Consider the following 137,237-nt stretch of genomic DNA (forward strand, 5'->3'; position numbering starts at 1 on the left):
GACAAGGAAGGTCTTCTGAGCCCCAGTTTGCTTAAATTTATTGGGACTCTTTGGGCTATCTGGCTCACTCGCAACCATCAGGTTTTCAGGCAGAGTCGAGCCACAATGGAAGGTTTCCTAGTCCAGCTTAACCTAAGTACGGAGCAGCATCGGATCTTCACAAGGCCAGGCCCTGTTGTTTGGCGCCCGGGGACGGGGATTTGTGCGGGGCTGTCGGGGTATCTAATTGTGGATTTGGGTCAGACTTCTGCGGGGTACCCCCATACCATTATTCGAATTGATGGTTCCTGGGAGTCGGGTCCTAGCTTTGGCTCGAGTGCTTGGATTGCAACAACTGTTGTGGGCGGCGCTTCATACTTCCATGGCAGGTGTGGGTTTGCTCACAGAGCGCTTCAGACTGAAATTATAGCATGCCATTTGGCCTTATCATGGGCTAGTGCTAGGGGCTTAACCCACATTTTGATTATGACGGACTCGGCTCTACTGGTTCAGCTTCTGCGTTCGGTTACCATCCGAGACATTTCGGTACTGCACCTCCTCACGGAGATTAGGGAAATGGGAGCTACCTTTTCATGGTGTCGCATCATTAAGGTTTCTCGCAGGGCGGTTTCTCAGGCTCATGACCTTGCCCACATAGTTCGGATTTCTCCTAATTCGTATGCTTTATTGTAGTTTTTCTTGCACGATTAACTTGATGTCAAAAAAAAAAAAAGGGCCAACAAGCCAGGGAAGTTTCATACTTTTACTCAGGTTTATATTTGGATTATGTGTGCTACAAGTTCCATCTACTTGGAAGTTACTCAATTTAATATAGCATAATGAAAGATGAGGAAAAGACCTGCATAAACTCTTATGGCAGCTTGTAGCCGAGCTAACTCATTGACCATGGCTTACAGACCTTGCTGCAGACAACACCTCACAGATCCCATATGCTAGACTATGTATCAGTAAACTCATGAGCAGACTGCAGTTGGCAGACTCGACTTCTTTTACTAAAAAGAATGAGATGCATTAAAGTTGCAGAGTTGCAAGAGCAAGAGCTAGTCGCCGCACAAGGCTGAACTCAGAAGCTTCCATTTGCAGACTTGTGAAGCTCTTTATTTGAGCAGATGTACATATCACTGAATGATTGTCATCGTTTGAGCCATATCTGCACGTTTACATAAAAAAGGCAGACATGGATATTCCGTGAATATGGAGATCTCTTACGTCAAGGTCATAGTGCACCGTGATTTTTTCACTCCATCAAATGAAAAATAAGTTGTTCACAACACTCTCATCAAATATGAGCAAGCTTCACTATTGGTGTAGAAATTCTAGCTCACATGCTATAATGATCTTTATTTGGGCAAATCATGATAAAGTGAGTATATTTGGGACATCCATCAACAAAGTCGAAGTTGCAAGATCAAGAGTTAGTCACCAACAAGGTTGAACTTAGAAGCTTCTATTTGTCATGAAGCTCTTTATTTGAGCAGAGGTATATATCATCGAGCGATCATCATCATTTGAGCTATATCTGCAAATTTACGTAAGAAAGGCAAACATGCATATTTCATGAATCTGTAGATCTCTTACATCAAGGTCACAGGGGACCAGATCTGATTTTCCTACTCCATCAGATGAAAGATGAAAAATAAGCTGCTACTGACAGCGCACTCTAAATCCTCAAATAAAATGCTTAAAAGAAGTCTGGCACCGTCGGGAAGAGCCACTTATTTTAATAAGATGAATTTCTTCTATTATTTCACATAATATTATTAGTGTGTTTTTGGTTTATCTCTACTAAGAATATGTGCATTCACAACTAAGCATCAGGGAGAAGCGAGAAATAACACAACAACCATGACTATCTCTCTTATCGGTCTATGACCTAAGTGATCTGCCATTAGGGAGAAGTATGCCTCAAAATTATTGACTATCTTTATTAGCGGTCTACGACCTAAGTGGATCTGCCGCTAAAAGAGAAACAAACTTTAAAATTGACTATCTTTATTAACGGTCTACGACCTAAGTGGATCTGCCGCTAAAAGAGAAGCAAACTTCAAAATTGATTATCTTTATTAGCGGTCTACGACCTAAGTGAATCTTTCGCTAAAAGAGAAGCAAACCTCGAACTGAATATATCTGTTAACAGTCTACGACCTTAGTGGATCTGTTGTTAAGGAGACGCAAAACCTAGCAGTCAGTGATATATTAATCCGTCGTTGAGTGAGAAGTGTAATATGCAATTGTTGCTCCTGAAATTCCACAGACATTCACACAGGATGGTGCATGTAACCTTAGCAGAGCACACTTGTCTTCTATACATGCAGACCTCTAAATGCACAACAGAAGATATTATCAAGCTCATGGTTTCTTGAAGTTGTGCTCTTTATTTGAGCTTGAGTATGATCTATGTATTTCAATAAGGCAGATCACATACTCAACTTGACGAAGAGAGCTAAGTATTTCTTCCTATATCATCTTTGTGAGCGTAGATTATGTCTCATTGTGAAATTACATACATTTCTCAATATGTATCCTATAAACTAATGTTCTCTGCATTAAAGTGGCCAAATTTAAATTGAGTATAAATAGAGGTCTGAACTAACACAAATTACTCAATAAACATGATAAGCTCACTTGCAAGAACATACCACTAGAGTGTGACTAAGAGCATGAGCAATGGGGTTGGTTTTGGTTGGTCTAGCAAAAAGTAAAGCTAGCTTTACTTAGCTTTACCATTGGAGCAATTGGCCCTTGGAGTTGGTTGGTTGGTTTGGAATTCTAGACCAACCATGCCTTGGATGGTGTGCATAACAAGAAATGGGGTGTTGACATATGTATCAATATTGCTTTATTGTTGTTTTTTTTTTTACAAGATTGTTTTTTTTTGTTTTAAAGTAAATAAAATCAGCTTATAATTTTTTTAAAAAAAATTACATTACAACTATAAAAGAAATTATCTATAAATTGAGCCTAAATTTGATATATTTTATCATATTTTTCACAACCTACTTTTCTTTCTAATAACTTTCTCCTACCTAAAATTATTCAAAATGTATATAAATTAATTAATATATCACTAATTAAAACATGAATAAAAATTATCTACTCTATATAAGAATATATAAGAACATTTTCAATAGGAAAAAAGAGTATATGATGGAGTATACCAAAAGTAAGAGAGAGAATTAGAAAAGCCAAGTAGAACTAGTCTAGCCATTGTGAGAAAAAAAAGATGAGTTGGTGGGAAGTTAGTGGGATGTGAGGTGTAAGAAGGAGGAAAGGAGAGAGAATGGAAAAACTACAAAGACCAACAAAAACCCACCCACCCATTGTAGATGCTCTAAGTCCACCTCACAACAAGTGTTTATAAGCTTTGCTTCAATTATGCTTATGTGAAGAGTAATGACTACGCCATAGCATATCTTTATGGCGCAAATAAAGGAGCATACATACTCATATTCATAGCATAGGTTGTAAATATTAGACTATATTACTCTTAAGCCGACTAAAACTCAACTTAAGAGTGAGGGGCTAGTAAGTATATCATAATAGCTAGATAAAGCCATATAAACTCATACAAATGTTACCTCATGAAAAAAAAAATTGATGTCACTCTTAAGCTGGCACAACTCAAGAGTGAGGGCTAAGGAGTATAAATCATCAGAAAAACGTTTGAGTATTAATTGCTCAAAATGATCGTAGAAATGTTAAAGTTCAAAAAGTGACCCTATTGTTAATTGTTAAACTACATTCTTTTCTTTCAAGCTAAAAGGAAACTAGCAACTTCCGACAAGGATCCATGTATTGTCAGCTGACTGATTAGCAACTTGCGATCCGAAATGTAGCAAGTGCAACAATACAAGCTCGACACCATGTACTATCAATTGACCGATTAGCAACTTGTGACTCGAAAAGGAACCAAATGCAACGGTACTGTACAAACTCGATATTATCTTTGTAACGCTAACTGCAAAGATAAGAATATATTATAAAGCCTCAAGCCACATGTGATAAGTAAATTATAAAGCGTCCAGCTCAAGTTCCATCTTCAATCGAACTTAGACCTGAGGGGCTAGTTGTATGGGAATAATAATGACGCTACCTTAAGCGGTATATATTCCCAATTACCTTAACAATAACATATAGACCCAATACTAGTATACTCATTGCTTTATTGGGAATAACTCGTTATATGGCCCCTAGGCCCTAAGATGCTCATTTACTCTATTTAACCTAATAAGTCACTATTATAAATAGGGGACGAACGGTCAAGGTAAAGGGAGATCTCTCTCCACTCTCTATAAATTATCCTACTTTCTCTATGATATTTGGGTACTGACTTGAGCGTCGGAGGCTCCGCCACGGGGACCCACCCCGTGCTTGGAGTTCATCTTGCAGGCACATCTTACCGACGAGGTTCAGGATCATTATTCATGGTGGCTCGTGCTAATGCTGCCATTGAGAAACTTTATAAATAGTAGACAATGTAGAGGATGAACCTATCACCAATTCACCATATCTTCACAACATAAGCTCTCTTTAGCAATCATCAAATAGCGATGGGGATTCACAGCAACTATTCTGTTATTGCTATGATGTTAGCAATTCTGTTACTTTCTACATCAGGTTTAACTCCTTTGAATTAACTTCCCTTACCTTATAGTAGTATATAATATATGTACGTAGTGCTCATAGAATCAACATATTTTATTGCTCCTATATACATTATGCTCCATCCGTTTTCTAAAATTTTTTCCAATTGGACTTGTTGCATTATATCCACACAATAACTTTTAACTTTTTTCCCATGTACCACATAATTCAACTCTTGAATATATTGATCATAAGAGTAAGGGGACTCCTAGTTGCTTAGCTTCCTCGTCCAATGTGCTTCAGAAATGCACATGGATTCTACTTCTTATGACAAGAGAGCCAGTCCTAGTAGAAGCTATGTTGAGAATTCTGAGTGCACCCCATCTGAATGTTTGAAGGAAACGAAGATTAAACTGTCCAATAATCTAAATCAGACTACAGAACAGAACAACTTGTCTAGTGTTGATGAAATACTTACGGAAGCTAAAACATCTTGCAATAAGGGAACACCTACTCTGAGCAACAATGAAGTAAACAGCAATGTAGATACTTATGGAGGCTTATTGATTGACTTGCAAAGCTTTGATAGTTATGGAATATGTACTACTACTGGGAAAAATGAAGTAAAAAACTTTGTTATGCAGGGAATACATGGAACACCTCTGCAATTGTAGAAAGTTATCCTTTGTGGAAGGGATCTAAAAGTACAATTCACAGAGCCAAACGTCCAGGTGCATCACACTTCGAAGAGAAAGTTGAATGCTACAGGGGAAACTGAAGAGGTTAGAGGAGGCTTCTTGGGATGAGTCTATTCTACATATAGATGTAATAGCAACTGAACAAACAAATTTTATATTTGTAAATGGTGGTTTTAATACCTCCTATATTATTAGGCACCTATGAATTGTCTGAACTTTTATTTCAAATGTAATTAGATGTCTAGCAACTAGGACAACAACTGAGTGAACAACTATTTTGATTTGTAAATGGTGGTTTATGGCTGTTGCGTTCCAAATTCCAAAGCCACCACACTAGTTTAAATATAATATTGTAAGGAAGATGCAATAGTTTGTAATTGTGCTTAAGAGGAAGATGCAGTAGTTTGTAATTGTGCTTAAGAGGAAGATGCAGTAGTTTGTAATTGTGCTTAAGATTCAATGTCCAAGAGTTTTGCTTGAAGCATAAACTCGAGAAAATCAACTTAGCAAGAATATATATATATATATATATGTGCAGCTTGTACATAAAAGAGTTTCAAATGTAAGCATAAATTGCAAGAAAGTAGATCATAAATCCAGAAATTCCATTGATCATTATTCAAAGAACTCAATCTTATAAATCCACAAACACAAACTAAATTGGTAATTAGCACAGTTACTTTGATAAGACACTAATAATTACACTAATTGGATAGATCATTATACATGAAACAAAATGTTATTTTATACATCTCTAAGGAACTCATCCACAATCTTGAATTCTATATATTGGAAGCCAAAGTCAATATCATGAAGGTTGTCTTCAGGCACCTGTAAAGGCTCACACAAATACTCCATAGAAGTAGTAGTACTATTGCCAGTAGAACAAACGGTTTCGCAATTTCTTTGATCACCCTCCATGGTATCATCCACGATGATATCCATACTTTCACCCACTTCCTCCACAGTAGTAGTAGCAGCAGCAGCATAGCAGCTAAGATCAGAAGAAGATGCGGTTTCATTTACATTATCATGGACCTCCATATCTTCACCCATATTATTTTCTTCGTCGCTAGAATAACCAAATATATCGAAATAAGTTGGTACGAAAGAGTTCTCCACATGATCAGTAGTAGCATTATTATTACCATCACCCTCCTTCATGGTATCATCCACGATGATGTCCAAACTTTTACCACTATCGACAAACTCCATACTTTCACCCAATTCCTCCATAGTAGTACTAGTAGTAGCAGCAACATTGCAGCTAAGATGATAAGTTGGTTGCTCAATCGTCTCTTGTACAGCTGCAGCGGCAGCGGCGGCGGTTGCATCATGACGTTGGAAGAAGCAGGAGGTTTGCGCACATAAATCAGTCCTCGACATCCACGCTTGTTTTTTGCTCTACTATTTCCCTTGACTTTCATAGTTATCCGGCATAGAACAAACTCCCTGATCTCTACTTGTAGTTTGGCAAGAAGTCTGGATGGAAGGAATATTCATGCATCCTCCACTCTCCCTCCACCATTAATATACTGTTACTATCTTCTTTTTTAGGTTCTGGTACAAACTTAAAATACCTATCATAAGCAAAAACTTTCCATCCTCATCTATAATCTCGTCAGGACGCTCTCCTTTCCATGTTCCAACTCCGACAATTCGACGTTGGTTATTTCTGACTTTATTTAGCTTGCTGCTAACTTTCTTGAGTTCGGTAAAAACGTAGCGAATTCTTTCTTCCTCTCGATCTTCTTTCATGACCATATCTTTGAATAACTCATAGGGATGACAAGCATAAAGATTAACTTCGGTTATTGGATACTCCGGCGGAAGTTTTTTACCACAGATTTTGGGTTTTAGACACTCTGTAAATATTTCTTCAACTGTTGGTTTAAATTTGTAGCAAGGAATATTAAAAAAAGTAGTGCTCATTGTTACGTTGGAGCTGGTGCTTGGTGGTGTACTGGTGTGGGAAACAAGAAGGTATGCTGGTGCTTGGTGGTGTGGGAAACAATTCAAGAAGCTACGTATGCTTGTGCAGTGTGCTTGGTGGTGTTTAAATGTTTATGAAGTTGTAAGAAGTGCATTTAACTTCTTGATTTATAGAATACTTGATCGTAAAAGATAACTTCTTGATTTATAGATTACTCTAGAATCGTGACTCTCCTCTCCTACGATGTTGGGTCGGATTCTCTTTTTTTTTTTTAAATAAATTTTTAGATTATTGTAATTTCAATTCTTAACATCATTCTTTTTTTTTTTTTTTTTTTTTTTTTTTACAAAGTCTTTTTTGCTGTTGAAGCCAGAGGGAAAGTATTGATCATGTTTAGAAATAATGTTGTACTTCTTGTGATTTTTTTTTTAGTTTTACCCAAAATTATTGGCTTTTTTTTACCGTAGTAGTTGTTTGTATCCAAAATAGCGTATTTGCAATATTCGAATCACGTTGAATTTAATTAGCAAGATGATTGTGAAATAACTGTTCCAAAACAATTCGTACTTGCACTTGCTGTTTGGGGTGACAAAGGTGTTCATAAATAATTTATTCATACCATACTATGGGACAGACAATATACATTCTAGTAGCACTTTGACGTGCATTTTGAAGCTTAATCTAGTATTTTAAGAGAGCCCTCTAAGGGCATGTTCTCTTCGGCATAAAACAACTGAACTGAATTGAACTGAATTGAATTGAATTGAATTAAATTAAATTGAATTAAACTGAATTGAATTAAATTGAATGTAATAAATATATAAATAATATTTAAACAATAATAATATGAAAAAAAAAATAATTATAATGATAAGTAATAATAATGAATAATTAATTATGAATAATAAAAATAATAATAATAATAATAGTATTTTGGATATTTTTAAATGATAGTTATAAATAAATAATATTACTAATCATAAATTATTAATAATAATAATTAATGATAATAATGATAATTAATAATAATTATTTTATATTATTTGTATTAATATATTAATACTGGATGATGATTATATTATAACAATAATATCTAAGAAGTAAGTTAATATTACTATTTTGATAATTAGATTTAATATATAATAATATTTAGTAATAAAAATAATGATTGGGTCCGACCGTACAAAATTGCATCATAAATCGTTTTGACGCGATTTGATTGGTTTATGAGCTAAAAAAACGTGGTTTATTTGTGCTTTTGACCTAAACCATGTTCCTGCTAATAATAATAGCAATAATAATGAGTAAAGCTATAATAAACAAAATAATATATAGAAATAATAATAATAATAATCAAAATAATAATACTTAATAATAATATAAAAATAAATAAATAATAATAAGAGTAATTAGTAAAATAAATTAGACCAACATAATAATAATATTTAACAAAATAGTTATAAAAGAATAAAGCTGAGTTGAACTAAACTGAACTAAGCTGAACTGAACTGAAAATAAGTTGGGGAGAACAGGCCCTAAACTGAAACTTGTTGCTAACTTATGGTTATTTCACATGCCTTTATCACTACAACAAATAAGCTCAAAGAGGGCAATTAAAATTGCCCTCTTTGATCCAATTTTTGTATCCTTAGGCTATGAGGGCAATTTTTATATTGCCCTCCCGTTGCCCTTATAACCTTGTTGTATTAAGTTTCAAGGGTAAATCTGAAAGTTTTGCCCTATTTGTGTTGATCCAAATAAGACAAAGAAAATTGTCCTCCTTGATCTATCAAAAAAGACAATAATTTTTGCCCTCCTTGATCATCAAGAAGGACAAAATTTTTTGCCCTCCTTGATCATCATATCATGAAGGACAATATTTTTTCCCTCTTTGATCATCAAGAAAGACAATAAGTTTTGCCCTATTTGATCATCAAGGAGGACAATAAATTTATGCCCTATTTGATCATCAAGGAGAACAATTAATATTGCCCTATTTGATCATCAAGGAGGACAATTAATTATCGTTAAATACCTATGCTAAAACCGATGACAAAGAATTATTAAATCTCGACCAAATTTATCTAACAGTTAAAAATCGGCCACCTTTAGTTCAAAAAGATAATAACATCTAAAAAAACCTCAATAATTTAAAAAACTACCAAAATAATTTTAGATTAAAAAAATATATGCCTAATAATCGTACACAAGATGTCGACGCACGCACGCACGCATCGCGTGCATATACGGCTAGTTTTACCCTATTTGATCATCAAGAAAGACAATTAGTTTTGCCCTCTTGGATTATTGTCAATAGTGACAATTCCTTTTACCCCTTTGATTTATTCATAGCCTCTTTTCTATTTTTCTTTTTACTAGTTGTTGCACCGCGCGCCTACGCGCGCGGCACCCCAAAACAGTGTAATTGTTATTCGTAATTTCTTGGCTGTAATTAGTACGGTACCATTTGTTTGCAATTGATTTCAAATAGGTGGTAAGCACACGATTTGTTTGAATTGCGTTGGTCAAATCACGGAGGATATGTGTTCGAACTAAAACTGGTCATATCTACATGCTTTTCTATGCATTGTAGCATTCTCCGAAATAGTAAAATGGTGCTATTTGTAGTCGGTTAGGTGCCTCAAAATAGTAAAATGGTTTCGCACACTATGAAACAAAGTGTAGATGTATGTTTGTTGTGTTACGGATATTGTAGAATTTGCGCAATTTGGATGCGGTTACGTAGATATCTAATACACGTTAACGTATAATAACTTTAAGACTATAAGACTAATGCTCCTGGTTAGAGCAATGCAGGCAAGATGTTAATGATTTTAAAGGAAAAGAAGGCAAATGTAGAAGTTATTGTTGATAAGTTTGGAATGTTAGCATATCTCCATAAGCGGTTTTGCATTTTAGAAATGCTTGTGAATTTGTTTTCTTCCTACATTAGGCTGCTCTGTCAGTTGAGCTTGCCCAAAAAAGTGCATACACTACCTGATTATTAATATGATTATTATTATTATTATTATTATTATTATTATTATCATTATTACCTGAGTCATGAATTATGAATTTACATATTAGTATGTGTAATTTAGTTTAGTTTAATTCAGTTCAGTTCAGTTTAGTTTAGTTTAGCTGTTTTTTGCAAAAGAGAACAAGACTTGCATTTAAATAATAATAATTAAAATCATATTAATAATATATGGCACGTACGACTTGCCTTTTAAAACCCAAAATGAACAATATATGGCAAGTAGTAGGGGTGCGTATAGTAATGATATATATTTAAATAATAATAATAATGATAATAATAATAATAGTACTAATAATTAGCAAAATGATTATAAAAGAATGGAGCTGAATTGAACTGAACTGAACTGAAATGATTGGAGCTGAACTGAACTGGAATGAACTGAACCGAACTGAGTGAAGCTGAACTGAACTGAACTTAAAATAAGCTAGGGAGAACATGCCCGAAGAGTTCCTTTCAACAAAATTAAGTTGTTCAACACCAATCTGAGTGATGAATTATGAATTTACATATATGTATGTGTAATTTAGTTTAGTTCAGTTTAGTTCAGGTTAGTTTAGTTTTTTTTGCTAAAGAGAACAGAACCTAAATTGAATTGAATTGGATTGAACAAAATTGAATTGAACTGAACTTAATTGATTGGAGTTAACTGAACCAAACTGAACTGAACTAAAAAGAAGTTGCGAGTTTAATATCATTACTATTAAGTATTATAATTATTCTTATTATAAGTATTAAGGATTCTAACTATTAAGTATTATTAGTAGTAGTAGTACTATTATTATTAGTAGTATCATTTTAATTATTATTATTATTATTATTATTATTATTATTATTATTATTATTATTATTATTATTAGTATTATTATCAATTTTTTCTATACATTAACTGTTGTTTGGACACTTTATACATAATTTGAACATATCATAGTAAAATAAATGTTTGATTTGAAGCTAATAATAATATCGATACAATTTGTTTGAATAAAGTGACGTTTGATTTGAAGCTAATTTTTTAGATTAAAGTGTAGTAATTGTAAAAGCTATTTAAACAACTATATTAAGGAGAATTCTAAATGTACCTTCACAAAAAAGAAGTATGTATATTGTATGATAATTAAGGAGAATTTATGTATTAATTTGTTTGCATAGTGTAGTTTAGTATTTAGCGATTTCTAAATAGCAGGATGTTGACTTAAATAGTATGTATATTGTATGATAATTACACAATATATTTTTAAAAGGAAGAAATTATTTGTGGGTGCATCTATGCATATTATGTAGTAACTCATCTATATTTTTGAAAGAGACTTGTTTGATTTGGAAATACAAATGAATCTAGTTATTTATATGTATACTTCTACATAGATTTATCGTGACAATGCAATCTAATATTTTGAGATGTATAGATACTATTTTAGCAACTGAATCGAAATTTAAAAGTGTTACGATTAAGAGGGAAATATATACAAATACATTTGCTAGAATTAAGAGACTTGTTGGGTTTGAAAACTCAATAGTTTGCAAATGTGAATGAGTCGTTACGCATAAGGTAGAAAGTAGCCAGCATTCTAAATAGACGTTTACATGGCTAGAACGATGTAGGCTAGCCATTAACGGTTTTAAAGAAATTGTGGATAAGGTTGAAATGCAAGCATATTTCCATAAACGGTTTGCATTTTAGAAATGTGTTTTAAGTTGTTTCCTTCCGACATTAGATTGCTCTGTTAGCTGAGCTTTCAAAAAAAGGGCGGACACTACCTAAAAGTATTCACCATAAAAGGTAATTAATTAATAATCTAAGCACAAACCACTTGATTGGCAAGTAGTAAAGGTGCTGTATAGGAATGAAGCTAATTAGAGGGGAGTTCCAACTGAGGATAAGTACTTGAAATTGAAAAGGTAACATAAGTCAGGCTTACAGATTTAATAAGTTCATGCAGATGCTTAGTAAGAGTGTTTACCCGCCAAAAAGGGCACCAAAAAAAACTACTTGCCTAACAACCTTAACACTTACGACTTGCCTTTTAAAACCCAAAATGAACAATATATGGCAAGTAGTAGGGGTGTCGTATAGGAACAAAGAACTTGGTTTGGAGCTAACAACACAAAAGGTTCATGTTCCTATCAGAAGCCCGCTTAATTCCAAAAGAAAGATTAGTTTCATTGGTTCTGCTAGTTCCAACGAATAGCCTTAGGAACCCAGGTCAGGATCTTATTCCGTGCAAGTGCGGTTGTTGGGCCGATTTGTAAGAGGAAGGGTGTTGTGCTCAGGTGATGCGCGATGGGCTCGAATTTGAACATTCCCTGCATTAGTTAACAATTACATTTAGTTAAGAGAAACCTTGTAAGGGGAAGGAAGTTAGGGGACGTTGCTGTACTATTACACAAAGGTAGGTGTCAGTTTGTAAATTGATATAAGTTAACATAAGTATGTTTCACATAATCACAACCATATAAGCAACTACATTACTATTCAAGCTTGGGTTAACATAAGACAATATATTAGATTTTCCTATTCGGCTGGTAACTTTTATTAGATTTTACTATTCTACCTTGTGTTACTATTAGACTGGTGACTTATATTAGATTTAATAAGGTGGGTAACTGTATTGTAAAGTGTCTATACTCACAGTAGTGATCTGAGCATATATCTCAGACGTTGGTAGCTTGAATAGTGCTTCACACTCTTGTGTAAAAGCTGTGAAGGTCATTGCTCCTGTATCATCAGTGGCGTCGAATTTGAAAGTTATCCTATACGAGGGCGGAGGGGACAAATGTGTAAGCATGGACATGAAAATGGTATAGGTAGAACTGTAGGTTTATGAAAGATACCTAGGAGTCGCTATGCATTTCTCTTTGTTGCAGAACTTGCACGTGTAGGAGACGTCGCAATCATTTTCAGTCCGCTTGCCACAATTGTTACAGCCAACATATGGGACAATCCTAGAGCGTTCCGGTTCAGGAATCGTTACCTTGATCCAATGCTTTTCTTCTTGTAGTGTATTTCCTACCTAAGATCATAGAAGAACGATGCATACTACTCAAGTGGTTTGTGAAAGTGATTTCAACGCCACAACAAGGAACACAGAAACGTGGATTTGTTCATTGTGGGTGTGTTCTGAATATATACAACATCATATCACTAACAGGTGCATGTATTACCTCTTTTTGCTTGATCGCATCTATCGTTAGGATTTCATTGTGCTGAGCAGGATTTCAAACCTCACAGATGCGCGCCATACGTTCAAGCACCAGTGGACGTTTTTCTTCAGACATGCAAACATGTTTGGGAACACATTAGATGTATGTTAGCAAAGGGGGTGGGTGAAAGACAGTGTGTATTGTAGGAACATACCATTTGCGGAGCGCATTTGCTCTTTCTCCAACTGGGTTTCGATGGAACTCGGTTGCCATGGTGGTTGACAGTGAAAATCCTGGAAGCAAGGTTTGAGTATTTAGGGGTAAGCACAGCTACATATTTAAAGCAAGGATTTACAATCTGGTATTTCCTGGTTTTCCAGGGGGAAGTGAAGGATTAACTACTCTATAGGGAGCAGGCCACTAACAAGCATTGATGGTAGTCTTAGGGAAGTCAAGTAGAATTAGCCAACATTTTAAATTAAAAGAAGCAGGAATTTAGCTATGAGTAAGTGGTAGTATAGCTTTGCATTTAGATTTATTGTAAGATATCACCTTTGTGGGCAGATGGTTTAAGGGATGTGAAGCCAACAATGAGGGCTGGTCCAACCCATAATTTCAGGAGGCTAGCTTCTGTTCCTGTGAGATCATCCCATACTGATATGGTTAAGGGCTGGTCAGTGCTGCAAAAGGGAAAGGTTGAGCTTTAGTGTTAAAGCGGTTATAAAAGACACGTGCATGCGTGGGGCAGCAATGTAAACCTGGGGTCAGTGATCACAATTTCCCGAACTTGGTGTGCAACACCAGATGCGGTTGTGATTGTCCGCGTTTCCTCAACAAACAAGACTATGCCTAGCACATCTGCACAATGTGAGTACATGGTTAGGATATGTGTGTATGACAATGTACATTAGCAAAGGGAATAGGGCTGAGTACCGAATCGATCGCCAGGATCAGTAGTGCGCGGAATAGCAGCTATCGGTACGTACTCAGGTTCAAACGACTTTGCTTCAGGGTCTAAGGGCTGGATTGTGGCTTGACCGCCAAAACTCATTTGGCAGTCGTCATCCCGAGTGGCATAGCGGCCTAACACCGGTTTCAGGGGTGCATTTGCAATCTCGTACTCCTGATTGCTTTTGAAGACAGATTCATATTCTTCGATCTGGTTCTCAAACAGTGCTTCACGCATTGTGTTGCCCTGACATTCATATCAGAGGTGTGTAAGGTACTTATTATGATGCACAGGTAAATACATGTATGGCAGGCATATGGTGATTTACAAGTAAATGTGGACTGTGGGTGAAGTCATTGGAATAGCAGTCTACATTGTCTGGCCCAAGACTTGAACAATGGGAAATGAAGTATATAATAAGGAAGCTACCTTCTCATCTTCAAAGAGTAATTGTTGGTATCGAGTCTTTTTCTGAGGTGAAATCAGTGTTCGTGATTTTTCCTTGAGCTTCACCTTGACCTTATAGGCCTTTGTTGTGGGAGTCAGTTTGTCGAGATAAGTTTTTTCAGGTTTCATGCTGCAAACAAAGGAGTATGCACAAGTGTGAAAAGGACAAATATAGGAGTTAGCTGGAAAGTATGGTAAAAAAGAAAGAGTTACAAAGGTCCAAGGCAAAGTGTGTTAGTAATACAGTTAAACAGGGAGTTTTTTTTTTTTTTTGTAAAGTGCAAGACTTGTAGTTTTGTTTGTTAGTAAAACGTGGAAACTTGCAAACAATTTAGGAACACAACTTTCAATCTTACCTGTGGGGCACCTTGCCATGCACAAAAATGAATAAGAGAAATGGCTACACATTATAATAATTAAGATAACAAGGTTGCTCAAATTAGATAGATTTTGTTTCCCCCTTGTCAGTTAGTAATTTCAAAAAAAAGTTTGGAAGGATAGTGGATCATGTTGGCAGTAGAACTTGTAGGCTTTTAAGCAATAGGTTGGACATTTTTGTGTCCAATTATATGTTTTTAGAGTAGGTTTGGCATGGCAGAATTTGTATTAGGAAAATAGTTTTGAAATTTAATAATTCTGATAACAAACTTCTCTAAAGGAGATAGTTTTTTGTTTTCTCTTTTAAGTGTTGTTTCCTCATCCCAAAAACTCAGGAACATGATATGCTAAGCAGACATGCTAAACGTTTTTTTCCCCCTAGCAAGAGTGCACAGCACTGACAAGGGAAGCATACATTTCTCTAGGTTGTAAGGAATTAGTTAGTTGTTGCAATGTAGTGTGGAAAAAGAAGGGAAAGCAAATCAGTGGAGTGGACTATGCAGCAATTACATTGAATAACAGCTTAACAGAGGAAAAATTCAGAGCAGGTAAACCATAAATGCTAATAATTGGAAGACATGAGTGTAAAAATGTAAATGTGCCAAACAAAATAGTACAAAAAGCAGTGGAAAGGAGCAGAAGAGGAGTTATTGAAGTAAAAAATAATTATCGGAGCAAGGAAAAAGCCATTGAAAAGCAAACTCACCTTGAATTACTTTGTGAGCTTTAATTTCCTGGAGGGGAGACCGTTGTAAACTACTAAATCTGGTACTCAGGGATTTAAGTATGATATACTTATAAGGTAGAGGTGAGTAAAAAGAGGGAAAAGGAGGACACCTAGTAGGGTGTGAACAGTTTATTGTCGACTTCTTTCTGTCCTTTTGTAGATAAAGTAGCATTGTGGAGATCTTTGAGACATGTATTTGAGTACAGAAGATATGATCTCATCAGTACCAATAGTACAAGAGGTGTACTTTTCCACTGTTATGCTTACCTTTTTCCAGAAAGTATGTGTACTTTTACACTACTTAGTGTGTTAGAAAAGGCAACCAATCCACATGTTCAGTACAAAATAGTAGTTTATTAGTTGGCCGTGGCACTACATTCTATACATATTTATCTATAAAAATGAAGGGAAAATGTAGTACTCTTTTCACCATGGAAACTATTTTCTTTATGGCAGTCTCAATAATAATGCTTTTAGACAGTTTTTTTGAGTTAAGAACAATTAAAGAGTGTTAGAAGTTTGATAGGTAGGCCAATTTAACAGGGAACACACTGTCAATTAAATATATCTGTTTTTTGCTTTTTTTTCAAAGGATGAGCTTGCTGTTCTAGCCAGACAACACTCTAGCATGGCCTGCCCTGGTGGTTTGATTCGCTTAGGATGAGCTTGCTGTTCAAAGGATGAGCTTGCTGTTCTAGCCAGACAACACTCTAGCGGAATCTATTAGACTAACATTAAGAAACTGTCCTTCAACATACACACAATAGAAGTTGAGCAACCGTTAGAGCTGAAGAATAGGGGTAGGGAACAGGCATAAAAGCTATTCAGAAGTCAATATAGAGTTACCTGGTACAAAGGCAAAATTATAGTTATACACTTATACCTGAATCCTTGAGGTGGAGATGGTTTGTAGGAGGAAAGCATTCTTTCTTAGTGCAGCCTTAGAGCAGAGGTATTTTAGTTCTATTTTTGGAATCAATATCTCATTTCACATCTACTTTTCCATTAAAATAGTAGTGAAATACTTTGTCATCCAATTCATATCGTACCAGAGTCTTAACTCAATAACATCAATTATTTTTAATTGATCACAATTTACTAAAACTCTGTGCATTAATTAATCTTTAAAATGATATGAAAGAGTACATATTTTTCTGGTACGAGGGTTTAAACTAATTCATGGTCTAGCAACCAATTCCAATATTTACTTGAAGATATTGAAAGTAGGGGCCTTGTGTGAGAGTAACTCACTACCTACTTAAAAAAAAATAAAGAGAGAATACGTCGATCGCACGTGTGTCTACCGTTTCCAAGAATAAAACGTATGAATTTAACTTATGGGCTATGCCGCATTCACAAGGCTTGGCATACATACATTACATATATATGATATAGCAACAAGCCAACAAGATCATCTACACTCCAAGTTAAGGCATTGAAGACCAACTTTACCAGTGAACTATACATTGTTCTCAATTAAACAACAGCAACACAATATGAATCAGGATACACTGTCAAAAAAATATATGAATCAGGATAAATGTTGATGACGATATGCTTGAAGTCTTATTGATTTTCCAAAACCTGCTAAAATCAATTGCAGGAAAGCAACTTTCCTACTGTGGACTATGTAATTATATATGTGCAGATTTGTTTTTGAGAGTGCAATTCATACTCATGACTCATGAGACAATTTACAGCCCAACAAGAAATCTTGTTGGATAGAACTTATTCAAGGGTCACACAATAATCTTGGAGACCATAGAATCATAGATGATGTATCTAGACATAACAATCAGGTCAATGGGACAGATTTGGACTTGTTTCAAACAATTTCGGGTCCTGCTTAACCATATACTACTTTCTCTGTTTCGTTTTAAATGCAACAAATGGGTATTATTTGTGAGATATAAAATATTCATTTGTTGCATTTAAAACGAATCGGATGAAGTACAAGTTATTTAAAACACAAGATAATAATAAGCAATGATAATTGGATCAAATCGTGTCAAGTTCGGGTTGTTGCCTTCGACTTTCTCTCAATAATTTTAGGTTAGGTTCATATCATATAAATAGACCTAAAACAAAGTATCATGCCATCAAGAATTATATATAAGTCTTGCTAAGGAAACCTACTTCGACATTATTACAAATAACATGAAAAGAAGAGGGAAAACAAAGTACAAGCTTAAACAAAGTAATTGATTATAGGACAGACTACAGTGTAATTGATTAGAAACGTAAGGATCAATCATGCACTCGAAAATGAAAACACTATTAACAAGTCACAGGGTCAAACCCTCATATATTCGTAGTTTTAGGAGTCACTTCAAGTTAAGCAATTACCAAACTGTTTAGGTAGTTACCTGAGGTGTTTTTTTTTTTCCGGGCAAAAGTAAAGTGGAGCAGCACATTAGCAGGAACTACGATGCAAAACGCAATGCAGCACAATAGGTTCACGAGCATGGGTTAAATGTTTAAATAAATGTTCTACAAAATGCCCTTAAGGATGTATGCGAACTTCACGGACAAGATGGCAACTGTTGCACGTAACAAAAAGGTATTTATGTTTGTTTACTGGGAATGCAGGCCTTGATAATTAGAGCACCTATTCAGAGTAGGTCAAACAAAGAAGTAGTCATTTAAGAAGCACTGGTAAGTCCTACAACAATTCCCTGGCTAATTCAACTATTGAACAGATGGTATGTGCGCTATAAGTGTAGTAGCTTCTTTGTAAAATGTTAGTGAAATAAGCGGACTTACCAATGGAGGCAAAAGTTCAAGATATATAGTTCAAACGTTGTTTCTTCCAGTATATCGCAAACCCAAAACACCCTGCAATATAAAGCACGAGTTATTAGTAACAGATTTGTAAGCAAACATACAAAGTTTCAGTGATGGAAATGCAGCAAAGTGTGGCGCACCATGAAGCGGTTGTAACTATATAATGCCAGCCTTTTCTAACACTTTAAAAGAAACTACATTCTTAACAGCAGCGGTTTGATCTTGTGGAGATGAATTTGACAGGACCTTAACTTTACTTGATTTTCGTGCGTGTGACAAGCCAACGTAAAGCTGACCGTGTGAGAAACAAGGCCGGTGCAGATATAAGCCCACTTGGTTGAGGGTTTGACCCTGTGACTTGTTAATAGTCATTGCAAAGCTGAGTTTGATAGGAAATTGTTTTCGTTGGAATTGGAAAGGGTAATTGGCTGAGACAGATGGTCTGAGATTTATGCGGGGCAAAAACACATACTCTCCCCTGTGGTGACCGGTTATAATGACACATTCAATAATGTTGGGGAAGAAGCGTTTACATATCAAGCGCGTACCATTGCACATACCAGAAGCAGGAGCAAGGTTACGTAGCAGAATAACTGGGCTGTCTGCTTTTAACACTAATTCATGGGGGCTCATACCGCCTGGGCAAAGGGTATTTAAAAATTCAGATGGATATATGTTACAAGCGTCATCGAGAAGCATATCAAAACTCTTGTAGATAACTGCTTCTCCAGGGAATTTGTTTATGAGATCATTGTTAATCGCATCAACATCTTCATTCATAGGGGTCAGAATTGCGCGATCTGTGAAAATATTGTCGCAAAAATTCCCTGCATTGATTTCTGGGAAGACGCTTTCCACAAGTTTACCTAGACAATCGGGGCTTGCATCAAATGGGAGAACAATCTGTGAAGGTAATTTAACAGCCGCGACTTCAGCAGTCTGTAAAGATCCATTGCCAAGTGCAAGCAAGAATTCAGAGAATGGTTGGTCTTCTCTAGCACGCATATTTTCAGTTAGGCTGAAGCGCGTCAATGTGGGCCATAGGGCAGATGATACAAGGCTTGCTTCAACAGCTTCAGCTTGAGTGTATGCGGTACAATAGGCAACACCTGCCGGAAATCACCACCAAAAACAATTACTTTGCCTCCAAATGGGACGTTGGGATCACACAAGTCTCGTAGCAATAGATCAAGTGATTCTATGTTTTCCTTTCGTGCCATTGAAGACTCATCCCAAATTATCAAACATGCTTCTTTCAACAGTGCTGCGAGGAGGAAGATGAATGTTGCATATGTGGTCTGTACAAGGAAACCCATGAACACTTGATGTTCAGCTGTGTATATAGTCAGAGATTAATGACTAAGGTCATGTTATGGTTAGGCTTCCAGTACAAACTCAGGACATTACCTCAGTGGATCATGTGGATTCTAAGATCTTACAGAGGATCAAGAACAAGAAGGCAGGTGATGCTTACTGTAATTGCTGCTGTTGGTTATCAGGTCTGGAGAATCAGGAACCAAGCTTATTGGGAGGCTATGATTGATAGTGTAGATAAAAGCTTCAAAAATGTACAGTTTATAGTTAAACATAGATTACAAAGTTGGATACCACAGAAATGTAATTCAGTTGATAGAAGGTGGATTGAGGATTTGTAAAGTCCTTTGCTAAGGCTTGTCTTAGCTGTTGGGTTATGCTTTCACTTATCTGAAAGCTGAGGTTGTAATATGGTTTGTTTTGGTTGCAATATATTACTCACTTACCAAAAAAAAAAAAAACAGTGCTGCGAGGCCGCTTTGTTTGGACACATTGCAGGCTTTCGAAACGGTATGATCAAGAGGTATTTTAAACCGAGAATGTGCAGTACGACCAGTGACTATGTTTGCTGCAGCAATTCCTGATGTTGCCACTGGGAGAACATTTGTTCATTAGTCGTACTTCTGCATATAGTGCTTGGTATAGGTATGTCTTCCCCGTTCCTCCCGGTCCATCTACAAAAAAAAGCAGCACATTTGCCTGTTCGAATGTGGTCCATAATAGAATCAAATGCCTCTTTTTGCTTACAATTCAAATTTTTCCGTGCTTCTTTATACTCAGCTGGTATTGGTGCATCAAGTGCATCAATAATATCTTTAGTTCTTCTAATCTCATCGCTTTCAGGGCCCTTCAAACCATGTAGGTCGAATTCTCCAAAGTTTTTCCCATTTCTTCAAGGAGTCGTTCAACTGATTTTATAGTTAGTTGTGCAACCTTAGAGGGTTCGCGTGGAAATTTTCGCCCAAAGTCTTCAGATAGGTGTGTGTAGAACTGGTGCCACAAGGCTAGAGGGTTTCTAGGTTTGCAGAATATCAAGATCGTTGTAAATAAACGGCGCAGCGCACCAGGCATTTCAATGCCAGTGGCCTCTTGCATGCACTGTACAACAGAATCATCTTCTTCAAGTAGGCCTAATTTCAATGCTGTTTCTTGGAATGATGCACATAGGTAACCGTTCACGGTTCGTAGGTCGTCAAATGACTTAGGCCCACGTACATGGGTTAGAAGGAGGCGGAGGAAATACCGCTCACCCTCCGCAGGCACAACAAATGTTAGGTGGCCAACAACAATTTTTTTTTTGAACTCTTTTAGTCCATGTCTTTGCAGATGCAGTCCACACATAATGTTCTGGGAACTCTGAGTACAAAATGTGATGCATCATCGTGAGTTGCATTCATCTTGAAAAACTCAGTGAGAGACGTGCGCGTTCGTGTATCGTTTGCTACAATGCCAGCAAGTTGTTCTTGCGGTTTGAACTGGACTGTTTGTGCATTAGGCAAATGAATCTGTAAAGGGAGTACAGGAGGATACATTTCAAAGAGGTCGAACGAAAAAATCCTCCAAGCAGCCTCACACGGTGAAACCCATCGCCCAGTTTGAAACTGTTGGATTTCATCAACTGGTTTGGGGTCTTGCTGAGCCGAAACAGCAAAAGATATTTTGTCATGCCCTTTGTAAACATACTTGTATATGTACTTCACTGCTTGGATGGTTAAGCAAACTTCAACATTCAAGTGACAATCAAAAAGAGCAGAGAGGTAAGGGTTGTATGGAATAACCCATCTATTATCCATTGCAAACTTGCGAATAATGGGATTCTGACCATCGTTTCTCCGCCTATAAAGCGGAAAGCCATTCTCATGCGTACTTGTTTCTTCTTGGAATGTCTTTGGATACCCATACTTGCATACTCCTGGGCTACTTTTGTGTTTCATGCAAGGGCATTCAGGGTTCGCTGCGCCACATGGGCCATGCATCATGTGGCTTAAAATTATTTTGCGCAAGTGAGGGTTGCTCTCATCAGGAATTTCAGCACTTATAAACTTGTCAAATACATTAGGTTCTTTAACTTTGTAAGATGGCTTCATAATCAACAATAGATGTGCATGCGGCAAACCCCGCTTTTGAAATTCAACAACATATGTATATGCTGCAATTTCCCCTAACACACTGTCCTCAACTATCAGTTTTTTCAATGCGATTAGTTTTGCGCGGAAAACGCGAGCAACTAAATCTGGCCGGTGCTGAGCTTGCTCACCCGGGGCAAGGTGCTCTTTAATTTCAGGCCAATTTGGATTGCATGTCATTGTAACAAATAGGTCAGGTTTGCCATAGCGTTGCACAAGAGCTATGGCATTTAAGTAGCGTCGTTTCATGTCACGGGGACCGCCAAGAAAATGGGCGGCAGGATGACCCTATGCCCGACATTTGCACCGCTATTCTCACCACCATCAAAGCAGTCTAAGATGCCTTGATACAATTATGCCCTAATTGTTGATTGGTTGTTCCTGAAGAAATCCAAACGCGTGTTTTCAAGCTTAACATACATATCAACGATGAACTGTTGGAACAAGCGACACGCTCGTAAAATGTAGTTCCCAGGCCGCATCTGTAAGACGTATGCGTAGTATGCTCTACAAGAAATCTGGGTCCGGCTTGTTTTAACCTGCGTTGCAACTACACAGGGAGGGTACAAGTTGTAACAAAAAAGCAATTTTGTGGACACAAGGCAGTATAAGCTAGTATTGGAGAAACTAAACTAACCAGCAGCTTCAGCGGATAAGAGGTCATAAACATCGTTGGCCAATGCAGAAGCGATACTCAGCTCAGCAGGAGTATTTTGCCTACGGCGACCACTTTTCTTTTTTTTTAGCCCGTGGTGCCACCCACAATCACCATAAGGGCGAAGCAGGGGGTATTGTAATGGATCATAGCACCCGTAGTAGTGCATGATCCTGTGTTCACGTTCTGCCTTGCCGTGGACAATAATGTGCGGTCCACCAGTTGCACTGGTTGCTGAATCTTCAGCCCATATGACAGCGACCTCTTCAGCAGTTGGGGCATTGTAAACACGCTGGTCAAGGACGGGATCCTTATTTAGGTGTATTTCCGTGTGCTCTACAACGTCTAGCTCGCGCAGGGATCTGAAAAATTTTGCATATGGATTGTACTGCATGATATCCATCAAGATACCTATTACGTCAGGCCTCAATTCAGGGAAAAGCTTCAAACGTTTTGTGATTCGTGTTGCGCATCATAGAAGTACAGTTGAAGAATTGAGGCTTATGGTCATTTGGCAATAGATTAGGTATGAAATGGTAGATTTGGCCATGTAATTTGAATACATAAATGCCTTTTTGAGTGCATGAATCAAAATTGCCACCGAGAGAGCTAAATGTAAACAGGTTTTGTACAGGCGCGAATATGTTCTGAAGTGCACAGCATCATCGTCCTGTGAAGTAAACAGCCTAATGAGCTCTGATGGGAACGAATTGGATGCAATTTCAACGTCACCGTCAGAACAACAGAACCCAGGCGGTTCGTAGAAGAACCTAACTGCAGAACATTTGACACAACGTTCTGCAGGGGGAAGGACCAGTGCTGCTGTTGGCATCTGCTGCCCAACATTCATAGCAGCCCCAACTGGTTGAGCCGTAAAGAACAATAAGTCAACCATATGCACAACACACTATATAGAATTAGAAACAACAAAAGCAAGCTGCGCAGAAGCGTTATTTACTTTTTTTTTTTTTTTTTTACGCTTGACTCGAGTTTGTTTTGGTAGTGCTCCAGCATCAGCTGTGCTGGGTAACATACGAGTCATGGTATATTGTCTAGAGTCAAGCGCCAGGCTCAAAATACCTTCACCACTGGTTCCAACTGCATGTTCTTGCAAGCCTCGCATGCGTTTACTAACACGAGTTGCAGGTGCCTTTGCATTACCTGGGCAAACAAAGCTGTTAAGTATCTAAACTCAACGACAGAGAACGATAACCTACCTTGGAAAAAGGAAAGTAGCGCATGGGGTTTATGTGTTTTGGGTAGGAATCTAACTGTTTGCAGTGTACTTAGAGGCAAGCAGGCTAAGGTAAAATCTCAACTTTAACCTAACAATTGAAGAGACCGGGAACTCTAACCTGAGCTGTGTCTGTTTTTTTAAAAGGAATTCTATGAACAATACAACAATACATGCTAACTTCAGTTATCTAGACCATTGTATGCTGCAGTTACAAGCACCACATATATTGAACCATTTGAAGCAGTAGTTATTGAAAAAGTTTTTTTGAAAGTACCCATAGAAGTGATCTTGGGCGGCGCTTGGATCCAATTTAGGGCGTGGTGGGAGCTTCCATGGCTCTTGGAAAGGAAATGGTGATTCCTGCAGTTTTTCAGACCGGAGAACAACAGGGTCATTGCAGAATATTAACTGAAACAATAGTGAAACAGCACTTCACAGATTAGCACGCTTGGTACAGAGGTCGACAAGGTAAATGTAATATGGCTGCTACCATGCACACAGCTATGACGCACAGGTGTTGTTGAGACAGACTATAATTCGAGTACAGGACCCTTGCATTTTTAGGTTTTTTGTCCCTGCTACGCGTGTGTTTATTTGCATATTAGTTTCCAACAGTTAAGTGTGCCTACAACGGTTTGTTAGAACGGATGTGGCACACTGGCATTAGGAGTTTTGAAAACAACATACTAATGTAGTTTCCACAAATACAGAAAAAGCTCTGTAAAATGTAATCGATTCCAAGTCGCCACGTGCATTTAAATAGTGAGTGATGTAAGCAGGCCAGTGTTTCTCTTAAACGGTCATTGGAAAAAGCTTTGGTACGCAACAGGTATTGAGCTTGAATAGTAACCAGTTTGGTTGAGGATAAGCATACAAAAGAACTGGGTCAGTTGCAGGATACCAAAAGTGCAGAGAAGAAGAGCAATTAGAAGCAACTATTATATAGCAAAGATTTCATTAATTGCATTGAAATGCACAGAATTTGTTACAACCCATCTAAGCTATTACAGGAAACAAAGCCATTACAAAAGGTTGCTTTGACTACAAAAGACAAATGTAAAAGGGTAGCCAGTACAGTTTTAGAATTCTATCAAAGCAACAACTTCAGTTTAGAGAAAGGCATAAACAATGCGTAGTACAAAAGGGCAAGGACAGGCAACTATTGCAAATGGTTCCTAACAACACAGATAGATGGTATGCCTAGAGTCCGCCTTTCTTGGGACGTTTTAGAACAGTTTCAAGCTCCGAGGGAACAGCAAGCAGAGGAACTGCAGGGCCTTGCCCAGAACTCGGTACGTTTCCAAAGGATGGCCTGGCTCTGCGTTTCTTTGGAGGAAGGGGAGGCGATACCATTGTAGGTATCTGAAACTGGATGCCACGCGGAGTTAGGCAATCTTGCTCAACAACAACGGGCTAGGGTGCATTGGTTTTGGATGTTGAGCACCCGTTCTTTAACGGTTAGATAGCTCTCTCTTTCAAGGCACAGAGAATAGATGCATAGTTGGAGGCTTTGTAATTGCATCAATGATAGAGAAGTTGTATTGATGCATTAGGAAAGTAATTGCCTTCTTTGCAAGACTCTGCTTGGCCTCATCTAAAGTGGCACAGGCGTTCCCAAAGATGCATGCAACCCCATGTGCACTGTGTGGGCACGTAATTGTCACCCACGAAGTGTGCCTGAAACCACCGAAGCATATGTTTTCCACTGGAGTCAACAAAGCTTGAGTGTGCTTGACTACCATAGGTAAGAAACTCATGTAGTCAAGTGTAATGTGGCTAACAGTAGGACAAGCATCTAGGAACTCAGCTTCAGATGGCATTCCTGATGGCGTGCCCCTTTCAATAGCTTCAAGTTCAATCCTTTTAAGGCTATAGAGGTAGGCACACCTATCAAGCATGCGTTTTTTGCCAGCCGTGAAATCCTCAACATGGACATTGTATTTGCTAATGAGGTCACGGACAGCTTGCTCAGCAGCTTTGTCGCACGATCATCTAGGTTGCCAGCCTCCACCGACATACATATAAGCCATTGGCCCACACTCTGTCCTAACAGCTACGAAGCGTTGTTCTTAGCTAGGTCGACAATACCATAGGTAGGAACTTGGAAGCTTAGGCACTCGGTAATTTGCCTTAGTAGAGGTTGGAACGGGATGCGCAATGGGTTTAGTGACATAGCTACAACCTGTGAAGACAAACCAATTCAATTTACGATGGATGATGTTGACGGAAACTAAACAGAAAAGGCAAAGGACAATGCCTCACAGAAACTGGCCCAATGTTTATTCACAATCACATGTTTATGTGGGGTTTTCCTAATTTTCCTGAAGCAAGTTCGTTTGAGAAAAGCATTTTCCAGCGACATAACACACACCTAGAGATACTATGTTATTGAAAAGCACGGCCATCTACCATGACCTCTAAAGCAAGGTAGCAGACATTTGGGAAGGCGGTAAACCGGTTATTTTCCAAACCCTTTGAAAGGCATACAACTTAAATAAGAAATATGAAGGCAGGACAGTTAAATGCTTAAGAAGAGACAACAATAAAGCGTAGGCTAATGGGAACAAAACAGCAAATAGGCCACAAACACAGCAACACTATATTTTTGAAAAAAGAACAGATTCAACAGAACTGAGCAACTATATACTTTGGTAAAAACAACAGGATGAACAGAACTTAGCAAATATATACTCATAGGTTGTTAAGAAGCTCATAACATGATTTCGTAGGGAAAAGAACAACCAGGGACTTTCAGGGAAAAGGATTACCAGGGGCTGGCTTACAAACTGGCAAGGGAAAAAAAACTTAAACAGCACTAAGCAACTATATACTTCGTAAAAACAACAGGTGCAACAGAACTAAACATATATATACTCATAGGTTGCTAAGAAGCACATAACATGATTTTTTAGGGGAAAGAACTACCAGGGACTGTGAGGAAAAAGGATTACCGGAGGCTGGTTTACAAGCTGGCAACAACAGATAAATGAGAAGCAACTGGAATCCTACAGGGAAAGGCAAAAACAATCAGCTTAGCAATTGTGCAACAAATCTAATTCACAGTTGGTTCTACAAAATTAGAAGCAGCAAAAACGTAAATTAAGATCCTAATATTTGTGTTACATGAACATGAGCTCGTCACATCTATCAAGCGTACAATTTTTTTCTCGTTTCAAACTAACAACCAAGAACATGGAACACTTAAATTGGATTTGATGAACTGAAAAAATATATGAACAACAGATCATCCAGCTGCCAGAAACAGGCCATGGGACCCCCCTCCCCCTCCTAAACTTGTTTCAGAATTGCTTGTTCATATGATTATTCAACACCAAAAGAGCATGTGATTTTGTTTTCCACTACTACCCTATATGTTTTTCTACCTGAGTTTGATTGATTTAAACACCAAAAGAGCCTGTGATTTTGTTTTTCACTACAACCCTATATGTTTTTCTACCTGAGTTCGATTGATTCAAACACCAAAAGAGCCTGTGATTTTGTTTTTCACTACTACCCTATATGGTTTTCTACCTGAGTTTGATTAACCAAAATGGTATATGATGCTTGCCTAGATGTCTATATGATCATTGAACACCCAAAAAACAGCCAAAGTAAAGCTTAATATATAATATAACAGGATTTCATGTTTAAAGTAACCATAACACAATGAACACAACATCCTAACTGCATTGCATGCTAAGAAGCCCATAACATGATTTTCTAGGGGAAAGAACTACCAAGGACTGTGAGGAAAAAGGATTACCAGAGGCTGGTTTACAAGCTGGCAACAACAGATGAATGAGAAGCAACTGGAATCCTACAGGGAAAGGCAAAAACAATAAGCTTAGCAATTGTGCAACAAATCTAATTCACAGTTGGTTCTACAAAATGAGAAGCAGCAAAAACGTAAATTAAGATCCTAATATTTGTGTTACATGAACATGAGCTCGTCACATCTATCAAGCGTACAATTTTATTGTCGTTTCAAACTAACAACCAAGAACATGGAACACTTAAATTGGATTTGATGAACTGACAAAACATATGAACAACAGATCATCCAGCTGCTAGAAACAGGCCATGGGAACCCCCCCCTCCTAAACTTGTTTAAGAATTGTTTGTTCATATGATTATTCAACACCAAAAGAGCATGTGATTTTGTTTTCCACTACTACCCTATATGTTTTTCTACCTGAGTTTGATTGATTTAAACACCAAAAGAGCCTGTGATTTTGTTTTTCACCACTACCCTATATGTTTTTCTACCTGAGTTTGATTGATTTAAACACCAAAAGAGTGTGTGATTTTGTTTTTACTACTACCCTATATGGTTTTCTACCTGAGTTTGATTAACCAAAATGGTATATGATGCTTGCCTAGATGCCTATATGATCATTGAACACCAAAAGAACAGCCAAAGTAAAGCTTAATATATAATATAACAGGATTTCATGTTTAAAGTAACCATAACACAATGAACACAACATCCTAACTGCATCGCATCTTTTAAAATAAAGTTTATCAGGGACACGAATTGTCAAGTTAGATCCAATGTGCAAATATTTGTCCGGTGTTTGTTCTTGCAAGATTGTTAAGTAACTAATAAAGTGTGACAGTTTTTAGTCATCTGTGGAATTCTTTGATAGAGTAAATGTGTGTCAAGTACCAATTGTTTGTATGATTAATTAAAGACAACTTAATTGCCAAACCAGTAACCATTTGCTAACACAAAGAAGATATGGAGCAATGACCTACCACTCTGAAATTGCAAGCTTTTATTTTTATGGAAGAGCACAGAGATAAAGAGGCATTTCCTTTCAGCAGGGGGTATTTATACTATAGATGAAAGAAACCTAGAATGGGAAGTACTCCCTCTGTTTTTTTTATTGTTCTCACTTAGAATCTTGACACTATTCATACTTAGAGAGAATCTTCTCAATTTTTTTCAATTTATAAGAAAAAATATAGTCATGTGGGATCTTGTTTGATTCGTCTCAATTAGTACATTATTAATATTCAATCGTTATAATTTTTACTAATATATGATGAAAGATATTAAATTCAAAAATGTGCATTGGAAGATGTGTAAATGGAAAGTGAGAAAGATAAAAAAAACAGAGGGAGTACTACATTAGGGCAATGGCACCATTGTTTGAATAAAATATGAAGTCCTAGCTAGTGTACTGCATTCCTTGGTTTTAGTTCACTTTTAGCCTTAAAACCGGGAACTATTTGCTTTTTCCCTGGTTAGAACTTGGTTAGAGAAGCAGGAAAGTAACTGTACTTTTTTGGGGGAAATCTATTAAATATTGGGTAAGTTTACCCCTGCTGAACAGATCCCTCTTTTAATTTTTTCCAAACTAAAGGACGAAATTAATGCTTTAACGCTAAATTAATGCTTTCATGTAAAGTTAATTAACTGTTCTCTATATAATGATATGATGCTGTTTATGATAATGCTATTGAATGGCTTAATTAATAATTATTGTATACCTAATGACTAATGATTTAGTATTTGATTAACAATGGTTTAATTCATAACTATTTTATTAAACCAAAAAGCACCATGATTCATCTTCATGTAATATAATTATAATGATGATTATTTGCAGATAATGATGATTATTTGCAGATTTGCAGATTGTAGAAAAAAACAAAAGTGGTAAAGTGGGGAAGCTTAGACATGGGAAACGAAGTCAATTCCACAAGTATCAATAAATCAACTTTAAAGTGCACAAATTACCTCTGTAACCAAAGTAGGAGCTCCATTTCCCTTGCCAACAAACAGCCAAGCATCCATTTTTCTTGCCCACTACACGCAGCTAACCCAGCAGTCCCTGAATTGAGCCACTTCCAGAATCCATAACCCAGCATCAAAGGAAACCATTGAAATTGATAGAGATGCGAAGCAGAAGAAGAAATTTACCTTTGTAAACAAACCGGGAATTCCACCTCCCTTGCCCACAAAACACCCAACAATCAATTTCCCTCGGCCACTACACGCAATTGACCCAAACCAATTGTAAGTAGAAATTTGATGCAGAAGAACCCTCGACAAAGCATTAAAGGGACCCCATTTAAATTCATGGAGATGAGGAGTAGAAGGTTGAAGTTTGATATATAAAGAAAAGAAAAGAAAAGAAAACCCATTGAAATTGATGGAGATGAAAGTTAAAATTTGATTCAGATCAGAAGAAGAATCCTTGACCAAGCATAAAAGGAACCCCATTTGAATTCATGGAGATTCATGGAGATGAGCAGATGGGAGGATGAGGAAAGAGAGAAGACGAAACCTAAAGGCGCCAAATTGATTTGGGCACATCTGGTGAGGTGGTGTGTGGCACGTGTAGGACGCGTGGAGGGTTGAAGTAAGTTTTATCACGCGAGGCGCACGTGACTCGCTTATGAACAGGAGATTTCAGCTGTTTGTCACCCAAAACACTGTAGAAAGGAACAGTGTTGTATATTGCTACTTTTAAAAGGTTCAAGAAATAAAGTGAATTAAAAAAAGTGAATAGAGTGGGGAAAAACAACAAATAAGTCAACAAAAGAATTGTTTATCATTTCACCAAACAAAATAAGTTATTAACCTCATCAAAGTCTATACATGATATCATCAAGTCCTACGCTACAAAGTACAAACAAACTCTTGAAACAAAAATGGTTCGTCATATTCAGAAGATCTGTACTCGTACCACTGTACTCCTCACAGCCATTAATTTCAACCCTGCTATGGAGCCACTGTATTCCTATGATGTTGGGTCGGTTTCTTTTTTAATAAATTTATTTTTAGATTATTGTAATTTCAATTCTTAACATCATTCTTTTTTTGTTTTTGTTTTTTTGACAAAGTCTTTTTTGTTGTTGAGGCATGAGGGAAAGTACTGATCATGTTTAGAAATGTTGTACTTCTTGTGATTTTCTTTTAGTTTTACCCAAAATTGTTGGCGTTTTTTTTACCGTACTAGTTGTTTGTATCCAAAATAGCGTATTTGCAATATTCGAATTACGTTGAATTTAATTAGCAAGATGATTGTGAAATAACCGTTCCAAAACAGTTGGTGCTTGCACTTGCTGTTTGGGGTGACAAAGGTGTTCATAAACAATTTATTCATACTATACTATGGGGTAGACAATATACATTCTAGTAGCACTTTGACGTGCAATTTGAAGCTTAATCTAGTATTTTAAGAGAGCCCTCTAGACTGAAACTTTTTGCTAACTTATGGTTATTTCACATGCCTTTGAAATGTTTTTGAGATGGAGCTTTGTCCTGATCCCAAACATGATATAAGATTCTACTACAGAACTCTATTCTGGAAACAAATGTAGTTGCCGTGATTTGGATATAAAAAGTTTGTCGCCATCAAATCATTGAAGATGGTGGTGAAGGCTAGCTACCAAGTAAATATAAATGTAAATGAACAAGTTTAGAATCTAGTTTATATTTGAGATTGAAGTGAGATAATATGCAAAAATACAAGATATTTACATCGATAAGTAGATTATGAATGTGTTCGGTTGACATTTTGAAAAGAGCTTTATATTCTTTGGTGAAGGCAGTAAGACCCATTAAACGAGTGTCATGGGACGCTTTGATTTGGAAATGGATCCTAGGAGTAAAGGAAAATTGTCATTTTTATTTCTTCTTTTCCAAATAATGATGAGTAGTTATGTATCGACTGTATACCTGGCTACGGATAAACTTTTTTTAAAACAATTTGAACAGCTATATGGCACATTGCTTGAAAGAAACACGTTTGGCGCAAGTATTACATCCAATATATGTAAGCAAATCTGAATAAATTCGTTCAAAAATGCGAATTTTTAACCAGTGGGTTTCGCCCAACACTATAGTTTGAGCGTAAAAAAGTATGATAACAATGTTAGTAGCATAATGTAGGGGAGGACATGTGTTTAAAGATTATTATGCAGTGGTGCATGTATGAGTTTGTAGAGAAGTAAGAATTATAGTCTGTATATGTAACTCTACTACTGAAGCTATTATATTGATTAAGCGCATGTTCTCTTCAGCATAAAACAGCTGAACTGAACTAAACTGAACTGATCTGATCTAAACTGAACTGATCTGAACTGAATTGAAATGAACTGAACTGAACTAAAGTGAATTGAACTGAACTGAAATGAATAGTGATATGTGAGAGTAAAAGTATTGTCAAGAGCTGAACTGAACTGAACTGAACTGAACTGAACTGAACTGAACTGAACTGAATTGAACTGAACTGAACTGAACTGAACTGAATTGAAAATAAGCTGGGGAGAACAGGCCCTAACTTCCCTTGCTAATACAATCTGGTTTTACATGTGTCAAGGAAAATGAACAAAATATGATGTTGAACAGATAGATGATTAACAATAATTTATTTTGATTCATGTTGGTCAATTGTAAAGAAGTTATCAGCAGTTTCAGCACAATCGGTATGGAAACTATTAAGAAATGGTTGATCCATATTAATTCATGTGTTTATAAAGAAATGTGCAGAAGTTTTCATTCCTAAAACTGCTGGAAAACTTCTACATCCAAATTCATATGCTTCTCATTATAAACTGTTTACGGAGATTGTACTCAATACATTTATTGAAATATAATTTCTTTGTTACTTTGTTTCTTGTCTTATACATACTTTGACTCGAATTTTGTGTATACAGTCACTTAGTCGACGAACGACTAGGCATTAATGACGTTCGCAAAGTGTCAAGTGGAGAACGTACTTCTTAGTAGGTTCTAATAAAAGGGATAATAATATTCTGCAGACATACACCTAAGCCCACATAGGAGATGATTGAGTTTACTACTGGTTCAAACCAAACAGTTCAGTTGACTTCAGTTCGGTTAATGCAATTCATTTTTCCGAGTTCAATTGATTCAGTTTAAACTTTTTCGGTTTCGATTTCAATCTATACAATTAATTCAATTTTCAGTTAAGTTCAGTTTACAGTTGTCTTTTGGTTTGACCCGTACAGTTTGGTTTAAATAGTTGACTTTTTACCTATTACTATCAGTTAAACAGTTATTTTCAGTTGGGATTTAGTTACTTTCGATTTCTTAAAAAAAAAAGCATCAACTCAGGTGGAATTTGATATTGGTTATGTCATATGTAGCCTTTTTATCTCTTCATATTTCGGGTCAAAGGCTTACCTGTTACATAAATTTTGAACTCAATTGGACTTTTGTCATATCGGTTGAACTAATAAAAGCACTATATTATTTATCATGATGTTTAGGGTATTCTCTTAGTCAACTCTTATTTCGACTAATCAAGTGCGTAAAATCACTCTAATGAGTAAAGGAGTAAAACGACTCTTCATATGTTCTAATATTATATATTATTATAAGCATTATGATCGGTATATAAGTTTGTAAATAGCTATGATGATGATGATGATGATGATAATAATAATAATAATAATAATAATAATAATAATAATAATAATAATAATAATAATAATAATAATAACAATAATAATAATGATAATAATAATAATAATGATAATAATAATTAAAAAAATAACTCAAAACAACGATGATAATAATGATAAAAATAATAACAGTAATAGTAAAAATGTAACAATAGCAATAGTAATACAAATAAGAACACGAATACTAACAATAACAATATAAATAGTAATAGTAACAACAATGCTAATAATAGCAATAATAATAACAAACATAATGCGATGTATATGTATTATGTTGTGACTATATATGATAAAGTATAAACAAACTATTTTATCAATATGTTTAATCATTTTAGTAGAAAGTTGGTATTAAAATAATTGTAAAACCAATCTAATACTCTATTGATTATAAATTAATATAATGACTCTTGATATGTTATAGTGTTGTGCATGTACATGTTATGGTTTATGCACATATTATGTTTTGATGATGAAAATTAATATAATATATTTTAGTATATATGAAAGTATGTAACAGTTGAAACAGATGCATGAAGAAAGGAATTAATAAATGAAGACTTTGAAGAAAAGAAGAATCAAGATTGAAGTCAAGTTTATATGTTCCTTAGAATAGTTACTTTGTGTAAAAATGTAATAGGCTTGAATTAGGTGATATATTATGTGCTAAATATAGAAATATAAAATTAGTATAATTATTATTTTCTTAGAATTAAGAAAATAAATAATTGTATTAATATTATATGTCTATATAAAAAGGAAATTAGTTTATAAAATAAGATAAAAGATTTTCATAAAAAATGTTTTAGAAAAAGAATTTTTAAAAAACGTGGTTTTAGAAAATATTTTTACAAACGTGTTTTATGAAAATAATTTTATGAAACCGAGTTTTAGAAAAGAATTTTAGTAAACAACGTAATTTGGTTTTCAAAAAGGATTTGGAAAATATTTTTTGATAAAAACAGAATTTTAGTTGAAAAGAAAATCTAATAAGAAAAAACTTAATCTTTTTCTATCTTTATCTTTAATCTCAAAAAGATAAGTTTTTTTCTTATTAGATTTTCTTTTCAAACTAAATTCTGTTTTTATCAAAAAATATTTTCCAAATCCTTTTTGAAAACCAAATTACGTTGTTTACTAAAATTCTTTTCTAAAACTCGTTTTCATAAAATTATTTTCATAAAACACGTTTGTAAAAATATTTTTCTAAAACCACGTTTTTTATAAAATTCTTTTTCTAAAACATTTTTTATGAAAATCTTTTATCTTATTTTATAAACTAATTTCCTTTTTATATAGACATATAATATTAATACAATTATTTATTTTCTTAATTCTAAGAAAATAATAATTATACTAATTTTATATTTCTATATTTAGCACATAGTATATCACCTAATTCAAGCCTATTACATTTTTACACAAAGTAACTATTCTAAGGAACATATAAACTTGACTTCAATCTTGATTCTTCTTTTCTTCAAAGTCTTCATTTATTCATTCCTTTCTTCATGCATCTGTTTCAACTGTTACATACTTTCATACTAAAATATATTATATTAATTTTCATCATCAAAACATAATATGTGCATAAACCATAACATGTACATGCACAACAAATTCCCCCTTTTTGATGATGACAAACTATGAATATAATATTGTTAGATAATGACTTGTTCCCCCTCAAAGTATGCATATGATATTTTCTTTTATTCCCCCTCAAAGTATGATGCATATATGTTATTGTTATTCATTTTCCCTTTATAATCTATCCATACATTAGATTAATAGCTTTCAATTCCCACTTGTTTCCACATGCTCATTTTTATATTCGATTCTCAAAGTAGCAATGAAAATATCTTACTGTTACAAAGCATAATATTATATAGATCTTTTTCCCCCTTTTGGCATCCTCAAAAAGTACGAGAAGACAAAAAAACCATGCACGTAGTTAGAACATTCCAAATTAGTCAATAGCTCTACTAAGCTAGCTAGTGATGCTGGTGCTACAACCATCACCAATTCACAATCCTCATGATCATCCAAAATATATCATAAAGTATCACAACAAACCAAAAACCAATTGTGAAAACAGACAAGTTTTAGCAAAAAAACAAGACTAGCCAATATCATAGTACAGCTAGGATCAGGGTGGGGATGGTTTGAGAAGGACAGCAGAGAGAAGTTGACGGTGTCGCTGTGCTGCAATAGTCTCAATAGCTCTCAGACGAGCCAATGTCTGCTGCTGTTGTTGTTTTAGAACCCGCATCTCCTCATTCATCTTTAGACAACCCGCACAAGCCTCTTTCGGTTGAAACCCCACAAAATCTTTTTCAGTAACTCTTTACCCATGACACACAGCTCCATTCTACTGAGCATCCCATCGCTCATAGTGTCAGTACAAGGAACGCCCTTAGAAGTAGGGAGCAAAACATCAAATGCTTTAAACACTCTAGTAAGCCACATCCCATATGGATAATAGGGAGAAGAAGAGGACAAATGACCCATATGTGAGATCATCAGGTGAGGAAGGTTTATGGGATGTCCATGAGATAACAACCAGATTAAAACTTGGTCCATAATCAAACAATCTCCACGGTTTTCTATACGGGGAAGAAGGGTCTTTGTAATCAAGCTACGAATCAACTTGAATTTAGCAGGAAGCATAGAAGCAGAAAAGATTTGTGCATGAGAAAGAGGGCGGTCAGATATAGTGCGACTAATCGTGGCATTGTCCACATCAGGAACAAACGGCCACGCTTGGGGTGTATAATCCGAAAATCCACTATTGGGAACACCTAGTAATTGAGCCAATTCGTCCACAGATAAAGTAATCCCAATTTCATTCACAGTAGAGGTTAGAACCAAACTCTCATTAACAACCAAATTTTCATAAAACTGTGTAACCTCATCAATATATATACCATCCGTAGAATTCAGCAAGTTCAACCAACCTTGACTCTTTAATGCATCAGACAGAAACTTAAATCCAGGTTTTTTAAGCCAAAGAGTGGGAAAGACTCGACCGGATAGAATCTTAACCGAAGTAGAAGAATTCAGCAAGTTTGTTTTTCTAAAAAGAGAGTTTTATCCCTTAAATTAAGGATTAAAAGATAAAGATATTTTTGAAGGATTTTCGTCCAAACCAAGTCTTATAAAAGGGATTTATAATTCACTTTTAGATCTCACGTTTTCAGAGAGAAAAATCGGAGATATTAAGAGCTGAAAACTATTTCCTTCGCACAGAGTATAGCACTGTTTGAGTCAGATTCAAGTAACGAATATACGAGTGTAATTGTCCTCTAATTGCTTGACTAAGAAGCACATGTTTGAGGATTCTTTCTTTCTGTAATTTCACTATTATAGAGAGTGTCAATTCTTAGAGTTAAGAGTTGGTTAGCACTACTAGGGTTAGTAGTGAGGGAGTCTTATTGTATCAAGAGGTTGGTATCTTAAGATTCAAAGAAATAAAGAGTTTTATTTCGTGTGGACGTAGATCTCAAAGGTGAGATTGAACCACGTTATATTCTGTGTTTGTGCATCAAATTCCACATAATTTAAGTTTTAGTTTGCGCAAAAACTCAAATCAAAGATTTACGATTATTTCGCACAGTGGCTGGCACTGTGCAATAACAAAGGTTTTGCGAAAATCGATCAAATTTCGTCACTCAATTCAACCCCCCTTCTTGAGTGTCACCTTGGGTTCTAACATATAGTATTGTAGCAAATGACAATCATACATTCATATGTTTACAACAATTCATATAAGCTCTAAGTGATTATAATGAGTGCTCATATGTTGCACAGTAATAATAATAATAATAATAATAATAATAATAATAATAATAATAATAATAATAATATATAATATATAATAATATAATAATAATATAATAAATAATAATAATAATATTAAATAATAATATAATAATAATAATAATAAAGTATACCCCCAAATCATTCTCCCCTATAAAAGCTAACCACGACTTATTAAAATGTAAAATCAATAAGTTAACTGTTAACAAGAAACAACCATAAGTAAATTATTTAACAAGTACTTACTAGTTACTAGATAGTAACTTATTAACAACCATATAGTAACTTAACGCTTAGTCAGTTACTCCATTGTCGTCTTTATAAGTTATAAGATTATTTAAGTTAATTGTCATGTTATACTATAGTTTAATATTGTATAGTGGTTATGATCTTCTCTTAACTTTGTATATATATATAAATATATGTGTGGCTATAAACAAACTATTTTATCAGTAGGCTTAAATATTTTACGATATAATAATATTGGAATCATTATAGCTAATACGCGATTGATTATTAATGAGTATCGACTCTTAATATGATCTAATAGTATAACTAACGATAATAATGAGTATTATATTATAAGTACGAATGTACAATCAATTACTGGATTTTTATAAATGAGTCGATTATTATGGTAAGCATTATGATTCGAAATAATAAATAACATAACAAAAATACCAATAAGGACATAATAATAATAATAATAATAATAATAATAATAATAATAATAATAATAATAATAATAATAATATAATAATAATAATAATAATAATAATAACAATAGTAAAAATATTATTATTATTAATAATAATAATAATAATAATAATAATAATAATAATAACAACAACAACAACAATAACAATAACAATAAATTGTTAATTGATTATTCAATAAATTTTTGCCATACTTCATAAGCATTATCATTTCTCAAATCTCATTGGCCAAAAAACAAACACATGGATCCTCAATTTTAGCCTTTGATTTGTAAAAGAGTAAAGATCCAATGGCCTAAAATGATCTAATCTCCCCTTCTTTTCAAAAACCCTTATCTTTCTCCTTCTATTCTAACCATTAGATCTAATCCAACGGCTGAAATCACCCCAAACAACCCCTATAAAAAACTAAACCCTTAAATGAAACCCTAAACCTAAGTCTCAAACACACACTCTCATCTCTTTCAACGGTGCCGATTCTCGCATACCCTCATCGCTCTCTCTATTTTCTTCATTTTATTACTACAGAATAACTTGTTAAGAACCATATAGTAACTTATCATTTAATCAGTTACTCACTTAGACATATTAGCTCAGTAATTGACTAACTTATTATTTGTTAATTGTTACTAAGTGCAAAAATTCTAATTAGTAGATAATTGATAAAGTGATAACATATTAATGATATTACAAAGTTAACACAATAGCAAGTATCAACAATAAGACATAAGTCAAATTGCAAATGTAATTATTAAGACATTAAGTCCTAAATCCTAATATCGGGCCATCAGCAATAATCGGATAATTGTTATTGTGTTATGTCTTCCATGTTAGTAACTAATACTCTATTGATTATAAATTAGTAAAACGACTCTTAGGGCCTGTTCTCCCCAGCTTATTTTCAGTTCAGTTCAGTTCAATTCAATTCAGTTCAGTTCAATTCAGTTCAGATCAGTTCAGTTCAGTTCAGTTTAGCTTAGCTCTTGACAATACTTTTACTCTCACATATCACTATTCATTCCAGTTCAGTTCAATTCAGTTCAGTTCAGTTCAGTTCAGTTCAGATCAGTTCAGTTCAGTTCAGCTGTTTTATGCCGAAGAGAACAGGCCCTTAACATGTTATAATACTATATCAAATGACAATCATATGTCTATAAGTATGGTTCTTATGAGGCTTAAATGATTATAACGAGGGTTCATATGTTGTACAATAATACTAACATAATAACAATTTATATGAATGAGTAAAATTACTAAACTAAGACTTAGATTATTGACTAATCTTGTTTATTGCATATTTGCATTAATACATATACATTAAAAATGTAAAGTGATTAATCATTAATAAATAATGATCCGTCATCAATTCAACAAATAATTAAGACGTTAAGTGAAGTTGTAAAGCCAAACCAACAATAACTCAATAAATTAAGACATATTACAAGTTGTAAATGTAATCTATCTATATATATATTTAAAGTAGAATCCTTGAGGCCACGTGTCGCAAGTTAGCAATTTCAATCCCACGTGGCATGATGTGGCATGCTCCGTTGATCAGTATTTTCTCAAAGCTCAATGAGAGTGTCCACGTGTCACACGAATCAAAGGATATCAAATTCCCATAATCACCCATATCCTTTCCCTTAATCACGCATATAATTGATTCAGTAATCTATATAATTGATGTCAATTACGGATTTTAATTGATACGTAATCTATATAATTAAGGAAACTGTTATTCCAATAACGTAATCTATGTAATTGATACACTTAAATTGCCTAATCACGCATATAATTTTGGCATCATTATTATCAAATCTTTATATACATAATCAATACTAAATCATTGCCAAATTAGATTAATTTGATTAATTTGATTGATACGAAAATCTTCATGATGGCCTCAATCATGCGATTAGATTGATACTAGAATGGATCAAAATTAGGAAACTTTATGGATGAAAATCAATTCTCTTTGAATTATAACTTGCACTATATATATTGAAGCTAATGTTAAGAATTATGTTGGTTTATTTTATAAGCCACGATTAATAAGTCTGAGCAAAAAAAATCTACCAATCTCTCCAACATCCAACACAGTACACTCTGAATCCACCGGTGGTCGGCTTACCTATGCCTTCTCTTCCACCTTCCTATGGTGCACTGGTGCTTCCGATGAACAGGGTATACCAGAAGAGCAGAAGGACAGACTGTCGAAGAAGGAGGGTTGGACCCAATTTTGGGTTTCTTAATCTAATAATCTAAACAAAAAGAAAAGGAAAACTTAGTTACAAATTGAGATAGATGGAAAAGGTTGGATTGGTTTCATAGCATTTTCTGTAACATGAAAATTAGGAATGAGGGTGGTTAATGATTGAGGGTATGAAAATTAATTATTTTGGCTAATCTTGAGCTTCCCTGTATTGGGTCTGTTTTTTTTTGTTTTGGTTTCAAGTTTGCAGGTTTAATGGCGGGTGGCGGAGATGAGATACAAAAATATAATTCCTTGTGAAATCAGATGATGATAATTGATAACGATGATTAATGATGATGAGATTAGTTTTAGGAAAAAAAAATGAAATCAGATGATTCTTGATGAGCGATCGACGATCGAGGGTAACAATGCTTGATGATGATGATAAAACGATGCTTAGTGAATTGTGATTTTTTGTTTTTGTATTTGAAGTGAGGAAAAAATAGTTTTATTATCCAGGGCTAATCATAGCCTCTGCCTCTCATACCTTCAAAGAGCCATACTTCGCTTTTAAAAATTCTGATCAACTCAGTATGACTATCATGGATCTCTACGGGAATCAGGGGTGCTTACCCTTACGAATACAAAACAGGCAAAATGAAATCAAATAGTTTTTTATTCAAAACCAAAAGTCAATAGTTTTATTAAAGATTATTATAATTTCTTAAAATCATAATTAAAAGTACGGTACTTATTAAGGGGAAAAAATAGTTATTGTTTTTGTATTTAAATTGAGGAAAAAAAAGGAGCCAAATTTGCAGACCTATAGGCAAGAATTGTAATGTTGTGAATTTTGATTTTTTTTTTTTAAATACTTCTATAGTGAATTGTGATTTTTTTTTTATAATTTTGTTGTGAATTGTGATTTTTTTTTTGTGTATTTGTGTTATAAGCAAGACACTTTTGTAACTTTTTTAATTTTGGTGTTGTTAATTGTTTGGTTGGTTAAACAAAATATGAAAAGTGAGATTTTTAGGAAGCAGAAGAAGCCAAAGTTTATTGTTTGGTTGAAAAAAATATGAAACTTAGAACTTTCTGTAAAATGGAGAAATTTACTTATTCTTTTGGGAAGTTAAAGATAAGGTTATACACTTTCTAGAAAATACAAGTTCATGTGAAAACTAAAATTTTGGAAAAAACTACTTCAGACGTTGGACTAAACAAGCACTTAATTTGTACTTCAATAGTTTTTTTTTTTTGTAACGGGTACTATCATAATAAATATTACGCTTTCCCTCATTCAAATTCCTGGATCCGCCCTTAATCCTCGAGATTTGTAGACCAACTTTTGACTTTTGGTTTTGAACTTTTGTGGAACAAAGGTCGAGCTATTGTAATTGATATAACAAATAATAAAAGAGAGAAGAGAAAATATAAACAAGTATCACCAGAGCATTATAGCTATTGTAATTGATAGATCTCAACCATTGATAAGGTTGACTTTAGATTTATCAAACATATAATACTACGATTGATAAATTTTCCAAATTTGAATTAGTATAAACATCAATATCATCTTCTGATCAATAATCAAATCTCTCCCCGAATTTGAAGGACATTAATCATCCGTCGCTTTATTTTGTTTGGCAATTATTAATGGAGGTTGAAATGTGATTGTAGGAATCACAATTCACAAAAAGAAGAAACTAACTAATATCGGCTCTCTACAGTGATAAGCAAAACAATTTGTAATTAGGTAGATCAAGAGAGAGAAAAAATCGTGGAAATTAGTTATACTGTTGAAGTAAATTAGATCTACAAAAAATTACAATAAAAATGGAAGGTATAAATCTAAGACTTTAAATGGATGGTTGATGATGGTTAGGATATGTTCTCCCCAACTTATTTTCAGTTCAGTTCGATTCAGTTCAATTTGGTTGTAAATAGTTCAGTTCTAATCGGTTCAGATCGATTCCTACGTTATCATCTAATTCATCTAATTTAGTTAACTTTATAGATTAGGCTGCATTTAGGACTTGGTATACACTCTAATGCACCTTCTAAATTGAGTATTTACAAATTTATAATAAATGGTATTGTGAGATATGCATAACTATATTAGTACTCAATTTTTCCCCATTAGTCAAATTAACACATATGCTATCACATTATATGAGGCATTGATTAAGTTATTACAATTGTATAAATCTCTACAACATTTGGTGAATCATTCATATTTTGTTGCTTCATTATCAGTCTATTACCCCATTCCAGAAAAATTTTGTGTCAACATTTCATAGTTTGTTGCTTTTTTATCTTCACATTCCTATTCCATAAATCAAGTATAAAATAATGAAAATAACCCTTAGAATCTATCATTCCTTTCCAATAAGATAAGTATATTTTAGAAATGATAGTAATTGCATATCAGTTTTGATAACGATATTGAGTGGCTCTCCTACACTTCATCATCTGTAAATAAAACGTGGGTATAATAATATGAAAAAGAATTGCTATAAAAAATTCTAGGTTATGTAATATGCAAGTTGCAATATCGAGAACTAAACACAACATAATATGCCTAAAAGTTTCTATATAATGTTTAACAAAGTATTACCATCAAGACGTGATTTGGTAGATAACGCAAAAACCCTTTGAATGAATGAAATGTACTCTACAGAATTCCTATATACGATCATATTTTTGGGCCGGGTTACAGAATCATAGTACAACATTGAAAGTTCATACAATGATCGTATATAGGAATTCAAGTATGGATGCATCACATACTTCAATGTTAAATGTGTTTTGGTGAAGAGAAGTTCAGTTAGGTTTAGGAGAATTCAGGTTGAATTGAGAGAACGCACCCTAAATTTTAAAGCATTTATGATATGGTGAATCATATGATACATTATCAATCACAAAAATCATGAAAATTATCATGAAAGATGACCATAAATTTTTGGGGTGAGAGTTCATGTTGCAGAGAGAAAACACTTGGAAAGTGTATTATGTATATTATACATATACATATTTTCATAGGTAAAAGTATAGTTATGTACTTATGTCTTACAATTATATAATCCGAAAATATTATATGTTAATTAATCTTCTATAAAAAAGAAATGAATATATTAAATGTTCATATAATAAAATTGGGTTAAATCATATTGAGCAGTGAATAAAATGTGTGTGTGTGTGTGTGTGGGGGGGGGGGGGGGTTAATCGACTCTGACTAAAATTTCGGGTCTAAGTTGCATAATTTTGTAAAAGAGGGAGAGCTTAACTTGCCATATGAAAGATTGTCGTTAAATTTGTTTGGTGAAAGTTAACATTATGATAACGAAAAAAGGTGGGAATGTAAGTATGCATATTTTTTGTAGGTAAAAGTATAGTTATATGTAATACAATAATTATAATTTTTTCTTATTTTTTGTAGGTAAAGTCCATAGATAACTTATTTTCACTTTCATTATAATTGATCACATTTATAAATGTAATAGATTATTGTGTTACATTTCCTTCATCTACTCATAATTTTGAAAATCGTGATTGTTGGTTGAAATGGATGTTAATAATGACTATCAAAATTTATTAAATTTGTACACAACCATTAAATAAAGTATGTATTTAATTTTTTTTAATTATAATATCTCTATATCTAAAACAAAATCCTTGAAGCCACATGGTATGAAGTTAGAGAATTTTTCAATGAAGCTAAAAAATTGAGTCATCAAACAAAATGGTAGATATCACTTGGTGAAGGAACACAAAAGATTATGAAGATAATTTTAGTCAAAAAAAACAAAAAAGATCAAAGGAAGTTTCAGTTGATAAATCATAACATTATGGTTCAGATTTAAGGAATTCTTTAGATCTCAATGAGAAGAAAAATAGGTAACTATTTGATAACTTAAATAAAGTTCATAGATGATTAGGAGATTTCATTTATGCAATTATGATATATTAAAGAATGAATAAAGTTAGAAAACTCTTTATATCTCAATAAATATATGTTAAGATCATAACATAATTAAAATTAGTTTCATCATAAGTGGAGCATAATCACGTAGAACTAATGCATAACCAAGATCGAACTAGATCTATTCCATCACATGAAAATTTTAAATGTAAAGAAATGGGTTGGTTATTTTATTGATACACTTATCGAATCGTATTAATCATACTAAAAGTTTAAATATTGACAAATCCAAACTTGACGTGTTAAATTTATTTAACACCTATATATTCATATCATGATTTTTATAGTGGAACTAAATAAATGTCTATAATACCCCTTTGTTCTAGAGATAACGATAGGTGCATGTCAAGTATAAATTGAAGTCAATATTTTTGTTCAATTTGAAGTTTATTGTATGATTAGTGGGGTGGCTATGGGAATAAAATTAAAGGGATGAGGGTGGTTTCTATTTAAGGTTGGTTTACATTAAGTAGGGCAAAGCAATATGAAAAATAGTATATGCTAAATTCTAATTTTACTAAGTTGCATAATAGAGGTGTGGTTTAGTGTGCATTTTGGTCGAGTAGGACCACTTTCTATTAGTAAGTTATGATAGTTATGGTAATCATAATTCTTTATGTTATTCTCTTATAATTTTTAAAGAAAAACCATAATTTTGTTTGAGTAAAATTAATGACTTTAAATAACATGGATTATACAAATAATGACATCAACGTGATGTATTTATCTCATGCCGTTTGAGTTTTTTTTATTGCACGGGCTATCTCATCCCGTGCATTTTTATTAAACGTAAATTATGAATTATTTAATTTTCTACAAAACAAGTCATATTTTCTACCAATGGGTAGCGTATTTCTTATTACTTCTACTAAATTTGGTTAATTGTGGTACATGGATAATCGAACATTCATATTCGAGGTCATAGACATGTTCAAGCTAAGGGGCTCCAAATAAAAGGAGACTACACTACTAAAATGAGAATAAAAAAAGATAGAAAAACAACCAATCAGGCGGTGGTAAGGACACGGGGTGGCTCAAGGAGCCAGCAACAAGAAAATCAATCACGTTACTTTTTTAGCTGGGGAAAGGGAAATGATCCTATATCAACTATATATAGTAGAAAACATATATTTGGTATTTCCTAGAGAATGATTTAAAGGGACTTGAGTATGTCAAGGAAAGGGGAGTAGTATGGTATTTATACCCCGTATGACACTCATTCTGTCAAATGGAATAAAATTTCCCTTGAATTGTGTTTTGCAATGATTATAAATAAAAGTCAAATATATCCCTATCACATATGGGTTTGTATCTCCCAAGTTCGGTTTTCAGCCATAGCCAATTTTATGTGGTCATTTTTAAAGTCACGGGTAGAAAGTGTATAATAATACTGATTAGTGAGAAAGAACATGATATGTCTAATATTACATCTAATGACATATATAATTAAGTCTTCTACAACCCTAAGAGTGTCATGTATTTGCAAAACAACTTTATAATTAACATAAAGGAGCATTTTTTGTCTTTCTGTGTAAAGTGCATCATTGATGCTTTGTTTTTGTTAAATATGTATTGGATTATTCTGTATTTCAATACATCGTTCAAAGTTTATTAATTTAATATGGTATAGAGGTTAAACTCATTTGAGTTTCGAGCAATACATAAGCTTATATTAAATCGAGTAGACGTAGAGAATCTTTTATATGCTTTTACTGTAGTTGGTATATAAACACGCTTATTAAACAAAAAAGTTCCCGTGCATTGCATTTTTGCACGGGTTCAAAAGCTAGTACTAATATATTAAAAGGCGTTCCTAAACGTGGAACGGTGCCACGTGGCGCTCTTCCTAAAGCATTTTACTCCATGTAATAATCTGCGTACAATAAAAAACCTAAGATTGCATAGCACAAGGTTTGAACCCATGACCTCAAGGTTATATATTAAAGTTTTAACCACTAGACCAAGTGATATTTAGTGTTATTATTTTAAAGTATAATATTAATAAATGAAAATTTCTTACCCGGGGCATAGCCCGGGCCTAAAACTAGTTAATTATTAAGTCCTGAGTGACAAAATCTAATATTGAGCCATTAGCCGTAATTTGCTAAATGCCAGTCATTCAGTTAGTCAATCTGTTATCATATTACGCTCGAACTCAAATCAAAATAGTACAATACTTAACTAAATTACTAAACTAATCAATACTAGAATTACAAGTTTTGAATACTAAAATCAAAATAGTTTCAAAATTAATGCTATTGATTTGAGAAAGATCAAAATCCAACAACTAATTAAGACATTAACATTGAAAAAAGAAAGTTTTATTTACTAAGTACTAACTACATCAATATCTACGTTTATAACATATATTATAACTAGATCGTCTACTCATATGTTATAAAAACTTAAAAGGAATAGATTTGATATATATATATATATATATATATATATATATTCAACTAAATCATTGTTCAATTCAGTTTTAGTAAAAATAATTTGCAATAATTAAATTTTAATAATTTTGTGGGTTTAGTCATCAAAATAGGTTGGTTTGAAAAATCGGATCAAATAATGCAGATCTTATTCTACCTAGTTAACAAGATTACAGTTGAATTTGGGTCGGTCATAAACAAACCGGGATGAACCGGATATTTACTTGGTCTTGTCGGGTTTTGTGTTAATATCTAGTTGGGTTACGGTAAGGTTCAGGTTTGAATGCAGGTTTATGTGGTTAGGTCAGCATATGATCTTGTCGAGTGTCGCTCAGGTCTGGGTAATCTCAGGTCAAGTTTCGGTCAGGTCTAGTGATTGACTCTCACAGGTCGAACCATATTCAAGTAAAATCGATATCAGGTTGACCCAGCGGTAACATCTATTTCCGACACCACTAGTTATGGCAGAAATATTAACATTTTAACAAAGATGAATTTCATGAATTATATTTGAAGAATCATAATATTTCTTGTGATTGTCTTGCAACAAATAATGTTTTTGATTTATTGAAATCAATTAGATGAATTCATGAATAATCATAACTCCATAGTCCATACAACTATGCAAGTATTTCTCTTTATTAAAATACACAGAGGTCTTGTTTATTGGAATTTTAACTATTGAGAATTTAAAATACACAAAGATCCATACAATTATGCAAGTATTTTTCTTTATTAGATGAATTTATGATTAGTCATTGTACGCCAATAATTTAGGTAAATTTTAAAACTTACGAAATTATGTGTTACATTTTGAAACAGTTTAGTTTGAGATAGTTTTAATCTGTACACTTTAATACTATTTTATTCAGTTTAATTCAATTTAGTTTAAAATAGTTTATATATTTCAGTTAAAAAAGTTTGATTCAGTTCCATTAAAAACGGTTTGAAATAGTTTTCAGTTAAATTCAGTTTATTTTCAATCAGTTCAATTTAAATGGTTTTCCGTGTAGTTAATTTCAGTTTAGTTTGTTTTCAATTCGGTTTAGTTTTAGTTCAGATAATTGCAGTTTACTTTAATCTGATTGATTTATCGGTTTTAAATTTTTCAATTATAGATCAATTCAATTTACTTGATCATCAATTTGCAGTTTAACCATCGATTTTCAACCAAACCGACAGCGTTAAGTTTAACCACATGGAACCTCAATTCAAATTTCATTCCAAGACCAATTAGGCAATTAGTAATAGGTGAAATAATGCACTAAACATTTAATTCATCATCCTCTCTCACTTCTTCCTTGTTAGTTAAAACTCACATGCATTTTCCCTCAACAAGGGTGCATGACAGTTGTAGGCTTCCTTGCTTTTTTCTTGTACTTATTGTTATGGTTTACAAGAGATTCCTTCTGCTGGAAACTAAGAGATTAATGAAAAAACGGTGCAATTTTTTTACTATACATGAACCTATGAAAAATGGTTGTAAAATAAGTAAAATTGTTTCGCTTCTTGTCATTATTAGAGCTTTGTACTTCATTCATACTAAGTTCAGTTAGAAGTCTGAACACCAATATAAACCAGAATATAAAGTCAGAAATCGAAAAGAAAGGAAATCACCTCATTTTTCATGCTTTTGTTTCGAGGATATTTGGTGAAAGCAGAATATTTTCTATAGTTCGATCCTACGTTTTAGAACAAAAAGAAATTTAACTCACTCAAGTCTTTTGAATCCTGAACTCCTTAATTATCAACTGAGCTAAACAACATGGGGAAGCATAACTTTGATCTAGAAATACATTGAATAATACATTTGGTAATTTGTCACTAAACAGTGTTTGTACTCTCGAATACAAAAGGAAGTATGATCATGGTGTATAGACAAAACGTAGAGGAACCTTAAAAAGCCTTAACACTTTGTTTGGATAAGTGGAAACGGAGTAGGGAAGGAAGGGAAAGGGAGGGAACAAATGAGAGGGTGTCTATCCCATTCCCATGGATGCATTATTCATAGAGGTAAACTTCAGGCACGCGAGAGATATGAGGGTAATCTTCTCCTGTATGTCTTGCACATCTTTTACTAAGATGGAGGCAATTCTTAATCTGTAGCTTCTGCAAACAATGAAGCTGGCTAAATCCCTCCGGGAGAGCTACTATATTTATGCAACTGAAAAGAAGAATTCTTCTAAGCGAAGTGAAATGCTGCAACCAATTTGGAAGCGTAGTCAGTCCTGCACAACCTTCAATCCAGAGATATTGAAGAGAACTTGCAGCAGAATGGATGCCATCTGGTAAACGTTCTAGCTTTGGAACACCGGTAATTTCCAAGGTTCGAAGGCTTTGAAGCCCACATAGGTTGTCCCCTTTCTCCAAATCAAGCTCTTGACAATCACGAATGATCAATGTCTCAAGGGCAACAAGGTATTTTTTGCTATCAGGAAGACAAATCAATTTCTGACAATTAACAATGTGAAGCTCTACCAGGGTAGTGTGGAATTGAAAAGAAAATCCATTCCACAAAGTTGTTAATTCTTCACACGAGTATAATTCTAGTCGTCCTAGAGAACTTAAGCCATTAAATTTGGTGCTAGCTAAGCTCACTTGATTCATAGTCACAGACAAATACCTTAGGCTTACCAACTGGTCAATATCTCTGGGTAGCTCTTGTAACTGCTCACACCCTGGAACATACAACGATTGTAGATTCAACAACTTGCATAGTGTACTTGGAAGAAATTTGATGATTGGGTTGTAGGATAGGTCAAGATATCTTAGATGTTCTAACTTCCCAATTGACATCGGTAACTCCTCGAAGCTACTCTGATGCAAATCCAACACACGTAAGCACCTGAAGTTGTGTATAATACTTTCAATAAATGACTTGCTAATATATCCCATTGCATAGCCAAATCTGAAAGTTCGAGCCTTCTTTGCTCTGAGTAGCTCTTTTGGGAAATTCTTATCTGATAAACCTTCACCTCCTTCATATCCCCATACTAAATGTCTGCACATGTCTGAAACATTAAGATGATTACTGGTCACAACAGCTATCTCTTCACCAACAAGGTCAGTTGCTAAATCGTGGAATAAGTCGTGCATTCTACATTCACTTATAGTTTCAGTGAACACAAGAAATGCATCCTGAAGAAGACATCTTGACAATAGGTCTTCACAATACTTGTATCCAATAGATTCTAACTCTTCATTGTCGTTACCTCGTTGCAAGATTCCAAGTGCACTCCACAGGCATGACAAAATTGGAGGATTAAGCTTGCTATCCTTCACAAATAATGAACAATAGGAAAAACATGCTTTTAATTGAGATGGGAGTTTATTGTAGCTCACTCTCAAAGCTTGTTTGATATCATTATGTTGAAGATGTAAGTTCATAAAGTTGTTTGTTTCAGAAATTCGCCTCCATTCTTTCTCGTTCCTTTCACTGCGTAACAGGCTTGCAAGAACCTTAACAACCAGAGGAACCCCGCCACATTTTTCAACAATGCTTTTCCCAATTGTAGCAAGGGTTTGGGTATCTACTTTCTTCACCCTCTCTAAATGCCAGTTGCTTGAATATAGACCAACAAACATCACCAGGAAGATTATCCAAACAATATGGATCAACATTTCCAACTGTTGATGCAACCATATCACTTCTTGTAGTAACCAAAATTACACTTCCTTTTTCACTTACAGCTACCAAATTCTCCAAGTCTCTCCATACTTTGATGTCCTCGATCCACACATCGTCCAGCACAAGGAAATGCTTACGACCATCCAATATCTCACGGAGTTTTTCATGCAACTGTCTCATGTTGAGGTTTGCAGTGGTTTCATTACTTACAGAATTCAAAATTTCTTCTATAGTCTTCTGCAGATCAAATTTTTCAGAGACACATGCCCACAACTTAATATCAAAGTTACTAGCAACCCACTCATCATTAAAAACAAGCTTTGCCAATGCTGTTTTCCCAATCCCACCAAACCCAACTATCGGAAGCACAACCAACCTACTAGCATCTCCAACACTAGTACTACTGGTTAAACGTCTAATTATTTCGGACCTAGCTTCATCTCTACCAATAATTTCTGATTTCTTCACATATGAATATGCATCTAAAGGATTCCTCTCAATGTTGTATACTTCAATTGGATCATGACCATCAATCCAAGATCTCGTCTATTAGCAGCAATGTCATCAAATCTTTGAACAAGGTCTCTAATCTTATCACTCCAATAAAAATTACTCAGAATTGGATTCGAGGATGAAAGATAGTACCTGATTTGTCGAAGCAGATGGCTTTTGTTGATTCTCTTTCGTAACAGATCAGTGTGAACTTCATCCAAGAGGTCATCTATATCATACACAACATTTTTGAGATCTTTCAGCCAAATCTTGACAGCCTCACTATCATATTGCTTACTTTCTGCATCTTGCAGAACAGCGCGAATAGCAATCAGCTTGTTCTCAATCTTTTTGAGGTCGTTTCGGACACCTTGAGCTGCTAAAATGCCTTGTGTAGCATAACTGCAGGTAAGATCACCAGCAAAAGTAGCAATGTGCGCAAGTGTTGTTTTTGTGACAGCCCACAGTAATGCTTCAGACATTCTAATGATTATTGATCACTTCAGAGGGAAGGATTTAGAAGGGGCAGAGGATGTAAAAGTGGTGCAGAAATTACTTAAATCATGATTTGTGGATTTTTGACAATTATTGAAGAGATGGGTTATTGAAGATAAGTATGGAAACTGCAAAAGTCTGTAACTTTCACAGTTGCAAGTGTGAGAAGAAACAGAATTAGCTTTGTTTTCACATTATGAATAAAACCAATATAAGCAGTGATGTCATTGGGTGACAAATTAACGGCTATGGTGTAATACTACAATATCACTATTTGGATCTAAGAAATATCACCAGGCAGCCATAGTTGACCAAATCAACTGTTTGTAAAGGTTGATTGATCAAGGAACCCAATAAAAATAGGCACAAATAGATTAAGGAGTAATATTAATGTGTTGAGAAACAGTGAATTAGAAAATTTCACTGTTCAAGCATAGTGAATGTCATTACTGCATGTTAGGAAAATTTTCTTCCGCGCAGAAATTGTTGAAAATGTAATGTTAAAAACAGTATACTTTTGCCTATAAATACCGATGTAAGAAATCAGTTCTTCACATCAATGCAATACAATACTCTCTGATATATTTGCATAACTTCTCTCTCTATTTCTCACAACACGTTATCAGCACGAGTGTTCTACCGGAAATTTTTTTTAAGGTATCTTTAAAATTTTTACATCCATTTTTTTAAGTTTAAATTTTTTTCTCCAAGCCCAACCCTTTTACTACCCGAACATGGACCAACAAAGTAACGGGATTAACATTGTTTTACACAATGTCTCTGTCTCGGGTATTTATTTTTGGATAGAGCGAAACAATGTGCCATTCACTACCAACCCAGCGAGGGGAACTGTAATACACCCCGACCCAGTAACCGTAACAACGGTACAAATACTCATACCAGAGAAAACCCACAAACCCCTGTTCCCAACACCAATAATAACCCTCCTATACAACCAGCTGAAAATCAACCTCCGCCCAGTAATAAAAGAGATAGAGATGAACAGGAAGAAACTAGTAGTAAACGTCACCATACTACTAACGCAGAAAACAAATAATTTTAACGCCACCTTCATGGAGGGCAAGGACATTTTATTTACGTTATTTTATTTTATCTGCTCTTAAACCGCCTATATGGACAGGTTAATTTTTTTTATTGCCCTATATGGACGGCCTAGTGAAATGATAGCATTATTATGTCTTATATGTGCAATAATGTCGTATGTATGCAGGGAACAAGCATTCAGAACATTATTATATATTATTGTCTCTAATCTTCTACTTTTTTTGCATTTATAGTTACATATATTATATTACCAATTTACTAGCATGCTCTAATATATTTGTCAATATTAGAATTTTATTGCGTTGTATATTTTTTAACTGTATATGAACTGCACAGTTAGGGATAACCCTCTATAAAAGCGGATTACCATCCCCATTTTCACCACATATCCCTTATCTTCTTCCGATTTTTTTTCTCTAAACCCACAAATTTTTTTCCTTCTTCCTCAACCTTCCGGCCACCATGTTTAACGCCGACGACAACCGTCCTCCACCCTCATCTTCCTCTTTTGAAGAGGATTTTAGGAAAATAAAACTCTACTTATTTCTTATAGCCGGTTTCTTTTTCCTCCTCATGGCATTAATGATATATCTCCTAATACATAAATAGGAGACAAAAAAAAAATTTCCCCCGGAAGAATGGCGAAAAATGCACATGAATATCAATTTTTTTTGTCTTTAAGTGCATTTTAGGAAGTTTTTTTTGTTTATTCACTTGTTGTATTTTGTTTCTATTTTTGGTATTTTCTTGTTTTTTTTTGCTTAGCTTCATTATTGTTGTACGCTATTTTTAGTTTTTTTTGTTTGTATTTATCTATAATAATAATGATATAAATCAGGGGGAGATAATATATATATGTGATTTATCATCATTACTAATTTCAAATATTTACCTATTTGTAGTCAAAAGAATGGGAGATCTAGTGAAAAGACAATTTAACATACTAGATCTATCTGGGCAAAAGTTTTTAGAATGGACGGTGGACGCCCAAATGAATTTAAAGGCCCAAGGACTGGAACATACAATTAAAGATGTGACAACCCAACAAGGGGATGCAACTACAACAGCCGCATCAGTTAAAATTGCGACTGTACAAGAAAAGGCAAAAGCCTTAGTCCTCCTAAGACATCATTTACATGAAAGTTTAAAAAGTGAATATCTACTTGTGGATGATCCAAAAGAACTATGGGATAGCCTAAATGAAAGATATGGGCATCACAAAAATGTGCTTCTCCCAAAGGCACATTATGACTGGACCAATCTGAGGTTCCAGGATTTTAAAACGGTCAGTGATTACAATTCAACATTGTTTAGAATTGTATCATTGTTAAGATATTGTGATCATCCCATCACAGAAGAGCAAATGATAAACAAAACGCTCTCCACTTTCCACGCCTCTAATATCATATTGGCAGAACAATACAGGTTCAGAGCTTTCAAAAAGTACTCTGAGCTAATCTCAGTACTACTTGTGGCTGAACAAAATAATGATCTTTTGCTGAAAAATCATAATCTTAGACCTACGGGGTCTTCAGCCACTCATGAGATAAATGCTATAGAAAGCTCTAATCCACCAGAAGCAAATGCTATACATAGTGGTGGACGCGGTAATTACAACGGTCGTGGGAGAGGACGTGGTAATTACCGTGGCCGAGGGCGTGGACGTGGAAGAGGCCGATTTTCCCCAAGAAATAATAATTTTAAACATTCTGATAAAAATTGGGGACAATCATCTGGAAATCAGAGGCAGACGTCCTATAAAGGAAATGATACTTGCCATAGATGTGGCATGACGGGCACTGGGGCCGCACATGTCGTACTGCCAAACATTTGGTAGATCTATATCAAGCTTCAATAAAAAACAAAGGAAAAAATGCTGAAGCAAACTTTGTTAATGAAGCCACTACATCCATGCCCAGCCTTGATGTTTCAGATTTTTTTATGGATGATGCTGAAGTTGAAAATAAGTTTGTTTAGATCACAATCGATTAATGTGCTTAGTTTATTTCAACTGCTTCAATATCCACTTTCATGTATTTGTTCCTTTATTATTAATAAAAATACGTATTTTTCTTATACTAATCATCGTATTTATTATTTATGAAGATATGAATTCATCAGAAGTTGGAACTAAAGAACAATGTCTCCTGGACAGTGGGACAACACACACCATATTGAAAAATAAAGAGTATTTTTCAAAACTTACAATATTCCAAGCAAATGTTAGTACAATTTCTGGGACAGCCAAGCTAATTGAAGGCTCTGGAAAAGCTTGCATTATATTTCCAAATGGGACAAAATTGATAATTAATGACGCATTATATTCGAGTAAATCTCGAAGGAACCTCATAAGTTTCAAAGATGTACGTCAGAATGGTTACCATTTGGAAACAATGACGGTGAACAAAGAGGAATTCATATGCCTAACGGCAGAGAAAAACGGCAAGAAATACATCTATGAAAAATTGCCAGCAATTTCCTCGGGACTATATCGCATAGATATACGTCCGATTGAAATTAATATGATATCTAACCAGAAGTTAGATAATAGAAATCATTTACTCTATGGCATGACCGATTAGGCCATCCTGGCACAGGAATGATGCATAGAATCATTGAAAACTCAAATGGACACTCTATAAAGAATGTCAAAATTCCTCGGTCAAATGAATTAACATGCTCTGCATGCTCACTTGGCAAATTGATAATCAGCCATCTATAAATAAGATTGCCACTGAATCTCCAATGTTTTTAGAAAGAATTCAAGGAGATATTTGTGGGCCTATTCATCCTGCATGTGGACCATTTCGTTATTTCATGGTATTAATTGATGCCTCTACTCGATGGTCACATGTGAGCCTTCTGTCAAGCAGAAATGTTGCATTTGCAAAACTTTTGGCTCAAATAATTCGATTAAGAACTCAATTCCCAGATCATACAATAAAGAAAATAAGATTAGACAATGCTGGGGAATTTACATCCCAAACATTTAATGACTATTGCATGTCTATTGGGATTATTGTTGAGCACCCTGTACCTCATGTACATACACAAAATGGTCTTGCTGAATCATTAATCAAAAGACTACAATTAATTGCAAGACCATTAATAATGAGGTCAAAATTGCCATCTACTACTTGGGGTCATGCTATATTACATGCGGCAACATTGATAAGATTAAGGCCGACAGCCTATCACAAATTCTCACCATTACAATTAGTATCTGGTCGAGAACCGAATATCTCACATTTGAGAATTTTTGGGTGCGCTGTACATGTACCTATTGCTCCGCCCAACGTACTAAAATGGGTCCACAAAGAAGGATGGGAATATATGTTGGATTTGAATCTCCATCAATTATCAAATATTTAGAGCCAACAACTGGTGATCTATTTACGGCTCGATTTGCCGACTGTCATTTTAATGAGTCGGTATTCCCATCCTTAGGGGGAGAGAAAGTGGACCCACAAAATATAAAATCGGAAATTACATGGAACGCATCGCAAATGTCGTTTCTGGACCCGAGAACAAATTCATGTGAACAAGAAGTCAAGAAAATTGTTCATCTGCAAAGTATTGCAAACCAATTGCCAGATGCATTCACAGATTCTAAGAAAGTGACAAAGTCACATGTACCTGCTGCGAATGCTCCGGAACGGATTGAAATTCCTAATGACAATAAGGCAATTGAAAATGAGTCAATAGCACGTCGAAAACGTGGCAGACCACCCGGTTCTAAAGATTTAAAACCGAGAAAAATGAAAAGGCAAGGGGAGACAACGAACGAAATTAATATAAATCTCCCAACAGAGCATGATGAAAACAAAAATGAAGAGAAACGTGTTCCAGAAGAAAAGGAACATGAAAGCTAGACAACAATGAAACTTCAATTAATTATGTTTCTACAAAGAGACAATGGAATCGAAAAGATGTTGTCTTGAATGAAATTTTTGCTTACTCGATAGCGGTTGAAATGACATACGATGAAAATGATGTAGAGCCAAATACAGTTGATGAATGTCGCCGTAGAAAAGATTGGCCAAAATGGAAAGAGGCAATTCAAGCAGAATTGAGATCACTTGAAAAACGTGAAGTATTCGGTCAAATAACCCAAATACCAAAAGGTGTAAAACCAGTTGGGTACAAATGGGTATTCGTGAGAAAACGAAATGAGAAAAATGAGGTTACTAGATATAAGGCAAGATTAGTAGCCCAAGGCTTTCGCAAATGCCAGGGATTGATTATGATGAGACATATTCTCCAGTAGTCGATGCAACTACACTAAGATTTCTGGTAAGTTTATCAGTTTCGAAAGGATTGCAAATGAGATTGATGGATGTAGTGACCGCATATTTGTATGGCTCACTTGACACAGATATTTATATGAAAGTTCCTGAAGGACTAAAACTACCAGAAAATTGCATGCCCAAAGAGATGTTCTCAATAAAATTGAGAAAATCACTCTATGGGTTAAAACAATCTGGAAGAATGTGGTATAATCGTCTTAGTGAATACCTATTGAAAGAAGGATTCAAAAATAATCAAATCAGTCCCTGTGTTTTCATTAAGCGATCTAAATCAGGATTCGCGATCATTGCTGTATATGTCGATGATTTGAACATTATCGGAACTCCTAGAGAACTTGAAGCACTGCAAAGTACTTGATGAAAGAATTTGAGATGAAAGATCTCGGGAAGACAAAATTTTGCCTTGGCCTACAAATGGAACATCTAAGAAATGAGGTTTTTGTCCATCAATCAAACTATACAGAAAAAATCCTGAAACGTTTTTTCATGGACAAAGCCCACCCAATAAGTTCTCCAATGGTAGTGCGTTCCCTGAATGAGAAAGATGATCCATTCAGACCACGAGAAGAGAACGAGGAGATTCTTGGTCCTGAAGTACCATATCTAAGTGCAATTGGGCTTTAATGTACTTGGCTAACAATACTCGACCTGACATAGCTTTTTCAGTAAACTTGTTAGCTAGATACAGCAATGCACCAACCAAGAGACATTGGAATGGAGTCAGACACTTATTACGTTATCTTCGAGGAACACAAGATCTCGGATTATTCTATCAGTCAAGACCCAATGCGTCACTCATTGGATATGCAGATGCTGGCTACCTCTCAGACCCACAAAAGGCTAAGTCTCAATCCGGATATGTATTCACTTATGGAGGTACTGCAATATCTTGGAAATCTACAAAGCAGACTTTGACGGCCACATCATCAAATCATGCGGAATTAATTGCTCTTTATGAAGCTGGAAGGGAATGTGTATGGCTAAGGTCAATGATCAAGAATATCCAAGAAGAATGCGGGATGGAAACAATAACAACAAATCCAACTATCATCTACGAAGACAATACTGCATGCATCACCCAAGTAAGCGAAGGGTACATCAAAGGAGACAGAACTAAACATTTATCACCAAAGCTCTTCTTCACTCATGACCTCCAAAAGGAAGGGACGATCAACATTCGACAAATCCAATCATGTGAGAATCTTGCAGATTTATTCACCAAATCCCTTCCGGCGAAGAAATTTGAAGAATTAGTCCGAAAATTGGAATGCGTCATCTTCATGATATATGCTAGATTCAGGGGGAGTATTATATGCGCTGCACTCTTTTTCCCTTCGATCAGGTTTTTATCCCACTGGGTTTTTCCTGACAAGGTTTTTAATGAGGCAGTTGATTTTAAGCATAAAAGATACATAATAGTTATACTCTTTCCCTAGTTATGGATTTCCCACAGGATTTTTCCTAACAAGATTCTTAATAAATAACGTCTATTATGAATTATAAATAGACATTCAAGGGGGAGTGTTGAGAAACAGTGAATTAGAAAATTTCACTGTTCAAGCATAGTGAATGTCATTACTGCATGTTAGGAAAATTTTCTTCCGCGCAGAAATTGTTGAAAATGTAATGTATAAAAACAGTATACTTTTGCCTATAAATACCGATGTAAGAAATCAGTTCTTCACATCAATGCAATACAATACTCTCTGATATATTTGCATAACTTCTCTCTCTATTTCTCACAACATAATGTACTTATTATGCCCAATTTTTAAGCATTTATATTATTTTCATAATAAATGACACCTAATAAGGTCACTGTATTTGACAAAAATGTACATTGTCATCTTTTTCAAAGTTTCCATAAAACCTCTATTATGTTAGAAGTGTCTCAATCATGCCTATATAGGTATCTCTAAATTAATAGGTTTTGTTAGTGAAATGTGTTCTTTGTGTTCTAAACTTATGGTTTGTGTCTCAATCAGCCAAATTTCTTGTAATAAAGCAGAGAAAATTAAGGTAAACATAATTTTTTCACTTTATATCAACAAGTTCAAAACTAAATCAGTTTTTAATTTAACATGAAATTAAAAGGCATAAAACACCAATCTAGCACAAATTTTTGACAAAAATATAAGGATATGGTCATAACCTCATAGGGACATCATCAAGACACTTCTAATACGACAGACGCACCGTTGAGATTAGAAAAAAAAACATTGGCAATGTAAAAGAAATTCGAAGAAAAAATAATATATAGATGTTGCTTATTTTCTACTTTTTATACTTCCCCTGAAATTAGTGGAATTACACATTACCAAACTGAAAAAATATTTCTCTTTGTATGTTATTTTTCTATTGGTATGAAATGAATTCTCAAATATATGAGTTTTAGATCACCCTTCTAACTAACATGATATTTTCAGATTTTTCACCCATTCAATACTCTAGCTATTAGGACTTAGGAGTAGTAAATAGTAATAGCAGGAATACAAGAAAATGGCTAAAAATAGATTCCAGAAAGGAAAAAGAAAAAAAAAATCAATCTTTGATATTCCTACTAATGTGCTTGTGATAATCTTTAACATCTGTATTAATACTATAATCTAAACCATTCTTCTAAAAATCCGTTAAAACAGTAAGGATTAATAAAAATTACCTAAGAGAAAATTTAGGCCTCTCATAATCCAATTCTGAGAAGTTTGCAAAAACATTGGAATTACATTTTCCAAAATGCTTCATTGTATGATTTGGCCAAGTTGGGAAAATTTTGGGAAGGGGCAGAAAGGGGAAGAGAGAAAGAAGAGGAACTAATTGAAAAACAAAAATATTGGGATAAAACTTCTCTCTTCCCTGGAAAAAAAAAACCCAGAAAAACCAACATTTTAATTCTTCCATTCCCTTAACCTTCCCCTCCAAAGACCTTCTCGAGGTTCTCGACCACCTCGCGGTTGCTCTATTAACACCATTGCATCTTTTTATAACACTGGTGCCTCGGAAAAAAAAATAATAAATTTTCATTACCATACAATACAATACAATATAATACGTGTTTTGTCATTGTCGACTTTGGAGGTAAGACAAGGGGAGGGCAATAATGAGTTGCTTTCCATGTTGTGGAACATTTGCAGAAACAAATAATAAAGAGATCCCTTATGAAGAGCAGCAAAATCAAAAGGAAGGAACAGCCGATAGATCTGCTAGAAAGACACCAGATTCTAGTAGGAGGACATCGTCTAGGTCATATAGAGCCTCATTAAGGGCCTCTTTAAGAGCTAGCATCAAGGAACTCTTACAGGTCAAATCAAAATTCTCTTTTGCAAACATCTCTTTCAAAACAGGTGATACATAGCTTCTTCTTCTTTTTCTTTTAAGAATTACACTAATTATTTATATTAAATGTTCGTATGTGCAAGAAAGAAAAAACGAATAAAAAAGTAAGAAGATTGGAAAATACAACCCTTAAAACGTAAATATTACAACGTATGATGTTGGAAGATTAGTTGAGTAGTTAAGAGATAAAGAAGATTATAATGAATGGAACTTAGGATATTCATAAAGTTATTATTAATCGTGAATAATCAAAGACATTAATGGTTATAAAAAAGAAACTGATGGGTAAATGTTGGATGACGAATGTGTTCCAATTAGTTTTCTTGCAATATATCAATTTTGATATTCTTTTTGTGAAAGATTGTATATAATGTACCATACCTCATCTTCAACAATCTAAATTATAACAAGCCATGAAAGCATTTAAATGATAAATAAGAAACCTAAAGCAACCCCATATTTGAATATTCAATGGCTGGAGGACAACGCTCATCCCAAACTCGAATAGAGCAGTCGATGGTTGGCGATGAGCCACTACCTGCTTCTCGAAACAAACGAGAGGCGAACCAACTGAAAAGTATAAGAGCCATCAAATGCTGTATTGTTAATTTGTCTACCATTGCAAGTTATTACATTCAACAACCACCACCTTCACAGTACATTGGACAGCTAATTGAAACCTGAATGCTATCGGCTATCGCCTTCACTTTGCAATTTTCACCCCTCATTTCGACCCCATAACTTCCAAAAAGTGTTGCTTCGACATCAAGCTTAAAAAACACCTTCTGTACAAGGATGCCAATATGAGGTATGCTGCCTCCTTGTAGAGCTAGCTGCTGACATATCAGGCTCTTGTGGAGCCCAAAACTTTGCAGGAGGCTAGCACATGCTCATGTGAGCTCAAAATAAGCAGCAAGCAAATTGGAAGAGCTCCATACATTAGCACATGAGCAAATGAGTAAAAACATAGCCTAAGGTGTATCTATCCATCAGATGGAGGCTGTCCTTGTTACATAATTTACAAGTACTAAGTAAATATATATATATATACGTACAACGTACCAAGCTAAGCTTAGCCTAGTAGTAAGAACTGTATCTTCCAACCTTGAGGTTAGGGGGTTCAATGGGCACTTTGAAAGAGGAGATCCCCTTACCTCCCCACCCATCCACCCCCGACCCCCCCCCCCCCACAAACAAAGTGTCCACCCGCCAACCAAGGCCAGGTCAACCTACAAGAGGTTCTTACCTACCTTTATAAAAAATTAAATATGTATAATGCACTGAAAGAACCTCTATATTCCCTCTTGATTCAGATAGCAGCAAGCACAGATACATTCATGATGAAATATCTAAATATGGGAAGGGGAACATTACTGCCAAGATCTTTACCTACCGTGAGCTATGTGATGCAACTAAAAACTTTATGCCTGAGAATTTGCTCGGTGAAGGTGGTTTCGGTAGGGTACACAAGGGATACTTGGACACCTTACAGCAGGTAATCCCCTAACCTCCTCTTTCTTTCATTATTCTTTTCCTTCCTCTAGCTCTTTGCACATCATGATCAGCAAAAAAATGCAAAGAACAGTAAATAGATGCGTATCGTGTTTGATTCAGGTTGTCGCAGTAAAGCAGCTAGATAGGAATGGATTCCAAGGAAACAGAGAATTCCTTGTGGAAGTTTTGATGTTGAGCCTTCTACACAATCCTAACCTTGTGAATTTGGTAGGATACTGTGCTGAAGGTCCTCAAAGGCTTTTGGTATATGAGTTCATGGCCAAAGGATCCCTTGAAGATCATCTTCTTGGTAATTTCCAAACACTGAAATTTTATGTTACCGCCTACATTACTCGGAACCAAGTACTCTGTGTTGGACACGGATATGTGTCCAGGTGTGCAACTTGCCTACATAATGGAAAAAAATACATGATTTTTGCACGTCAAACTTGACATGAAAGCATTTGAGTAACATACGAGGCCATTTTTCCCTGTTTTACCTTCCAAAATGTATTCTGTTTGTCATCGCTCTATTTTCTTCTTCTCCAGATTTAAAACCAGGTAAGAAGCCACTAAATTGGCAAACCAGAATGAAGATAGCAGCGGGGGCAGCGAGAGGTTTGGAGTACCTCCATGAGATTGCCAACCCACCAGTGATTTACAGGGACTTCAAAGCATCAAATATACTATTAGACGAGAACTTCAACCCAAAGCTCTCAGATTTCGGCCTAGCAAAGTTGGGTCCAACAGGGGATGAAACCCACGTGAGTACGAGGGTGATGGGGACATATGGTTATTGCGCACCAGAGTATGCATCCACAGGCCAACTAACGACAAAGTCCGATGTATACAGCTTTGGAGTTGTGTTCCTAGAAATCATAACTGGAAGGCGAGTCATAGACACCAACAAACCAAATGAAGAGCAGAATCTAGTACTTTGGGTAATGTCCTATAACCACCATTAACAACTCTGGTACATCAACTATAAAGATTGGATATATATAAGTGCTTCAAGCCGTTCCAGGTCCCGTTGCTACTAAGTTTGCCATATAGGAAAACTTTTCTTACAATAGCTCTCGAACTTTAGGCTAATTACTTGTTTTTCAGCTAGCTGTGCCAAACAAAGCCATAATTTACAACTGTGTGATTGCAGGCACAACCGCTATTCAAAGACAAGAGTAAGTTCCACCTAATGGCTGATCCTTTACTTGAGGGTAACTACCCCATGAAGAATCTCTACCAAGCACTAGGAATTGCAGCAATGTGCTTGCAAGAAGAAGCTGACACGCGCCCCTATATCAGTGACGTGGTTATTGCCCTTGAATACTTATCTTCAGATAAAACTGCCAAGTTGGAGGAAGGAGAAGACGATGAAGATGATGATGAGGCATCAGACAGAAGAGATACTGACGAACCAGGCAATGAAGCGGTGGGGGAAGAAAAAGAAAGCTGACAATATGAGATGTCAGGCGCTAGATGTTTAAGACTACGCTACACTTGTACATCAACTTACTGATTGCAAGTGTTGTAATTCCATATTTTGGATGTCAAAAAGATTTAGGCCAAACTTCTTGGTTCTCCAAAATTGTAATGAGTCCTTATACTCAGAAAAATAAGGCTATTTACCTAATCATTCTTCCACTGAACAGAGAGGTACATGACATTCTTACCTCTATAGTGATGAACCAGTAAAGCTAGTACGGGTAAGAATATCAATATACCTCTTTGTTTTGGTGAAGAACAATTAGATTAATAGCCTTTCAGTAAACAGAAAGAGTGAGCCAGAGCGGAATTCCATCAGTGCCTGTGCTTGTAGTGAGCTTCAAATCCGACTAGCCCTCAAGGCTAAACTGGGTGAGACCATTGTACAAAGTTATTAAATGTGCTTGAAAAGTGAACACCCCTTTTTTCAATCGAAGAACTCAGTCTTTAACTTTGTTTATTTCAGGTCATTAACCATATAATCCGGTGCAACATAATTCACTATATAATTCGCTTTTCAGTTTGCGATTCGCCCAAAATGGGCCAAAAATAATCGAAAACCGACCATAATTTGCTTTTTCGAATCGCGGTTCGCGGGGAAATTAGGGAATTATGTTACACTGTTTCAATCAATATGTAAAGCATAAAAGTAAAAGAGAGGTGGGGAAGAGAGAACAACATTTCACCAGGTCTGATGCCTTGTATTTGAAAATGAAGGAAGATTATCATAGATACAAGCCAAACGTCACTTACAGTAACAATCTACACTAACAGAAATCAGTTCTAAATCTCAGTAAACAGTTCAACTCTATTCTGCTACCAGTTTTGCCTGTGCTCGGCTCCCTTACCATAGCACAAGCTTGACCAAATTTATCATCATTAATTCTGGAGACTGATTAACAAAATACTCTTAAAAGGAGAGAATTACCGAAACATAAAGTATAAAAATGAATTGGGTCTAAAGTAACAGAAATAATCAAATTTGGGGGTTGCCACAATGCCACCAATGATACAGACGACATCCGCTAGAAAAATAAAGTTGAAGGGTAAGGTTTGAGAGAGGGGAAGAGGCGGGGGAAAAAGGAGCAGTGGGTATGCCTTTTTTGCCATATTAATAGCTATGGAACACGGATTCTCCAGAAAAATTGAGCTCGTCAAAAACAGTAGAATTTTAACTTATCCATGTAAAGGGCATATTAACAAGAAAAATAAAAAAAAGCACAACAGACACTGATAATCTGTCCCAGACAATTGAGGTTGGGGTGGTGAAGTGGTGGCATTGCTTCCCACCTCATTTCCCTGAGGTCTAGGGATCCAATCTCATGTGACTCATTTGAGGATTTCCCCTTATCCCCCCCTCAAGTGAGACCCCTTCCTCTCACCTTAAAAAAAAAAATCTGTCACAAACAACAGAAAGACTGTACAATTGAATGACTTGAATCAACCAATAATTCAATGATGCACAGTATGTAATTTCTAGGATTCAGTGATCTTCCCAATTTTAAAAAGGCATAATGCAAGGACCTGAAGACATATACTGTATGTTCTTTGGGTGTGTGTTTAGGAGATGTATGCAGGAGGTTACGATGTGGCTTGGCTTCAGATGGGGCAATAAGAACCTGAGTCAATCTTGTAGATGGATGAGAGCAAGACAAACTGGCATCAGTTCAGAAGACAGGTGGGGATAGCTGCGTGTGTTTATAGGATTTGGATGAATAGAAATCAAGCTTTTGGGGAGATACTGTGGATACTATTAGTCATACTGTAAAGGAGATTAAGTATATTGTCATAGAGTTATACAGATTTTGAAAGCCAAGGTGAAAGATAGTGATAGGAGATGGGTTGAGAATTTGTAATTGCTGGGGGTCTGTCCAGCTGTACTGCTGTAGGTTGGGGCTTGCTCTTTGGTAGCTGCCATTAGGTGTTGTTATGTGTCTTTTGGGCTTAATACATTTACTTAATTACCAAAAAAAAAAAAAAAATTGCATTTTCAGAATGACATCAGAATGACAAATGTAATTTCAAAAGATATGGCATTATAAGATAATTTTTCATATCATTGAGCTGTGACATTCTTGAAGCTTTCCAATAACGGATACCATATAAGCGATTAACAATATCAAAACCAAAATATATCAACTCGGTAATGTAAAAAAGTGAACACTTACAGCAGGTCCATATTAATATGACCTTCATACGAAATTTTGTAATGATTCGACAGTAAAACACAAGCTCTCCTGTTTAGTGAGTAACTCAACAGCTTTTGCCAAGGTGAGAATTGCGATTTTGGAGGGTGATAGCAGTTCATATTCACTAGACTTCAAACATGAATTTAAGAACTGACCGGATCGGAAGTGCAGATGTTTCTCATGTGCGCAAATCACTCTTTTTTTCACTACTACCTTCCAGGCTGTTGGAGATCAATGTCCCAGGCTGAAGCCAACTGCAGCATGAGTTGATCAGGAGTCGCTGCTTCCCAGTCCTCAGGAAGCTCTATGGAAGAAGACGCATCATGCAAACTAAACAAAAGGTCCCTCTTCACTTCAATAGGGATACCGAAGATGTCAGGCCCATTTTCCACAACCAAATCTAGCAACTGAAAAGCATGATTAATGCAGTATTAGCGCAAGAAAAATTCATGCTCAGAAAACTGATGCTATATCTATTTATCTGTCACGGTCAAGTCCAAAACAGATTTTTACTCATGCAGCATAAGTCAAAGCAAAAATTACTCCCTTGGAGACCGCAGTAAACTCCACTTTTAGAAATCATACAACTTTCTGACAAGACTAGGATTTTTAAAGAGACATAGTAATTTCCAACTAGATGCCATACAGGTTCCTGCCAAAGGTGAAGGAAATGTAACTTAGACCAGCACATGAGAGGACTAATGAACAAGCGACTGCACAATTGAAGCTTCTCCGTCCCCTTCATCCTCTTGCCAGTTTTCTTCTCTATCAAATTATTCTTTCGTTAATTTTAAGTGTACATGATGATACTCGTTTCTTGCACTAGGTAGCATAACCAAGTTCTAACTGTTGTCATTGAAACAACCAAATAATTGATATATTGAGCGAATTATTCATAGCAAATGTGGAAAAGTAAAATATATAGGAATATCATAGAAAGGATCAGTGCCATTTTGAGGCAGAATAGAGAAAGGCATCACAGACTCACAGGTAAAACTGTAAAAGACAACAGGCACAAAAGTTGGGAGGATGGGATATCACTGGCAATTTAACATCAGCAATGGGTGATGAGCTTTTTCAGAATAACTAGCTAATAACCGAGCTCCGGTCGATTTTTCCAGTTAATGTACTATGAAAAAATTTGAGCAATTTATTATTAATATTATGTAACTATTTAGATAATTGGTACTCCCTCTGTATTTTTTATCTTTCCTACTTTGACTTTGCACGTTTGTCAATGTACTTATTCTACATTAAATATCTTTCATTACATATTAGTAAAAATTATAAAAATTGAATATTAATAAAGTACTCATTGAGACGAATCAAACAAGACCCCACATGACTATATTTTTCTTATATATTGAGAAAAATCTAAAAGATTCTCTCTAATTGTGAATAGTGTCAAGATTCTAAGTGAGAAAGATAAAAATATACCGAGGGAGTACTGATTTAAAATCAAATTTGAATGCAAAACATAATCGATGCTCACTAAAACCTCTACTTAGAAAGTAATCATTTAAAATATATGTTTAGGAGGGAATTGTAGGAGGGAAAACCCATTTCAGTGGCTTTTAGTTCAATATATACTCCCTCGTATTTTTTTATCTTTCTCACTTAGAATCTTGACACTATTCACAATTAGAGAGAATCTTTTAGATTTTTCTCAATATATAAGAAAAAATATAGTCATGTGGGGTCTCGTTTTATTCGTCTTAATGAGTACTTTATTAATATTCAATTATTATAATTTTTACTAATATGTAATAAAAGATATTTAATGTAGAATAAGTGCATTGGCAAACGTGCAAAGTCAAAGTAGGAAACATAAAAAAATACAGAGGGAGTACTATATAGTATAGATGTGACTTCTGCAAACCAAGTAACGAGCTCCCGATCAGCAAGATTTGAAAGAAAAAAGAAAGAGAAAGGATGATACAAGCAAATACTCCCTCCGTCTCTTAATAGACTTCCCATTTATAATTTTGGCACTATTCATGAGTAAGGAAAATCTTCCAACAAAATTTCCAATATATAAGAAAAAACATAGTTATGTGGGGTCTTATTTGATTCGTCACATTGTATATATTACGAAAATCAAACTTTCATAAATCTACTAATATGTAATTGAAGATCCTAATGATACAAATGTGCACTGGCAAACATGAAAATGAGAAATGGAAAGTCTATTGTGGGACAGAAGGAGTACACAATAAGCTTTTTTAGGATGTTGTGGACTCTGCAAGTAAGAAAATCAGCACAGGGTCGCAAGAAGTGATTAAAAAAAAAAAAAGAACACACAACTAGAGCAGCAGCACTGCAGCAGTCAACAGAAGATCATCATATTCCATTTTCCCAGTCAATTACATATTGAACAAGCAATTAATCTAGCTATTTGGAGCAAACAAGCAAAAGATTATCATACAGGTTATAAGCAACAGAAACAAGCAAAATTGTTAAGATTGGACCTATGGAAAAATTGCTCAAAGGCCACATAAGAAGAAACAAAATCATACCTGTTGGACCCAAGACAAACATAAATCAAATAAGTTCTGCTCCACCACAAACGGCATGATAGCATTCAAAACATCAACTGCCACCTCATTGGTGAGTTGATCAAATACAGGACCTGATCTATCCATGAGCTTCACAAGCAAAGATTCATCCCCTGTAGATAAGACCTCAGCATAAGCCGTGTCCATATCACCAACTTGCACAGCATCCATTGCATTGCTCCAGGAAGTCCAAACTGGGTCACGCTCTGGCTCATTATTGTCACTGCCCATTGCCTCTCGTTCCCGGACAGCTACTCTAGCGACTCGAGCTGTTCCACTGTCGTCCCCGGCAATACGGATTGCTGCTAGCGTAGCTTCATCCTTGGAAGCCTGCCAAACACTTCTTGCAGAGGGGCCTTCACCATGTCTGACATTTCCAGTCCCTTTGTCCCAAGCTCTACGAGCACTAACCTGGTCGTTTTCATGCTCAGATCTAGGAGATCTTCCATCAACAGAATTACTACCAGCATCTCTTCTAATACCAGGTTGCCCATTTTTTGCAGCACCATATGGATGAAAGTCCCAAGGCTCTTGAAGATCAGATCTCCAAGGTGCTGCTCTACCTCTCATGCTTGGAGACACGCCTTCAGCGGCAACAAACCTATCACCAAATGGAAGCCTCCCACCATAGTCAAGGTAGCCATTATACCTGCTAGGACGATTGGAAGATCCATCATATCCAGACCGAAAGTTACCAACCCGCCTGCTTGATGATATGGATAAATCATGAGCCATGTCTTCAACCACCCTCTCCAGACCTCGTACTCTGTTCTCCAGAGTCACCATGCTGTCATGTGAGCCACCCATGAACTCCTGGGACATAAATAACCTTTAATAATAATTCAAATCTAGAACCTAAACTCAAGACGCAACTGAATTGAACGCACCTGCAACATATTCATCAGATGACCCTGTTGTCTCTCTAATTGCAGCAACTGCCTCTGAATAGCCAGCCAATTTCCTTTACCATTCATGAGAGATCCATCAGTTTGACCATCAATTTTAGAAAAACTCGCACCCCTATCTTCAAGGCCAGATGTTCCTGGTCTCGATTCTTTTCCATTTACCCCATCATCAACACTCTTAACCCGCACATATTCATCATTATCTCGTACTCTGGAGAGCATATTGGCAGACATTTTATCAGTGTCATCCTTAATTTCTATAGAGTCCATATCAGCCTCCTCGCCGCTAGCATTTGAAGGATTAAGACATTTACGTGGGACAACAACTTCTACTGGTAAATCATCTGAACCTCTCTTTTCAAGCTTCTGAAAAAACTCTGCATTCAAATTTTTATCAGAAAACGCAGGCAACTTTTTCTTCAGTATTCCGACAGCTTTATCTGAATAGTTTCCATTCTTTGTTTTGCCAGCAGAATCAGATGAAGCAGCATTCTCTGATGAATCTCTGAAGGAAGCCTCATCTTTTCTCTGATCAGACGTCACATTTTTCTGCTTATCCTTATCTGGCAAATCATTTTGAGCACCTGAAGCATTGCCACAGAAAAGATAGTAATAATCAGAAGATGAAGTAGTGCAAGGAAGAAAATAACATCACTTCAAGACCACTACCCCCATGATTTGGAGCATTCCGTTCATCCAAGGCTACATCTGCAGCCTTTCCTGCAAGCTTCTTCCAATGCTGTAGCGCCTCTGTCATGCTCTCTCTCACCGGCTTTATCTGATATCGTTACATAATTATGTGTGAGAGAACATTACTCGATAAAGTTGCAGTATAAGATGACTATGAAAGTACAAGTATTGTGTCAAATGCATTGAAAGCTCCCTAAAGAAACTTAGGAGATAGGGCATAGCAACAGTAAAGACATTTAAAAGCGAAATCAACAGCAAAACAAGTACTTTCTCTTTCCAGAACAGCCAAAGGGAACATGACATCCCAAAATAGCTATCAGTTAAACCAATCTGTGAATCAAAAACGCTGTGTAACTGCTCAACTTAAATGTCATTAAGCTATTCCAATAGCCAAAAAGATAGAGAAGGCAAAAGTAGAAGATAGTCCTATATTAGAAGCACAGAACATATACTGAAATCCTATTTCGATTATCATGTCAGGTAAGAAACAATCTACAAACAGGAATAAAAGTAAATAATTGACAGCTAGAGAAAATTTAGAAGCTCATTGTGATGCCTATAAACAAATTAAAGAACTGTGATTAGTTGTAGTAAAATTGCACGTGAAAGTACAACAGTAAAGGATACAGGTTAACAGTCTTTATAATCGCCAGGATTCGGTAACTACATTTTACCTTGTCAAACTACACTAACAGCACAGCCTACAGCAGTCGCAGCTGTTATAGATATGGATAGAGAATAATTCTATCCTTATGCATTACCATCTACATTTCAAATCGTACTACATTTCATCAAATTTCTTTGACTAAAAAAGCAATCTTTTTTAAGAGAAAGGGAAAGGGAACTGTTATTCAATCAGTTAGAAGTTAGAATACCACCATTGAGGTAGAAGCGATTACTTGGATGCATCATTTTGGCGTTACATAGAAATGAAGTCTTTCAGAATCTAGCGGGAAAGAAGAGGTGGAAGGAAGATCCAGGATCAGATACTACAAATTCTGAACAGCCAAATAGTCTTCCTTGTATGCACATACTTTACATAAAAATATATGCTGAATAAAACTATTATCAGTTTTACTTGATATTCCTGAAGTCAGCAATTTAATGTTGTTTCTTTCACTACCATAATTTTTTGTTACCTGCATCTAATGCATTCAAGCAGAAGGATATAATAGCGTAACCCAATACAACTTGATTATCGTTTTGGCACAAGAGATCCCAAATCACAGTTCATCAAGTAGATGATGAGGTATGGTAACCTCGGAGGTATAGCTTGATCTGCAAGATTCACTAGCTATAGTACAAATTACGGTTATAGAGCAAGCACATGATTTCAGTAATTCAGTGGCACATCATCACATGGCATAGTTAAAGATGATATATACTAAATACTATATTACACCACCAACACAAAGCAGAAATTAACAATACATTTATCTGTTAGGTGGAATGATATGGAACAAAAAGGTTCTGTGTGGACATTCCATAAAGGACCAACTCCAGAATAAAACAAGGTAGCCCCTAAAGGCACATTAAAAATCAGTAATGCAAAAGCCTGGTTCAATGTTTCATGAAACTACCTTGTCAAAGCGACAAGCCTCAAGTGCAGCCAAGGTAGAGCCAGCTCCATGTTTCACCAAGTCACTTGAATGCAATGCCAACGCAGTCAATGCCTCAGCAGCAGCCTTACGAGTTGCCCAATCTGTGCTAGCGAGGCAATCATGAATGCTCTGCAACAACGGCTCCAAGTTTTGGGGTGTAATAGCCCCTACCTGCAGAAATGTTTTCGGACAGAGATCTTATTAGATAACCACCTGAACAATACAAAAAACAAGCACAACAAACAGCAGAAGCTTGATGCAAGGCAACTCTCAAAAATACCATATTTGCAACTTTCTTTCCGGTTAGAAATTTTCTCAATATGTTGACCCTTCAGTTTTATTCTCACTTACCCCTCTCCCCCACACCTTTATCCTCCTAATTTCATATGATCTTATCATCTACATCCTTTGTAGAGATTCCAAAATCACAAGACGATCAATCTCCATAGACCTTTATGTCGTATCTTAACCAATCCAACAACTAAAACTCCAACTAATCTGCCTGTTTCTCTCTTTCTTTCTATAACTCATTCATTCACAGAAAACCAATCATTCCTATGATGTAGCACACTAACAACCTTTCAATTTAATTCCCATTCCTCTGCTAGTTAAACTTTCTATCACTTTAAACCAAAGAAACCCTATTACGAATGCACGAAGCAAACTACATGAACTCCCCCCACCCCCTATACACACAAACACACTAATATTCACAATCATAAAAACACAAAGTGAAAGCATCAAAACAACATCATCAAAAGCGAAAGGATATACAAAACCGAGTAATCAGTGTCAAAAAAAGAAAAACTCAAACCTGAGACAAGCTAGCAACAAGAGGCAATAGAGCAGATTTAGCAAAGTAATTAGGACTATTCAAATACTTGCAGACCCTAGGACAAAGCTTCTGAAAGGACGAAATCGACGTCGAATTAACAAGAGCACAATCCACCATCCTACCCAAACACATTGCAGCTCCAAGTTGCACCCCTTTATTATTCTCCCCCATTGCCTCAAACAAAGGCCTAACAAACACAGAAACCACCCCATTATCAGCTTCACCTTTTATATAAATCCCAGAAATTATCCCAATTGCTTCTTTACAAGCCTCTCTAACACCACTATCAGGGTCTCTAAGCCTCTTAACAATGTGCGCAATTATCTTAACTAAGTGGGTCCCAGTTGAATCTGGGTGGGACCCACATAACACTGCAAGAAGACGAATTGACTCCTTTTTTACTGCGGGTTTTGGGTCGGAGAAAGATGAGTCGAATAAGCAGTTTAATAGCATTGGAACGGCGTCGTTTTGGAGGGATTGGATTAGTGTTTCTAACTCTTCAATGGCGATCTGATGAGTGTCTCTGTCTGAGAGCTTTGAGAGTGAGTTTAAGATTCGTTGCTTTAATTCCACCATTGCTAAGTGTGAGGAGAGAGAAGATGGTGGTGTTGTTGTTGTTGTTGTTGTTGATGATGATGATGATTGAAGTGTTGATTTCGACGATTTTAAGGTTTTGGGTCCTTGAGAGTGAGACCCCATTTTTTTATTTTTTTAGTAGATTTAGAAGAGATGAAGAAATGGGATCTGGGTAGATTTAAGTATTCAACAATGGAGGATTTGGGTTTTTTCTGGGTTGTTGAATTATTTTTCAAAAAGTTTTTAAATTTTGAAAATTTTGTTGAGTGTTATGGGTTACTTTAAAGAAGGAAGTAGTATGATTTTGGAAGGGAAAAGATGTATGTATGTATGTGAAATGTGATGTGGGTCATTATTGAGCTTCACGAGTAATCACGACTTGTAATAGTAACTTGTAGCAGCTTGAGTTTCATCGATACTGTTTGATTGAGTGAGACTGCCACGATTAATCGCGCTCTTTAGTGTATTAGAGCAACTCCAATGGTGAACATTAGGGACTTGCTAGCAAATAAATAAAAAGTTAAACAATTAGCCAACCATTGGAGTGAGTAGCTAGAATTTCATTTGCTAGCCAATGTAGCTTAACTAAGCCAATTGGCTTAAGCTAAAATTGTGGGCCCATGTGGGAATTTTGATGAACAATTTCTATACTCTTCTCTAAAAAAAAAAACTATCTTACTTCAAGTGGGACCTACTCATATTGGCTAACCATTGGGGGAGTTTTGGCTTAAAATGGAGTTAGCTAGAAAAATCTATGTGGCACTCTAAGCCAATTTTCATTTTGCAGAGTTGCTCTTAGCCTGCCCTTTAGGGGGTAAATGGCTCTTTAGTTATCCGAGCAGATGGCATAGCCCCATCTGCCCATAGTAGAGTGTGAGGATGTTCGAATTTGATATCGGATCCGATTTAGTCTGAGATTTTGGAGGTCGAAAGTGTTGGTTATTTGGGTATCTAATGTTTACTATGTCTGCTTATGTCAAAATGATTTCAATTATGGAACAATTATTAGGGTGTCTTTTAAAAATAATCCAACAACCTTAAAAACTATTTACAAGATCGAAACATGATGTGTCAAATGCTAGTTAGCGGGTTTGAGGAGGAAACACAAGAGAGGAACAAGAAAACTAAAAAAAAAAGAAAAAAACTAATTAAATATGTTATTCGACACTTGAGATCCTTTTGGAAAGGTAACTCTATTTTTAAAATTATTCTAGAATAATTCATAATTGAGATTATTACAGAAAGACCACCCATAGTTTGGATTATTTTAATGAATTATTCCAAAAAAAAAAATAGGTGAGAATTATGTATCAGAGTCGCACCAACAATGTCGTCATGAATGAACCACATTAAGCTAGGAGGAGGAGTGTGGTATATCATTTTCTTTAATTAGTTGTACTTCCTCCGTTTCTTTTAACTCGCTACACTTCTCATTTCACGGACTCCTAGGCAATTTTTGGAGAAGAGAGAGGTAGAGAGTAAAAAGAAAAGGGACCCATGTGGGAGGAGAGAGATAGAGAGAGTTTATTGCCCAAAAAAGAAGTGTAGCAAGTAATGTGAAACTTCCCATAATGGAAAGTGTAGCGAGTAAAAAGAAACGGAGGAAGTAACCGGTAAGTTTTTTCATTTAATTTTATGTTCTTTAACATGCATGTGTTGTTTGTCCTCGTGTGTTTTTGATTGTTTTATTTTGACTTTTTAGAATTTGGCCAATTAGCCTATTTTCTCTTCACCTTATTTTCGAACTTATTTATGTAAATCTATCAAAAGGCATTCCTAAACAAGGAATGTTGTCACGTGACGCTCTCCTTAAGGGTGTTTTACGCCATCTAAAACATGTTCACTTACAAAACTAGAAATTGCATAGTATAAGCTTTTGATTCCGTAGCCTCAAGTTCATAAACTAAGGTCCTAACCACTAGACCAAGTGGTGTTTAATGTTATCACTTTAAAGAACAATATTAATAAAGAAAATTTTTCATTACCATCACATAGCCGGGCCTAATAACTAGTTACTTATTATAGTCGGAGTTATATTAGATCAAAAAATTGTGTTCATCAAAATCTCTTAGTAAAAGGTTATAAAAGTTAGATTTCGAAAACTGCATATTGAGATAAATCCAACAATATCTCACATGAATATGTTTCTCATTGGAGATTGGCTTAAAATACGATTAAAGTTCATATCATACCATATCATGTGTATTCCAAGTGAAGAGAGGACAACCTAGAACTAGTTTAGTACCCATACGACGAATGATGATATTAAGAAAATTACATAAGAATCAAATATTGCGTAGACCGAATTCACATTAACATATATATATATATAAAGTCACACATGCCAACTAGAAGAAGTAAACAAGCATGGATGCCAATAAATTAGCCAAACTAAAACAAATATATAGCACCAACCTCCATTTTCTCTTGTAACGTACAAATACAAAAAAAATCTTTAACTTCATCAATCAACTGACAATAAATATGAACAATTTCAAGCAACACCAAATCACGAAATCAAAGTCTATATAAAAAGATAGACACTTAGACAACCTACTTAATCTGAATGATACAATCGAAGCTATGGATAAGACGACCTTATAAAGAGGTGTCTAAAACAAACAATAAATGTAAAAGATTGCGGCCCTCATCAAAGAGAGCTATGTGAATTGATATGTTTGCATGACCTTATAGATGACCTTGTAAAAAGGTGAAATTCACCATATATACCCAATGCCAATATTCCCTCAATCGAGGAGGATTAGTAATGTTCACCTATGTACAGATTCTTATGCACTTCCATGAATAGGTTTAGAGTGACTCAAGCCCATAAAAAATAGGTTTTCAAGAAATAGAGATCAAGGGTCATTTTTGGCTTTTTCCAAATAGCAACACATTTGGATACAAAGTTAAGGAGAACATATGAGAGATGAAAGGAGATACACATAACGTGTCCAAAAAAAGAAAAGGAGATAGATAGAGAAAGATAAAAAAAAAGACACTCATGTGATAGGAAGGAGATAGAGTTAACTATTAGACTCCAGTAAATGAAGAACACTACAATAATTTAAACGTAGAGGAGGCATAGTACGAAAGTTTCAGAAAAATGTTAGAAGAAATTTAATAAAGATATTAGGATTTCGAAAAGAAATGTTGTATACTATCCCGGGGTTGTTTAATTAATTAATGTAGTAATAATGCCTCAAGAATGCTAAGATCAAATATGTGTTATATGTCGAGGTTACAACGTAAAGAATGTGGAGATTATGGAATAAAAGTACATGAAAATTTGGGTTATAATATTTTAGGAAAAAAAAAGAAAAACTTCATAAATTATTCCAAACATATATATATCCATGTGGGTGATTGGGAATTGTCTAGATCTATTGATTGCTATATTTGATTGATTTGACTGGTTATTTATGTTGGCGGTTTGACAATTAGCTGCTAATATGAATGCTTTGTAAAGCTAGATGCTAATGTTAAAAATGAAATCAAAGATTAAAAAAAACTAACATAATAAGCTACCGAAACTGGCTATATAAAGTCAAATATCAAACACTCCTCTTCAGCATTTTAAACAAATAAAAAAGAAGAAAGACGCTCAAACACCTAAAACATTTATGAGACATCCTCTAGTATTACGCGAATATCCCGTACAACAGTTGTAAATCCTCGTAATACATTGGTCGCTTTGGTGCCTAGCTTAGGTGATACATGTGTGTCAAAGCGTCCCAAAATATTAAAAGTAGACGATCTTTTCAATTACTGAATTTGGATCATCTTACAATTAAAGGTTGCTCAAGCCCGAGTTCATTACATGCATTTCCTGGATACATGATTAAAGTCCAACATGCAGCAACAACAAGGACTGGCGTGATATAGGGCATGTAATGAGCAACCCAAACTAGTTGCTTTTATTGTTTTATTTTAATTATCTTGTAATAAAGCCTTGAGTGTGCTATTTAAGTTACTGAAAAGGGGCGGTTAATTAGAGTTTATGAGTGAGTTTAGCTCATTATTTGGATGATTATAGCTGTCCAATTAAGAGAAGTAAAGGGGGTGTGAATCAAGGAGACCTATGAGCTCCTAAACCGTCTCATCTTGAACAATTTTTGTAGGTTTTGTGGGTGTATTATTTTCATAGCTTTGTTGCACTTATTCCTTATACAAGGAGAGCTAATGAGAATGAGAATTCAGCTTTGTGTCTAAGCATTGTAACTTTGAATATTGTGTCTGAAGTTTAAGTATTCTCTTATTACTTCAAGTGTATTTTTGAGTAATAAGCTTATGAGAGTTTAAGTGGGTCTTGCCTTAAAACTTTGAGTTAGTTATTGAGTTATGGTTATATATGTTGTTTCATCACAATCTTGAGTGTGTAAGTGAGTATTACTATTCTCTTAAGTTTAAATCCATCATCCTATATTTGAAGGGTGTATCTACACTTACATATATCACTAGGGTTGTCTTATCTTCACTTTGAATGATAAGCTTCAGGTACAATAAGTTCTGATCAGGTATAACTAGAAGGTAGGCATGGCACGCGTGGCAAGAGCCCGCTCGAGGCCCAAACTCGTCATCCGCTACGTGGGTCGTGGGCTTGCCATGGTAAAGAATTTTATTTAAAGGCTCAGCCCGGCACGAGCCCCCTGATATGGCTCGTGGACCAAGTGCCATTTTTCTTTGTTTTTAAGTCTAAAATAACATAAAATACAGAGGAGGCTCGCAGGAGGCACGATCCCGTGGACAAAATCTAAAAATTTCAAGCACGAACCCGCCGCTCACGAGCTTGGGCTCGACCTAATCCGCAATTGCCCCAAGCATGCGGACCCGCCCGACCTTCCCCAATTTATGTCTAATACAATATTAAAAAATAAATTTCAAAAAAAATTAATTAAGTTTAATAAGTTCAGTTCAAATACACTCCAGATAGGTCCAACCGTCCAATGGTGCACGTGTATAGTTCGACATTGCATGGTGAGTGGTGACCACTGATTTTGACAGACCTTTTTTTCCTTCCGTTGTCAGATCTTCTTCCCTACCTCCAACCTTCGACCCCTCCCCCTCAAATTCCGCCTTCTGCCGGCCTAACGTTGACTAGTCGAACCACCTTCTACTCATACTTAATTTTATCCCCAACATTATCTCTGTCTCTGACATAACCAATTAATTAAAAATCATTCCCCAAATTCAAGCTTAAATTTATTTATTATCCAATACTTAATTACTTACTTAAATTCCAAAATCCACAATCCCATTTTATAAATATTTGTTATCTTTCCTTTGTAATTTTGGGAGTATTTTACTATTTCATAGTACTATATTTCGTGGACACCCCTTCTTTCATAAAGGACAAGTTCAAGATTTTTTTCCAGCTAAAGTTTCAAGTTTCTGGGTAAATTGTTGGGTAAGTCCCCTGAATCTTCTATCAGCTTTTTTCTTTTCAATGATCTGATCTTTCATTAAGTTGAGCTTTATGTTGTGCACTTTAGATCTCATTTTCTTATATCTTTTGTAGTTACAAGTTTTGCAATTTTCTGGGTTTTTGAGAAATTACAGTGTTTTTTTGTAGTTTAATTTTTGGCTGTTTAGTCCTAATGAGTGGTTGATTGCTGAAATTTTATCATATATGTTGATGGGTATTTGTTTGATTTTGGCATCATTGTCTAAAAAGGTGTTTTTGTCATCATAACATCTAAATTTTGACTAAAAATCCACAATTTCTGTTTTCCCTTGTTTTCCTAAAGTCTAATCATTACAGCTAATTACATGGGTTACCATCATTTCTAGGACATTATATGTTGTGGATCCTTTTGAAATAGAGGTTAACTTGGAAATTTAAAATTCTTTCCTTTAATTTTGCCCTGTAAAAAATTGTTACTTCTGCTTTGAATCAAAAGTGTGCTGCTAAATTCTCACTTATTGTGCTCGAGGTCACTTATTGTTTAGTTCTAATTGGTAATTTGAGATAAAGTTTGTGTCAGTTTGTTTTATGCTATATATTGGTGTTGATTCTCCCTATTCGAAGTTAAATCGAAAACTTGTCGATGCAATATGCAATTCTGCTTGATTGAGACATAATTTGGTAACCTTCTCTATTGTTTGTTGTTGAATTGTTCTTCGTTTAGGTACATTTTTATAGAATTTTATGGGCAACTGTGAATTGTTTTGTTTCACATGAATTCACAATAGCTCCCATCTGCAAGAATCCAAGATTAATATGTAGCTGAAACTTTAAGGAGGTTTAACTTTGACATAAAATTAATGTATACAAACACATTTGACATCTAGAGTACGCACTTGCAGGCCGTCGCCAATGTTGATTGTGTAGTTCAACATCTTTCCAACTCGCTTAAAGGGTCAGAAACACTAAAATCAATAATTCAGGGATGAAGAACATGTCTCCGACACTGGAAGCAATCCGAGGTGGTGGAGGTTCCATCAAGGTAGGCGCCATTGGAACAATTAGTTCTTTGATGACGAGGGAAATCGAATCTTCATCAAGCTCCACATCATCCCCACGTACCCCGGCTCGCAGTGTTCGTGGTAATGGTCCTCTAAAGCCACGGAAATCAATGACTGAAGCAAGCAGCAGTAGCACTACCTCCAGTACTAAGCGTAGAACCCCTGAAGTTCTCAAATCAACAAAAAGCCAAAATCCTAGCACTATAAATCCTAAACAACCTAAACAAAAGACACCACTGGAAGACGTGGGAAATAATAGCACTGATAGCCCGCGAATCAGCAAAAGAAGCCCAGATTCATCAGGCAAACCACGAAGCCAAAAACGTAGTTATCACATCCCTATGCTTGGTTCTGAAAACATCCATTTGGAGAAAACTCCTATTCGGGAAAAATCCACGAAGAAAGGTTTTAATGTTGTTGATATAGTGGACATACACTGCGGGAACCCAGGAGGTTCATTAAGCAATAGACTGAAAAAGCTTAACTTTTCAAAGCTTTCTCACAGCTTCATGTAGTCGAACATTTTGATTTTCCATCAGTCGGTCTTCAGGTTTTTGTAGTTAAACTCAACAGTAGAGTTTAACCTTCTGCTATTTGAAACTTCAACCATTGAACACATGTTTGATAAGAAGAACTTGCTCGCACCTCGTTTCTTCTTCTTTTGTGAGAGCACCACTAATTTGGAATTGGGTTCTCTTGCAATATCTCTACTACAGCCTACCTGATCTTTTTGACAGTAGTATGTTATCTCCTGCATTATGAGGGAGCCAACAGTTCCTTTGGTGCCGATTTCGATTGGAGTTTTCGTAGCCATTTGTTTATGCAATTTCTATGGTTAAATTGGCCTGTGGGTTGTGAAGAGTAAACTTCTTGATTGGTCAGGTTGGTTGTTTATGGTATAGGGCTACTGCTAGATGGGTCTTATACTCGGAAGATTATGTTGTTCACATGAATTTGTTGCCTCATGTTCTTTATCTAAAGGTTATTGTCATGGGACTCTTTGGTAGGTGGAGCCTTGGAGCTAATATTGTTGATGGGATCACCATAATCTTGTGTTTGCAGGTATATCCGTATATGTAATATCAACTTGCAATCTTGCATTTAATTCCCTTGGTTTTAATAGCTCGGGCCCTTATTTATTTTGTTATGTAGTACAGGATGAGTTGGGAGCTAGGTGTTTAATACTTGTGTGACACTGTGATTATCGTCATAACAGTCGTTTTTGGCTGTTAAGTTGGGTCGACTTGACCTATGCGAGGTTATTGTTTCGATAGGATACTTATCTCTCACCAAATAAAGAAACTAGTTTTTCATTTTTGCTCATAAGGTGACAGATGAAAGCCTACCATTGCATGCTATGCAAGCTCCTTGTGAATTTGAAATTAACACTTGGTGTTTTGCATATTATTTGATACTTCATCAATTTAATTTTCGGTTCTTTTGAGAGCCACAAAGCGCATCAATGTTCGACTTGAGGCAAGGATAGGGCGTGACATCTAATTATTAGTAGGCACTTAGAATATTGAAGTATCATTACTTGGCAAGCTAATTACCAATGCAGTATTACTTAATTCTAATGTCAACACAACAATTTTTTAAGGTGAAAATATAAATTTTATTAATCGAAAGTCATACGATATTTACCGTCGATATTAAAGAAAAACAAAACACATCCTAATTTGATCAAATAAAGTTCCTCTACGATATAACTATAATAATAAAGAACCAGTTGTGACAATATACTATAGCCATTGTTTGTACGCTGAATCATGCAGTCTTCTATAAGAGTGTCTATCATTCTGACATAATTTTGAGAAGATAATTCTATATTGTATCGCGTAGATATCGTTCGAATCCTCAATACTAATTGCAAATTATATAACAAATCAGCCATAAACTGCATCTTTTAAACAAATCATAGGAACCCAACTTTAAACTCCGACAAGGGTATACTACTAAATCAAACTCTAAACTCCCATTAGAGGAGACAAAGAATCCAATAATTACGTAGAAAGCTCTAAAACAAAGAGAGAAAAAGGATCAATATTAACTAAAACTAGAAAAATAAGTGCGTAATAGTATATTTTAACTTGCTGAAAAAAATTAGGACTTTTAAGGAGAAAAAAGGAGAGGAAAAAAGAAACGACTATATTTTAACACTCACTATGATTAACTCATAAAAGATATGGTAACACAATAACTAATATTATTTAATCGTGTTTCTTTTTCAAAACTAAGAACATGGTTTCTTTTTGAAAGTAATATGAATCAGTTATTGTTTTGGGAACCATATACAATTCATACATGTCTAACTAAGAATCAAAATAAAGTAATATCTAAAAGATCTTTTTTTTTTCCTTGTCTTAGTAATTATGGATATATAATCTTTCAAATCACTAATAAATAAAAGTGAGGTATATGAGTTAATGCTAAGTATTTCACAACTTCAATTTGTATGGATTTGTCATTTCTGTAATTTCATTTCGTGAAAGACTCATAACACAACGTATTAGAGATAGTATAAATATTGACTGGAGATGGCAATGAGTCAGTTTTGGACCAAATTATGCTACATTCAAATTATTATAAATGGATTTATATCGATTCAGACCCCTTGACGAAAATTACATTTAGATATGAATCTATTTTGATCCAATGAATTTGGATATGAATCTAAATATTGTGACATTTTGCTTTTCAAACACAAAAACAACAAAGTGACTAATATTTTTGCAACAAAGTAAACACTCTCTTAACTTTATAAATTGTTCATAAAAAAAAACAACGATTTTTTCACCATATACCCTCGAATTTTCAAAAAATTCACCAGATACCCCCATGTTTTCAAAATTCACAAGATACCCCTTAATTTTATGTAAATACACTCAAATACCCTTACTGACTAATGGCATTAAATATCGTTAGTCTTAACTATAATTAACCTTAACCTAGCTAAACCATAAAACTTAACTCCTAACTAACCCTAACCTCTAACTTTAACCCCTCCCCCTGTCGATTTCCCCCAGCTCTGTTCTACTCTAATTTTTGCCAGCTATCCTGCCTGGAGAGATTGTAAAGTAGAAGTTAGGGTGGGGTTCTGCTCTGCTCGTGACGGGGTGGGTGGGATTATGGGCTCTACTCGCGACGAGGGGTGAGGTGGGGTGGGAGGGGGGGTTACGGGCTCTGCTCGCGAAGTGGGGTGGGGTTCTAGGCTCGCGACGAGGGGTGGGGGTGGGGGTGGAGGTGGGAGAGAGGGGTGCTGCTGGGGTGGGGGAGGGGTGCTGGCGGGGTGGGGGATGCCAGGGGGTGGTGGGAGGGTGGGGAGGGAGGGTTAGGGTTAAAGTTAGTGGTTAAGGTTACTTAGGAGTTAGGTTTTAGTTAGGTTAATTAGGGTTTGGTTACGGGTTAATTATAATTAAGACTAACGACGGTTAACGTCATTAGTCATTAAGGTTATTTGGGTATATTTACATAAAACTGAGAGGTACATTATGAATTTTGAAAACATGGGGGATATCTGGTGAATTTTTTGAAAACTCGAGGGTATCTGGAGAAAAAATTATAATTCATCATCTATATCTGGTGAAAAAACCATAATTCATCATATATGTACCCTCATGTTTTCAAAATTCACAAGGTATCCCCCATGTTTTCAAGGTACCCCTTAATTTTTATGTAAATACACCCAAATACCCTTAATGACTAACGTCGTTAGCGGTCGTTAGTATTAACTGCAATTAACCCCTAATTAAATCCTAATTAACTTAACTAAACCTAACTCCTAACCTCTATCTTTAACCCTAACCCTAAACCCCCTCCCCCACCCTCCCACCACCCCCTGACAACACCCCACACAAACAACCCCCTTCCCCCACCCTCCCCTCAGACCCTCATCCCTTTGGCACCCCCCCTCCGTCGAATTACAAAAAGTTGATATTTGAATAATACACATTGAGATGAATCAACAAGATTTCACATGACTATGTTTTGCTAAAATACAAATTACAAGAGATAATCAAAGTCATATATATCAATAGTGTCAAAAGTCAAAACGGGTAAATTAATAAAAATCAGAGGTATTTTTTAACAGGAAATTCATCATATCTTAAAAATTGGATTTATGTAAATAGGAAAATTTGCACAAAACCACCTTAAGTTTTCACTTATTTAGAAACTCCCACCTTTATGTTTTTTTTCCTAAATTTCCACCCAAATTTTATAAAACCTTTATAAACTCCTACCACTTAACGGATTTTGCCAAACTTCGTTAGTGGTGGGACCCACAACAATTATTTTTTTTTGCTTTTCCCTCCAAATAACTCACTTCCCTCATCCATCTCTCCAAAAATGCAATTTTAGGAGTGTAGGAAGCTCAGATGAAGAAGCAGATAACTATCCTTTCTTTAATGCAGATGTTGACTTCAAAAGAGGTATAAAATTGCAAATTGGCTTGAAGTTTTTGGAGAAATGAATGAGGGAAATGAGTTGTTTGGAGGGAAAAACAAAAGAAATAACTGATGTGGGTCCCACCACTTAACGGATTTTGCCAAATCCGTTAAGTGGTGGGAGTTTATAAAAGTTTTGTAAAGTTTAGGTGGAAATTTAGGAAAAAAAAATGTAAAGGTGAGAGTTTGTAAATGAGTGAAAACTTAAGGTGGTTTTGTGTAAAATTTCCATGTAAATATCCAATGCCAATTTAACAGATATGGATCAGGTCCAAGATCTATGTATCTCAATAAAGTACTAGTAACTTTGGGCTTTGTGGAAAAAAAAAATAAAAATACAAATGACAAAAAGGCGGAAGTACTATCTTTATCACAATTGCTTCGGTTCTTCCCTTAAAAAAAATTGAAATAAGGGAATTCATTAGCTTCGTACTCTCTCTCATAGTCTCATTCAACTTCTTTAGTTGAATTTGCTCTATAACTTTCTGGGCATCTCTTATAACGTAAGTGGGTCCACCTTCACCTGTATTACCGCCAAACTGAGAAACTTGTGAGTCAATTTTAATGCTGATTTATTGACGAATTTAACATTCAGATTCAGCAGCCCAGTTTAATTAGGTATTTGCTTCTACTTTTTTCTTGCATGCTGATTCTTTGATGAATTGGTACTATTTGCCCAATTATATGCTTGTTTTCACTACTGTTTCTGCTTCAAATGCCGTATATTTGTTGATTAGGTTTGGTTGTCTGTTGATTTGATTAATTATGACTGTTGATAGTTGATAGGAGTTGTTAAACACGGCTCGATTTTACTTATCATTAATGATGAATGATGAGTAAATCCCTTTATGCCCTAGTGCCCTTACTTACCATTCAACTAGATGTACCAAAATTTTGATGCAACCTGAAATCGACTCGTAAATATGATCCAGCAATATTGGGTTTTGAAGACAAAGTTATGACCTGAAAATTGACAATAACCAAACTCGACAAGTCGAAGATTAATGGGTAAAAACCTCACCTGGTCGACTGAAACCAAGGTTTGGAAGTGAACTTTGAAACATTTTAGTCTTGAATTAGGGCAAAGAGAAAGTTCTATTGTACTTTCTTTATGTTTGACATTGTACATGTGAGATGGTGTCTAATTTGGATTAGTTGTTATTTTAGTGTTTTAAATTCATACATTGTTGAATCAAGTTCAAGGAATCAAAGTAGTCTATGATTATGAGTTGTTTTAGATGATATTATTCACGTATTGGCATTGCATTTTGCATACATACACGATAACTATTTATTAGTTTATACATTGTAAATAATGAACACAATGACTTATGCCCGTGCTGATACTTTAATCGACCCGACCTTAAATAGACTCGATTCCAAACTAAACTGATAAAAAATCGACCATTTTGCCAAGTCCAAACCCAACCCACTAAAATGTGGGGGTATTTATGATGAAATCAAAACTTTATTTCTGGGGGTATTTATGGTGAAATCAAAACTTAGCTTCCTTGCTTCAATATACGTGTTGTCGTTGTTTTGCAGCCTTAAACCTGGGTATTGTACTTGCTTTAAAGTATCCGAACCCCCTGAAGTTCCAGTTCGTCGTCTCTGACCCACTCCCTTGTGCCAATATTCGTGTTGTCGTTGTTTTGCAGGCTTAAACTTGGTATTGCACTTGCTTTAAAGCATCCTAACCCCCTAAAGTCCCACTTTGTCGTCTCGGACCCACCCATTGCTTGCTATGCACTTAGAATCTGTCCACATAAGCCAAATTTGCATTCCTGTTGATGACAGGAAAGAGTCTCCCCGTTTTTGTGAACAAAAATCTTTTATGTGCACACAAGCCCCATTCTGTGCTAGGCTTAAACCCTTGCTGTTAGATTAGTTGCAGAGGGAGGTGGGTAGCTGCTGAAAGAGTATGAACAGTGTTGCATGCCCATGTATCATCTAGGTGCAAAACTTGAAGGGAGATGTCAAAGCCAACACTTGAAGAGATTAGTTGAAAGGATTATACTCAAGGCTGAAGAGACAAGCAGATGAACAAATGAGACATTTGTCGAGGGTGTAGCCATCTAACTCGATTTATATGTGGGCTTTGCAACAAGAAACTCTGCTACTTGTACAAATACATCGCAACAGAGAACAGTGAGCGTTCGATTGAAGTCCCAATTTCCCGAACACTCTTTTCTCCTCTTTCATCCTTTATGAAACTTGAAAGTTGAAACTTTTCTACACCTAAACGACACTGAACCTCCAGTCACTGGCACCTTTTCCCCTACTTTTATCCTTTATGAAACTTAAATCCCTTCAACACCTTTGTCGACTTTTAATCACCAATTGCTGGCAACCGGAAACAAGTCCCTAAAGGCACCGTCCATCACTACTCTCTACCATCTCTCTCTCTCTCTCTCTCTTTCATCTTCTCAAGTTAGGTTTTCCACTTAAAATAACCACACCTCACTACCATCCACCATTTTGCACCACCTCTCACCACCTCTTTTATTTTGGTACCACATACTCTGTCTTATATTTTGTGGAAAGTTGTTTTTTCTTCTAAATATCATTCTTTGATGCATGAATTAATAACCTTTGTTCTGAATCTAATTATGTCAATTACTGATCATTGGTTGTAACTTGTTACACAGCTTAAATTGTAGAATATATTGATATTGCAACTAAAATGTTATAAGATCATTATTATAAGCTTTTATGCAATTGTAATATACTTTTGGCAGTGCATACCAAGTGTGCAATGAAATTATATATTGAATTTTTTATGATACTTAGTGACATTTGATGGCTGACGATTATTATTATGTTCCAACATATCCTAATGCATGTGTTATTCATGTTATCTTTACTTTGTTATTACTTAAAGTACATGCATGCTAAAAATAAGGTTTAATTGCTTAAGCTCTTACTTGATGTTTTAAGATGCAATCATCATTTGTATTACAGGTCCATTATAAAATATGATATGTACTAGAAGTATAATGCTAATCCAGCCAACTTTATTTAGTTACTTACTTTTAACATTATATCATGTGTTAGTGCATTGTAGTTTCATTGGAATCTTTAGACATTAGTATCAATTTGGAGTCATTTGAGAGCATAGGATTTTTATGGTTTTGACACCAATATATATTCTCCTTAACCCTCTCTCCATCCCCCAATTTATAGTCCTTTCAATCAGGTTCTTTGATGTAAGTTTTGTGCTTCCATTTTCTTGTACAATTAATAGTTCTTTGTATACTAATTTTATCATAATATAGAATGACCAATATGAATACAGACATTACATATGGTGAGAGATTGGGGAGACTTCCTGAATGGCTTGTAGATTGTCTTGATTGCTGATTTGGGTATTGATTTTTGAGGTATGCACATCATTAAGTGTGTCATTATCATGAGCTACCCATTCAAGACTTTATAATTTTTTATTTTTCGGTTTCAATGAAGAAGATCTCAGCTAGTTGTATGATGAGATGTCCCCTCTTGTACATGTGAATAAATAATTATCTACCTCTTTAGATAAGAGAGCCAGTAATAAATGTTACTGGATTTTCCTTAGAGTTGAAAAGTATGCATAAATTCATTTGTGGATTTACACTAACAAGGGGTTAGTTTGAGCAACAAGGATCTTCGGAAGCATGCATTTCTGTACCAAAATAGTTCGTGGGTTTGGTAAACGAGTCACTCAATATTGATAGACTTACATGTGGGTTTTGTTTTGTGTCTCCAATATGTTTTCAGAAATGGATCGTCATTGGATGTATGGTAAACGCAACACGCTTGCATACTTCAATGGTCTTCAGGAGTTCTGTAAAATTGCTAAGAAACACCAACGGAGTACTAAGAATGACAGAATTTTTTGCCCTTGTCGTGATTGCAACAACTTGAAGAGGTTTAGTGATATAGACATCATAAAAGACCATTTGATTCGTCGTGGATTCAGGCAAGAATATCACGTATGGTTATGGCATGGTGAGAAATCAATTTCTGGGTCAAGTTATAGTGTAAGTAACAGTCAGCGGCTGGAGGGTGAGAGCGATGCTGGTACTTCTGAAAATAATGTTAGGGATGAAGATAGTGATACTGAGGAAGATAGGATGGTTGAGATAATGGATAAGGTAGGAGATCATTTAAGTAGACCGGGCAACAAACGGTGCAGGGGTCCTTCGAGAGGAGCTCAATTGAAGGAACCCATGTTTCTTGAGTATGACGATCTTGGTCAGCCAATGGGTGATTGGGAGCATGATTATGGGAAGCATCTTGGTAGGTGTGCTCTTAAAATTAACATCAATTTTAAGTCATACCGATTGGTGCCTGAAGGTGACAAACAAATATTTTGGCATGAGACGAAGGTAAGAATTGGATGTGACCATGTACATATAATGTAATTAACTTTAATGATTGCATTAAAATTGCTTAATTATTTAATTCTACAGGCTTTGTTCCACATTGAAGATGGCCCCAAAAGGGAAAAAGAGAAGTTGTTTCACTCTGGTGTGGCTTGGCGATTCAGAGATTTTAAGTCAAAGTTAGTAACTCGTTGGATCACTAAGACGCGGAAGCCTCCTAAATATGGTGCACACTTAATGCCTTGGGATGTTTACAAGGGTTTTATCACAAAGGAGGACTGGAAAAAATTTGAAGCAGATCGTATGACTGATGAGGCGAAGGTATTTATGTCATCAACGGATTTGAGATAGATGATGTTAGTTTCTTATTGACGTACAAAAATGTTCTTGATAAAATTATGAATAATGCTGATATATTCTCTCCTAATCCCATAGGCTGTTAGTGAAAGGGCAAGAAAGAATTCGAAACAAAACAAGCATCATCATCACTTGGGGCAGAAGAGTTACAAGAGGAGCAAAGAACAGTGGATCAAGGATGGAAGATACCCCACTGACACTAAGGGATCATTATCTGATAGAATAGCTAAACGAGGGTTGGACTGGATTTTGGCAAGAGAAGTGCCCGGTGAAGGAGGGACCTGGGTTATCACGAATGATGATACACGGAAAGTTGCCGAAAAATATGTATGTATCGCTGATCGAGATATTTATTGTGGTTGGTTGCCAATAATTATGTATATAACTGTTTTTAGTTGCAAATAGGAGGATTACACGCAGCAGCAAATTCAAGGGACTTTTGTTCCAGAGAGAAATGTGGATGCTTTGTGCATGGCCCTTGGCAAAGAAGATCATAATGGCCGTGTCTATGGAGTTGGGGGACTTAATATTGGTCTTCGGAAGGCCTTTGGCAAGCCAGAAGGTAAAGGCTGTGGGTTGAACCGAAGTAGGCAGTCAATGGAGGTGATAAAGGAGTCGATCAAAGCTTCCTTGAAAGAGGAGTTTGAACAGAGGTTGGAAGATCAGGTGACAATTGCAGTCAAGCGGCAATGGGCTTCCATGATGCAGCAGATGGGCGGTCTAACATTTCCTGAAGGCACCAGCTTGCCCCAAACTACCAATTCTGATCCATCGCCAGAATTGTTGAAGGTAAATAATTAGTGTATCACCACAGGCACTAGTATTAAGTTAACTACATAGTTGTTTGGAACTTGTAATTCATTTGAAATGCTAGATTTTACATTGAGCATTAATAACCATTCGTGTCAAATTTAATAATTTTATATGGGTAGTGATTGACAAGCATAAATAATTAAATCTATGGTTTCAGCTTTCAAATTCACTTCTAGTGTTTGGCTACTTAGGGGAATTTTTTGCAGAAATTTACACTTTGTAGAAAAATGCTGGAAAAATCACATATGTGAAAAATAGATGTGAGAAAGAACTACAGAGGCATATCTAGTAATCTAGAAAAGCGGAGAGGGAAAGAAAGAGATGAGGTAAATGTAGAAGATGACCTTGTTCTTCATCTCTGTCACATTTGTCTTCCCTCTTTTCTACCTGACTAATTTCTATAATTTCAGTAACTCACTGTCAAATCAGTGTTGATACTTTTCCCAAGGCTATCAAGGATGCATAAGTTGTAAGGGAGAAGAGAGGGGTTTTTTGGGGGGGGGGGGGAACAAAGTCACCATGAAGAATTTGGAATTCACAAGTTTTTCTTGGATTTTAAAATTCCTCATTCTAATCGGGTTCTAAAATTGTATTAGGAATGGTTGTCATATCCAATATTTAAGTTTTGGTGTTTCCCAAACATTATAAAGGATTTCAAAGAAACCACAGACCATAGTGTCATCCATTAAGCTATTGAACTCGCAATGTGTAGGCTTCGAAGGCATGCCATCTTGCTGTGTGGGATGCTTACTCGGGGGACAAAGTAGTTGTGGCAGGTGGCATAGCATATCCCAATGGGGATGGATCAATCATGCCTGACCACATGAAGGTGAAATTGAATGACCCTTACACCGAATTTTGCGACATTGAGCTTCCATTACCTACAGAGGAGGGTGCCACTACGGTGGGTGAAGCTCATGGTAGTTTTGTGCAATGGCCTGAGGCATTGGTGCTGTTCGAACATGAGGTAATAACTTGTATATGACTTCAGTTAATATAATTTGTCCCTACTTAAAATAATGTGACATATTCTGGTCTAATTATAATGTAATAGATCCTATTTTGCGTTAAGTTACGCGTTAATGACTTAGAATGGAAATACTTGCTCTAATTGACCCAAGATATACCAAAATAGCATTGTTTGACCCCACAATCACCCGATTTTCGTATTTAGAGATCCAGGATTTAATATGAGGCGGAGTTAGGTGATTTATAATTTTAAAGCCCGATTAAAGGGTATTTAGAATCGCATCTATTTCCTAAAGTGGACCAACTTTGTTCTAAATACGTCTTGATTGACTGAAATTGGACTACTTGACCTAACTGCTAGAAAGTAGACCACAATATCCTAGTTTGACCTAAATAGCTCAAGAATACATGATCAGCAACCTATGACCTAAGATTCCCCGATATGGCCAACTTTTATAAATCCCTTTTGTATTAATTAAAGGGCGTTTCAACCTATTTTGTTCAAATTGCCAATATTGATGGTTTAGACACGGTGTTAGGAAGCCACGTCAGAAAAGAAGAAGAAGTGTAAGGGGAAATGCAAAGAGAAAGTTGACAGCAGTGGTCTAGAGTCAGGGGAGTCGGAGCCAGCGGCCAATCATAAGGGGCCACTACAACAAGGGGACAACATCCTTGACTCTGTTGGTGAAAAAAGCAAATGCAAAGAGAAAATTGACAGCAGTGGTCTAGAATCAGGGGAGTCAGAGTCAGCAGCCAATCTTAAGGGGCCACTACAACAAATTGGAGATGACATCCTTGACTCTGTTGGTGAAAAAAGCAAGTTTTTGCATTATATCTTGGCGAGTCAACCTGAGCGATATGATGTCATGACCGTTCAGTTGGACACTGAAGTGTTGCACTTGGAAAAGGATGTTGAAATATTTGTCACAGCAGAGGACATCGCCTTATTACTCAGAGGGGAAAGGCTGAACATTTCTATGATTCAAGTCTTCATAATGTAAATATTTCAGTCTTAAGCCATTCAATGTAAATCCTAAATTTAGAACTCTCGTTTTTATTATAAATCTGACATGTCTTTGATGTACAGGTTTCTAGTTGACAAGTACAATTCTTCACTTGACGTGTCACATATTGGGTTCCTTTGTCCCCAAACAATCGCTGCATCTACCATCCGTGACGACCATCAAGCCACCACAGCCTACTTGAAAGAGTTTTTCTTATTCAGTAGGGATAGGGGTGATGCTGGGTGCAAACTCATATTGGCCCCATATTATGAAGAGTATATTATGGACTTCAAACTCATGATCTATTTCTATGTTTAATTGTGGTACAATATAAAGATTTTGCTAATAATAGTCGCCTAAAATTCAAAGATCTTTTGATTTATGCAGAGAGCATTGGATTCTCCTCGTGATTAATGTTGCATGCGGCAAAGTCTTCAAGTTTGATTCCTCAAGGCCTAAAAAGGAACGATCTTTGGCCATTAAAGACTCTTTGGATCGGTAAGTTGATTTTTATTTTTTTTTACTTTGTGTCTCAATCTATTGTTAGGAGTTTTTGTGCATGATGTCATATATTTATTACGTGCGTGAGGGCAGTGCTTACAGCGTTTATAAGGTTCAAGGTCGGAAGGGGCGCGGCTCAAAATTGAAATGGTTTTCTATTGAGGTATATCATCTTAGTTTACATACTATTGTTATGCCTTATAACTTGATGCATGTATATTAACATTTCATGATTTGTATTGGCAATTTAGTGCGCTAAACAAACAGTGGATACTGAGTGTGGCTACTATGTGATGAAGTTCATGCATGAGATAATCACGTCGTATAAAGATTGCCAAAATTTGGAAAAGGTGAGATATATAAGATTTTTATATAGCTCTTAAGTTGCTACACTGAATTTATTTCTAACTGAAGCTGCCGAATTGGTGTAAAGGAGTACCAAAGAAGAGATGAGCCCTACAATGATGAAGAAATCGATGAGGTTCGAGAGCAATGGGCAGCCTTTTTTACCAAGTATTTGTATAGACCTATGTAGTTGCTATTCTTGGTACTTTATCTAAACATCTAACACTTTGTAACTTAAAGAATCAATGTTGACGTACTTGGTTGGAAGCACTTCCTTCCATCTTGTGATAGGGGTTTGATTTTTTCCTTTTGCAAAGTGAGATCCCCCTAAATTTCCCCCACATGCGAGGGGTCTTTATCTTACCTCAATTTTTTTTTGTTAAACCTCTTAAATCTCAATTTCAGATGTTTACAAGTTTTTCCTGAATGTATGTGACTTGGTATGTATTATACTTCATCTCTCTAAAATGGCAAAATGTAAATGCCGCATTTGTTCCAACTCAACTCAAATTGCAATGCCTTTATATCTAGGAGTGACTCAGTGAGAAGTTTGTATTCGAGATTTGGCATGTTGTTTAATACCAACTTGGGTCATTTTGTGCATTACAAAGAAAGTTAACAAAAAAAAACTTTCATAAAAAAATCCAGAGTTTTGGCCCCTTATGACGTATGAATAGCCAAAGTAAACACAAGTATACACCAAGTGATTCAATAAAGAAACATTCCTGCTATTTGCCGTTTGTACTTATCGTATGTAACTTGTATTTATAAGGATAAATTGCATCTTACCACCTAGACTTTTCATGTTTTCAGAAACTCCCACCTTAACGATTTTTTTTTATAAATTTCCACCTACCATTTTCGGTTTTATTAAAAACTCCCACCACTTAACGATTTTTGTTAAATTTCATTAACAAAACCGTTTAGTGGGTCCCTCATATACATTTTGTTAACAAAATTGAACTTGAAATAGTTGCAAGTCTTTCCAAATAGTTATAATTCGTTCCAAACTTGCTCCAAAATTGTTGAGATTTTGCCCTTAAATTGATGAAATTGACTTCGATTTCAGCGTAAATTAATATAAAATGCATGTGAGGTCTACTTAACGGTTTTGTTAATGAAATTTAACAAAAATCGTTAAGTGGTGGGAGTTTTTAATAAAATTGGAAATGGTAGGTGGAAATTTATAAAAAAAATTCATTAAGGTGGGAGTTTCTAAAAACGTGAAAAGTTGAGGTGGTTTTGAACAAAAAATCCTATTTATAATGTAATTTTTTTTCCTTTGTTTCCCTCCTCTACTTCTTCTTCCATACCTCCCACTACCCACTCACCGCCATAAACCCCAACCCCCCGCTTTCCCCCCAGCCCACCCCCACTCCCAAACACCCCTTGCCGCCACCACACCTTCCCAACCCAAAGTCTCGTTGTACCCCCCCCCCCAAACGCGCATCCCTAATCCCCTCATACCCCCATGCGCAGCCCCCCAGCCCCAGGCACCCTTCCGCCACCGTTGCTCACCCTCCCATCCCCGACCCCCCTGTAGCCCCGCCACACGTGCAGCCCAGCCCCCCGCACCCCCTTCGCAGCTCCCCTCGACAACTCCCTTACAACCTCCTTTCTTCTTCCTCTTTCTCCGTTCCTCCTTTCCCGCTCTGCGATTTCAAATTGTTTTTTTACTGTTCACCATGGGACCGAAGGAAATTTCGGGTTCTGCCATAGTGGAAACGACTAATTTTTTCGATTCCACCATGGTAGAATCGAAAAATCGGTTTCTCCATGGCGGAATCGAATTGTATTTTGTTTCTACCGTGGCAGAACCAGAAAAAATGGTTCGTTCCCCATGGTGGAAATGAAAAATTGGTACGGTTCCTGCTAAAAATTATATGAATATTTTCATTTTTTTGAGTTAAATATACGTATAAAAATATGGATGGTGTTTAGTAAATATCGATAGTAAATAGCAAGTCACTTATTAAGATTAAATTGTACTTTGGTTTAGCCTTTTAAAATAGCTTGAATGGATTTGACACACAATAACTTATTTTGCAGCAGGTTTCGTATGATACAACTAGTTTTTATTTGATATAACCACTTTTTATGATTTAATCACCTTTTATATAGTTAGTTATTGTATGATATAGTTAGCTTATTTATATAGTCAATTTTTGCTTGATATGGTAGGTTTTCTTTGATATAGTAATTTTTTGTGAGAATTGTAATGTAGTTGGTTTGGGTTCACAATAAATATTATGAATACGGTTCGCTCAAGACCTTGTTGGTATATTTTTTTGCCTTATGAAGTAAAATTGAAAGATTTTTTTTTTGAACGGGAAATAAAGTTGAACGATTATATTGACCTATTATGTCATATAATATTTTGGAAGTTGTGTTATCATAATAATTGTATTTTCATTTAAAAAATAATTACAAATAAAACTATAATATTAAGTGATATAGTCTACCGAGAAGCTTTTACATTAATCTATTCTCCTTTTTATATATTTTTTTGGTTAACTGGGACAATATATTAAAATACTTATTCAAGTTTAGCTAGCTTGGCTAGTATAAGGATCTATGATCCCATCGTTACAGCACATACATAAATGTTCACAAGTAATATCCCCTAGATTAATTCCTAGCTTCACAACGGGGTTTTGTAAATCGCAAGGATTTCTGCAAGATTACCATCATTGCTGATTATATCCCCGCATATGCCTTCCACCCGTTAGCCTGCTGTGCTTCTACATATAGCACCCATACCTGCATAAAGATTAGATGAACAAAAGGAGGTATCCACTATTATAGTAAAATCGTCATGGATTGGAGAAATCATGAGAGGTTGTGGTGTTTTTGTGGCTAGGCTAAATTGGGTTAGGTCTTGAGCAAGCATATTATGTGGCTAGGTGTGATGAATTGCTCTACCATTCCGACTTTTTCATTTACCTTCACAAGTCACAACCTCGTAATTACTACTTTAACAAGTACAACAAAACCGTCGTTTATTTGGTTGACATTAAAAACTATGAAAAGCATGATTTCTTAAGAGATGGAAGACGGTGGTATCTATACAAATATACCAATAAACGTTCTTAAGCAGGTTTGCTCGATGCTCGCCATGTGACACTGTCTCTTTAATTGTTTCGTTCCGTGTCAGCAACATACATTAAAAAATTAGATACATGCTCCATATAGAATTCGACCACATTTCCTGAAATTAACAAAGTAAAGTTCTAACCAATGAATTATGCAACATTAGATGCTACTCTTTTAACATATAAAATATTAATAACTTGGGGGTATGCTCGGAGCGTAATAACTACTCCCTCCGTCCCATAATATAAGTCCTGATTCTGTTTTTACAAGGGAATTAAGGTAAACTAGAATCTTGTTGTATTTAAATAAAAAGATTCATTTTTATTGGGAAACACTTACATTGTTTTTTTCTTTTTAACAAAAAATAAAAACTTAACATTAATATTGCATAGTTTAATGTGTAGAGGAGTTTAATGGGTTATGAGATTCTATTTTATCATTAATAATGGTGCATTGGAAGCTGAAATTATGAGGACTTTTTGGGAGTTAAATAATTTTCATGAGGGTATTTTGGGTATAATTATTGATTGAAAATAGAAACAAGACTTATATTTTGGGACACTTTAAGGGGACTTATATTATGGGACGGAGGGAGTAATTTTTAAGTTGAAAACGTGGGAAGTGACACTTCCACGGAAGTTCCACGGAAGCTGCTTATCGAGGTTCCTCTGGTAAGTGAAACTTCATATAATAATCAACTTTCCACATTGAATCAAACAACATTTTCTACTTCCTAGAAAATGCTTATACATGGAAAAACATCTTCCTAAAAAATCCTACTTCATATGATCGACCAAACGAGACCTTAGTTTATAGGCGTGTTACATTACCTGAGTGAAAAGGGGCAGCTTTATAGGAGAAGTGATAAAACCCTAATTAATAAAGGACAACTTGTCCACTGTGAACAGGCCGAAATTTTATTCTTAGTATACATAAATGAAAAATCAAAAAGACAAATTTTTTTAAAAAAGCAAATCTTTTTTTAGTCCTTATCAAGAAGTAAATATTGCATTGTTAGCGTGTTTCTATCAACTTTTTCTTCAAAAAAGTGCAACTGATTATTTATAAGAACTCATATTTGTGTTTATAAGACACTAATTATCTACGAGAATTCTCTGTTTATGTGTTTGAGACACTGATTTATTTATAAACCATTCGTATTTACATGGTTTAATATGCTGAAAATACAAGCTTATCCCTATATCAATTAGTATTCCATCACTCCTCAGTCCTCAGCTACACATGGTCTTTTTTTTTTTTTTTTTGGTAAACAAAGCCTTTCATTCCTTAAACGGTAATGTTTAAAATATTACAATCCGATAATAGTTGTTCAGAACAATAACTAGGGGATGGGGAAAATCCTAGTTACAACACATTGGTCTTCCATGACCCTACAAGCCTTGGCCACCACTTGGTTAAACTTGTGACTGCAGTGCTTAATCAGAGTCTCGGGGTGCTTCGTAAGCCACAACCTGCACATATTAATCACATTGGCATATATATCACAATGACCTGTTGTAACAACAGTAGCTCGATAGCGATTTTGCAATCAGAATAAATAATGGTCTTGGGGAGGTTATGTGCCTCCACAAAATATAAAGCTTTCAAGATCGCAAGAAGTTCTGTTGCAATAGAGTTGTTAGTGTAAACATAGTCTTTACCTGTACAATTACTTCATTAGGTAGAGGAAACTAGAGGTGATCATGGACCGGGCCGCGCTCAAAAAAATTACCCATTGGTCGGGCCAGGCAAACTTTCGGGCCAAAATTTTGTGTCCAAAGCCCACTATTCAGGCCAAAATCGGGCCGGGCCAAAAATAGACCAAAAAAATCATTTTTTGCTTGCCTAAAGCCCGACCGAAAGAAAAAAAATCAAGCCAGGCCTGATCCCGGGCCAAAAAATCTTCCCAAAACCCGCAAAAAATCAGTCCGGGTCGGGCTGTTTTGATCAGGTCTAGAGGAAACAAAACAAGCATGTGAATTGACATACTTGCCCCCTGTGCTAAACTCGATAAGATTTTAGAGAGAGAAAGGATACAAAAGAAAGGATGAGAAGAGTCCACATTGCATACACTCCCTTCTCTGTGTTTCCACACTCTTAAAGTACTCAACCATGGCTTCACTCTCATGTTCTACTTCTATCCGATTAACAATTAATTCAAGAACATCATCATGCTCTCATTCAGCCTCCACTTTGCGAAATGGGTTTGTGGGCCTTCCCAAAAACATAAACTTCAAGCCCACCAAAACCGCCAAGCTGGGTCCCAGTAATGGTAGCAGAGTCAAGTGTTGGTTCAGGTTTAATGCTGAAACTGCTGGTGTTTATGGCAGCCAATCTCGTGATGATTTTGATAGAGATGATGTTGAACAGGCATGTTTTTTTCTTTTTTTTATGCTTCTCTAATTTTCTCATTATTCTCTACTATATATACTACATTATACTATTGTTTAAATTTCAAGCTACCTTTGTTGATTCTTTGATTTCTTGCTTTTTTCCAATTGGCTTCCCACTTGAGATGAAATAATCATCCTAAGGGTCCGTTCTTTTCAACTTATGAGAATAAGTGTCATCAACGACACGATAAGTTTAGTATAGATATGTTAAGTTCAGTTTAGCAAAATTAAGTTCAGTTCGGCAAAAATAAGTATATATAAGCTCACCAAAAATCAAGTTAAGTTCTGAAAAATTAAAATTCAGCAAAGTTAAGTTCGGCAAAGATAAGTTTATTAAAATAATTTGGCGAGAATGCAGCAAGTTCCATTTTATGAACGGTAGTTTATATAAACTGAATCATGAGAAAGGACTATTTTAAAGCTGATTTGGGGTTGTCCTATTAACATGAAAGTTGTAAAATGTGATGCAAATTCTTGATTGGGGAGATGGAAGATGATGTCAAAGTCAAGACTTTGAAAGATTAAGAGGAATCATTAGAGCAGTATAGAGCAAAAGATGGAAGATGATGAAAATAAATTTTAGATGCTTATCAGGATAACTAGCAATCCATAGATTGATGCTTGTGCTTTGTTCTTGTGATTTGCAAACTGTTGGATACACTACTTACCAGATGACATGCTATGTTTTTCTAGAGGTATACTACCTCCGTTTCCTAAAGATCTTCCTTGTTACTATTACCAATTTACCACAGATACCAATGAAAATTAATTTGTGTGCGGTGTGGGGTGGGTAAAGTAGGAGAGAGAAAGGGGTTAAGATAAATAAACAAATAAAAAGAGGTTAAAGTAGTAAAGAGAAAAGAGTAAAATTGAATTAATAATGTAATGGTGGACCATATGATATGAAGATGAGAGGGTAAAAAGGGGAAAAAAATTCCAAATAAGGAATAAAGTAAAAGAGGGAAGATCTTTTGGGAACGCACTTAAACGGAAAGAGGTGAGATCTTTAGGAAATGGATGGAGTACATAATTACGTATTATGTATAATTACTCATATATATAATAATAGTGTACTATCGTACAACTACAAGTATACCCTTAGTAGTTAGTACCTCGATTGATACTGGTTACATGGTTCATTACTCTTGCAGTACTTCAACTACATGGGAATGCTTGCTGTGGAGGGTTCATATGATAAGATGGAAGCTCTTTTGAACCAGGACATCCACCCGGTGGATATCCTATTGTTGATGGCTTCTTCAGAGGGTGACAAACCCAAGATTGAAGAGCTACTGAAGGCCGGAGCTAATTATGATGTAAAAGATGCCGATGGAAGAACCGCCCTTGATAGAGCTAGTGATGAGATCAAAGATTTCATCCTCAATTGCAAATCACAAAAGGCTTAACATAGTAGCAAATGCTGTTTATGCCCTGCCTTGCTTCACCATCTTCTGTTTCTTTCATATAGATATTTGAAATTGTGTTACTGACACAATACGATAATATGACCTCTTTTTGTACAAGAGACTAGGAAGATTTTAGCTGCTTTCATGAACATACAGGCTGCCTTGCATATTTTTTCATGGCTATTATCAGTATTTGGCTGCATTTCAGACCACTTAACTGACCTTCTATACTCCACACTACCACATATGCGCATGAACTTAACTGACATGCAGGGCAAGGCAATGTAGGGAGTATTTACTTGTGGATTCTAGAAAAGAAACATATTTTGCACAGATACAAAACATCTTTGATGAGGAACAAGCTCTGATATTAAACTAAAGTGTACATAGCAGGTGCAGATCAGAGAGGCAACTTAGCACCTAGAGTCGTAGACTACGAAAGCGCGCACAACATTCCTCCATATAGATACTATGCAAAAGCGATGTGCACCTATAGTTCTTGATATGATCCGCATTACGCAAAAGCGATGTAAAGGTCACCGTCCTCAGACAATAGAACAAAATTACAAACGATCCTCAACTATCACAAGCATCCAGAAAAATCATTGCATGTTGCCTTCACGCAAGACATCAATCATAGTGAAGATCTGTTTTTGAACCTTGGATTGGATTTGTACTTACAATCGCTTTTTTATCATCAAAGAGATTGAAGATAAGCAACCTATATCACCCGATAGTACATCTATTTTCTCATTGTTCTCTACTATACACTTCCTCCTTTTCGTTTTAAATGCAACAAATGGGTATTATCTGCGAGATATAAAATATTCATGTGTTGCATTTAAAACGAAACGGAAGAAGTACTACATTATATACACTCTTTAGACCAGCAACATATATAAAGATTCCTTTAGCCAAAATGATCAGCCATAAAGATATAAATCCAAGAATTAGACTATAATAGGATACTTCTCAAAAAAATTAAAGCCCTCTTTGTAACCCCTCCCCTTCACCGTAAAATAGAAACATACATCAGCACTTGGAGTCTAGATAGGATTCCATTCGACAATCAAACTAACATCCGTTAATGCTACATTTATCACTGCTTGCATTAAGGAATAACTCAGGTTCAGTAAATATTTAAAAGATCATGATTTCTGTATGCTTTTGCTCATGCTCCAATAATATTGCTCATAAGCTGTATAAACCATTGTAAGAGCATTAGAATTGTAGAAATTACAAAGTTCAGCTTGGTAAAATCTAGTTAATGATCAATTGATATATTTCATCTTGACTTGTTTACATATGTGAGAATTACTCGTTTGTATATATGAAGATCTGGCGGCTTTGCGTTTATTTGCTCTCATTATGTTATTAGCTATCTAGATACCGTTGATGCTAACTTTGGGTTATATATAGAATTTTGGGCGTTGGATTTTATCCAAGTTGAACGGGAAGAGTTTTGGCGAGGGCTTGCCGCGACTTGCGGTGGCTGTCGTCACTCGCGGTGCTCGTTCGTGTCTCGCAGTGCATTGCCGAGAGCATACCGCGGCTCGCGCGTATTTCCGCGACTCGTTGTTTTCGAGATTTCCAAAAGCCTTTGTTAATTCCAGATTTATTTCGGGATTATTTTTCTTAACCCTTATATAAATACCTTCTGGACCGTTTTTCTCTCTGAGATGATTATTCATTAACCTAAAATACATAGCCAACCCTTCCTTCTAAGATTTGAGCAGTTTTTAAGAAACTCCATTTCTTGATCTGGGTGCACGGAGTCGGGGATTGTTGTGTGAACCTTGGGGGACGAACGTCATCAACAATCCGCATTGGATATGGCGAAATTCGCTTTTAAGACAGTCGCCTCCATACCACAGCGTAACGTTGTTCTTATGAAATTCAATCAAGTTAAGTTGATTGTTATCTGCAGATAAGTTTCATCTCTATATTGTATATCAATATACTTTATATATTTGTTCTTTATGAATACATTAATCTAACTTATATTTCCAGCATTGTACATTGATTTAACACATGTTGTAACTCTAATCCAATCACGTGGTTGAGATTCATTCTCATTTCTCATGTAAAAAGCATTCTCGTGTGATCTTTCCCATATATATATATATATATATATATATATATATATATATATATATATATACTTCCTCCGTTTCATAATAAGTGAAACACTTACTATTTTATAACGTTTCAAAATAAGTGAAACATACCTTAAATGGAAAAAAGAAAGTGACATAATGACAAGAGTATCCATCACAAACTTGTGCGATTTGCTTTTCTCTCTCCTCCTTTTGATAATAAAAAGGATATTTTATGACCTTTTGGCTTTTGAAAGTGATGTTTATTAAATCTTATGTTTATTCCATACATTTTACAAATGGAGGAAGTATATTCCAAAGCCCTAAGTTGAATCTATATGGGGCTTTGTCTTTGGCTTAGCTTGTGTAGGCTACCTTTCACCCATGCTTGAACCCAAACTTGACACTCTTGGGCCTTGCATTAGGCCCAAAATTTCTTGTAACGCTCTGAGAGGTAGTGAGGCTTATATTCCATAAAATTCCACCTGCATTGGGCTTTGAGTTAAGTCTAGCTACATCCTGTTTTAGAATAGGATCTTTTACGTAGCCTAACTCGCGGAGAGTTATGTCACTTATTTTGAACCCAATTCTTCTATTCCTATTCATTTTCAGTTTTGAGATTTCTCATATTAGGATTAGGTTTCTATCCATCTCGTGTTGTGCTAAGCTTATTTCTCTTATTAGGTCTAACGTACTCTGTGGATGTTCATATTGCATACCATGCAAGACATTCATTATCTATACGTGTCATACATCTTTCATATAGGATGATCTTAGAAAGCACCCAAGTGTTGGACATTTGCACTATATAGGTAAACCACATCATAAAAAAAAAGCAGGCAAATTGCTCTAGATCAAAATAGAACCTACCTCGAAAAGATACTTTTGAAAACTAGTACTGCACATACATAGAATGCTTCGGTATGGCCCAAACTTATGATGTGGCGCTTTAGGGTAGTACACAATTAAGGCTTGAAGTTCGTCTACATAGTACGAGAAAGAAAATTATAAAGAATGGGATTAGAGCCACTTTTTTAGATTATATATTAGGGGGCGTTTGATTCGTTGAGAGGAAAGGGAAAGGGAAAGGGAAAGGGTATAAGAAAGGGTTACAAGAAGAATGGAAAGGGTTTCACTTTGATTAAAATGTTGTTTGGTTAGAAACATCAAAGAAAATGGAAAATTATTATTATTATTTAATAATAATAATAAATACTAATAATAATAATAGATAATAATAATCAGTAAAATAATAATATTGATAATAAATAATAATAAATATTAATAATAATATAATAATTATTAAAATAATTAAAATAATAATAATATATTAATAATATATAATAATAATAAATAATAAATAGTAATATTAATAATAATAATAAATAATAATAATAATTATTATAATTATTAAATAGTAATAATAATTATTATTAAATAATAATAATAATAATTAATAATAATAATAAAATAAATAAATTAATAATAATAATTATTATTATTAAATAATAATAATAATTATTATTATTAGTAAATTACAATAAATAATTATAATAAATAATAATAGTTATTATAATAAAAAATGGTAATAATAATAATATATAATAATAATAACAAATAAAATAATAATAATAAATATTAATAAAAGTAATAAAATAATTATAATAAAAATAAATAATAAAAATAAATATTAACAATAATATAAAATAATAATAAATGATAATAATAATAATAATAATAAAAATTATAATAATAATAATAATAATAATAATAATAATAATAATAATAATAATAATAATAATAATAATAATAATAATAATAATAATAATAATAATAATAATAATAATAATAATAATAATAATAATAGTAATAATAATAATATGGTAGAGGGATATGGGGTAATCCCAAACCTTGGGGGGTGGTGGGGAATCAATCTAAGGGAAAAGAGGGTAATCCTAATAAGAAAAAGGGTAAAGGGTTTGAAAAAACACACTAACCAAACACTCACAAAGGGAAACAAGGAACTCAATTCCTTTTCCCTTTCTTGAAACCCTCCAACCAAACGCCCCCTTATTTGATATAACAATAGCATCAACATGACAATAACATTACAAAGCGATATAGGCATTCATCCCTCATTCTGTCACTCGAGAAAGACACCTACGTTACACTAACTAGGATCAGGGTTTGCTTATTATTTGCGTTTGTGCATTTTTTTGTCATTTCCATACTCATTGACGACTTCACTGCACTACTAGTTATATAGCGGAACAAGCCTTTTTTATTCATAAAAAATATTATTGCCTGTTGTGTTCCCGACTCGGCAAAAAAGGTCTTTTCTCCAAAGTAACAAAGATGTTTCATTTTGACTTGTTTACATATGTGAGATTTGTGTTCTATATTACGGGTCCGGATTCTCTAGAGTTTTATGAAAACTCTACAACGTAGAGTTGAATCCTGACCATATATTATAAAATCAAGGGTTCCTGATTAGTAGGAAAGGAAAAGATATGGGCAGGATATTCGGGGGAAAATAGGGGGGAAAGAAAATACAAGCCTTTGATTTCTTAATCAATGACTGATATTTAACGAACTCTACCGTGTAGAGTTATTTTGAAACTCTAGAGGATCTCAACACCTATATTACTACCTCCGTTTCTTAATAAGTGCAACATTTTCCCTATTTAGAATAGTCACAATAAGTGCAACCAAGCTCAAAATGGTAAAAAAAGTTCAATATTATTACAAATATGCCACCAAAAAGCAAGAGGGGACCACAACTTTTTTTGAATTACTCTATTTTATTGTGGTCCCAAATTTCTCTATCTACATTCCTTGGTATTCCCCCACTTTCTCTATATTGCACTTATTAAGAAACGGAGGAAGTATATTATATTAGTATTTTTTGCATGCTATGCGTGCGTGTCATATTAACATTATTTTCTCAATGAGTTATTCATGAGTCTACAAAATATTCGATTTGAACAAATTTTTATAATGATTTTTAATTATTTAATTATATTTTTCTTAAATCAATATTTCGTTGGTTTTTTAGTTATTTGTTTATCATTATTCAAATCTCTATTATATAAGTGTAGGAAATACAAAGCAGAAGAAAGCCCGGCTCAAATAAAGTGGAAGAATTTGTGTATCAGATTCAATCGTTCAATATTGAGTAATAAAGTGGAAGGATTTGTGTATCAGATTCAATTGTTGAATATTAATAAAGTGGAAGAGTTTAATTTATATAATAGAGATTATTGAATAATAATCAACATTTAGGTTTTAAAATATTATCATTATATTTATTAATATGAAATAGATTCAAGTCTTTATTTTTTTGTACAGATTGTTTCAATCAAGTTATATTGTCAATTTAATTTTTTATCAGAGTTTTTCTCACATATTAAGAGGAAATCATTCTTCTTAATTTAATATTTAATTGAAATTCAATTTCATTATTAACTTGTTCAATATATATGGCAAGTAGTAAGAAGAAAAGACTATTATATATGTAAAGGAATTTAAATCATTAAGGGTATTTCAGACTTTTTATGAGGGGACACCATCTTCCTCACCCCTTCACTTATAGAATAAAGATTATATTATATTATATTATAGTATATTATATTATACTACATTATATTATATTATATTTTATTATATTATTATATATTATATTATTATATTATTATATTATTATATATTATATATTTTATTATATTTTATAATATATTTTATATTATAAATTATATATTATATATTATATATTATATATTATTCCATCCGTTTCCTAAAGATCTTTCCTCTTTCCGTTTAAGTGCGTTTCCAAAAGATCTTATATATCTCTTTTACTTTATTCCTTATTTGAAATTTTTTTTTTTCCCTTTTTACACTCTCATGTCCCTATCATATGGTCCACCATTACATTATTAATTCATTTTACTCCCTTTCTCCCTCCTACTTTAACCCCTTTTTATTTGTTTATTTATCTTAACTCCTTTATCTCTCCGACTTAACCTACCCCACACCCCACACAAATGGATCATCCTTGGTATCTGTAGGAACAATAACAAGGAAGATCTTTAGGAAATGGAGGAATTATATATTATATATTATATATTATATATTATATGTTATATATTATATGTTATATATTATATGTTATATATTATATGTTATATATTATATATTATATATTATATGTTATATATTATATATTATATATTATATATTATATATTATATATTATATATTATATATTATATATTATATATTATATACTAGTTTTGAAGCCCGTGCGTTGCACGGGTTCTTGTTTATATTTTTTTTTTTTGCAAATTTTTTGATAACTTCTTTATATGCTTATTGTGTTGGCGCCATAATATTAATTGATCTGGTTTGGTCCCCAAACTAGATCAGTTAATGCGTAAATAATCCAGTTTTAATCGGATCAGTTGACTTCTCCTCGCTTCGCCCCTACCCGTTGTGATCCATTTTTGAATTAGTAAGACATATTTTAACTGAACCAATCGAAGTTTTTTCAACCAATGAGTACATTTAATTAACTTTTTTTTTTTTACCAAATTGCCAAGATCCGTATTCAAAATTCAAAGAATCCAGACCATAATAACGTTTATTAGTGATAGCTCTAACATGAGGCTAAGTTCAAATAGCGGAATTTGCTTTAATGATTATGAAAGTTTATTTACAATAGTCAAACTTATAAGAAAAATTTAAAAACAAGCTAAAACAATCATGTATATATAAAGATTTTTACATTAGATGTATATAAAAGCCAATAGGATCACAATTGGATTTCAAGTTGTAACAAATTTGGCAATCTGCAATTGTATCGGATGCAGCATTCAAACAATAATCAATTTATAATAGTAAATCAATATAGCGCAGATTAACGCAAGACAAATATGACATTGGGAAATTTCTCTATGTGTGAAAGTTTTCAATGTCAGGGGTTCCAAAAAACTTAATATGACGTACTTACTTGCCAAAATCAGGTCAAGTCAAGATTCACAAAATGATAGATGTTGAGTGTGTATCGAAAATAAGGTTCCTCGTCAAACTAAGTGCAGATTCCATGTTTTCGCCACTAGTAGTTCTAGAAAACAGGTGGTTGACTTTGTATTTGATAGTTTATTATACTTGGCCAGTTGGTCTCGAGTTTGATTGTAATGGGCGATTGGACGCTGATAAATTAGGTGTGATCAATTGTGAATTCAAGTTACGTACAATATTTGAGCTGTTACTTGGGAATTTGGCCAAAGACTGTCGATTGTTGTTTTCTCAAAATTGATTGGATCACCATGACATATGTTCACTCTACAATAATTGAACACATTAATATCAGGAATAAACTTAGTGAATGCATTTTGAAGGAAGACTGAAGACGAATAAAATAATGTAAGAATTGAATCCTTTATATATGGATGATTAAATGGTTGGAGATGTTTTTTTTTTTTCATTATATGGAGAAATGAATAAGCAAAAATTAAATGAACATGTTATAGTGAGGCCTTACAAACAACCACCAGTTCATATATCCTATGAGCTAGGTTGTAATCAAGTCGGAATTTGTCAAAAACCAACTACAAGTACCAAACTAAGTTAAATGGGGTATCAAATATAAATAAATATGAAGTACTTACTTGCCAAAATCAGGTCAGGTTTCACAAAATAAAAAATATCGAGTATGCATAAAAAATAAGGTCATTTGTCAAATCAAGTGTAGGTTCCGTGTTTTGGTCACTCGTAATTCCAGAAACCAAACAACTGACCTTGTATTTTGTTCATTATATTTGGCCAGTTGGTCTCGAGTTTGATTGTAATGGGCGTTGATAAATAAGGTGCTATCAATGGAGAATTGAAGTTATATACAATATTTGAGGGGCCTATATTTATTGGTTTGAGAGTTGTTTATTGGGAATTTAACCAAAGATTTTGGATTGTTATTCTCTCAAAATTGATTGGATCACCATGACATATGTTCATTCTACAGTAATTGACACCATATGTTTGTACTAACATATGATTTCAGATTGAAAGAGTTGGAATAGAATGAGTAAGCGTTAGAGAAAGAAATGAAACACACTCATATCAAGAATAAACTTAGTGAATTTATTTTGAATGAATATTGAAGATGGATAAAATAATGTAAGAATTAAATATTTTTTTATGGATAATAAAGGGATTGGGGTGCTATTTTCATTATGGAGAAATGAATAAGCAAGAAACTAAATGAACATTTTATAATGAGGCATTACAAATGACCACCACTTCATTTATCCTATTATATTAGCAACATGATACTTTAGAGAATGAAGTGTATAAACAAAATATCATATCATGGTATTGGGTGTTTGTGAGTTATTGAGAAATGAACAGAAGCAAGAAAATGAACATATTGTAATGAGGAATACAAACCATCTACAACATGAATATCTCTAGCTTTCCCTATTATATCATTCAACACTACTTTAGAGCATGAAGTGTACAAAGAAATATCATTGTATTGTTTACCATTAAGCATATTTTCCGGGAAGCTAATCAAGTAGCAGATTTTCTATTAAAAAAAGGTCACAACATTTCTGCTGCTTCGATTGACATCGATATTTCTACAGAACCGTTGTTAAATAAATTAGTTCTTCTTGATTCGTTAGGAGCCTCCCTTGAGAGAAGGGTGTCCTAACTTTCATTATGTACCAAAAAAAAAAAAAATATCATGGTATTGTTTATTAGTAAGAAATAAATAATCTAATACCATTCACACTCACCATTTCATACATTAAAAATGTACAAATAAGTAGGGTTCTTTTCATGTACAATGATGGAAATGAAATGAAGTAAGACGTTAAAACTTTCCATTATATATGTTAATTTGACAAAACAATATTTTGGTCATTTGACAAAAATCCTAACTCAAACTACCTAGCTAACTACTAACTTGAGTATAATGGTAAGTGAGGGTCATTCCTTCACAAAGACTAAGAGCACCAAAATATATAACTTTTCGATGGGTAACTTAATTCAACTCAGAAATACACAGCTGAAAACCAGTAGTTGCTTAATCAATTTTCCTACGGTTCGGAATTATTTCCATAACCTAGTTTATATTCTTAGAAATAGCCATAGTCCATATAACTTGACCGGTTGATATAATAAACAGGGAGCCACTTTTCCACAGTTCTATTTAGAAATAGACAAAAGTTTTTTTTGTTCCAAATTCATTCAAAATCTTTTTTGAGGCTTCATTCACAATCTTTGTTAGTAGTTTTTTACATTAACGAATTAATATATCTAAATTCATCTAACTATTAATTTTTCAGATTTTACATATAATCATAACTACTACCTCCGTTTCTTTTTAATTGTTACACTTACACTTTTCACGCATGCCGATGCACTACTTTGAGCCTTTATATCTCTAATTTTGTATTTGTAAAAAATATAAAAACTACATATTAATAAAATACATACTAATACGAATCTAACAAGATCCCACATGACTATATTTTTATTCACGTATAAATCACAAACGAGGGTCAAAGTGCAATTTGTGAATAGTGTAAAATGTCAAAGTTTAACAATTAAAAAGAAACGGAGGTAGTATAATACAATTGGACTATATAACAGAATTACAAGTTTTTTCTTAAAAAAAAAGATTTACAAATTTTAAATACATACCCATCGCATACATATAAGATTAGCAGGAGTAAAAGATAATGAATAAAACAAATACTAATTTTAACACATTAACATCAAACTAGTAGGAGTAAAAATCATAAAATTTCTGTGAGAACTTTTTGTTTTTTTTGTTCTTGCTGTCTACTCCCGCATATTCTTGCTTGAGGAAAGAAAAAGAAGTTTGTAACCCTAACCCTCCAAATTCCAATCCGCAGAATTTGCTGCAATTACAAGAGAAATCGATCTCTCTCTACCGATTACAGATTTCAGATTTCAGATTCGTATATGCAGCATCAATTCAAGAAGAAGCTCGCATTCGAGGAAAGAAATTGAAGGATTTTTTCGGCGATTCCAAACAATTGAAGGTTTGGTTAGGACTGATTTTACTATATATTGTAAATTTTAAGATTTAAAGTTTGTAGTTTAGCATTAAATATTTGAGTAAGCATTTATTTAATTTTATTGTCAAGAATGCGAGCTCAAAATTTTAAAAAAAACCCAGAATTTGGGGATTTCAGTTGAACCCACTGAACCCTCCTTCAATACGCGACTGTTTGAGAATAGATGATCATTTTCAGTAAATAAGTATGTCATAGTATGTGAGTAATGATAATTGATGAGAAAAGTCGTAACTCGATTTTGTGCATTGTCAATTTGTCATGATATAGCTAAATGCCATGAGGAATTTCCCCCAATTTATGCTGTGAATATATGTCTGCTAACTTTAATGCTAAAGTACTTGGCTGAGTATGCAAGCATTTCAACATCATTTTCCCGACCTTGTGAGGGGAGGACATTTCACATTTGAACATAATTGCTAGTTTTCGTTTTGGTGCGAACATCATAGACACCGTTTTTTTTAGTTCTAACGTCATTGCTTACTGAAACTGACAGTGATCCCAAACGGGTTGTGGAAATTTTTGTAAGGATGAGGCAGAGTCATGCATGTATTTCGTTACTTACCTATGTAAGGATAGGTTTGCTTCAATTATTGGAGGCGAAATCATTGAAGGCCTTGATGATTCAAAGCAAACTCCTACATCTTTTTATGGTGGCTAAGTTGTGCTTTAGCTTGTGTTTCATGATGTTCAAGCTCTTTGATGAAGAAGCGTCTCTAATCTCACTGCGAGAGTAGTTTTTATCAGCGAGTAGCCGAGTATACTGAAGTATTTGCTTAATGTTTTTCTTTCCTGGTTATTTATATTGAGATTTTTTTTTATGGGTTCTGTCTTTCCCTTCCGGTAGTAGAACTATTGCTCAAATGTACAATCATCTTTGGAAATCTGGAACCTACTTGCTTGGCCTTACAGGTCATGTTCACGTTGGGAATTAATAAATAGAAAATAGTATATATGCATTTGCTGGTTTTATTAGACAGAGTAACAGCAACTAGGAAAATTCAGAATTGGATCAGTCCAAATTGATAGGTTAGTGTGAGCTTATCCATGCAATTGCGCAGTCTGTGAAAAGGAAACCATTTTCTGAAAGATCCTGACTTTCGTGCTTTAGTGGATCACCAAGATCCTTTCGATGACCTATGTTGTGTTAAAGGATTAAAGGATTTTTGGTGTATTAGCATATAGTACTTGGTTTTACATAGAAGGAATTGAGTAGTCAGCTGCTTCGATGTGTAAATCAGCATTGACAATAATGATAAAAGCCAGCAATTGTGCTTTGCATTATAGTCGAGATATACCATCGCAGTAAGTTCTCTTGTTGAATTTACAAGAGCATATTTGAGGGAAGAAAGCTGGGAGCCTGGGACAGGTTTGAGTTCAGCTTTGTTTTACTGGTCCTGAGCCTTAGGCTCTTAGCTGAGTCAAACGTCGAACGTATAACAGGGCTCGGCTTGACTTGGGTCTTCCTAGTGTATAATAATCCTTGAGTATCAACCATATAGGTACATAGATGTTTAACTTTCCACTGTAGTCCACATTCCTTCATTTTATTGTTTTTTCAATACATATTATTGCTATTGGAGTGGCATCAAGTAGCATTCTGTAGTCGTTGAATTAGTGCAGAGAAGTACAAGCTGTGAATTTGGAAAGGTATTGATGGAATGTAGAAGTCCAAAGTCCAAACTGAGTATTAACCTCATTAAACTCTACTCAATCTGCTATAGTAATTAGTAATGCTGTGGGACTTGTATATAATCTTCGAAATTTGTTGTTTTCCTGATCTGAATGGATCTTTTTAACATTTGTTTCAGGTAATCTTGTTGCTGCTCAATGGCTGACACTATTCAAATCAGTCAAAACTTGATATCTCAGCTTGTAGATGGCAATGGGAAGTCAAAGAAGAAACCAAAGAAAAGTAAGCCAAAGGTACCTAAGGAGTCTCAGCAGTCACAAAAGAAGGTACCTCAGAAGCAGCTTCCTGAGGAGCCTAAAGCTCAAATAGATTCTCCTTCAGCTGGATGGCCCCTACAACCCCCATTCTTCTTGCCAGTGCCTTCATCCTCAAATCCAGAGCTCGAAGCTATCCGAGCTGTTTTGAAGGAGAGTGAAACTGTCTTAGAAAAAATCCAGAAGCATGAGGAGAACATGCTGAAAGAAGTCACACAGAGATCAAAGAAACTACACGAGAAAGAATTCAAACTTCCTCAGCAGAAAACTATTGTTTGTCTGTCTGAGAGAGACGCTTGTTCAGCATGTTACAAGGAACACACCAAAGACTCACTCAAGTGCGCTGGGCTGGTCCAAAGTTATCAAGACTGTGTTCGGAGAGCAAAAAACCTTGTTAAAACACTTGGGTAGTTGATTCTTTTGGGTGGACATCCGCATTTCGAGTTTGAAGTGCATGTTAACCATGAGTTGAACTGAATGTGGTTATCTGCAATGCAGAAATAAGTGATCTTTCTTGTACTTAATTTTGAATACTTGGACTTGATTCGACATTTTACCCCACGGAATTGTAAAACTGTTTCCCCTGGGTAGGATCAGCTATCAATGGCCTAACATAGAGAACTGGCCGGGTGAACCGTCTTTTTTGAGAGATAACTGATACATCTTTCCATTGGTAATGCTGAGTTTTGCAAGTTCTAAGAGGGAATAGAAACTGACTTCTGCCAGTGACCTTAACTTTTCCCTTGTGAACGTGCATGTTATTTTTTGTTCCCTTACTTCATGAAGAAATTTTGCTGTAACTATCATTCATTGTGTTCTGCAATTTTGTTCCCATGGTACGGTTATAGGGGTGAAGTTTTCTCCTATAATTGTCCGTCCTTTAAGTCATGAGGCCAAATTTATATCACTAGGTCAAGCTTTGTGAACATTATATTCTATATGGATGTGAGTAGTACATTGGGAGGCCTTGATGGGGAGAACTTCTAACAAATCCAATTACAGAATTGAAGAGTGGTGTGGGTTATTACATTCATCAAAAAGCATACGTGAAAAAACTAAGGGGCCTATACTGATTAGAGGTGGGCGCGGGCCAGGCCGGCCGGCCCGGCACGAGCGCGCTCGTGGCCTAGCTCGACTTGTTGTCCGCTACGTAAGTCGTGGGTCTGTCACGGTCAAAAAAATTTATTTCAGGTCTGTACCTGCACAAGCCTGCCTAGATGGCCCGTAGGCCGGATCGAATGCCCCTTTCCTTTGCTTTTTAGTCTAAAACTATCAAAAATCCAAAAAAAACAACATAAAACATGAACCAGTCCCGCAGGAGGCAGGAGCCCGGCTCGCGGGCTTGTGAGATTAGGTCAGGCTGTGGACAAAATTTGGAAATTTCAGACCCGACACGGCACAGCCCGCTACTCACGAGCTTGGACCCTTCTCAACCCATCATTTCCATAAGCTTGTGGGCCGAGCCTGCAAACAGGCCCGACCCAGCTCATGCCTAGGTTTAATACTGATGGTCTCCAATTTGCTACTAATTTTCCTTTTCTAGATATGTTGAATTTCTTCTTTTTTTTTTTACTCAAACCGACGAATTTATAAATTAAACCAAGTTTCTGTTAGGGATTACAACACTTCTACTTGGGCCATTCAAGTTTGGACCCGAGTAGTAGTCTAGCAAAATAAGATTATAACAAGCCTGGGGGGGTGTTTTCAAAATACATTCTATTCCATAACAACTACGAGTGTCTTCTCTTGCACGTTTTGCCAACTCATCAGCAGGGGTGTTGGCTTCTCTTCTTTCATGTACGAGCTTTCCTCCATCCTGGTCTAGGAGTATCCTGCACAATTTGACTATTCTGGTTAGATCGTCTTTTCTTTCCTCCCTGGAGTTGATTTCCGTCATAGCTTTGCTACAATCTGATGCGATGATATAGTTGGTCCAAGCTTCTTCCCGTGCCCATTGAAGGCCGAGAAGTATAGCTTGAATTTCCGCAGCTTTGCTGTTTTTGCAAATTAATGCACTTAGCCGTAAAACCTTTGCTCCACCAACCATTTCTATCTCTGCAAAGACCTCCTATACCTGTTACAAGATTAGTGGCCAAAAAAGCAGCATCTACATTGATTTTTAGGGTGTTTGTCTCGGGTAGTTTCCATTTTGTGGGGTTTGGTGTTATTTCCTTTTTTTCATAAGTTTGGGGTTAGGTTGTGAAAAAAACCATTCTTGAGCGAACCACGTCAAATTTTTTATAAAAATATCCTCATTTTCGTTTCTCCTTTTAAAAATCCAATTGTTCCTTCGTTTCCAAATCTCCCACACAGTGAAAGAGAACATGACATTCCAAGGATATTTTCCATAACGAATTGTAGAAATGTTGAGATTTTCCTCAATCCATTTGTGTAAGTTTTGATTTTGTGCCCAGTTTGATTTGTTGATCTTTATCCAGGTTGAGTCTGCTCTCGAGCAGTCTCTAAGAATATGAAGGATGTTTTCCTTTGGGTTGAAGCAGGTGTTACACTCCGGAGAGATAGCACATTTCCTAAGGAAGAGATTTTCATTCGTGGGAATCCTCTACCACCACGTTTGCCACAAGAAGAATTTTATTTTTGGGTGACCTGGCGCATTCCAAATGATGCTCCAGTCAAGTTGAGATTTTGGGTGATTTGGTCTAGTGCTTTGGATGTGACAAGCGGCTTCTTTGTTATTGAAGTTGCCTTCAGAGGACCAGGAAGAGAAGAGTATGTCTTGATACTCATTAAGGGTTATCGAATTTGCAAGGTTAAGAAGGTTTTGAGGGAGGTTTGGAGGGAGATTTTCCACTAAGTTATTTGAGAAGACCTCGGCGAGACTTTTTCCCTCCTCTCCTTCCTTCAGAGGGCCTGTAAAGTGTTCTCTTAATGGAGTGGTTCCCATCCACTTATCAAGCCAAAAATTTATCGACTCTCCCGACCCCGGGTTCCAGTAAAGACTTTCCTTATAGTCCCACCCTTTCCTATGATCTTCCATATATAAGAGCCTTTTTTAAAAGAAAGGGGGTCTTTGTTTTTCTTGATATATTTATCTGCCATGAACTTTGCCGTCTAATTTTTCTGGTTATCTAAGTTCCAACATTGTTTAATGAGCCCAAGTTTGTTTAATTCTTCGTTATTTTTGAACCCTAGGCCTCCTAGTTCTTTTGGTTTGCACACATTATCCCAAGCTATCCAGTTTATCCCTTTCTTATTACCCCGGTTTCCCCATAGGAAATAGGCAGAGATGTTGTTCATCTTTGCGGTCAAAGCTTTCGGGAAGAGCAATCCTTGCATGAAGTAGCGAGGAATTGACTGGAATGTGGTGGAAATGAGAAGGGCCCTACCCGCTTTTGATAAACAGTTTGATTTTCAAAGAGCCAGCTCCTTGGAAAGTTTTTCCACAATGGGAAGGAGATGCTTCTTTGCAGGTCTTTTATTAGAAAAGGGGAAACCTAAATAGGTTCCTAGGTCTTTGGCTCATAGGACGTCTAAGTCTTGTTCAAATTCATCTACAATGTCTTGAGAGGTGTTTGGAGTGAAATAAATTTTGCTTTTGGAAGTGTTCATCTTTTGCCCCGATATTGCAAAGAATTCACTCAGGGTGTCATTAACGGCCGAGAGAGTTTGAGGGGTAACTTCGCCAAATAAGATTAGGTCATCAGCGAACATGAGGTGAGAAATTTTTGAGGAACCCCCTCTTATCACAAAAGGTTTCCACTTGTTTTCCTCACAACTCTTATGAATTACTTCCTCCGTGTTTTTATTCTTGCTACATAGAGAAAGTGGGGGGTTTTTAAGAAAGGTAGAGAGAGAAAGTAGGGGACCACCACTTTTTGAATAAAAAACCATTGTTAAGGAAAAAGTATGAGTATTTTAAAAGAGAAGGTGGGGGACCACCAATTTTTTAATAGTATTTTAAGATTTTTATGGTGAGAAGGAGTCCATTTATGATATGTAGCATCTATTATGACATTTCCATTTAAGGGAAATGTAGCATCTATAAAAAAAACGGAGGAAGTAGTTTGGAAAGCATTTCCATGCAGATGATGAAAATGTAAGGCAAGAGAGGGTCTCCTTGTCTAATATCTCTAGAATGTGAGAATTCTTTTGAGGGCCTGCCATTAATCAGGATGGAAGTGGTCGTTGTAGTTATACACTCCATGCACAAGTTTGTTGTTTTTTCATCAAAACCTATGGAAATAAGGCTTGTTCTAATAAAATCCCACTCTAGTCTGTCATAGGCTTTCTCTGGTCAATTTTCATGGCGAACGTACCTTTTTTCCCTTTTTTCTTCCCCCATAGAATGAAGGATTTCGGAGGCAATGATGAAATTCACATCAGTACCCCTTCCTGAAATGAAGCTATTTTGGTTCGGGGAAATTTCCTTTGAGAGGATCGGTCTCATTCTTTTAACCAGGATTTTTGATATTATTTTGAAGCTAGTGTTTACTAGACTAATGGGTCTGAACTGCGAGATCTTTTCCGGATTATCAGATTTTGGAATGAGGGCTACAATGGTTCTATTAAGCTCCAGGGGAATTTTTCCACTCCTAAAAATCGTTTCAGTCATATTGATGCAATCCTTGCTAATTGTGTCCCAAAAGGTTTGAAGAAAGATCGCATGAATGCCATCTCCACCTGGGGCTTTTGTGCTCCCTATGCTGAAGAGAGCTTCTTTAATTTTAATGGCCGAAGGAATGTGAACACAATTGAAAAACCTATCATGAGAAGCTATATTTTGGTTTTGCCCTAGTTTCGAGAAAGGTTTTTCCGTAGTAAAGAGATTTTGAAAGAAGTCCGTGATGAGGTTTTCAATTTCCTGGGTATCCCAAATCTCTCTCCCACACTCAGATTTTAGGAATTCTATCTTGTTTCTTTTCCTACGGATTAGGGTGGAGGTGTGGAAAAAGGTGGTATTCCTATCTCCCGCCACAAGCCAGTTTGATCTCGCTCTAAGCGCCCAAAATTTTTCCTCTTGGTCTAGGATTAAGTCAAGCTCTTCCCTTAGGTTATTTTCAAGGTCAACGAGGTAAGCTTTCCTTGGGTCATGGTGAATTGCCTTTTGGATGCCTTGGATTCGAGCAATTAGATTTTCTTTCTTTTAAAAACATTACCATGACTTTGTTTTGCCCAAATTGCCATTGAACCAGAAATATTTTTTATTTTGACGTGGAACTCAGAATGGTCATTTGGCCAATTTTGATTTATAAGCTTCTCGAAACCCGGCTCACTAAGCCACATAGTTTTGAATTTGAAGGTTTTTGTGGTTTTTCTGTTTTGGTGGGTTGTGGGTTTTGTGTTTAGGAGAATCGAGTTATGATCTGAACTAAGTCTTTGAAGATGGTGAATGGTGGATTCCGGGAAGGCAGTGATCCAAAGATTGTTTACCCAAGCTCGGTCTAGTCTTTTGAAGATCGAATTTCTTTTTCTTTTGTTAAACCAGGTGATCTCGGCCCTTTGAACCCAAGGTCAATAAGGTTGCAACTGTCCATCGCCTCACTATAGGCCATCATGCGAGTCGGTTTCGGATCTCTTCCACCCTATTTTTCCGTGTGAGAAGTTATTTCATTAAAGTCGCCAATGCAAAGTCACGGAAGATCAATAGAGGTTGAGATATTTTCAATGATTTTCCATAGTTCTAATCTACTATTGTGATGAGTACTAGCATATATAGCAGTAACAACAAATTTAATATTGTTGGAGGTTACCTGGATAATGTCGTGGATAGCGCGGATTTCCTTCCTAATGGTTGTGAACGAGATGACTCCCGAATTCCATAGGATGAGAATTCCTCCAGTGAGGCCCACCGGTTCCACCATTTCGGCAGCATTGAAAGGCAAAGTGTCACAGATTTTTAGCGTGTTTTACTTCGAAATTCGCGTTTCAGAGATTATCACAAGGTCTTGGTCATGATCTATGGTAAGTTGGCTGAGGTTTCGCCGAAACATTGGCCTTGCAATTCCTCTTGCATTCCAAGCAAGGACTTTCATATGTCGTATTGTAACAAGACAAAGTGAATATCTTCAATTATGCGAGTCATTCACTAAGGAATTGCATTGCCAACTCGTAATTTTTGTTGAACCACATTTATAGATATTTTAGCTACATAGGTACTAGTAGAAGTCTTAGCCAAAGACATAAATGTATGATTTACTTTTTCCGGTCTTTATTAGTTTACCCATTTTTTTTGTTTTTATTTATTGGAATGAGACCACTAATTTTCCATCACACACACACATTCAACTTTAATATAAATTAATCTTTACTCTTTCTTTTCATGTCCCACAACATCATTTTTCTGTGCAAAAGAAACGGGTAATCTAATAAAGACCAGAAGAAGTAGATTCTAGATTATTGGATTTGCCTCCTAGTACACAATCGACAATGACATTTTAACATTTTTAGGTTTCTTTTCTTGTTTAGTATTAACAAATAATATAAATTGTTCAATCATAGGAATCAAATATGGAGTGTAAACTAGCATCTATCAGTTGGGTGGTGTGTAAGGTTATGTGATGTACAAGTTTCCAAGACTTTCATTCCTACCATAGCTTAGCTTGTAGGCCCAATGTTGTAAGTTTAAGACCTAACTTTTGTCACCTTTTCGTGTTGTTCTATCCTATTGAAATTTATATGATTGTCGTCACCAATTTTATCTTAAAAGTAATAGTATCATAATCTTACGTTGAAGTATCTTGGATTAAGGTGAATCATTTCTAAAGTGTCAGCTTAGCTTGGACAACTGACAACCTAACAGTTGGTATTTTTTTTTAAATATTTATTTTGGTAGTTTGGCCCCCAAAGGCCAAAGTAGAGTAAAATATCATATCCTAACGTATTTTAATGGCCACATTATCCAAGACTCTTAAGACTAAAAAAAGTTCTACACAAATATATTCTTACATTTTTTTTTAATTAAGAAAGATAATTGGTCAGAAAGCCAATCCTCACCAGACTACTAGCTTATCGAATACACCGATTTAGATTCTGGATATAAGGCTAAACAGTCCAAAAATAAATGCTGCAACATATTATTGGGATGAGGATTCAAACCCTGAACAATGTTCAGTAATTCGGGGTGATACTCCACTAAACTACCACCTCTTCCTCATAAATATATTCTTACATAATTAGACACATGACACATATCAGTTAAAGGGTAGGGCCGTTGGGGTCCATGCAAAAATTTCAGAGAACCATTTAAGCAAGAGTGGTGTGGCCCATGGGACTTTGTTTGGTGCCACGTTGTGGACTTGTGGTTTGGTAAAATTCAAACCCCTTCGTCTATTTTGGTTTTGAATATTAAAGATGTCTTGGCCTAATACTTAAAAATTAAGGTGATATGAATGGTAGATTATAAGTTTGAATTTTCTTTTTTCTTCTTTGTATCTTATACTACCTTTGAGTTTCAAATGGATCAAAAAAGATTGGCTCGAGCTCGGGAGCTCAGCTCGAGTTTGAGCTCGATTTGAAACAAATTAAGAACAAAATAGCATCAAACAAATTCATTTTCGAGATTTTTTAAAAATTGACAGATCTTGTAAAATTATAGACTAAATTCAAGAAGTGCCACGGATAAACATATTTTATTTCTTTTTTACATGTTAACCAATTGAATTACTTACAAATATACATAAAAAAAATCGACAAACTAAATCTAGGAATATACAAAAAGAAAAAAAAATGAATTGTTCAATGTAAAAAATTATATAAAAGGATACATATAATAACTTTTTAAAGTGTTTTAGCATATAATAACTTTTTAAAGGCTTTGAGCTATATTAATTTTTTAATATAAATAATAATCGAGTATGTTCACGAGTTTTTCGAGCCGAGCTTGGCCTAGTTCCGCTTGGCTTGTTAAGGTGTCGAGCTAAACCCGAATGCCAGTTAAGAGACCACGAGTAAAGTTTTAACCGAGTCGAGCTCGAACTATTCGCGAACAGGCCGAACCCATTGTCATCCCTAAACACACCAACAAAAATTAAACATTACTCCTACTTTTTTCAGCTGCTAAAAAAACACGAATTTTTTCCTTAGATAATGCAAAAGTGGGTTTTAATTCCCAATATATGCCCAAAAAAATTAAAATTCCCTGCGTACCGTCCACGTAGGACGGAACGTGAGAATTTTTTTTTTTTAGTAAAACCGCTACTTGCAGTAGCGGTTTACAAGTGCCGAGATTTTTTTTTTTTGTAAACCGCTACTCCGAGTAGCGGTTTATTATGAAAACTGATATCTGCTTACCATATTTTGCGCAAGTATACCGCTACTCAGAGTAGCGGTTTATATTTATACACCGCTACTCAGAGTAGCGGTTTATATTTATAAACCGCTACTCAGAGTAGCGGTTTATATTTATAAACCGCTACTCAGAGTAGCGGTTTATTTTAAAATTAAACCACTACTCAAGGAAAAAACCCACTTTTACATTATTCAAGGAAAAAATTAAAAAAAACACTGACTCTTTTCTTACTTTTTTTTTATAAAATGTGGCACCAAAGTAAGATAACCAGAAATTTAAATGCAGAGCCCTACTACTTTTATGGCCTACTCTATTGCCCCCCATTGGTTAGAGAAAGTAAGTTGTAAATATTGCTTCACTTTAATGCTTTTAGAGCTAAAGATTTGAGGAAGTCGTGACATTGTGACCAATACTCATCTGCAGCTTTTGTTTTGCTTTATCACAAATGGATACATAGCTTTTTTAAAGATAAATCTATACCCCTCTTCATCCTTTGATCTAGATCTACCAATCAATGTGCATGTCTCCCTTCCTATAATATCCTTCATTTATCACATTTTCTTTAATACTCTTTTCGTTTGTTTTGTACAACATCTGATTTTCGTAATTAGTCTCCAAATATACAAATGTTACATTGAAAAAACATGTGTAATGTTTCCTAAGAGAAAATGTTTAATGTTCATATTAGAGTTGTTTTTGTTGACATAAAATATGATTTAGTTAATTGTGAGAATAAATGTTAGATTATGTAGACTCTCCAATTGGAGTGTTGTATTATTGATCATATATACATAGTGAAATACAAAACATTAGTCTCAAATCTCAATTGTATTAGGGATTCTAATTTGAAAAAGCATTATTAATAAAGTGAAAGTATTGTATCAGACGGTCTGACCGAAACTTTCGATCGGACCATTGTTCAAATATCCCTTACAAACTGTATTATGCGTATAAATTGGAAGTGTAATGTTCCATTAATGGAGGCATGAAGATCTTAAATTATTCCAAGCATTTGAGCGACGAAACCAAATTATTGCATTTCATGATACTTTGATTCCCAATTTGCATGTGTGGAATGTGGATGTATGTTCTTAATTTTGAATTTTGCGATTTTAAATTTGAGTAAATAAGCAACTTCATTCTCCCTTTGAGACGTTGATGATGAAGGGGATGAAATTTTCTTTGGTGTTGTTACTTGAGAAGACAAAGTTGAGGAAGGAAAAATAGCTCGGTTTTCCAGTTATTGAGTTCTTCCTCATTGAGATATGACCATTTGCACATCACTGGGAAAAAAAATTTTGAAGGGTTTTTTTAGATTGACTTAGACTCAGAATCTACAGAATTTATCATCAATATTTTCTCTAGCTTTTTTCTTCTAGTCTTTAAGGAAAGTCCTAGTCTTTAGATGTATATAAGTTTTAGTTTCATTTAGATGTATTTAAGTTACAGTTAGTTTCTCTTTGAGTTTCATTTAGATGTATTTGAGTTTCAGTTAAAGATATATAAACACCAACTGAAATAAAATTAAAACTAACTGAAATAAAAATAAAGCTAGATGAAACTAGAATAGAGCTAAATGAAAGAAATAGAGCTAAATGAAACCAAAATTTAGCTAAATGAAACAAAAATAGAGCTAAATGAAACCAGAATAGAGCTAAATGAAAAAAAAAATTGAGCTAAATGAAAGAATTAATGTGTCAACTGAAAATTGCATGAAGCGATCTGACCATATTATGGCCAGACGCGTCTGACACAATACGTTCTCATTAATAAAATATATCATGAAGAAAATTATATTATTTATGAAATCACATACCCACACATTCATACCGGGATAACATTGTACACTAAGACCGGATCTAAATTCCAAAAATAGTTGTTGCGGTAGTCCATTTGTGAAATGTTGTATACAAATACTTCGAAAAGACTGCAAAACACGTGCTTCACCCAAATCAATCTTTTTCTTAGACAAAGCGAATGATCATCTCAACATTATTGGTTGTGTTAGTGAGTTGGTGTTATACGGTGTTATTGGAAAGATAATATGCACTAATATTATCACGATAAAACGAGGAGGTTATATAGCCAACAAGGTTCCGCAACAACATTTGTGACATCTGTCTATTCTGCTTCTTCGCGCTTTGAATCTATATATGTTATTAATCGTGTAAAAATAGTAGAATATCCATGTAAGCCATGATATATAGTACCCTATGCATGACACAAGACGAAGCTCTTTAATGCATTGAAGTGTGGTTCCCGTAGATCATTCATAAAAAGATACGTCTGGTGAATCGCATATGCAGTATCAAGGTGAGTACACGTGAGTTACTGAAGAGAACATGCTAAACGATGATATTAAGTTGGATCATCCACTTTAGGACCCGAAACTGCACTAACGTTGGATTAATATCCACAGAAGTAGCTGAAGTGTACACTAAAATTCTGCCTAAACTTTATACCATGTTAGATTGTGTAAACTTCATAACTAGATTATATTATTAATTATATATATAGTGAATATACAAGGGATTACTCCTACTTATATTAGAAATCTCAAATTCTAATGTGACAAAAACTCTATCTACAAAATATACCTTGAAGAGAATGCTATTTTCTTTTAGTATATGTATAACTTCTTAGGAAGTTTCATTATGAAAGGAACTCTATTATTACATGGGAGTTACAAAAAGTTCTTTGCACTAATAGAGAAAGGACGATTTGCGTCGTACCTGTGACTCCTATTTGCGTCGGACATAGGTCTGACGGCACAGGTTTCGACGCAAATGACCAATAATTGATCTACGTCGGACACGAAAACGGTGCAGATCTCAAGCTATTTGGGTGGCACATAGCACAAGGTGCGACACAAATGACTCTCACACACACAAAGCATGAGAGAGTCATCTGTGTTGCACCTTGTGCTCTGTGCGACACATATGACTCTCAAACACTACTCCAAGGGCACCAGCAGCCTGGTCATCAGCGTTGCACATAGCCCAATGTGCGACACAAATGGTGATTAGGCCTAAATTCGCCAAGCTTGGGCACAGAAAATCGAGTTTAATTCAGCTCGACATCTTGTCCTGAAATGGGCCACCAACAAATGATCACCTCAGTTAAGCATATTTTTTCTAATAATTATCTTTTCAAATATGCATAATGTTAAACTTAAGTATGGGTTCATTAGGAAAAATTGACACTAAGGGTTCCAACTATGGGTCATTGTCTTTTATAATTTCTAATTATGATTATTCTCTGTAAAACCTAAGTATGGGTTGAGTTAAGATTAGGCCCGATAAAAGCATGAAAAGTTATGCCTAATTTCCCCAAGCTTGAGCAGCAAAAATCAAGTTTAATTTAGCTTGATACCTTGACCTGAAACGGTTCACCAACCCAGGATTACCTTTTAAGCATATTAAGATATATATTACCTCCGTTTTTTAATAAGTGCAATACTTTCCTTATTTGGAACAATCACAATAAGTGCAACCAAGTTCAAAATAATATAAAAAGTTCAATATTGTTACAAATACGCCCACCATAAAGCAAGAAGGGACCATAACTTTTTTGATTCATCACTTGAATTACTCTACTTTATTGTAGTCCCAACTCCTAACTTTTTCTCTCTATATTCCTTGATATTTTCTCACTTTCTCTATGTTGCACATATTAAGAAACGAATGAAGTATATATATTTCATATAGTTAGCTGATACTCCTAACTCCTATAAGACTCCTAGTCCCTATATGATTTTTTTTTGGTCTACTACGAGGAGTTTCCCACCGCCTAAGGCGAGTGGACTAATCTCCTGCGAAAGTTTGAATGAGTACATCAAAGGGCACTTTTTAAGAAAAGAAAGAAGTATATATATTTCATATAGCTAGTTGATACTCCTAACTCCTAAGACTCCTAGTCCCTATATGTTTTTTTTTGTCTATTACGAGGAGTTTTCCACCGCCTTCGACGAGTGGACTAATCTCCTGCGGGAGTTTGCATGAGTACCTCAAAGGACAACATCCCTCCCAATTGGGGTTTTTTCCATACCCAAGGCTCGAACCCAAAACCTTGATTAAGGATACGAGCGAAAGACTCTTAACCACTCACGCCAAACATAATTGGTTCCCAGTCCCTATATGTAACTCACTAAGGGTCCGTTTGGTTGGAAATATTTTAGGCTTGGAAACGGATTGAGGTAACACACTCCCTTATTTTATGTTTGGTTGAGTTATTCATTTTTTTCACTCCCTTACTAGCCCAATTTTGATTCCCCCATCTTGAAACCCTCCTCATACCATAGGAAACAAAAAGTAAGGGAGTCATTAGGCCAATGATTCCATTCCTACATCAAAACAAACAAGTGTCCAAAGTAACACATTCCATTTCCATTCCATCCTTTCATCCCATTTCATTCCCTTTCCATTCCTTATTTTGAACCAAACGACCCCTAACATTGAATAATCATTTTCAACGTTAGCTCCTTTCCCGTGGTTGACATAAATATACACCATTACATTACACCCCAATCTCTACGTAAAGACTACATAAAAGAGAAGAACCAACCCAAACCAACCTCTCCTCAAAACAACCAAAGGTGGCCGGCAATTTGGACTAAAAATTCAAAACCTTCATACCACCTCTTTTCTCTCTCCTACCATATCACCCAAAAACCCCTCTAAATAAAATTCAAATTCTCTACTAAAACTCCTTTATCATGAACAACAAACATAAAATCTTCCTCTTTATTTCCTCTCTTCTTTAACTAATCTTTATGGGTCAGTGTAACAATGAAGCCACACAAAAAATGACCCGACTTTGTCGTAAAATTGTCCGGGTCAAGATTAAATGGCCCAATATTCTTGACCGGGTTGCCGTTATTCGCCGGTTTTTCCGGTTTATTTGGGACCGGATTCTTGTTTGTTCTCGTTGTAATAATCATAACTTTAGACCGCCCGGTTCAGCCCATTACCGGCGGCTCGACCGGCCCAACTCACCGGAAACCGGCGACGAAGTTGAGGTAGATGATTTACGAAGTGGGTATGAAAGTGATTCTAATTTGGTCAACCTCAAGATTAGTTTGTTGGGTGATTGCCAAACTGGCAAAACTAGCTTTGTTGTAAGTTTTGGCACTTTTGTTGTTGTTGTTATTATTAAACTAACGTGAGACGTGATGATTTACACGCGTTTTGATTATGATGCTAATTACATAATTGATTTTTTGGATGGTGGGTAGATTAAATATGTAGGAGATGAGCAACAAAGGAAAAGTTTGCAGATGAAAGGGTTGAATTTGATGGATAAAACAATGGTTGTTAAAGGTGCTCGCATTGCTTTTAGCATTTGGGATGTTGCAGGTAAAATTTCTTGTTTGAGAAATATAATACTTATATGTATGGCCTAAGATTTGGTTCCGGGAACGTCCGAAAGCGTGTATGAGTTATATCTTTGCATAATTTGTAATTTGGTGTCAAGAATAATATTAAAGTTTGAAGCTTATTATAATACAAGTCTATGACTAGTAAAAGTCCATACTATTTTTTTACATATAATATTACTCTAATACTTATGTTGGTTGTTATTTAGGTGATCATGATTCTCTGGATCATATGCCAATAGCTTGTAAAGATGCAGTTGCAATATTGTTCATGTTTGATCTTACTAGCCGATGTACCCTTAATAGGTTGGTTTCTACTTATTCTTTTACTTTTTTTTTGCAATTGTTTGTGATTAATTAACTTCTTTTAAGTATATATTTTTGAAGTAAAGCTCATATTAGTTGAAAATTTTTGTGTTTGTAGTGTAATTGGGTGGTATAGTCAAGCAAGGAAGTGGAATCAGGTACTACATAAAAAACCAGAGCTTTCTTTTTCTTTATACTTTATCTTTCCCTTTAAGTTACACATTGCATAATCAGCCAATTAAGTGCTTCATTAATTGAAAATATAAAGGAAAGAAGCTAATTTGTGCATATTTTACTTTATGAGAATATATTGTCAAGTATTAATCAAGTAGGACTATACTAGCTCTTTTATTTGAGATTAACAAGTCTAAAAATAGAGTATATATCTATATGAGTAAGGCTATTTGGAGAACTCTTCTTCACGAAATATATGAAAACGGGACAATCTATTTGGTTTCGGGCACCAACCCGATTTTTCTTTTTTATTCTCCATTTTGTTTTGTTTTTTATAGACCCGTATATATATATATATATATATATATATATATATATATATATATATATATATATATAATTCATTCACAATTCAGTTGGTGTTCTAAGTACAAGTTGACTAGGAAACTTCTTGTAGTACATCATACATGGGGTATATAACTTATTTTGCAGTTACTAGATGGTCATTTTAATGCCACAGTTAGTGGAACTCCATTATTGAAAATGAAGCTTAGTAATTGCCATTTTATCACTAGAAAAAGTATCTATGAATTTTCTCTCTCTGTTAGGTAGACTTTAGACAAAAGGAGATGTATCAATCGAAAGGTCTCTTGGCTATTTTAATCTTCATCATCACGCTAGAGATATGTCAATTTCCCCAACATACATACCCCTTCACCATCTCAATTATGTCAATTTTTTATTTTTTTTTATTAGAAAAGATAATTGGTCCGAAGACCAACTCCTGTTAGTCTACTAGCCTGCAGGTCACACTAGTTCAGAAGTTGGGTACAAAGCTAAATAGCTCAGAAGTAAATGTCTAACATATTGTTTAGATGAGGATTCAAACTCTGAACAACGCCCAAAAAATTCGAGGTGGTATTCTACTGAGCTACCACCTCTTTCTCACCTATGTCAATTAAACTAATTGAAAGGTCTTATTTTTTTTATTTTTTTTTACAAAGGAAAGGTCTTGTTTTGAAGTCATTGATTGACCCACGTTAGTACGAATGTTATTTGTACTATTTGAAGAAGACTTAATTTCAATTTGTTTCTTAATTAATTTACTTTGGGGACTTGTAGCTAACTATTACTTTTCTCTTTACTCTATTCTTGATACTTAAACTAGTATTTTATTTATTTATCATTGTCTTTTTGTTGATAACTTTTTTATTTTATTTTTATTTTTTTTTGGACATCGGTGATAACTTTTTTATTATTGTATATTTATGTATAAATGCTTCTTCTTATGCAGCCTTGCTTGTTTTTAAAGATTTAGGAGTATTTCGAAACAATTTGGCCTTTTCTATTTCACTATTAATTTGTGTTTTATACATTTATTCAACTTATTTTGATTAATTCAAAATTTCTACAATATTCCTTTTAACATTTATTGAAACTTATTTTACTTCACGCACTTCATCGAAGTTATATTTTGTCTTGTTTATAACTGTTTTTTTTTTATCTATATGAGTCATGAAGATAGTACAAAGTAAATATGATTGTTTTTTAATTATTATCCTCTTGTCTAGATGATTTTTTTATGTCAAAATTTTAAATTTGTGACTTGTTTAGCGTTTTATATATTCGGCTCCATTAAATTCGGCTCCTTTAAATTCAGCTATCATTTTTTCTTCTCATGTGACCTCATCATTTCAATATCACTATATTATTTAGAAATTTTTAGTGAAATGGATGCAATACGCAAATGTTACGCCTTTTTTGTTCCCCTAAGGCCAATTTAATTATTGATATGTTTCATCAATGTATTGCAGACAGCAATTCCTATACTGATTGGCACCAAGTTTGATGATTTTGTTAGGCTTCCTCCAGATTTACAGTGGACTATTGTAACTCAGGTAACAGCCAATCAACTACTCCACATTCATACTATATCAAATAAATAAATACTATAGTATTAATCTCCATATTCATATTATCATTATGTAAGCATGTGCATCTTATTCATATACTATTTTTTTAAAGCCAAATTGCAATTACACCTTTGGTGAATAATGGAGTTGGGGTTGTTTGCCAAATTTTATTGGATTGTTTTTATCTAATGAATGTGACACCACTGCAAATGACTTTACCAGGGTGTGAACACCTGTGTGTATTATATTCTACCTAGATTTATATCTTTTGGCAATATATCCTTTGTATCTTTACAGATTTTGTAGCTTCTTTAGTCTCATGCAAGAGGACAGATACACTGATACACGTTATTACGTTTATTATTTTTACTGAAAGTTACTTTACAATTAGACGAGAATCAAAGTTGGTCTAGTGGTTGTAAAACTCTCTTTATACCCCTGCGAATCTGCGATAGGGGTTCGAGAGTCACCCTTGCAAGGAAGATCCCCAATTTCTCCCCTTCCTTGCAAGGGAATTCTCCTTATCTTAAAAAAAAAAAAAAAAAAAATCTTACGAAGAGAGTATGATAAATGTACGTGGTTTAACATGTAGTGTTTGATCAAATTTACCATATATATGCATGGATTCACCAATCTACACACATTTTTACATAGTTACATGCTTTTTACATGTTCTAAGGGAGATTCCTAGTTCATGTGATGAATTAATAAAGTGGTGAAATTTCCCTTCTTCATTCAATAATAGAAATCTAGCTAGTGTTGATCTTGTTATGGTCTTATGGACATAAAGGAATGTTGATTGATAGTCATATAAAGTTTTAGATGATAGATATGCATTTATAATACTGATATTGTGAGTATTTTGGGAAATTTAGGGATCCTTCTAAGGGCGTACCAGGAGTTTTTGAGATACTTTGGAATAATACGCTTTTATAAATGTAAATATATTTGCATTTATGCTTCCTTGAGGATAGAGAGATCTATAAGTATAATAATATTGATGGTCAATAAAAAACAATTGTAGAGAGACTACATGTCTACATCCAAAAATACGTTTCCTTTTAGTTAAACTTTTGATCTCATGTGAATTGGATTAAGTTAATGTTTTTGGGAATGTTTAATGCAGGCTAGAGCATATGCAAAGGCAATGGACGCAACTCTTTTCTTCTCAAGTTCAACCCATAACATAAATGTGAACAAGATCTTCAAGTTCATCATGGCTAAACTCTTTGACTTGCCATGGACTGTACAAAGGAATCTCACCATTGGAGAACCCATCATTGATTTCTAGTGTAATTTTTGTTTCTTGTGTTTTATTCAACGTTCGCCGTCGTGGCAAGGTCGTCTTGTACATAGCTCATAGAATCATAGATACATGAACAACGAGGTAAAAAGAAAGCAAGTAGGAAATGAAGCGAAATGAGTTTTCCTTTGTGCTGCATTTCTATCTCAACGAGTAACGTGGCCCAGTTAAACTCACTTTCAAATTTCATCGTTATTAATGTTGGTTTATAGGAAAGGCAATGGATGAGAATATGAGATTAATATCTAGTAAAATTTGAAGACAAACCTGATTTTCTTGTGTTTGAAATCGGATTAGCTAGGACTGAATGAGCTATACTCAAATTTTGCTAGATCAATATGAACTAATACAAATATAATATCTTGAAAACTTAACAAATTCTAATATAATCCATTCAATTTACACCCTAAACTGTAACACTTGTGGAGGGAAAACACAATATACCCCAGGGGTGGCACAAGCCTGGCTTTGCCCGCCTAATGGGCTAAGCTTATCTTGTGTCATCCTGGGGTAAAGTCGTGTGCCATTGTTGGCGATACGACATAATTTACGGATGGCAGGGCAAGATAGCGTAATAAAGGCCAATGGTGTTTACCTTGAACAAGTCATTTGCATATAAGTAAAAGTGACCCATCCAAGATAAAAGATTACCTAGATCTGAAGGATAACTTTTTATCTTAAACAAATCACTTCTATATAAGTGTCTATTTAAGACAAATAGTTACCTGCGTCTCACAAACTCATATTTCCTCCGTTTAGAAATAGTTGCACCGTTTTACGTTTTCACGTTTGCCGACGCATGGTTTCAAACGTTAAATATCTTCAATTATCAATGAGTAAAAATTATAAAAAGTTAATATTAAAAAATATATATATTGAGATGAATCTAACAAGATCCCGTATGACTATGTTTTTCCTAAAATATAAATCACCAAAGATAATCAAAGTGTAAGATGTGAATAGTAAACACTATGCAAATGGTGCAACTATTTATAAACGAAGGAAGTACGATACTGTGGACTGCTCCTTTAAACTGATTTGACACGACAAAAGTTTAGAATATCGTTTTTCGAGTCATACGTAAAGACATGTTCTATTTCCGTTCCTACCTATACATTGATTCAAATTAATCAATATATTTTTCTCAAACGTTTCCTTCAAATAGGTAATAATTTGTTTTTTTATCTTGTAAAAGGCTAAGCATAATTTAAGTTTGTGCCCATTAGAGATTATTATCATGTAGCAAAGTTGATTAATGTTTTTATTATCACTATTATGATAAATGGAAACTTAATAGGTAATATAACTTGTGATGTGAAAATATATTAGTATATTACTCATTTACTTTATAGGTCAATTAATGTAGGTATCAAATTCATGTGTCAACTTAAGAAGCATAATTACTTTTACTTACAATCAAAAATTAATATGAAATTCTAGATTAGTTGGTTAGTGTATTCATATTTCAAAGGAGAAGTTGTGGGTTCGAGTCTTAACAAACACATTTTTATTGTTTAATTTGTGTCAATTGCTTGTGAGAGAAGTACATGTGGCAAGGTGGCAATTGTTTGCTTTGAGTTTTAAATATATATATGGATATATAGATTTGATAACAAAAGGTACATGGACTTCCATACAACTTCGAAAGAACCCACGTATTGACCATAGCTTTACTAAGGTCTGTTTGATTTTTATTTTGTCTTTTCTTATCCTATCATATCTGATCTGATCTGATCTTATCTTATATTCTAGTTTATTGTGTTGTCTAGCATCTTATATCCTAGTTTATGTTATCTTATTTTTTCAGAAATAAGTTAAAATAAATTGAATAGAACATAACCTAAACCATATGAATAACTAAGTTTACAACATAATGTTGCGGGAAGAATTAGCAACTTCCCTCTAGGGTTTCTCCTTGAGAGAGTTTTTTCTCTCTAGGGTTTCTCCTTGGGAGGGTTTTTCCTAGCCTCCGTCGCTAGGTTTTTCTTCTTTTTTGAAGGTTTTTCATTCATTCTTTCTTCTTTCTTTTTGTTTTTTCATCACTTTTCTTCTTGGTCTCAATTGTGAATCTTTTAAGGGGCTTCCACTGGTGTTCGTACCGGTGGTAAGCCCCAAAAACCTTTTTAATTGCTTCCAATAAGTATCTCCCATCATTAAGATGTTATTTATTTTAGGTTGTTCTATTTCTTTTTTTGTTCGTCTAATGAAGAAGGAAGATCTAACAATCACTATTCTCTATAAGAATCTAGAAGACCACAAAAGTATTTTCATCCAAACGACTATGCATCAGCGGAAGTTAAGCCGAATCAGGGCGAACTCACAGATTGTATTGCTTCAGATGAAGTTTTTTATTAAGGCTATTTTTTATCAAATCTGCGATGTATCTAGTTCTAAGGTGTTATATATATACCTATGTTGGAATTTTCGATTGTTCAGGAATTGATTGTAAGTGTCGTTTGGCTATCCCTTATCAATGAAATTATTTTTCTTCCTGTCAAAAAAAAAACTTCATTTGATATGGGGTCTATTGCCTACCTATCTCTTGGTACATGATGATCGAGATAGGCCAACTATTAGGTAATGGTGTGGAGATGGTATTCGGAATATCAATGAAGGAAGGAGGCGTTGAGTGTATGTGTTGTGAGTATCACGACCGACCGAAGTGTACATGATGATCGAGCTTGTTACCACGACCGAAGTATGATTTGTGAGGATATGATACAGCTTGGTGTGTGGTGTGTACTACTCATAAGCCTCTCATAGTTGTTGCCCAGGTCTAGGCTAAGGGTGATAATGAGCCTGACAAGTTCGCGAGCTCGGTCAAAGCCCGACTCGTTGAAACTTGGCTCGAGCTCGGGCTCAACTCGAGACTTAAACGAGCCGAGCCGAGCCGAGCTAGGCAAAGCTCGGCTTGTAAAGCTCGTGAACAGCTCGATTATTATTTTATACTAAAAAAACTTATTTTAAAAAAAAAATATATTAAAAAATAGTTTATATATTAATAATTATGTTAAGTATTTCTTTTAAGATATTAACTAAGGTATATAATAGAAGAAAGATAAAAAGAAAAGGTAAAAACAATTAAAAAGCCTAAACGAGCTCACTAGCCAAGCCTAAACGAGCTCACGAGCCGAGCTCGAGCCGCAAATTCTAATCACGAGCTTGAGTGGAGCTCAACTCCCCCAAGCTCGGTGAGCTTAAGAGCCGAGCCAAACCCAAGAAAAGTTAAACGGGCTCGAGCCGAGCCTAGTGCTATTCGGACTCGGCTCGCTCGATAAGCACCCCTAGTCTAGGCCACAACAAAGGTGTGGCTTGTGGAGCTACATCACAACTATGTTGTGATGTAAACTGACAAGAAGGAAAAACGCCCTAAAGTGTATGTTTTTCCCATTCTTCTTCGGTTTCTTCTTCGCTTAGGACTCCTAATTATTATCCCTAACATATAAATACATTGTGTAGGTTATTTTAGCCGTAATTTACTCTAATATTAGAGAGAGAAAGCTTTAGAGAAATCTTGAGAGCTTGTAATCACCATTGAATATTCATCTTTGATTTCTAGCACATTGTTCGTGGTATTTCTCCCGATTCTCGGATTTTCACGTTAAAATTTTGTGTCTATTTATTGCTTCTGCAATTTCGTTGCTTGTTCTATTATTGTTTGATATTGATTCTAGATTGATAGACATACGTTTGGGTTTACACCAACAGTCGCGCGGTGTTGAATTTCAATTACAATTATTTGGAATTGCTTACTAATTATGCATATTAAATACTCCCTCTGTTTTTTATTCTTCCTGTTTGGAATCGTGACATGATTCACAATTGGAGAGAATCTTCTAAATTACTTTTAACATATATGATAAAAAATTATAGTCATGTGAGGTCTTGTTTGATTCGTCTCAATGAGTACCTTATTAATATTTAATCAATGTAATTTTTCCTAATACACAATAAATATATTTAAGGTTAAAGACATGTATTGACAAACGTGAAAGTCAAAATAGGAAGAACAAAAAGAAACAGAGGGACTAATAAAAATAAAAATCATATTATTCAATAGCATTTTGTTTCTCCCTTCTCTGATGAGAACATTCCTTAACACATTTAATTTTCATTACTTAATCAATGGGTTTTTGTTGATCAACAATACAAAATCAAGGAAATGATCATATTATTTTGAAAATTGGCTTTTAATAATACCAACTATTACCAATATGTGCTACATAATATGTAATCGTTTATTTGCTCAATATAACACCACTATATATATATTATTATATATATATTATATATATATATATATTATATATATAATATATATATATATATATATATATATAGGAATAGGATCTTGTGAAAACAACTCTTAATATGAAAACAAGACATCTGGGCCGTTGATTTTGATCGTGCGACTTATATTCTCAATTACCTCTATCCCACTCTGACACTCCCTCTCTGCTCATAAAACTCCACCCCACACAACAAGAATGTCAGCCTTTAGCGTCCGCAAAAATCAGACGCTAAAAACACGGAATCGGACGCTAAATATATTAGCGTCCGCCAACGGACGCTAAACGGCTGATGCAAAACCCTTGGTCGCTAATTCTCCAAATAGCGTCCGCAAAGCGGACGCTAAAAAATTAGCGTCTGAATTTTCGAATTTAGCGACCGTTTCCAAGTCAGTCGCTAATTAGCGACTACCAATTGCAGACGCTAAGTAGCGACCGCCTTGACAGTCGCTAATTAGCGACCGTCGGTAGCAGACGCTAATTAGCGACCGCCTTGGCAGTCGCTAAGATGCCTTGGCGGTCGCTAATTAGCGACCGAGTACTTGGCAGTCGCTAATTAGCGACCATTTTCTCATACGCGTATTTGCGCTTTCTTTATTGTTTTTGGTACGCATTTGCACTTTTTTTTTTTTTTTGTTGGTTAACTAGTATTTAAATGTAAGAGCTTTTTGCTTTTAATTAATTGATATTAAATGTAATAATATATGGAATGATGCAAATACCATACTACTTTTATTAAGGCAAACAAATTAATCAATTCAATTATTATTGATAATAAATGTAATTACAAGTGAAAAAATAATTCTAGAACTAAATTCTAGTATACTTCGAACAAAATCTAATACAAATCTCATATAATTACATGTACACTTTAGACTCCACAACAAAAATCTGGAACCAAAACGGACTTTAAATCTGGTATCTAGATCGAAACCAACTTCAAATCTGGAACTCAAGCGCAAATCTCATAACCCTGCAAATCAACAAAAAAACAAAGAAATTAATGGTGCAATTAAATAAAACAAGGAAAGTACAAAACTTTGTGGCTTAATTATACTGTAACCAAACATAAAACAATGCACACACACATTTGTGCAAAAGGAACAGCTAGAATGAGAATTGAAAACAAGAAACCATTAACAAGTTGGCACACCACATATCTATAGTACACACACACACACACCCCTTTCCCTATTTTCTTTTCACAACAGCCAATATGATTGTCCCAATGTTCTTCCTTCACGAAGTCCAGAAAAAAGGGAGGCAGTTTTGGTTCATAATTCATATACATATGTTCATATCAGCTAATGAGTAGTTTTTTTCAATTTCTCATTCCTCACAATCCTATATATGCCTATACATATTTTTTTCCTAGGGCTCATGGGTGCCACAAGGTCAATAGCCACCATCCCATGTGAAATATAAAAAATAAACACTTCACACTTCTCCACACTAAATCCATTAAGAATGCATGTCAAACAGAATTGCACCTTACCTGCAAACACAATCCTCAGAGCATGTTGTACGGCAACTTGTGCATTCGATATCCATACCAGCATCGTCCCGCTTTTTCTTGACAAGATACACATCTAAACTCAATTAAGGCACACTGTTAGGAAAAAACTGAATCCACTTGTTCTTTCTATTATGACAATAAAGGTATCTGACACCAGAGGGATGCTTATACCCTTTGCTGCCAACCTTTGATAATAGTTATTCTAACTAATTTCTGCTGCTAGAAAAAAAGCATATCATGTTAGCCTCCCAGAATTCATGTAATCTCTTTCTTGTGTGTTGCATCTGGCAACTAACCTGTAAGAACAAAACAAGCTTTCGCCAACTAGATGACCAGCTAGTATGTACTTGCCTTTAACCAAAGAAGAAGAAACTATTAGACAAATAAATTCAATTTCCTGAAGGTCAAGATATATCATGTCAAGCTAGTGTTGCATCTGGCAATATAATGTTATCTCAGCTCAATATATCCAAGTACTATGACAAAGATGCTCATAACTACAACACCGAAAGAATTATTCTATCAAAGGAAATCACAGCAGTCCGGCAGTGATGGATCACTTTGGGAATTGAGTCCGAATCACTAAGCAAATCATCAAGCCATGCTGGCTGGTCCTCAAACATGGAACTTTGAGGTAACGATCTATGATGGCTAGTGCTAGAATTACTAACTCGAAGTTGGGTTATTATATTCACATCTTTTAAAAGCATTAACACTGAATAAAGGAGATTATTTCAACTAAATTTCATAACTTATCAGCCCAAAGCACTTGCAAGAGTGAGAGTGGTGAGCCACAGTACCGTTCAGACCTTAAGGTTGTTCTTTCTCATGCACAAGTAAAGGTCATGCAATCCAAGTCTCACACAGTCAAACCACGTGCCACGTCAGTGATAATAACAAACAATAATGACATCAAAACTTGTGCAAACAAAAGGAACCTCTAGCAAACACATACAAAGTTGAGGAATTGATATAACTTTACCTGACAAAAATAAAGAATGAACAACGGATGTTATGAAAATTGAATGAGCTTTTTGCCAACATAAACATTGGATATAGTGTTATAGAGCCCTTGGGAATATCACCATAGTATTGAAAGTACACAACCTGTGATAAATAATTAAATACAGATATTAGTACTCAGAGAAAGAAATGTAGACAACCTGAAAGGAGAGTTGCTTAACAAAAGGTGATTTGGAGTATATAAGGATAGAAAATAACACGATTATACTTTAGAGACCATGGAAATATATCTGTCAAACCATATTATAAATGAAAGGTGAAAAAATACATCTATGAGGGAGTAAAATAGTATCTTTTGCAAGTGGAACAGTAAATCTGAGTGGTGATGGAGTAAACGGTCATATAGTATGGATTGGAGAGGTTATTTTTTTTAATCTATTATTAGGTAAATTAGAGGGACATTTTTGGATAATATTACACGGAAAAGAAAGTATGAGGAAATATCAGCATTTGGAGGAGAGGTACCTGAAAATTGAACCCGCCAGTTAACCCATCGATGTTCAATATCTGCAAAGAAAGGAATTATAAGTTATATAGTGTATGTTCTCCCTCTTTCAATGATCTCAAACCTCAAAAGTCAAAAGACAGTTCCATTTTTCTCAAACAGATATGGACCAAACAAGAGTGATTAAATTGTTAATCTACATTTATGTGGTGCAGAGCAAACGATCTCCATATTTGGATCATTAAAATTTAAAAAATTGCATGTTGAGAAAACCTGGTGATGAATATTGTATCACAATTGAGTTAGATTGTAACTCTAGTTCATATGCTGCAAATAATTGAAAATTGATTGTATAGATAAAGCAAGCAACAGAGACTTTCACACCTACAGCTTCTTGACCAGTCATTGCATCTACACCTAGCAAAATTTCAATAGGATTTGCTGTTCGATTCTAGATGAAATGGGCTGAATGATAAGGATTCTCTCAGACATTGAAAAGATGCATCTTTGTGCAGCAATAAGAGATAAGGATTGAGTTGAATAAAAAAATTTCCCACAAACTTAATACTTTTCAGATGCAATTCATTCCAACAATTGTAAAAGTAAAAATAATCACATACTTCAAACAAAAAAAACTTTTAAATCTATTATTAAGTTTTTATTCAGATTTGCATGTTTATAAAACGGAAAAAATACAAATCATAAAAAAAAAAACAAATATAAAGAATTAATCAAATTGATGGAAAACGATACCTGAAGAAGGAGCACTTGTTGGAGAAAGAGACACTGCAAAAAAATAAAATTAAAAAAAAAAAAAACTGAAATAACACTTTATGTAAAATGATTTAAAAAGGGAAAAAAAAAAAGAGACTAACAGCCGCACAACCTCCACCCTCACCCACCCCCCACGACCCAGCCACCCTCACATCCACCCTACCCACCCACGAAAACCCCAACCAACGCCGACGAAACCGCCATCCCCGAAACTTCACCGAAACAACCTGCGACGGTGAAATTCAACACAAAATCATATATAATCCCCAAAAAAAAATCTAATGAGAAGAAAAAAAAACCTAGAAATAATTAGGACAAACCCAACGAAAAAACCAGATCTGAAACAAAAATCGAAAAAGAGAGAGGATAAATAAAAATCGAGAAAACGAAAACCTGCGACGGTGATTGGCTCAGAAATCGATCGAACCTCTTCAAATCATAGAAAGTGTGGTAGCGGACCATTGAATACCGTCGATGAAGAAGAGCGAGAAAGAGACGAAGAAAGAGGACGGTTGTGATGGTGAGAGAATAAGAATAGATAGAGATAGGGTTGGAAATAAGGTGGGTCGTGTTTTTTTTATGACCATTGAATAGCGTCCGTCAAGTTAGACGGTAAACTTGTAAAACGGACGCTAATTAGCGTCCGATTCAAAGACGGACGCTAATTTTACAAAAGCGGACGCTAATTAGAGTCCGTTAAAAGACAGACGCTAAATTTACAAAAACGGACGCTAATTTGCGTCTGATAGGGCCGGATGGTAAATTCAGACGCTAAAAGCGCGGATTCTTGTTGTGCCACTCTCTCTCCTCTAAAGATCTAACCCACATTTAACCCTTTCATTTTTTTTTCTCTCTCCTCCATCAATGGCAGAAAAGATTTGCATCTCTACTTCTCTCTTTACTCCTCTACTATTCTACTGATGCATCCCAAAACAACAACTCCAGCAACAATACCACCATCACCACCAACAACAACAACAACAATGCAACACACAACACAGGGAAGGGAAATTCCCTTCATTACTTTGTAGGACCACCACAATGCGGCATCAACAACGCCAACACGCGGTGATCGGAGCAGTAGGTGTACCACGAAACACTTCAAGGACAACAGGTGGATCGAGAGGAAAGAGAGACACGAGCTTAGATCAATTCCTAAAATGGTGAAAATAGTAGGTGAAATTGGTGATATCTCGTTCGAATTTTTATCATCTTCTCTCTCTTTTGTGGACCTTTTTCAGAGCGTTGTCATCAATTCATCATCAAATTCATCATTTCCTCTAATTTTAGGGTTCTTCTTCTTGATCTTTTTTCCTATATCCTGATTTGTGAGTGTT

At 35.0% G+C, this 137,237-nt stretch overlaps 10 protein-coding genes across 19 annotated transcripts; 6 read left to right on the forward strand and 4 right to left on the reverse strand.

The window, feature by feature from the left end:
* Positions 1-21,302: 21,302 nt before the first annotated feature.
* Positions 21,303-22,301, reverse strand: LOC130591037 (uncharacterized). Its single transcript, XM_057393921.1, has one exon. The coding sequence runs from the start codon at positions 22,299-22,301 to the stop codon at positions 21,303-21,305; it is 999 nt and encodes a 332-aa protein (XP_057249904.1).
* Positions 22,302-48,592: 26,291 nt separating this feature from the next.
* On the reverse strand, positions 48,593-51,193 carry LOC125496841 (putative disease resistance protein RGA4). The gene is made up of 3 exons (XM_057393922.1): positions 50,865-51,193; positions 50,175-50,760; positions 48,593-49,867 (listed from the first exon to the last, which is right to left on the reverse strand). The coding sequence occupies exons 1-3, from the start codon at positions 51,191-51,193 to the stop codon at positions 48,593-48,595; spliced, it is 2,190 nt and encodes a 729-aa protein (XP_057249905.1).
* A 7,950-nt stretch (positions 51,194-59,143) lies between these two features.
* Positions 59,144-63,318, forward strand: LOC104907037 (probable serine/threonine-protein kinase PBL23). The gene is made up of 5 exons (XM_010695889.4): positions 59,144-59,919; positions 61,225-61,406; positions 61,526-61,715; positions 61,955-62,346; positions 62,559-63,318. Exons 1-5 carry the CDS (start codon positions 59,676-59,678, stop codon positions 62,856-62,858), a joined length of 1,308 nt encoding a protein of 435 aa, XP_010694191.2. The 5' UTR covers positions 59,144-59,675; the 3' UTR covers positions 62,859-63,318.
* A 1,600-nt stretch (positions 63,319-64,918) lies between these two features.
* LOC104907038 (microtubule-associated protein TORTIFOLIA1) lies at positions 64,919-72,584 on the reverse strand. Its single transcript, XM_010695890.4, has 6 exons — positions 71,642-72,584; positions 70,807-70,998; positions 69,206-69,314; positions 68,519-69,120; positions 67,593-68,444; positions 64,919-65,483 (listed from the first exon to the last, which is right to left on the reverse strand). The coding sequence occupies exons 1-6, from the start codon at positions 72,359-72,361 to the stop codon at positions 65,286-65,288; spliced, it is 2,673 nt and encodes an 890-aa protein (XP_010694192.2). The 5' UTR covers positions 72,362-72,584; the 3' UTR covers positions 64,919-65,285.
* Positions 72,585-77,251: 4,667 nt separating this feature from the next.
* On the forward strand, positions 77,252-80,016 carry LOC104907039 (uncharacterized). Of its 2 annotated transcripts, none has more exons than XM_048642659.2 (2): positions 77,252-77,645; positions 78,626-80,016. In XM_048642659.2, exon 2 carries the CDS (start codon positions 78,628-78,630, stop codon positions 79,216-79,218), a length of 591 nt encoding a protein of 196 aa, XP_048498616.1. In that variant the 5' UTR covers positions 77,252-77,645; positions 78,626-78,627; the 3' UTR covers positions 79,219-80,016. The 2 variants fall into 2 exon arrangements, with proteins under 2 accessions (XP_048498616.1, XP_010694193.2); XM_010695891.4 differs by having other exon boundaries at positions 77,253-77,645; positions 78,545-80,016.
* Positions 80,017-83,494: 3,478 nt separating this feature from the next.
* On the forward strand, positions 83,495-91,928 carry LOC104907040 (uncharacterized). 4 transcript variants are annotated; one of them, XM_010695895.4, is made up of 13 exons: positions 83,495-83,766; positions 86,424-86,528; positions 86,905-87,515; positions 87,600-87,833; positions 87,948-88,196; positions 88,275-88,658; positions 89,395-89,649; positions 90,191-90,648; positions 90,739-90,930; positions 91,043-91,153; positions 91,250-91,319; positions 91,408-91,506; positions 91,590-91,928. In XM_010695895.4, the coding sequence occupies exons 3-13, from the start codon at positions 86,907-86,909 to the stop codon at positions 91,689-91,691; spliced, it is 2,763 nt and encodes a 920-aa protein (XP_010694197.2). In that variant the 5' UTR covers positions 83,495-83,766; positions 86,424-86,528; positions 86,905-86,906; the 3' UTR covers positions 91,692-91,928. The 4 variants fall into 4 exon arrangements, with proteins under 4 accessions (XP_010694197.2, XP_010694196.2, XP_048498617.1 ...); XM_010695894.4 differs by having other exon boundaries at positions 86,444-86,528; XM_048642660.2 differs by lacking the exon at positions 86,424-86,528 and having other exon boundaries at positions 83,495-83,698.
* A 4,684-nt stretch (positions 91,929-96,612) lies between these two features.
* On the forward strand, positions 96,613-98,605 carry LOC104907041 (protein LHCP TRANSLOCATION DEFECT). The gene is made up of 2 exons (XM_010695896.4): positions 96,613-96,964; positions 98,139-98,605. Exons 1-2 carry the CDS (start codon positions 96,707-96,709, stop codon positions 98,391-98,393), a joined length of 513 nt encoding a protein of 170 aa, XP_010694198.2. The 5' UTR covers positions 96,613-96,706; the 3' UTR covers positions 98,394-98,605.
* Positions 98,606-108,267: 9,662 nt separating this feature from the next.
* On the forward strand, positions 108,268-111,341 carry LOC104907042 (uncharacterized). Its single transcript, XM_010695897.4, has 2 exons — positions 108,268-108,555; positions 110,400-111,341. Exon 2 carries the CDS (start codon positions 110,419-110,421, stop codon positions 110,944-110,946), a length of 528 nt encoding a protein of 175 aa, XP_010694199.2. The 5' UTR covers positions 108,268-108,555; positions 110,400-110,418; the 3' UTR covers positions 110,947-111,341.
* Positions 111,342-123,308: 11,967 nt separating this feature from the next.
* LOC104907043 (septum-promoting GTP-binding protein 1) lies at positions 123,309-127,991 on the forward strand. The gene is made up of 6 exons (XM_010695898.4): positions 123,309-123,899; positions 124,017-124,137; positions 124,367-124,463; positions 124,582-124,621; positions 126,452-126,535; positions 127,677-127,991. The coding sequence occupies exons 1-6, from the start codon at positions 123,555-123,557 to the stop codon at positions 127,839-127,841; spliced, it is 852 nt and encodes a 283-aa protein (XP_010694200.2). The 5' UTR covers positions 123,309-123,554; the 3' UTR covers positions 127,842-127,991.
* Positions 127,992-132,891: 4,900 nt separating this feature from the next.
* LOC125496842 (uncharacterized) lies at positions 132,892-136,497 on the reverse strand. 6 transcript variants are annotated; one of them, XR_008968914.1, is made up of 8 exons: positions 136,294-136,497; positions 136,002-136,127; positions 135,880-135,912; positions 135,147-135,188; positions 134,641-134,765; positions 133,830-134,009; positions 133,638-133,731; positions 132,892-133,115 (listed from the first exon to the last, which is right to left on the reverse strand). XR_008968914.1 is itself a non-coding variant. In XM_057393897.1 (8 exons), the coding sequence occupies exons 1-8, from the start codon at positions 136,360-136,362 to the stop codon at positions 133,108-133,110; spliced, it is 552 nt and encodes a 183-aa protein (XP_057249880.1). In that variant the 5' UTR covers positions 136,363-136,497; the 3' UTR covers positions 132,892-133,107. The 6 variants fall into 6 exon arrangements, 4 of the variants coding, with proteins under 4 accessions (XP_057249880.1, XP_057249879.1, XP_048498618.1 ...); XM_057393897.1 differs by having other exon boundaries at positions 133,955-134,009; XM_057393896.1 differs by having other exon boundaries at positions 133,633-133,731; positions 133,955-134,009.
* Between the last annotated feature and the right edge of the window lie 740 nt (positions 136,498-137,237).

This window comes from Beta vulgaris, chromosome 4 (assembly GCF_026745355.1).
Source record: "Beta vulgaris subsp. vulgaris cultivar EL10 chromosome 4, EL10.2, whole genome shotgun sequence".
Classification (NCBI taxonomy): Eukaryota; Viridiplantae; Streptophyta; class Magnoliopsida; order Caryophyllales; family Amaranthaceae; genus Beta; species Beta vulgaris.

What these genes read in the sequence shown, in the direction of transcription:
- LOC125496842 (XM_057393896.1), bottom strand. Translation starts at nt 136,362, where the DNA reads ATGGTCCGCTACCACACTTTCTATGATTTGAAGAGGTTCGATCGATTT. An exon ending in CTGGCGGGTTCAATTTTCAG is followed by an intron (nt 134,766 to 135,146) that starts GTACCTCTCCTC and finishes TATTTATCACAG; the next exon opens with GTTGTGTACTTTCAATACTA. An exon ending in GGATTGTGTTTGCAGGTAAG is followed by an intron (nt 133,116 to 133,632) that starts GTGCAATTCTGT and finishes GTTGATTTGCAG; the next exon opens with GGTTATGAGATTTGCGCTTG.
- LOC104907043 (XM_010695898.4), top strand. Translation starts at nt 123,555, where the DNA reads ATGGGTCAGTGTAACAATGAAGCCACACAAAAAATGACCCGACTTTGT. An exon ending in AGCCGATGTACCCTTAATAG is followed by an intron (nt 124,464 to 124,581) that starts GTTGGTTTCTAC and finishes TTGTGTTTGTAG; the next exon opens with TGTAATTGGGTGGTATAGTC. An exon ending in AAGCAAGGAAGTGGAATCAG is followed by an intron (nt 124,622 to 126,451) that starts GTACTACATAAA and finishes AATGTATTGCAG; the next exon opens with ACAGCAATTCCTATACTGAT.
- LOC125496841 (XM_057393922.1), bottom strand. Translation starts at nt 51,193, where the DNA reads ATGTCTGAAGCATTACTGTGGGCTGTCACAAAAACAACACTTGCGCAC. An exon ending in CATCTGCTTCGACAAATCAG is followed by an intron (nt 50,761 to 50,864) that starts GTACTATCTTTC and finishes CTAATAGACGAG; the next exon opens with ATCTTGGATTGATGGTCATG. An exon ending in TGGATAATCTTCCTGGTGAT is followed by an intron (nt 49,868 to 50,174) that starts GTTTGTTGGTCT and finishes TTATTTGTGAAG; the next exon opens with GATAGCAAGCTTAATCCTCC.
- LOC104907040 (XM_010695895.4), top strand. Translation starts at nt 86,907, where the DNA reads ATGGATCGTCATTGGATGTATGGTAAACGCAACACGCTTGCATACTTC. An exon ending in TATTTTGGCATGAGACGAAG is followed by an intron (nt 87,516 to 87,599) that starts GTAAGAATTGGA and finishes TTAATTCTACAG; the next exon opens with GCTTTGTTCCACATTGAAGA. An exon ending in TTGGCCCCATATTATGAAGA is followed by an intron (nt 90,931 to 91,042) that starts GTATATTATGGA and finishes TGATTTATGCAG; the next exon opens with AGAGCATTGGATTCTCCTCG.
- LOC104907041 (XM_010695896.4), top strand. Translation starts at nt 96,707, where the DNA reads ATGGCTTCACTCTCATGTTCTACTTCTATCCGATTAACAATTAATTCA. An exon ending in ATAGAGATGATGTTGAACAG is followed by an intron (nt 96,965 to 98,138) that starts GCATGTTTTTTT and finishes TTACTCTTGCAG; the next exon opens with TACTTCAACTACATGGGAAT.
- LOC130591037 (XM_057393921.1), bottom strand. Translation starts at nt 22,301, where the DNA reads ATGACATGCAATCCAAATTGGCCTGAAATTAAAGAGCACCTTGCCCCG.
- LOC104907042 (XM_010695897.4), top strand. Translation starts at nt 110,419, where the DNA reads ATGGCTGACACTATTCAAATCAGTCAAAACTTGATATCTCAGCTTGTA.
- LOC104907038 (XM_010695890.4), bottom strand. Translation starts at nt 72,361, where the DNA reads ATGGGGTCTCACTCTCAAGGACCCAAAACCTTAAAATCGTCGAAATCA. An exon ending in TTGTTGCTAGCTTGTCTCAG is followed by an intron (nt 70,999 to 71,641) that starts GTTTGAGTTTTT and finishes ACATTTCTGCAG; the next exon opens with GTAGGGGCTATTACACCCCA. An exon ending in GAATGCTCCAAATCATGGGG is followed by an intron (nt 69,121 to 69,205) that starts GTAGTGGTCTTG and finishes GCAATGCTTCAG; the next exon opens with GTGCTCAAAATGATTTGCCA.
- LOC104907039 (XM_048642659.2), top strand. Translation starts at nt 78,628, where the DNA reads ATGAAGAACATGTCTCCGACACTGGAAGCAATCCGAGGTGGTGGAGGT.
- LOC104907037 (XM_010695889.4), top strand. Translation starts at nt 59,676, where the DNA reads ATGAGTTGCTTTCCATGTTGTGGAACATTTGCAGAAACAAATAATAAA. An exon ending in AAACATCTCTTTCAAAACAG is followed by an intron (nt 59,920 to 61,224) that starts GTGATACATAGC and finishes CTCTTGATTCAG; the next exon opens with ATAGCAGCAAGCACAGATAC. An exon ending in CCTTGAAGATCATCTTCTTG is followed by an intron (nt 61,716 to 61,954) that starts GTAATTTCCAAA and finishes CTTCTTCTCCAG; the next exon opens with ATTTAAAACCAGGTAAGAAG.